Raw genomic sequence first — 129,195 nt, 5'->3', positions numbered from 1 at the left:
AAAATCAATAAGTAGTGCCTTGGCTGTTTGAGGTCTGGTAGTCAAAGCAACTTGATATGAGTTTGTTTTCTATTTCACCTCAGACAGTTTGATTAAGGAAGGCCATGACTAAATCAGGAAGGACCTTGCTTCAGTGGCGTACCTAGCATGTGTGACACCCGGGGCCCATCATTTTTTGGCACCTCCCCCCCATCTATACAAAAGGCATGATTTTTAGTAACAAGCCACACGTCACACATGAGTACCTAGGAAAAGGCAGCATCTTACATACTGCAGTGAGAAGTACAACAGCAATACACCCATTGTAAAACTAAAGCCAGACTAGTACAGATCAATCCTGCAGTCAATCCTAACAGAAAACCATGTCTTTCGAACACACAGAAAACACCTTCGCCTAGTATGGAATGTCATCACAAACTTACCCCTCCCCCTTTTACAAAACTGTAGTGTGGATTTTAACGACGGTGGTAACAGCTCTGACGCTCATAGAATTCTGAGCATCAGAGCTGCTACCACCACAGCTGGCGCTAAAAAATGCTCCACAGTTTTGTAAAAGGGGGGATAAAATAGAAATACATAGACAAAGGTTAAATTGAACCAGCAAGAAGCTGGACTCTGCATACAATGCAATATCACAGAAACAGTGACAATAAATAAATAGAAAATTTTTGTTCTACCTTTGTCTTCTCTGGTTTCTGCTTTCCTCATCTTCTTGTTACTCTCTTCCTTCCATCCACTGTCTGCCATCTCTCTTCCCCTATATGGCATCTTCTCTCCTTCTATGCTCCTTCCAGAAACTGTATGCCTCCCCCTTCCATCTCTCCTTTCACCCCCATTGATCTGGTATCTGTCTCCTCTCCTTCCCCCCTGCTCTGGCATCTCTCTCTCCGCACCCTTCCTCCTGTTCTTCCCTGGTCTTCCTTCTCAATTTATTTTCTGCCTCTGTCTAAATTATTTTTTACTATTCAGTCCTCAATTTCCCTCTTTCACTGTGTCTACCTATAGCTTGCCACCTCTTTCCCTCACCCCTTCCAGTAACTAACTCTATCCTCTTTCCTCAATCCTGCATGTGCCCTTTTTTTCTTTCTCCTCCCCACTTCCTTCCAGCATCTGCTCCCCCTTTCCCTCACACTTCCATTCAGCAGCTGTCCTTCCTCTCCCCCACACTTCCATTCAGTGTCTGTTTCCCTCTCTCTTCCCCTTCCATCTACTGCTCACCCTCTATCTCGCCCCTTCCATATACTGCCCTCTGTGCTCTTTCTATCCAGTGTGCACCCTCTCTCTCTCTCTTCCATATGGCATCTTCCCTCTTTCTATGCTCCTTCCATAAACTATCTATCCCGTGCCCCTTCTCTCCTTTGTACATGATTGATTTCAACTGGCACCTCTCCGTTTTTCTCTCTCTGTCATCACCCCCTCCCCTATTCTCTGGCATCTCCCTCTTCTCCTTTCTTTCCTTCCCACCTCACGGTCTGGCATCATCCGTTCCCTGATTCCCGGCATCTCTCTCCTTTCCTTTTCTTCCATCTCTCCCTCCACCTCCATGCTCTGACATCTCCTCCTTCCTTTCCCCCTTCCTTTTCACATGATCTGGCATACCTTCCTCCTTCCCTCCTTGCCCTTGCGTCTCTTCTTCCCTCCAAGCCCTGGCATTTCCTTTCATTCCCTCCCTCATCTTCCTTCAACACTCTCCCCAATTATTTCCCCCTCTGCTCCCTTTCCTCCTTCTGTCACCCAAGGCCTGGTGTCCTGAACTTCATCGGGCAGCAGCAGCATTCACAATTCACTGCTGTTGCCCGCTTCAGGCCTTCCTCTCTGTCGGGTCCTGTCTTCATGAAAACAGGAAGTAGGCAGGACCCGGCAGAGAGGAAGACCTGAAGCCGGCAACAGCAGCGAATTGTAAAAGCTGCTGCTGCCCGAAGAAGGTAATGGCGCCAGGCCTTGGAGCAGCGAGGCAGACTGCTTCTCCCCCCTCTCAGCTGAACCCCCGCTGACCCTCCTATCTCTTCCCCCCCAAGTGAACCTTTCCGACCCTCCCAGCGAGAGCAGCAAACCTCCCTCCAATAGCGTTGGCTGCTTCGCGGCTTTCTCCTGCCGGTGAAGCATCACTGATGACATCATCAGTGGCGCGGCAGAGGGAGGAGAAAGCCGCGAAGCAGCCGAAGCTACTGTAGGGAGGTTTGCTGCTCTCGCTGGGAGGGTGGGAGCGTGATAGGGACCGGGCCGGCTATGCACCCCCCCTAAGGCTGCACCTGGGGCGGACCGCCCCCCCCTTGGTACGCTACTGCCTTGCTTCATATACTAAACACTGGACGGCTGAAAATGAGGTGGATTTGTTTGGTTTACCAGGATACCAAGACGACCTTAGCAAAATGACCCCAAAGAGTGCTATCAACAAAGATGCTGTGTTGCCCAGTTCCCGACTGGAGATTTTCATCCAGTCTTGGTTTTGAACTTACATCTCAAAGCAGCGTGGGATTTGTAGTATCTGATTCTGCCCATTGCGATCGGTACATAACCCTAATAATGTAGAAATTAAGAACTATCCCCAAATCTCCAGCCTGGAACTAGGTGACCTGGCGTCTCTCTGCATCATTGGTCTCCCTTTCTGCAAGTTAAGGGTTAGGCAGACTAATTGCCTGAACCTCGCCCCTTAGGTTCAAGTTGAACCCGGGCTGCTTCTGCAAAGCACATTATCCAGCCCAGCATATCTGGCCAGCGGTTCCTCTGTGTTTCCTCCAGGCACTTGTTGTTAAGGAGAGGTTTTCTATATGAAATCAGAAATTCCAGTTCCTCTCTGCACCTGAAAGTATAAACAGCAGCTGGGCTATTGTTCTAGTGTCTAAGGTACTAATCTTCCAAGAAAAAGCAAACTCTTTTCCCACTAATGCAAATTATTATAATACTAGTCTTTAAGCCCGTTACATTAACGGGTGCTAGAGCAGATGTCTGTCTGTCTGTTTTGTTTTCTTTCTCTCTCTCTCTTTGGACGCTGTCTGTCTGTCTGTCATTCGTTCTGTCTGTGGCTCTCCCTGGCCCCCTTTGTCTGTCTGTCTCTCTCCCTGGCCCCCTTTGTCTGTCTGTCTTTCTCCCTGGCCCCCTTTGTCTGTCTGTCTTTCTCCGTAGCCCCCTTCTGTCTCCCCCCAAAGCAAACCAAGATTGCTCCCTGCCCCCCAACACACCCCTCCCTCCTAAAGCAAAGCAAGTTTGTTCCCTGGCCCCCTTTCCCTCTCCCCCACCCCAGCTTCCCTGTGCAGCAGCAGCATTTCCCTCCCACCCTTCCCTGTGTAGCCGCATGATTTCCCTCCCCCATCCATTTCCCTCCCCCTCCATTTCCCTGTGCAGCAGCAATTCCCTCCCCTCCCCCCACCCCACTTCTCTGTGCAGCAGCATGTTTGTTTCTGGCCGGCTCCCTTATCCTTCAGTGCACAACAAACCTTCCTCTTCCCCGGATCCGATCTCCACGCTCCCACCCCTGTACTGCGGAACACTTGAAGCGTCCAGCAGGTAGGGCAGTGCCCCGCGCCGCCACCTCAACCAGCGACCCCGGTACGACTGTAAGGCGGTTGTCGCCGGGCGCCGTTGAAAGAGCTCCACAGTCACGCGCCTCCAGCCACCACACGCGCCTCTAGCTAGCGTAGGCGCCGTAAGGACTGGCACAGAAGCACACTTCACGGCGCCAGGAATCACAAAGTTTCAAGAGCGCATGCGTGCTCTAGGGTTTTATTATTAAAGATAGTAACATAGTAAATGACGGCAGATAAAAACCTGAACGGTCCACCCAGTCTGCCCATAAGTTATACTCATGAAAAAATATATGATTAGATTAACTTTAATGAATGTATCTCTTGAACTGCAATGTACAAAAAATACACTTAAAATCATGAGGTACATTTTTTTTTTTTTTAATCAACATGGTATGTAAGCTATAAAAATGTGTATTGTTGATATGTTTGTACAAGTTAAACCTGCCCTATTTTTTTTTTCCTATGGGCTCTTTTAACATTTTAAGTCTATGGTATGTCCTGAGTAACATAAACCCAATGAAATTAGAAGCTGCAAATAATTTGTGTTACAGCAAATGGTTAATTTTCTATAGCCCAAAGTAGTGGGCCCAGCCCCTCCCCCCCCCGCCCCCCCCCCCCCGTGGCTATGCCACTGAGTGGAACCTGCGCAGAGTGCCAAAGTCAACCCAGGCCACCTTGTCGGGCAGACTGGATGTACTATGTGTAGGTCTTTATCCACCAATATTCGCTATATTACTATGGGCTCCTTTTACTAAGCTGCGTTAGGGCATTAACGCACTGGAATAGCGCGTGCTAGCCAAAAAACTACCGCCTGCTCAAGAGGAGGAGATAGCGGCTAGCGCACGTGGCTATTCTGCGCGTTAAGGCCCTAACGAGCACTGAGCTGGGGCTAGTTCTAGCCGCATAGCGTGGGGTTAGCGTGCACTAATTTGCTGCGTATGCTAAAAACGCTAGCGCACCTTAGTAAAAGGAGCCCTCAGAACTCTCCACCTCAGATAAGATTAGGGCTGGGCTACGACCAACTGATGCCCTTTGGCAGTTTGGGAAGTTCCGAGTTACTTAGGGCTCCTTTTCCGAAGCCGCGTTAGCGGTTTAACATGTGCTAAGCTGCCGGCCGCACTAGCCGCTCCCGCCTCCTCTTGAGCAGGCGGTAGTTTCTCAGCTAGTGCGGGGGTTAGCGCGCGATAAAAAGTTGCGCGCAATAAAACCGCCAACGTGACTTCGTAAAAGGAGCCCTTAGTGTGACTTGGTTTTAAAAGGGTAGCGGACAAGATTCTGGAGGAAAAGTTCATAAACCATTATTAGCTAGGCAGACGTAGGTCTAGACACGGAGGCTTCGGTGATCTATTTGTGATGGAGGCGGGAGCTGGGCTTTTCTTAAGTCAGTTATTTTAAGTGAACTTAGTAAAGACAAGTCCTTATTTTGGTAACGGCAGCCAGGATCGTGAACTTTGATGATACAAGTGAAACGGCATTTAGCTGCTTCCAAAAAGCAACTGGTGCCTGTGGGCTGCAGGGAAACTGGTTCCAGCTGGCAGCCACTGAGTGAGGTGTAAAATTCCCCCTCCCCTCCAGAGTTTGTCAATTTTTTTTTTTTTTTTTTTTTTAATATTCTTTATTCATTTTGAAAACTTACAGCAAGCGTACAGGAATATATCATTAGTAACAACAATAACACTTGTAATTCTCATATAATTCTACAAACATAAAAATTATATCCCATCCCATCCACCTTCTTTCAAGTATTACAATCAATTATATCATAAATATAATATAAACACATAATTTAGTGAAATTTCCAGAAAAACTCCCTCCCACTCCCCTATGTGTACATATATTCATCCAAAGAAAATGATGTTTACTCCTTACAATATCGTTCCAATGGCCCCCAGATCTTTATAAAATTATTATAGTTCCCTTTCTGTAGGTTCATAGACAAAACCGTGGAAGAAAAAGGCGCACGCCGACAACTGAGCGCAAGATGGAGGCGCGCGTCGAAGAAAATGACAGTTTTTAGGGGCTCCAACGGGGGTTTTTGTTGGGGAGCCCCCCTCCACTTTACTTAATACAGATCGCGGTGGCATTGTGGGGGGTTTGGGGGGTTGTAACCCCCCTCATTATTGTAAACTTAACTTTTTCCCTGTTTTTAGGGAAAAAGTGAAGTTTTCAGTAAAATGTGGGGGGTTACAACCCCCCAAACCCCCCCAACGCCCCCACAACGTGGTGCGATCTGTATAAAGTAAAGTGGGGGGGTTCACTCCCACACACACACCCCCGTCGGAGCCCCTAAAAACAGTTATTTTCTGTGGTGCGCGCCTCCGCGCTGTGCTCAGTTGTCGGCGCCCGCCTTTGTCTTCCGCGGTTTTGACCTGACACCCTTTCTGTATTGCAATTGCTCTTTCCATCTTAAAAATATGGCATACCGAATTCCACCAAAATGTATAATTAAGAATTGTATAATTTTTCCAGTTATTAGTGATATGCTGAATAGCAACCCCAGTCAAGATTAATAATAGTTTGTTATTATGTGCTGATATTTGACTTTTTTTCCTCATAAACATGCCAAACAGAATAGTATCATAGGATAATAGACAATTTACTTGAGTTCAAATTGAATTCCAAAATAATCTTATACAGGGACAATGGTAAATTAAATGATCCCTGCTTGTCAATTTGAAATCCCTGTAGTGGTGGCCGATAAGAAGACTGGAAATGCTTTATATATGAGAGCGGTAAAAAGGCAAGTTAAAAAACAAGGTCTCCATCGAGGGCTGTACACTTATGAGGGGCCGTTGAAAACTTCTCAGCCCAGCCACAAAGACAATGATGTGGAGCCATGATACTTAAGTTATTCCACACTTTTCATTTCAATGAGGCAAATGCATCTAGCAAATGGGCACAAGTATAGGGAAACAAGCCATTGTAACATCACCGATGAGGTTGGCTCATAGGCATTGGTGGAATGAGGCATTATGACATCACAATACGAGGGGCCAATGAAAAGTTCTCAGCCCAACCAAGAGGAGAATGAGGTGGAGCCATGAAACTTAAGTTATTCCACACTTTTACTGACACGTTTCATTTCAACGAGGCAAATGCGTCTAGTAAATGGGGAACCATGCCACTGTGACATCACCGATGCAGCTGGCTCTTAGGCATTGGTGGAGCGAGGCATTATGACATCACAATACGAGGGGCCAATGAAAAGTTGTCAGCTCAACCAAGAAGAGAATGATGCGGAGCCATGAAACTTACAAGTTATTCCACACTTTTCATTTCAGTGAGTCAAATGCATCTAACAAATGGGCACAAGTATAGGGAAACCAAGCCATTGTGACATCACTGATGAGGATGGCTCTCAGGCATTGGTGGAATGAGGCATTATGACATCACAATACGAGGGGCCAATGAAAAGTTCTCAGCCCAACCAAGAGGAGAATGAGGTGGAGCCATGAAACTTAAGTTATTCCACACTTTTACTGACACGTTTCGTTTCAATGAGGCAAATGCGTCTAGTAAATGGGGAACCATGCCACTGTGACATCACCGATGCAGCTGGCTCTTAGGATTGGTGGAGCGAGGCATTATGACATCACAATACAAGGGGCCAATGAAAAGTTGTCAGCTCAACCAAGAAGAGAATGATGCGGAGCCATGAAACTTACAAATTATTCCACACTTTTCATTTCCATGATATGAAATGAAGCGAAAAGTATCAAGAAAAGTGAGGAATCAGTGGCGTAGTGAGGCTGAAAGGCGCCCCTCCCCACCCTCATCTCCACCTCGATCCCCCCTGCCCCGCTAACCCACCCTTCCCTTCCTCCGTCATGACTTCAACGCGCTCCTTGCGACCCCATTGGCTCTCTCTGACGTCACTTCCTATGTACAGCATCGGGATGTGACATCAGCGGGAGAGACGACGCGGTCACAAGGAATACATTGAAGTTTCTCATGGTGAATGACTAGAGGTACGGGGGAAGGGAATGGCGAGGGGAGAAATGTGAAGAGACGGGAGTGGAGAGGAGGAGGGGTGCCTGTGCCCCCATCAACATGGCGCCTGGGGTGGCACGCCCCCCTTACTAAACCACTGTGTTGAATAACTTGTAAGTTTCGTGGCTCCACACCATTCTCGTCTTGGTCGGGCTGAGAACTTTTCAGTGGCAATACCAATGATGCAAATACACAAAAAGGTGTATAAATAGAACTGTCTCAGCCAAAATACACCATGAAATTAGCACCTCAGCTAATGATAGCACATATAGATATGTGCTATCATTAGCTGAGGTGCTAATTTCATGGTGTATTTTGGCTGAGACAACTTTTCAGTGGCCCCTCATAGTCTAGTGAGTTTCCAGTTTTTTTATAAGCTTTTTTTTTTTTTTTCTACAATATTTTTTTTTCTACAATTCTAAAAAAACCTGGAAACTCTCTGAACTAAGGGCTCCTTTTACAAAGGCACGCGCTTAGTGCGCTGTAAAATGCTGCACGCGCTAGCCGTTACCGCCTCTTTTTAAGCAGATGGTAATTTTTCAGCTAGCGCGCGCTATAGCACACGCTAATCTTGTGCGTGCGCTATAAACGCTAGCGCACCTTAGTAAAAGGAGCCCTAAGTGTATATCCCTCATTGCTTGACTTGCTTTTTACCAAACTCTTCAATACTTTTTACCAAACTCTTTTTACCAAACTCTTCAAACTTGCCCTGGTCGACTCAATAAATAAAGAGGTCCTTTGACTAAGCTGTGGTAAACGTGACCGCACACGTACCTCAGCTTACAATGGCAAAGCACGGGACGCGCTCACGTCCTGTGGTAATTTCCAAATCTGTTTCTGCTCCGTGCATGCTAAAAATATATTTTAAAATTATTCTGGGAGGGAGCATTTCTGTACTAATCAGAGCAGCTACATTACCACAGGTGATTACTGCCTACACAAAATTAGTGCATGGCCGTTAATTTTAAAAAATTAGGAAATTGGTCATTTTACTCCTGCAGTAGAAATGGCCTTAGCACATGGCCACAGCGTGCTCTAAGAACATGAGAGTGGAGAAAAGATTTTATTAACAGTTTATAGGTATATATAATATAGGTATATATGTTATATATGATATAGATCAGTGTTCTTCAACCACCGGTCCATGGACCAGTGCCGGTCCACAGAAATTTCCTGCCGGTCCACAGGGCCAGCAGTTGCATCAGGCCCAAAACAGCATTCTTCAACCGCCGGTCCACGGTGCGATCGATGCGGCGTTATCTTCGAGCCAGCTCCCTCTTCCCAACTGATTCAGTGCACAAAGCCACGGGCAGTGGCTCCTATGGGCATCCTGCGCCTGAACCGGAAGCCTTCTCTCTGACGTTGCAACGTCAAAGGGATGGCTTCTAGATGAGGCACGGGACGTGCAAGGTGCAATAAGTACTATTATGGGGGCGGGGTCTGGGGTGGAGATTGGGTAGAGATGGGCGGGGTCTGGCCCACGACTTAGCCCAGTGTTCTTCAACTGTCGGTCCACAGAATAATTCTTTTATTTCTGCTGGTCCATGGGTGTAAAAAGGTTGAAAAACACTGATATAGATAGATATGTATATATAATATGTACCTAATCAAATGCCCAGTTAAAAGCCCATCTCTTCAAGAGTGCTTTCAACTCGTAACTCCTCTCACCTTGAGTTCTGCATCCCCAGCCCTATATGGCATGTTTGTCTGTCCAAGTTAGATTGTAAGCTCTTCGGAGCAGGGACCATCTATATATGTGTATGCCTTTCAGCGCTATAAAAGTGATAAGTAGCAGTAGTAGAGGTTTCTACTGCACTGCAGGGCATTATATATGCCTCATTAAATGGCTGTTGTGAGTTGATCAATTTTTATATGCTATTTTGTTTTTTAATTAACTAACCAGCATGCAAAGGTTGAATAAATCACAGCAGCCATTTAATTCGGTGGACTTAAGCTCTGCATTTTTAAAAAATTTGTGATTTAGGAGCAAGAAAGACGTGAGTAATCATATAGGTGACCAGACTCACGTTACTGGGAACGGATTACTAACAAACCCCAAGAATCGCTCATTGTCTGAAAAGTCAGGAAATGCCGTAATTCCGCTAGGCCCACCCTCCTGCCCCCCCCCCCCAACCTCCCCCGATGGCTTTAATCCTGGCCTGGGACACTGGAAATGGTGCTGTGAAGAAGAATAGCCCTTGCGGGAGGGGGTAAGTCTCCAGCATGGGGGTGGGGGGGGGGGCGGTTTACGGTGCTTGGATTGGAAATGTCCCGGGGGGGGGGGGGGGCTGGAGCTACGTCTAAGAAGCTGAGATTTGCTTTGCAGTCTGACAACCGGATGACGGGTCGGGGGGAGGGGGGATTGCGGCCGATGCTTTTCTCCCCCGCCCTGCTGCGGCTCCAAAGGAGATCTGAGCGGACTGGGCCCGCGGCTGCAGCCTGAAGTTTAGTGCCACGTCTTGAGCTGCCGAAGGGGTAAAGCGCCTCTTTCTTCGGCTTGCGCGCGATGCTCAAATCCGCTCGCACCGCTGATCGCGCTGGATACCGTCCTGCGGCTGGCGTTGCACCTTTTGCACATTCGCAGACGGACGGTCCCGGGTCCCATTTTGTGGCCTGTTGGCAGAGGGAAAGATGCCAGCTTGTGATGTGGCCACTTTCCGCACCGGTGCTCATTTGCCAGTTAAAATTAAAGGGCACGTCTTTGCCTAATTATGTTTTCCTCCTCGTTATTATTATTAGTAATTGGACCTTTTTTTCCCCCTTTTGATGAAGCTGTCACTTAGGGCATTCTGCTGGTTGCCTCAGATCTCTGCTTCTGTGTAAAGTAAACAGATGAGTTTAGTGGCATGGAATAAAACCTTCCTAAAGAAACCTGGCACATTTATGGTCCAGGGCGACAAATGAAAGGTGCCAAGGGGCAGCTGGTTGTGGTGACTCATAAAATCCGCTCTGTCCCCTTATCTCCATTCTTCATCTTTTTTTCTTTTTTTCCATATTTAACCAACCGCTTTTATAAAGCGATCCCACCCTATTTGTTTTATCCTCTTCCCTCTTTCTCCTTTCTTCTTTTAACATGTAACTTTCCCCCCATCCTTCCCATTTTCCCTCACCTTCAAGTTTGTCTCAGTGTACACCTCGATTATTTCTAAACTATCTGAAACGAACAAGATCCGTTTCTAGGCCCCGAAATCGTTCTGCAAAATATTCTGTCATCTAGAGGCAATTCCCCTTAGAAAGAAATATAGGTAGCCAGTATTCTAAAGAGATTTTTGCCTGATTTATTATGAGTCTGCAAAACATTTATATATCTGTTACATGGGTCAGTGGTAACCATCAAAACAAAAGGGGGATGGACAAGAGAGGGGAAGGGGTGCGTGAGCAGGATATGTACTTCATTGTTTAAATCTTAAAGGTGTTAAGAGCTGTGGGGGGTTGAGCCTTCATGTCTCAGACAACTAACCTAGTTAACATAAATTAAATGACCTCTTCCCAAACCATTAAGAGAGTAAGCACCCAACATTCTACATTTGATTACTTCCAGCATGGACAGAGACAGAAAACTTAAAATGTGTCCTTTCATAGACAGAGACAGAAAATCTATCCTTTCATTACAATCCCCTCTTACGTCATGAAAATGACGTCATAAATGCACAGCATGAGCGTGGAGGGAGAGATATTCTAGATATGTCTCTTGAGGAGGGGTTTTAGGGGCTGCAATGAGTCAAACAGCACAGGAACAGTCTAAAATTACATAAGCAGATAATAATAAAGATTATAACAATAAGAAGGTCTAAGTTCAACATTCTTATTGATAGTAATAAGGGACTCAAACCTAGCCTTAACCTGGTCTCGGGCCTTGAATTCATCTGGGACCCCTATCTCATCTATGTATAGCTAAAGTGCACTGGCCTATCTACTGGCTGAGTAGTTTAACACGGAGCCGGAGGTCTCCACAGAGCCAGTAAATATCACCTAAAGAAAAATCTAATGCTGCAACAGTGAAGCATACCTATAATTACTAGGCTGTAGTTAAATTTCCAGTATGCCTCAGACAATAGTTTCTGATTAATACATTAACACATTTTAGCTAATCATGATTTAATCAGGACTACTTGAAACCGTCTTCCTGCCCTCAGGGTCTATCTGCATCGCCATGCCAGAGTCAGATTGATACAATTTCCCATAGGCCTTTGGTGACACCAGCTATGCCAACCGAAAATGCTGAACGCCTGCAACGGCTATGCTGACATCTTCCATATTCTTTGAAATGAAAGCAAACTTGTGGTACACTTAGCCAGCTTGCCTCGCTTATGCCTTAACAGTATATCATAGCTGTCCTCCAAGCTATGAAGATGAACAGTTCCCATTATGAGTTCAAACCTCTGTCTTAGGTTGTATAGGCCATAATCTGGGCGGGGATCCCAGTATGCCCATATCTTACCCGTCGTTGAGCGAGTGAACGTGCATAAGGGTTGTAGGAAACTTTCTCAGGAGGCCCAGGCAAAAAGATACAAAGATGTCATAAGAGAGTATGTAAGTATGGGATAAGGGATAATATTATCTCTGACCCTGGTAATGGTAATGCAATAGGCCATGCCAAATTAAAACCAAATTAGAACCAAATTAGCAAGTGTCAGAGAAGATACTGGAAATTCATGTATAACTGCCTTAAAAGCTAGAGGGAACTTTGTGAGAAAAGAAATGTACACGTGTTTCACTCTACAGCAAAGGAGAATCATAACAATACATAGCAAAATTTGTACAATAATTAAGATAATGATAGGGTGAATTAAAACATTAAATACATGGTCTGCAGTGGGCGAATACTCAAAGAAAAGTTCCCAAACTTGAGACATGAGCATCTCGGAGCAAATTTTGTGCAATCTGTCCATTTTCAAAAGTGATAGTATGGTTCACTTCTTTGGAGGTTTACTTAAGTTGTTCAATAAAGTTCAGCAGCTTATGAAATGTCTCATTGCCCATACCAAGAGGTAGTAGATGTACAGCATATGAAATAAAGTCTGAAATGTCCATAGAATAGGTTAAATAGGAGGAATTGTACAGCAAAGCGTTCTTAGGAAGGTGGCTATCTCCGATGAACAGGAAACATTGTGTACAGCATGTGTGGAAAAGTCTTTGCAGTCAGGGTGCAGGAAGATGAATTAGTCCAGCAGGAACCGGCAGTCTCTTTAAACTGATGAGGTTCACACTTGAAATGAAAGGATGTTTGCACAGGATCAGTCAAGTCACTGGAAATTAGTGGTGTTCACCCTTGAGATGAAATGATGTCTGTGCATACAGGGAGGGATTTGAAAAGAGTCCCGATATCATTCAGCAGCTGTACTCCAGTGTGATCCAAATAAGAGATAGAAAATGGAGGAGAAACCATGTTGCCTGTACTGAATGTAGAGAGAGAGAGAGAGAGAGAGAGAGAGAGAGAGAGAGAGAGAGAGAGAGACCAGGTTGCCTGTACTGAATGTGGCAACATGTGACAATATTAATACATTTACTTGTTATAGTTATGGCAAAAGAGAGACAATATTCAAGTACTTAAGGTTCTTAATCAGACATTTCAAAAAGATATGTTTTTGTGTGCCGCATATAACTATTATGGCAATTCAGAGAGACCATAATTCTGTACTGAATGTATTTAAAAAATTATGTCAGAAATGTGTACTGAATGGTTCATATCAAGTGAGCACCATAGAATAAACACTGTATAGATATAGAATAAAACCTTTTCTTAAAATATAACCCCTAACTAAGCTACATTTAGCATATGCAAATTATAGGGAAAAAAGAACAATGTGCAATTTGGCTAGTTAAAAAATTGGGGAAAAGAGCTAGCTTTAGAAATGGCCAATATTATATATCCTGGGGTACCCCCTAAACTAAAACAAATAGACAAGAGACAGACCACATAGCACAGACAACATAAAACACAAATTTTGAGGCGTCGGCATTATTCTTCCATCTGTCAAGTGTTCAGGGCTGAATTTAACTCTGCAAATAAACACATTGTTATAGAAAAACAAAACAGAGATGAAATGCATATCATAACCATCTCATATTTAGAAAAGCTAATGTCTCTTTGGATCGTCTTTATCTCTGCAGTGACAAAGAGGATCCCTGGAAAACACCAGAAATATCCTAGTGCCAAAACTGGGATGGGCATGCATATATCCGAACCGCTGCTAAGAAAAAGAAAAGAAAAACACATTTTAATTTTGCAACATCCTAATTTCAGCTAAAACAATAGGAAGGAATTTTTTCCATTCACAAATGTGCCAGCTGTGGCTTTCCAGATTTTATCTTTAATAGTCCTGTTCATGCGTTCGACAATACCGAAACTCTGTGGGTGATATGGGAGATGAAATTTCCACTCAATGCGGAATGCGATAGCTAAATCTTTGCATACTCTGGCAGTGAAAGCAGGACCATTATCTGTTGATGTGTGTGGGACATCCCCACCTAGGGATGATTTCGCGAAGTAAAATGTTCACCATAGTCTGAGCAGTTTCATTTGTAGTGGGAAAAAACTTCAGGTTATCGGGAGAACATGTCAACAATAACAAGGGCAGCTGGTATACAGGGTTTCCCCTCTTTGCACCAAAGTCCGTCCGAAGGGCGGCTTTGGGCACCGGCCAGATGGGCATTGATTAAGCCAGTGACCAGGGTCTCCGCAATTAAAACATCCAGTACTTCTGGATGGATTATTACCATCTCAATCGGAGACAGGGGCCCGCCCGTTACGAAACCCGTGACCCCTTCTTCCGCGAGGAGCGGACAGGCGCGGTCCCCAGGTAGGTAGCTGGCCCTAATAATGCAGGATTTCCCAAGGCTTAGAGATATCAAAGCGTAGGAGAGTGTTGCGTAGTGGTTAGCGCTACAGCCTAAGGAACCTGAGGCTTGGGGGTTCAAACCCCGCACTGCTCCTTTTTTCAATCTGAAATTATGCACGAGAACTAGTGGGCCATTCTGAAATCATTTGTTTGACCAGAATCTGCAAAGGAGAACGGAGGTTAGAAAGGAAAGTCTGAATAAGTAGGGAATCCATATTTGCATGGGCACTAAGACTCATTAAGCCTCTTCCACACCTATCAAGCTCTGTGTGCAATCCTAATCGAATCACATTGGATTCCTGTTACTCATCGCATTACCTTTAAAATCCTACTTTTAGTTTTTAAAACACTGTCTTTGAACGAACCCCAATTCATTAATAACTATTTACTCCCCATAGTATATCACTTTCTTTAAGATCCATTAATCAAAAACTCTTAACAATTCCATCACTGAAAGTAAAATAGGTAGGTAAATTCATTCTGAATTAGTTCTCCCACTGAATTAGCTCTTGGCACCTGGCACTTTGGTCTGTAGGAAAATTTCTGTTTAGTTTCTGGACTTCCCTTCTATCTCAGGGGTGAGTGTGCCACTTTTCTCACCAAGATATAAACTTGTAGGATTAGAAACAATTATAAAGAATTATTGAAGAAGAAAATGACCTAAACCATTTTAAAAGCAATCTGAAGAGCTTCCTTTTTAAAGACGCCTTTAATTTATTTATTCCCTATTCCTATTGCCCTCATCATTCACGTCTTCCCTTGTGTTCTATTAATACAATTGTAGTTCTGCCCTTTCTTCCTTATGCATCTGTTAGTTTGTATGTCAATATGTCAGGCTCATGTAATTTACTATAAATAAGCATATGTGTACACCTTTTGTTTTTTATGATCATATTAGCACTATAATTAAATCTAAATTTTACAGATTACGTAGGATACGATCTATTGCAAAATTCCTATGTCAGAACATATCCATTAAACTCATCACTAAGTCTAGAAAATATGACCATGTTACACCCCTTTTGATAGATGCACATTGGCTTCCAGTTAATTTCGGATAACGTACAAACTCTGTCTGCTTGTTTTTTAAATCTCTTCTTCATAAGACCCCAGCATTCATATTTAAACATTTAATTCCTTATCATTCAAACAGAACCCTGAGGTCTAATGAGCAAAACTTATTAACCATTCCATCACTTAAAATTATTAACACTAGACGTCAATTTATTTTTTTTTCTGTAACTGCTCCTCAAACTTGGAACGATCTTCCCATTTATCTGCGGAATGAGCAGGATTTAGGAAAATTTAAAAGCAATTTGAAAACATTTCTTTTTAAAGATGCTTTTAATATTTAATTAAATAGTTCTTAATTTGGTGATGTTATTTTACTGTGTTATGCTATGTGTTAATTGATTCCCTTAATGTATTTTTTCCTTTGTTTTACTTTTCTTTATCAATTATATTTCTAACCCTTATCTTACCCTATGTCATGAGTATAAAATATTATGTATTAGTTTTTACCCAATGTTATTATTTAAAGTTTGTTTTGTATTGTATTGTCCTTATTTGACTATAGAATTTGATTAAGCGATTAATCAAAAATAATAAACCTGAAACTTGATTTGTAAATCGCTTAGCAAATTAAATTAAGCTATTCAATAAGTTAAAAATAAACTTGAAACTTGAATCTCACAAATTTCCATATCTTTCTTGCTCTATCTGTAAAACTAATTCTGGCCCCTGTATTAATTAAAGTTAATTTATCCTGACCCTCTTTAAGACAATTGCCTCCAAATTATTCAAAATACTGCCATTAAAATCATTTTACCTTAAAAGCTCAAAAATTTGATCATGTCACATAATAAACTTGAAACTTGATACATAAAACCATAGCTTCCGGTCTACCTGATTTCATCAACAGGTTATTAATCTCCCACAACCTGCATCGCACATTACATTCTTCTTATCAAAACCTGTTATCCATTCCCTCTTTAAAACACCTTGGCACCGTGCATACTAATAAAGTTCATCACTTGATAAATTCAAAACTAGCTTGAAGGCCTTTCTTTTTAAAGACGCATTTGGAGTATAATAGTCCGTTTTAATAATTACACAAATGTATTTTCTACCCTTTTTCATTTTGTTTCGGTAAGTTCCCCAAACAAACCTGAAACCTAAAACGGAATTTATTTTTTATTTATTTATTTATTTATTTATTTTTTTTTTTCGGCGACACAGCACAAGAAAAGGCAGAAATTTAAACCTATAAGCAGTGCAAACACATACGGGAAAGACAAGTGCTGAAAAGTTCTCAGCCGGCCTACAAACAGCCTGCTTGTCACTGCTGAAAAGTTCTCAGCTGGCCTACAAACAGCCTGCTTGTCACTACAACAAAGGACAAAGACTGCCACAGAATCAGCTCTAGGACACCCACTGCAAAAACCAAACCTGATCCAATACATATTGTGACAGGGAAGTGCCTGTCAGCAGTTTAAACCCGGTTTTAAACCCTGCCTTGCAAAGGGCTGTCCCTATTCCTAAGCCCAGGAAACTGCCCAGCAACCCTGTACCCATCACCAAGAGCCAACAGGTAGGGCAAGGCAGAGAGGCAAGGACAGAAACCATAGCGTTCTTTCTCCCTTAGTCTAACTGTGAACTAGTATGAATAAATTACTTAGAGCCTGAGAGGAAGAAGGAGGTGAGAACCTGTAATTAACCTCTCCCGAAAGCTTGCACGGAACTTAGAGTCCTGAGAATTCTTAACCCTTAAGAGCAGTCTGAAATGGTTGGGTAATAAAGTTCCCCAACCCTACCCTGGGAGTCCGGGGCAGTGGGGGCACTGGGCCTCAGGTGGGACAGTGCTAAAGCCTCCTAAAGATTTCTCAAACAGAAAAAGCAAAATCAGGAGAAAACGTTTTTGGTTTTATTTTTTGGCTTTTCTGCCTGGACAGCAGGCTGGACTGTATGAAAGTATGCTTTTGTCCAAGTCTCCTCAACACAGAGGGACTGCTGGAACCCCAGTGCTGCAAACTGAGGGAAATAAAAGAAAAGCTGAACTTTACCACTAACGCAGCCTCCACTAATTATTTCACTGTTTCCCAGTGGGAATCCTCCTGGGAGCGCCTGGTCCCCACGCCTGGGGCGGGAGCTGGGTTGCCAGCGCTAGGCTTAACCCCGGCCCCGCCACAATATATGCAGACGACATCTCCATCCTAACAGCATAACAAATGAAATCTCAAAATACATTACTCATATAATGACTGAAATAGAACATTGGACAAGCAACTTCAAACTGAAACTTAACACAGAAAAAAACAAAAATCTTCCTTGCAAGCCCAACGGATAAAATTACCAATTCAACGCTACATATAAAAGACCTTCGTTTAGATTACTAGTGCAATCACTAGTGCTTTCTACCCTGGACTATTGTAATATCGTTTATTTGGGTATCATTCAGAACTCAGCTGTCCGCTTGATATATGGATTAAAAAAGAATGACCATGTCATCTCCCATCACAAACCACTGCATTGGCTGTCAGTCGAGGCAAGAATATTATTCAAGTTCTCCTGCATATGTTTCTACAAACCCAAGCATAACCAATTGTAAATACAAAACCTTTCTGGACAGAACCTTCATGCTCCAAGCAAATAAACCACAACATTGGCTAGACAGTCACATTAATAAAGCCGAACTGACCTACAATGCCTTTAGAAAACTCATAAAAACTACCCTATTGGACAGATACGTCACCTAAACAGAACCTCACCGAGCACTCTCTGAAATCCTAATTCTTGCTGTTTCTGAATCTCTAAACAAACTGTACATTGTAATTTTTTCCCTTTTTTTTTTTTTTTTTTTTCCAGGAAAGCTGTGATTTTTCTTTACAGGTCAGCTCCGAAATTCTTAGCAAACATTATATTTTATAATTTTGATTCCTAATAGTCTCTGTACTCTGTACTCCTTCCACATATTGTAAATCACTGAATGTCCAGCTCTCTTAAATGCAAACCGCCCAGAGTCGCAAGATTGTGGCGGTATAGAAGAACAAAGCCATTACCATTATTATTATTATTACTGAAGCGAACAAAGTCTCATCTGTCTAGGAGGTGGAAAATCCTAAGTGTCTTTATGACCCATTAGAAAAACAATATCACAATGCAGGAATTTTTTTCAATAACAAAAACAATATAACAATGCAGAAATTTTCGCTTACCTTACCTTATAAGCGAGGTACATTAATAATATACAATATAATCTTATACTCTATAAAATCTTATCTAAGCAATAGACGAGAAAGCGCATGCAAAGAATAGCACAGATGACAGAATGCGCAGACGTTTCTATAAATCCACAATAGAGACTTTCCAAAAGTCTTCACTTAATTTCATTCTTCCCGAAAGAATGGATTTTCACGGCGGGAATTTACCGAAAACTCCACATTAATATTTGTCCTTACCAAAAGGACAATAACCGTGGCGGGTTTACCGAAAACCCTGCAATTTAAATAAAGGGTTGGAACATGATGCCAATACCTGTGAGTATTAAAGAACAGAATTCAAAATTCAGAAATACTCACAAAATATTGGTAATGTCAAGTCCATCCCGGACGAGCCCCCAAATTGAAACGAACAAGATCCGTTTCTAGGCCCCGAAATCGTTCTGCAAAATATTCTGTCATCTGGAGGCAATTCCCCTTAGAAAGAAATATAGGTAGCCAGTATTCTAAAGAGATTTTTGCCTGATTTATTATGAGTCTGCAAAACATTTATATATCTGTTACATGGGTCAGTGGTAACCATCAAAACAAAAGGGGGATGGACAAGAGAGGGGAAGGGGTGCGTGAGCAGGATATGTACTTCATTGTTTAAATCTTAAAGGTGTTAAGAGCTGTGGGGGGTTGAGCCTTCATGTCTCAGACAACTAACCTAGTTAACATAAATTAAATGACCTCTTCCCAAACCATTAAGAGAGTAAGCACCCAACATTCTACATTTGATTACTTCCAGCATGGACAGAGACAGAAAACTTAAAATGTGTCCTTTCATAGACAGAGACAGAAAATCTATCCTTTCATTACACTATCTATTTATTTTTCCTTCAAATTTTTTATTGTAAACCGGCCAGATACTTGCTGATGGTCGGTATATTAAAAGCCAATAAACTTGAAACTTGAAAGTCCCTCCTCGAGGGCCGCAATCCAGTCGGGTTTTCAGGATTTCACCAATAATATGCACGAGATCTATTTGCATGCACTGCTTTCATTGCATGCTAATAGATCTCATGCATATTCATGGCGGAAATCCTGAAAACCCAACTGGATTGCGGCCCTCGAGGACTGACTTTGACACCTGTGGTCTCTAGAGAGACCTTCATGTGTGTGTTCATGGGAAGGTTAGGGCTTCCCAGATCTGCGCTCCTGACTGAGGTCTGGCCGTAGAGGGGGCAGGGTGGTCTGGTAGGCATCGCATGCTGGGTGTAACATGTCAGTGCATGAATATGCATTGAAAGCAGTGCATGCACATAGATCTCATGCATATTCATTGGGGAAATCCAGAAAACCCGACTGGATTACGGCCCTCAAAGAGGGACTTTGAGACCCCTGCCACAGGTGATGGGGAGGGAAGGATTTTTCCTCCAGAGATCACAGAGAATGAGGCTCCTGTTTAGCCAGGATATTTGGTGCTTTAGGCTTTTTCCTGTGATGCCTATACCTAAATCTGGCATGGCCTTGCTGAACCAACATGACCCACCCACCCTCAACAAACATGAAATGCCATGAGGCCCCCAACCTGACCTCTCTATTTGGGAGAGGCCCCTGCTCTCCCCTCCCCCCCTCCAGCCAGTCTTATGCTGGACCTGCAGCCATCAAGTTTTCAGTATATCCATTGTCCCCCCTCCCCCTTTCACTAAGCCACAGTAGAGGCTAAAACCTGCAGCTTCTTCCTCTATAATATTACCAAAATCCAACCCTTCCTCTCTGAACACATTACCAAAACACTTATCCAAGCCCTTATCACTTCACGCTTAGACTACTGCAATGCGCTACTCTGAGGCCTTCTGCTTAACCATGTGGTTCCCCTCCAATCCGTCCAGCATTCGGCTGCACGACTCATATTCTGGGAGAGCCGCTAGACTCCATTACCCCTCTCCTAAAGTCACTTCATTGGCTTCCCATCCATTTCCGAATACAATTCAGACTCCTCTTACTGATCTACAAATGTATTCACTCGGCTGCCCCTCACTATCTCTCTTCACTTATCTCCCCCTTTGACCGTCCCTACCCCCCCCCCCAGTGAGGGTAAGTCCCTCCTATCTATACCCTTCTCTTCAGCTGCGAACTCCAGATTCCATCCCTTCTGCCTTGCTGTGGCCTTATGCTTGGAACAAGCTGCCCAAATCCCTATGGCGGATTCCGTCTCTGGCAGTGTTCAAGGCCCAGTTAAAAGCCCGCCTCTTCGCGACTGCTTTCGACTCCTAACTTCTCTCACCTTCGGTTCTGCATCCCCAACCCTCTATGTCATGTCTGTCCGTCCTAGTTAGATTGTAAGCTCTTCTGAGCAGGGACTGTCTATAAATGTCAGCCCTCCTCTTTGAGAGTGCTTTCGACTCCTAACTCCTCTCACCTTCGGTTCTGCATCCCCAACCCTCTATGTCATGTCTGTCCGTCCTAGTTAGATTGTAAGCTCTTCTGAGCAGGGACTGTCTATAAATGTCAGCCCTCCTCTTTGGGAGTGCTTTCGATTCCTAACTCCTCTCACCTTCGGTTCTGCATCCCCAACCCTCTATGTCATGTCTGTCCATCCTAGTTAGATTGTAAGCTCTTCTGAGCAGGGACTGTCTATAAATGTCAGCCCTCCTCTTTGAGAGTGGTTCTGATTCCTAACTCCTCTCACCTTGGGTTCTGCATCCCTCAACCCTATATGTCATGTCTGTCTGTCCAAGTTAGATTGTAAGCTCTTCTGAGCAGGGACTGTCTATAAATGTCAGCCCTCCTCTTTGAGAGTGCTTTCGACTCCTAACTCCTCTCACCTTGGGTTCTGCATCCCTCAACCCTTATATGTCATGTCTGTCCATCCTAGTTAGATTGTAAGCTCTTCTGAGCAGGGACTGTCTATAAATGTCAGCCCTCCTCTTTAAGAGTGCTTTCGACTCCTAACTCCTCTCACCTTGGGTTCTGCATCCCTCAACCCTATATGTCATGTCTGTCTGTCCAAGTTAGATTGTAAGCTCTTCTGAGCAGGGACCGTCTATAAATGTCAAAATGTACAGCGCTGTGTACGCATTTCAGTCCCATATAAGTGATAAGTAGTAGTGGTAGATGTTTCTACTGCAGCCTGGATCGCTAAATGCTCCAACGCTCAAAAAGTTGCAATGCTCATAGAATTCCGGGCCACAGTAGAAACCTCTACCACAGTTTGGTAGAAGAGGGCCTGTATTGGCAAATGTATCTCATGCGTATTCGTTTTGGATAGCCTGGAAACCCAGCTAATTCTTGCCTCTTCAGGACAAGTTTGGGAAGCTCTCACTGGATTTCCCCACATAGACAAAATAGGAGAAACCCAAGAGATGCCATTTAATAAGTTGTCGAGGACGCATTTATTTGTGAAAGCCTTTTGTTAGTCTCTCTTAGAGAAATGTTTTTTTTAAATGTCTGAATTGAGGTTTTTTATGATAAGTAATGTTAAGGTAAGGTAAACCAGAGTTAACTGGCTAAGGTCCCTTTAGATCAGGGGTCTCAAAGTCCCTCCTTGAGGGCCGCAATCCAGTCGGGTTTTCAGCATTTCTGCAATGAATATGCATGAGATCTATGTGCATGCACTGCTGTCAATGCATATTCATTGGGGAAATCCTGAAAACCCAACTGGATTGCGGCCCTCAAGGAGGGACTTTGAGATCCCTGCTTTAGATCAAGTTTGCCTTTTTGCGGATGATACCAAGATTTGTAACAGAGTAGACTCCGAAGAGGGAGTGGAAAATATGAAAAAGGATCTGCAAAAGTTAGAGGAATGGTCTAATGCCTGGCAACTAAAATTCAATGCAAAGAAATGCAGAGTAATGCATTTCGGGATTAATAATAGGAAGGAACAGTATATGCTGGAAGAGAGAAGCTGATATGCACAGACAGGGAGAGGGACCTTGGGGTGATAGTGTCCGAAGATCTAAAGGTGAAAAAACAGTGTGACAAGGCAGTGGCTGCTGCCAGAAGGATGCTGGGCTGTATAAAGAGAGGCGGAGCCACTAGAAGGAAGAAGGTGTTGATGCCCCTATACAGGTCATTGGTAAGGCCCCACTTGGAATATTGTGTTCAATTTTGGAGACCGTATTTGGCGAAGGACGTAAGAAGACTTGAGGCGGTCCAGAGGAGGGCGACGAAAATGATAGGAGGCTTGCGCCAGAAGATGTATGAGGAGAGACTTGAAGCCCTGAATCTGTATACCCTAGAGGAAAGGAGGAACAGGGGAGATATGATTCAGACGTTCAAATACTTGAAGGGTATTAACATAGAACAAAATCTTTTTCAGAGAAAGGAAAATGGTAAAACCAGAGGACATAATTTGAGGTTGAGGGGTGGTAGATTCAAAGGCAATGTTAGGAAATTCTACTTTACGGAGAGGGTGGTGGATGCCTGGAATGCGCTCCTGAGAGAGGTGATGAAGAGGAAAACGGTGACAGAGATCAAAGAAGCATGGGATGAACACAGAGGATTTAGAATCGGAAAAGAATAGTAAATATTGAAGAACTAAGGCCAGTACTGGGCAGACTTGCACGGTCTGTGTCTGTATATGGTCATTTGGTGGAGGATGGGCTGGAGAGGGCTTCAAGAGCTGGGAGGGTGTAGATGGGCTGGAGTCGGTTTTGACAGAGATTTCGGCAGTTGGAACCCAAGCACAGTACCGGGTAGAGCTTTAGATTCTTGCCCAGAAATAGCTAAGAAGGAAAAATTTTAAAAATTTAAATTGAATCAGGTTGGGCAGACTGGATGGACCATTCGGGTCGTTATCTACCGTCATCTACTATGTTACTGTGTAAGGGGTTTTTTTTAATCGCAGACCACTGGTAAAAGCTTCTACGCTTATAGGAATTATATGAGCATTGGAGCTTGTACCGCAGCAGTCTGCAATAAAAAAAACTTTATGCAGCTTGATTAAAGGGGGCCTAAATTAGTATGTGTAAGCGGAATAAAAATAAAGGGAGTGAGTGTGGAGTGGTTTGAGCTACAGCCTTAGCTCCCTCAGGTTGTGGGTTCAAATCCCATGCTGCTCCTTGTGACCCTGGGCAATTCACTTAATCCCCCATTGCCCCAGGTACATTAGATAGATTGTGAGCCCACTGGGACCGACAGGGAAAAATGCTTGAGTACCTGAATAAATTCATGTAAACTGTTCTGAGCTCTTTAGGAGAACAGTATAGAAAACTGAATATATAAATAGTGTGAAAGGTTTCTGTCTCTATTAACCGGAGCAGGTATTGTGACCTCATAATGCCTCATTCCACCAATAAGAGCCAACCTCATCAGTGATGTCATAATAGCTTGATTGTCCTATACTAGACTCACTTTCACTACATTTTGATTTCTAGAGTGGTGCAGTGGTTAAAGCTATAGCCTCAGCACCCTGAGGTTGTGGGTTCAAATCCCATGCTGCTCCTTGTGACCCTGGGCAATTCACTTAATCCCTCATTGCCCCAGGTACATTAGATAGATTGTGAGCCCACTGGGACCGACAGGGAAAAATGCTTGAGTACCTGAATAAATTCATGTAAACTGTTCTGAGCTCTTTAGGAGAACAGTATAGAAAACTGAATATATAAATAGTGTGAAAGGTTTCTGTCTCTATTAACCGGAGCAGGTATTGTGACCTCATAATGCCTCATTCCACCAATAAGAGCCAACCTCATCAGTGATGTCATAATAGCTTGATTGTCCTATACTAGACTCACTTTCACTACATTTTGATTTCTAGAGTGGTGCAGTGGTTAAAGCTATAGCCTCAGCACCCTGAGGTTGTGGGTTCAAATCCCATGCTGCTCCTTGTGACCCTGGGCAATTCACTTAATCCCTCATTGCCCCAGGTACATTAGATAGATTGTGAGCCCACTGGGACCGACAGGGAAAAATGCTTGAGTACCTGAATAAATTCATGTAAACTGTTCTGAGCTCTTTAGGAGAACAGTATAGAAAACTGAATATATAAATAGTGTGAAAGGTTTCTGTCTCTATTAACCGGAGCAGGTATTGTGACCTCATAATGCCTCATTCCACCAATAAGAGCCAACCTCATCAGTGATGTCATAATAGCTTGATTGTCCTATGCTAGACTCACTTTCACTACATTTTGATCTCTAGAGTGGTGCAGTGGTTAAAGCTATAGCCTCAGCACCCTGAGGTTGTGGGTTCAAATCCCATGCTGCTCCTTGTGACCCTGGGCAATTCACTTAATCCCTCATTGCCCCAGGTACATTAGATAGATTGTGAGCCCACTGGGACCGACAGGGAAAAATGCTTGAGTACCTGAATAAATTCATGTAAACTGTTCTGAGCTCTTTAGGAGAACAGTATAGAAAACTGAATATATAAATAGTGTGAAAGGTTTCTGTCTCTATTAACCGGAGCAGGTATTGTGACCTCATAATGCCTCATTCCACCAATAAGAGCCAACCTCATCAGTGATGTCATAATAGCTTGATTGTCCTATACTAGACTCACTTTCACTACATTTTGATCTCTAGAGTGGTGCAGTGGTTAAAGCTATAGCCTCAGCACCCTGAGGTTGTGGGTTCAAATCCCATGCTGCTCCTTGTGACCCTGGGCAATTCACTTAATCCCTCATTGCCCCAGGTACATTAGATAGATTGTGAGCCCACTGGGACCGACAGGGAAAAATGCTTGAGTACCTGAATAAATTCATGTAAACTGTTCTGAGCTCTTTAGGAGAACAGTATAGAAAACTGAATATATAAATAGTGTGAAAGGTTTCTGTCTCTATTAACCGGAGCAGGTATTGTGACCTCATAATGCCTCATTCCACCAATAAGAGCCAACCTCATCAGTGATGTCATAATAGCTTGATTGTCCTATGCTAGACTCACTTTCACTACATTTTGATCTCTAGAGTGGTGCAGTGGTTAAAGCTATAGCCTCAGCACCCTGAGGTTGTGGGTTCAAATCCCATGCTGCTCCTTGTGACCCTGGGCAATTCACTTAATCCCTCATTGCCCCAGGTACATTAGATAGATTGTGAGCCCACTGGGACCGACAGGGAAAAATGCTTGAGTACCTGAATAAATTCATGTAAACTGTTCTGAGCTCTTTAGGAGAACAGTATAGAAAACTGAATATATAAATAGTGTGAAAGGTTTCTGTCTCTATTAACCGGAGCAGGTATTGTGACCTCATAATGCCTCATTCCACCAATAAGAGCCAACCTCATCAGTGATGTCATAATAGCTTGATTGTCCTATACTAGACTCACTTTCACTACATTTTGATCTCTAGAGTGGTGCAGTGGTTAAAGCTACAGCCTCAGCACCCTGAGGTTGTGGGTTCAAATCCCATGCTGCTCCTTGTGACCCTGGGCAATTCACTTAATCCCTCATTGCCCCAGGTACATTAGATAGATTGTGAGCCCACTGGGACCGACAGGGAAAAATGCTTGAGTACCTGAATAAATTCATGTAAACTGTTCTGAGCTCTTTAGGAGAACAGTATAGAAAACTGAATATATAAATAGTGTGAAAGGTTTCTGTCTCTATTAACCGGAGCAGGTATTGTGACCTCATAATGCCTCATTCCACCAATAAGAGCCAACCTCATCAGTGATGTCATAATAGCTTGATTGTCCTATACTAGATTCACTTTCACTACATTTTGATCTCTAGAGTGGTGCAGTGGTTAAAGCTATAGCCTCAGCACCCTGAGGTTGTGGGTTCAAATCCCATGCTGCTCCTTGTGACCCTGGGCAAGTCACTTAATCCCCCATTGCCCCAGGTACATTAAATAGATTGTGAGCCCACCGGGATAGTCAGGGAAAATGCTTGAGTACCTGAATGTAAACCACTTAGGCTATAACTGGTATATAAATAAAATAAATTCATATATATAATGTATGGGTTCCAAATCTTGCAGAAGTGGGGGGATGGGATGCACAATTTATAGCCTGTGGGAATCACATCATCTTACTGTACAATATGTTAGGTGCATTCGAGTCGTGCCGAGTCCTAGTTCTTGTGGTAGAATACAGAAGTAGATTGTCGGGCCTTTCTTCTTCGCAGTATAAATTTTATGTTGTTGCTTCAAACGCGATCCTCCGCCTCCAACACTGCCCATCTGCTGCTGCCCAGATGGGTGGTACATTGTTGGTCCGACATCTCCGCTGAAACCTGTCTGCCTTGGGAGGCCCTGCTGGGAGTGAAACTACTGACGGCATAGCTTTCAGCTTCACGGATGTGCGCAAGCTAGAGAATGACACGGGGACAAATTTGTCCCCGCAGGAGCTCAATTTCCCCATCCCCACGAGTTATGTTGCTGTCCTTGTCTCTTCCCCATTCCCGTAAGCTCTGCCTTAACTGCACAAGCCTCGAATACTTATGATTTTCAAGTGTTTCAGGCTTGTGTGGATGAGGACTGAGCTTGCAGGAATGGGGCAGGGACAGGAAAAGAACTCACAGAGACGGGATGGGAAATTGAGTTTCTGCGGGGACAGGGAAAAATTTGTCCCTATGTCATTCTCTAGCGCAAGCCCCAGTAGCATGATAAGATACACACACACACACACACACACACACATATATATATATGTATATATTTATTTATTTATTTTCCTTTTTAAGTCTCTAATGCAAACCCTAAAAAGATACTTTGAAATATGTTTTCTTTCAGCCTGGAGGGAAATGGATGAGTCAATCGCTATTCAAGAGACTCTCGCAGAAGGAGAGACCTGCCAGATAATATCCTTGATAAATCAATAATAGTTGTTGTGGTCTGGTTCCTTCTGGTTCCTTCTAATGGGGGGGAGGGGGTGTATGTGCTAAAATTATACAACAATGTCTATCCCAAAATATATAATCCTAGATAATATCCTTGGGCAGAAATAAATAGTGAAAGACCTGTGTCAGCTAGAGAAGGTCCTCTTTGTAGCTTCCTCTTTTGGTTTTATTTTTCGGTTCCCTTTCTTTCTTTTTATATCCTACGCAGTGGCGTAGTAAGAGTGAGCAGCGCCTTGGACGGTGGTGCCCCTCCCCCTGCCGCACGCTCCCTCCCCTTTTTAACTTCTCTGGTGTGAGCAGCATGCTCACGTCGGTGTCGGCTCTCCCTTTGACGTCACTTGCTAGGCGCAGGTCTGCAGAAGTAAAAAAGGTAAGGGGAAGGCATGGGGAACTTGCACACGGCAAGAAGAGGAGCGGGGGTGGGGTGGTAGAGAGGAGAAAGTTGCCACCCTTAGGAAGACCATGCCCGGGGCGGACTGCCCCCCTAACATCACCACTGATCCCACAGGGTGATTCTATAAATTGGCACGTCAGTTTAGACTGATGCCATGCGCTTAGAACCTTTGCTATAATTTATTTATTAAAAAATTTATAGACCGCATACAACTATTCGGGTTCCATATCACATGCATTATATCTTGTTTCCCTGCGATGACCACATATAACATAGACGTGTCTAAACAACAACATTAATCGTCCCTGTTATAAACAGGAATAGAGCACAAATTCAAGCAATTCAGAAATACAATCAAACTTTAAATCATACATTGCGGTTGAAAGAGTTCTAAAAGGCAGTTATAACATAAGAACAAATTTCCAGACCGCATAATCATAAGTTCCATGCGGTTTACAAAAGATTATACTAGGGAAGAGGAGGAGTGTGTGGTGCAGCTCCAGCCTCAGCACCCTGGGGTTGTGGGTTCAAACCCCACGTTGCTCCTTGTGACCGTGGGCAAGTCACTTAATCCCCCATTGCGAGATAGATTGCGAGCCCACCGGGACAGAGAGGGAAAAATACTCAAGTACCTGATTGTAAAACCACTTAGACAACATTGATAGGCGGTATATAAAAACCTAATAAACTTGAAACTAATAAATTGTACAGTGCAAACTGTGTTGCTGACTCATGCAGTGTTTGGCAAGAGGAGCTTCCACTTTCTCCGTGTGCACACTGGATCTGCAGTATGTTCAATCATAGAGTTACCAGATTTAAAGACGGACAAACCTGGATTCAGGGTCCTCCCCTATTACGTCCCCAGTCCTGTTTTGCTTCTAGCCCAGCCCCCCAAAAGCTGCTTCTCTTTTTCCTGACCTCCAGCATGAGCGGATGCGTGTGACGTCATCCGCGCATGATTGTTGGAGGCCCTCCAGTCGTGGCCAGAGCTCGGGAAAACTGTTGGGTTTTGGAAAGTCCGTCCGGGAACCCAGACAGTCCTCTAAAAAGAAGGCATGCCTGGGTTTTCCCGGATGTCTGGGGGACGTCTTGCAACCCTATTCAATCATCTTAGTTCAAAAGGCTCTTGAAGTTTGTCCTATGTAAATAAGGTCACTGGGACATTTGTGAGTGTGGGGCAGTGGTTAAAGCTATGGCCTCAGCACCCTGAGGTTGTGGATTCAAATACAAGCTGCTCTTTACGACCCTGAGCAAGTCACTTAATCCCTCATTGCCCCAAGTACATTAGATAGATTGAGAGTTTACCTGGACATACAGAGAAAAATCCGTGAGTACCTGAATAAATTCATGTAAACCATTCTGAGCTCCCCTGGAAGAATGGTATAGAAAAATAAATAGTGTGAAGAGCTTCAGTCTCTGGTAACCAGAGCTGGTATTGTGACATCATAATGCCTCATTCCACCAATAAGAGCCAACCTCATCAGTGATGTCACAATGGCTTGATTGTCCTATACTTGGCTCATTTTTTCTACATTTTGATTTCTAGAGTGGTACAGTGGTTAGAGCTCCTCAACACCCTGAGGTTGTGGGTTCAAACCCATTCTGCTCCTTGACCTTAATTGCATTTAATTGCTAATCGGCACTTTTTCTTTTCAGCTAATAGAGGGTTGCGCAATGAGCACTTTTAAAGGGAAAAAAGTACTCATTGTGCTTCAGACATGAGGTTGATGCAGCCTGTGCTTGCAGTGTGCTGGCTGCCGCAAAAGGGAATCTTTGTCAGCTTCGAGTGCCAGCAAACAGGGTTTCTGTTGGAGTGCTTCATGCATCGGTTGCAAGCAGTGGGGAAGCCCGGACTTCCCCAGTCGCCAACAGGCAGGGAAATAAGGTTTTCCTTACCGCCGATAGTGCTGGGGATTCCCTTACTGCTACTGCCAGCTTGCCTGTTTTAACAGCTAGGGCGGTTCAAGCCTCTTTGCCACTGCAGACCTTGGGGGGGGGGGGGGATTTCTGTGAGTTTTGGCGGGAAGCTCCTCTATTTTGTCTACACACTATAGCCTCAAGTGACATTCCCCCTGTTTTGGAGGGACGAGCAGGTTTTTGCTGGATCTCCTGCTTTGGCAGCGAGTCCTGCTGTGCCGCTAGGGAGTTTTTCCCCATATTTTGTGTTAGCCTTGTTCAAGGCTTATCTTCAGGCGGCCGGGGGTCTCAGTTTTTATGGGTTTTTTTTTGGGGGGGTTTTGCCCTCTGCGTCCACCCCAGTTTGGCAACCCTCGGCACCGGTTCTGACCCAGTCCCATCCAGCTTCGTCCAAGTAACAGAGGGTCTTGTGGGACAATGATTTTTTGTTTTGGGGAGGTGTTTTCGCTTGATAAGGACTTGGACCCCTTAGTGGAACCCCAAGATCCTCTTTGGGGGATGGATGCCACTGGTGGTGTTTTACGGAGTCGCCAGCTGGTGATGATGTGTCGGTTGTGCATATTTTTCAGCGGGAAAAGCTCCAGGAGCTTATTCAGATTTTGTCAGATTTGCATTTCGAGGAAGACGCAAAGAAGCCCTCACATCTGATGGACCCCCTGTTTCAGGGGGATCTGCTTGGCTTCCGCTGTTTTCCTATGCATCAGGATATTTAGGATATTGTGCTCATGCCATGGAAGGCACGAGAAACATTTTCGTTTAGCACGGTCTGTGGCCCGCCTTTATCTCGTCCTGGAGGGAGATAGGGATATCTTGAAATCACCTTTGGCGGATGCTGTGGTCTCTGCCATCGTGCATCTGTATACGGTGTCAGTTGAAGGTGGCTTGACTATGTGGGACTCTTAAGGATTGTAGGATAGAATCTCTTTTTAAGCAGAGTTTTTTTGTGTTTTTAAAAAAAATTATTCATTTGTTACAAATTATATAACAAACTCAGAAAAATTCAGAAACATCATCATAAACATTTACAAAAAAGGAAAATAAAATCATTCAATGATATAGTCCACTGTTCTTCAAACGCTGGTCCATGGACTGGTGCCGGTTCGCAGGAAATTTCTGCCGGTCCGCACAGGACCGGGGGAGATCATGGGGAGCCTCCGACAGTGGCTTTCTCCCCTCCCAGCAGCTCTCCTTGCTTGCCAGCGCAGTGATTCTCTAAGGCAGCCTTGGGGCTTTTTCTGAGTCGCGGCTGCCTCTGATGATACAATTTCCTCTTTCCTCAGAGGCGGCGTGACCCATCAAAGGACCCAGGGTTGCCTTGGTGAATCGCTGCGCTGGCGGGTGGGGAGAGCTGCTGGGAGGGGAGAAAGCCACTGTTGGAAGCTGAGAAGCTGCTGGGAAAGGGAAAAAAAAGGGACAGCTGCTACTGGACCTGGAGGGAAGGAGAGATGCTGCTGGGAGGGGAGGAGGGAAAGGAGTCTGGGAAGATGCTAGACAAGGGGGAAAAAAAAGGGATAGCTGCTACTGGACCTGGAGAGAGGGAGAAGGAGAGATGCTGCTGGGTGGGGAGGAAGGGAAGGGGTTACTGCTGGACAGGAGGAGGGAAGGGAGAAGAAAAAAGGAAGGAAACAGCTGGCAGGGAGATTAGAGGAGGGAAAGCGGAGAGACAGGCATGAGAAAGTAGAGAGATTTATGATGGGAAGGAGTCAGCAGAGAGGGACAACAATGCTAGATCTGGTGTAGGAGAGATAAAAATGAAGAGAGCAGTGAAGCTGGAATGAATCATGTAAAAAGGAGAGGGGGCACAGCATGGATGGAAAGGGGGAGAGGGGCATAGAAAGAAGACAGATACCATATGGAATGGGGAGAGGGCAGACAGTGAATGGAAGGGGCAGATGCTGGATTGAAGAGACAGAAAGGGCAGCCGCTGGAAGGAAGAGAGTAAAAAGACGATGAAAGTAGAAACCAGAGACGATAAAAGGTAGAAAAAAATAATTTGAAATATATATCCTGCTAGAACTGGTGTTAAACATAAATGGGGACTGCAAACCCCAGGCTGTGCTTCTTTAGCTTCCAGCTGGCTTAGGGCTCTCTCTGACCAGTTACCTTATCTGACCAGGGGGCAGTTACCTTAGTTGCACTCCCCTAACACTAATCCTGTTATGTGTGACTGTGGTATTCTGTTAGCATGATATTTCTGTATAGCATTCTGTAATAATTTGGCTTATTCAGTTTTCTTGATAGTAGAGGGGATATATGTGAAGGGGAGGGGCGACGGGTTTTGTTGATCCTTGCTCTGTATTATTTGTATTTATAAAATGACAATTGTACATGATATTGTTTCTTTTTATATTTTAATAAAATACATTCAATGTAAAATCATAACTGAGGTTTGTGTGGATGGGATCAGATGATTTGTGGGGACCGAGCTCGCAGAAACGGGGCCTTAAACAGGGTTTTGGAATTTCAGTCCTAGTAGTTTGCCTGTCCACAAAATAATTATTTTATTTCCGCCGGTCCATAGGTGTAAAAATACCGACAATACCTTTCTTAGCAACATAAATTTAGTATAAGGAAAAACAGCCAAGTAGGCAAAATGTGGCATCTACTTCTATACATTTCTTCAATTATCCTCCCAGTTGGAAATTAACCAAAATTATAAGTCCTAGGATATTGTTTGAGCCGGTTTATCTTTCAGAAAACCTTCTAACTGGACTGGATCTAAAAAGACATATTTATCACTTGCATATGAGATAAGGCATTTACAGGAAAATTTTAAGAAGAAGGTGGAGCCCACTGCTAAGGCCTTAGGCCTAAGTGCCAGGAACTGCTTCCTCTTCATTTGAGTCTACTTAGAGACATCAGGAAATATAAGAATTAGTTGGCCACAAAACAAAGCCTGGTTTTTAGTGAAGTATAATTTCAGAATAGCTTGTTTCTCTAAGTCTGTTTTGAAAACTACCAAAAGTGTAGTAATTTTTGTAATTGTGTCTTTAGATGATTCTAGAAAATGAGATAGATCTAAACTATCTGGAGAAGCTAGTTTATCAATTTCCCCTTCTGCTCCTTCCTCCCTAGAAGCCCTCGGAACATAATAGAAGTTATCAGGTTGAAAATCAGAATATTGCAAAGTCTCCCTCATATACATTCTTACTAGCTCCAGAGAGGAAAGGAAATGTGTAATTGGGAAATTTAGGAAATGAAGATTCCTAACTCTCGTATAATTCTTCATTTTTTTCTATTTTTGCATGAAACAATACACTCTCTTTAACGTTAGATAGAGCTGTACTTTGTAAGTTAGCCACAGACTTATCTACTTTATCCAATTTACCTCCTAGCTATAGTATTTGATTATCATGCTCATTCATTGTACTTAAGCAGAGTTTTGATGTGGCTGCTCTGGCGGTCCAGGTGGCGATGTGAGGCGGTCCAGTGCTGGTCCTTGGTCTCTTGTTGGCATTGTCTATCTGACATTGGAGACCTTCACCATATAATCTTCGCATGTCCCCTTATCTCCAATTCTTGGTCACATGTCTGGCGTGTTATACAACGCATCTTACTGATCCGCTCCACTTTTACCATAGATATTCTCCTTTTTAGAGCATTAGCTTTAGATGATATCCTCTCCCCACATCAACAATCACTGTTGAATATTTTGATTGCTCTTACTATACAAGCGATTCTCCAAGTTTCAAGTTTATTATATTATTTGATTAAACGCTTTTCAGGATACAAAGCGTTTTACAAAGAAATAAAATTGGATTTCTTAAATCACAAATATATCGTAAATAAAAATAATTACTTTAAAATTAAAAGACAAACCGGGGTAACAAACCACATGAAACAGTAGGAAAGGAGGAAAAAAGAAAAAAATACAATTAAAAAAAAAAAAAGTATCAGATTAGGTTAGAACATAAGGAAGGTATGAGGAAAAGAATTTGAGAACAGGAAAATCTAAAGAGAGGGGGTAGATAATCTGAATTTAATAAAAGATGATGAAATTCGGAATCAACCGGAAAATAAACTTTTAGTTAAAGGCTTCTTTAAAAAGAAGACACTTTAAGCTATTTTTAAATTTTTTCAAATCCTGTTCAAGTCGTAAATATAGTGGGAGTGAGTTCCAAATAGTTGGGGCTGTAACCAAGAAGATCAGGTCACGGCGAGTACCAATGATTTTTAAAGAGGGGACATATAGGGTAGCTTGTGAAGATGATCTGAGAACTCTTGACGGACTGTAAGGAATCAGGAGCCTATCTATAAATGCAGGAGTATTATTTCTTATTGTCTTAAAGACTAAAAGAGCTATTTTATATGTTATCCTAGAACGCTAGGAAGTTCTTTTTCACTCAGAGGGTGGTGGATGCATGGAACGCGCTTCCAGAGGCTGTTGTAGACAAGAAAACATTAAATGGTTTCAAAGAAGGTTTGGATAGATTCCTAGAAGAAAAAGGGATTGGGGGGTATAGATAGGTATAGACCATTGCTCAGGCAATGGGCCTGATGGGCCGCCGCGGGTGCGGACCGCTGAGCAGGATGGACCTATGGTCTGCCTCAGCGGAGGCAACTTCTTATGTTCTTATGTTCTTATATGAAATTGGTAGCCAGTGAGTGTTTTGAAGCAGAGGTGTGACATGATCGAATTTTTTTGAACCTGAAATTACCTTTATTGCAGTGTTTTGTATGATTTGGAGGCGCCTTATATCCTTAAGATACGCCCCCTTTAATAAGAAATTGCAGTAATCTAATTTTGAAATCACTAGAGAGTGAATTAAAGTATTGAGCGAAAATGAATCGAGAAGGGGGACCAACGAACGAATCATTCTTAGTCTATAGAAACAATTGGAAATCCGCCGATTCTCTTAATCTCACCTTTTGGTGGAATACTGTACTCTTAATTCATTCGTATGAATCGAAAGCAGCTGAACGCTCTGGTAGGAAATCTACTATTTCCAAAATCTAGGACCCTATTCGATCCTTCTCTTTTTAACCGCTGACATCTCCTCCTCGCCTACTCATCTTGCTTTGCTCCTTACTACTATATATTATCATCTATATACTATGATTGGGTCATTCGCCCTGCTCCGAATCTTCTCCTCTTTTCTCCTTGCCTACTGGTACTAATTTTCTTTTTACTTTGTGTACAATTAACAATATGTTTCTCTCTTTTCTTCTTGATCTTTCATCTTCTCCCCAGGTTACATGCATGTCCATGTCATGATGGCTGGACACTTAGTTTTTCATATATTATTATTCATACCCAATTATATGTATTCTCAGTGCTCCTTGCCTTTGTTGGCATGGTACTGTTCATGATATCTTTTTCTTATATTGATTTGTTGAAAATACAATAAAACAATTTGAACTAAAAAAAACCCAAAACAATCCCACCCCCAAATCTGATCTTGTAAACTGTTAACCACTAATCTCTAACTATGAATGTTCCATTCAATTTGTAGAATCTTTCTAATTCATTGTAAACCGCATAGAACTTCACGGTCCTGCGGTATATAAACTGTTGTTATTATTATTATTATTATTATTATTATGACCCTGGGCAAGTCACTTAATCTCCCCATTGCCCCAGATACACTAGATAGATTGTGAGCCCACCGGGGTAGACAGGGAAAAATGCTTGAGTACCTGAATAAATTCATGTCTCTCCTGGGAGAATGGTATAGAAAACTGAATAAATAAATCAGGGCTGACTGAATCATTATGCAGAATAGGCTGTTGCCTAGGGCAACAGCTTTTGGGGTAGACAAAGCCAAATAAGAAGACCCGACTGTCACACTAACAGAAAGAACCATCAGTCGGTGTTTTTGCCTGCCGGGAGGGTGGGCAGTTTTCAAATAGCCCATATATTTGGCTAAATGATTTGTAGAAATATCTCTGCGATGGGGGATGGGGAAATGCACCTGACAGTTCACTGAGGGGTTGCAAAGCTGAAGGTTTGGCTGAGCAGACTTTCACAATCAACGTACTGCAGTGTATCGCAAAGTGTGGTGCGAGACACTGGGCAGGAGGAGTGGTGCCGACCGACTGCCTACAGGACGTCTCTCATACTCTCCACGTGTTTTCTCCGCCGACACCCCGCACTGGTGAGCCCGCCGGGACAGATAGGGGAAATGCTTGAGTACCTGATTGTAAAGCCGCTTAGATAACCTTGATAGGCGGTATATAAAATCCTAATAAACTTGAAACTTCAATGCGATGACATCGCACACGCATGTGACATCATCACATGGGCGTCGGCACACTTCTGCTCGACAAAGTTTGCGGGACACTGGTGTACCGGTATATGACTATATGGTTTGGGATGGGGCTGGGGAGGGCTTCGACGGGAGCTACGATAATTTGGGATGGTTTAGAAAGGCTGGAGTGAGCTTGGACAGCAACTCCGGTAGTTGGAACCTAATGACAGTGCTAGGCAGACTTCTACGGCAAACATATCAAAGAAATAAAATTAGACTATTGGGCAGTCTGAGTGGACCACCCAACTATGTTACTATGTACTATGTTAACCTGTAACCTGTTCTGAGCTCATTGGGAACAACAGGATAGAAAATGAAATAACTAAATAATACTCTTACACCTACCATGAAGGTCTAGACCCGGGGTAGGCAATTCCGGTCCTCGAGAGCCAGAGCCAGGTCAGGTTTTTAGGATATCCACAATAAATATACATGAGATAGATCTGCATCTCAAGGAGGCAGTGCATGCAAATCCATCTCCTACATATTCATTGTGGAGATCCTGAAAACCTGACCTGTCCATGGTGCTGATCCTTCAACACTCTGGAACAGGGGTAGGCAATTCTGGTCCTCGAGAGCCAGAGCCAGGTCAGGTTTTCAGGATATTCACAATAAATATGCATGAGATAGATCTGCATCTCAAGGAGGCAGTGCATGCAAATCCATTTCCTACATATTCATTGTGGAGATCCTGAAAACCTGACCTGTCCATGGTGCTGATTCTTCAACACTCTGGAACAGGGGTAGGCAATTCCGGTCCGCGAGAGCCAGAGCCAGGTCAGGTTTTCAGGATATCCACAATAAATATGCATGAGATAGATCTGCATCTCAAGGAGGCAGTGCATGCAAATCCATCTCCTACATATTCATTGTGGATATCCTGAAAACCTGACTGGCCTGTGGCTCTTGAGAACCGTAATTGCCTACCCCGGGTCTAGAACTGCTGCTATTACAGAGCAGAACTAAAGAGGAGACGCTATTTTCAGAATCCCAGTACACACTGCTTGGATCCACTCCAGCTATTGCTATGAGCCTAATTAGGTACACAGAACTAGTAGGAACCACTAAGCAATACTTTTGCAGTTGAAAACAAACCTCAGGTGTGCCTAATTAAGCACAAAGTAAAAGCTGGAACGGCTTAAGACGCAATGCAGCGGGAGTCTTAAAACCATCCCTGCTGGAGGATGCAGTCTCAGCGGAAAGTGCTCTGCTATTCTCAAGCAAGCTGAAATCACTCAGGCATTCATCAGTGGGAGAAACAGACCAAAAAAAGGTTTCTGTACTTGTGCATTTGAACTGCATGGCTGAGACCAATTTAGTCTATTCATTTATTTAAAAATGTATATACCGTATATTACATAATAACAGGCATAAAATGTTAAACAAAAATGCATAGTTCAATTATTAAAAAGTGGTCGGTAGGCACCAAATATTTTTCAAATCCAGTTTGAATATAAAGTTTCAACTCAAAAAATCATTCACAAACAGATGGGTTTTTAACATTTTCTTAAAATTCATTCTAGCAGTACAAAACTCCAAAATTCCTGACAGGGTATTTCACAGCTTTACTCCCGCTACAAACAACATGGCCGCATCAATCTTGACGTGGGAGATTAGCACCTTACCCTCTGAACATAATTTCATGCTGGTTTCTGATCTCAAACTTCTTTTAGTCTGATAAAAAAAACCAACCCTTGAAAAACAGCAGGAGAGACTTGGTACAAAGTCTGATGAATTATGGAAAGAATTTGTGTATGCATTCAATTATTCCCTTAACCCAGATCTGTAGGCAGTGCAGGGTGTTCTGGCCGGGATCCAGACCGCTGAAAGTCGCCTTCTGGGGCTGGTGGAGTGCAATAAGGAATATGCGTAAGTTTTCCTTTACACTTTTACTAGTGGGTACTTTTATTAGTAGTGGGCACAGTTTATTAGAGTAAGATTTTAGGGGAATGGGGCTTTGGCAGGCCAGTAAGTGTCAAAGAGCCTTTCATCTCCTGGTCCCAAGGCCTGGCTTGGCTCAGTAGTGATTGTGTAACTTATACTGGCCAACACTCATTTTGGTGCCTCAAATATTAGACCTGTTTCGGGGTATATTTGACCTGCTGATTTCAAAAATAGTAACCAGTTTTCGCCTATCAGCTCTAGTATTTGAGATACAGAACATGTGTCCTATACCACACTTCACTCTGTTCGCCCATTAAAAAAATCAGGATATTTGAATGTCTGGATTTTACGGGCCTAAAGTCTGCTAACCCTAGGGAAGCCTGAATTCCTATCCTGTGCTAGGATGCACCTTTTATATCTAGGTGAGACACGGGGGTAATTCTCAAAAGATCACCTACAGTTAGGCATTGGGGTAATGTGTGCAAAGCCCAGATTCTACAAAAGCAGTTGCGCACAGAACTGCCGTTATAGAATGCTAGCCTAAGTCTGCATATATGCGCCTATCAGTTGCGTAATAGTGTTCTATAACCCTCATCCATAACCATAATGCTCTATGACATCACAATGCAGTGTAAAGAGCCTTAGCCTATAGGAAGAGGAGATGCAAATGTTAAGAGCCTTAGCCAATAGGGAGAGGAGGAGATAATGAATGCTCTGGATGGGCAATTTGGCCTTTATCTGCCATCATGATTCTATGTTCCTATAACTATAAAGCTCTATGACCTCACAATGCAGGTGTAAAGAGCCTTAGCCTATAGGAAGAGGAGATGCAAATGTTAAGAGCCTTAGCCAATAGGGAGAGGAGGAGATAATGAATGCTCTGGATGGGCAATTTGGCCTTTATCTGCCATCATGATTCTATGTTCCTATAACTATAAAGCTCTATGACCTCACAATGCAGGTGTAAAGAGCCTTAGCCTATAGGAAGAGGAGATGCAAATGTTAAGAGCCTTAGCCAATAGGGAGAGGAGGAGATAGTGGATGCTGTGGATGAGCCATTTGGCTTTTATCTGCCATCATGTTTCTATAACTGCATGACACACCCTTAACCCGCCCATGCCCATCCCAGAAATACTATCTCCCCTCCCCCCATTGGAGATGGCACGCACTGGAATTTGAGTATGCAACTTAAAGAATATTGACTAAGGGTAGTTACACATGCCAATTAGCATCAATTAACACTAGTTATGGCCAGTAATAGGTTGTTATGATCAATTAGCATCTAATTAAGCTATTAAGCTGTACTCATTATTCTATACGTTGTGCGTGCAAATTTGTGTGCTAGTCAGAATTTGGGGCACACAACCTTTTGAAATTAGGGGGTATCTCTCTCTCTGAGTGTGTGTGTGTGTGCACACGTGCACCAGTGCTGCCTGATACCAATGTGCGTGTGTGCGCTGTATCAGTTCAGGATTATGCTTTTCTGTGTTGTCCATCTTATACCTTTCACCAAAAACAAGAAAAGAGCAATCAAGTGGTCTAAGGCAGTGTTTTTCAACCTTTTTACACCTATGGACCGGCAGAAATAAAATAATTATTCTGTGGACCGGCATCGGTCTGTGGACCAGTGGTTGAAGAACACAGGGCTAAGTTGTGGGCCAGACCCTGCCCATCTCTACCCAATGTCCACCCCCAGACCCCGCCCCCATAATAGTACTAATTTCACCTTGCGCTTCCCTAGCCTCATCTAGAAGCCTTCCCTCTGACGTTGCAACGTCAGAGAGAAGGCTTCTGATTCAGGCGCAGGATGCCCATAGGAGCCACTGCCCGTGACTTTGTGCACTGAATCAGAGAAGAAGAGGGAGCTGGCTCGAAAATAACACCGCATCAATCGCACCATGGACCGGCGGTTGAAGAACACTGTTTTGGGCCTGATGCATGTGCTGGCCCTGTGGACCGGCAGGAAATTTATGTGAACCGGCACTGGCCCATGGACCAGTGTTTGAAGAACACTGGTCTAAGGAGACAGTGTTGCAGGCATTTATTTGTTTACTGAAAGAAGGTCCAACTGTTTTTCTCCCCAGGATATAAGCAAAAGCCCTATTCTGTAAAGTACAATCTGCCCAACTGGTGCAGTACAAGTACGAGTATAATTCTCCCTCGATTTCTCTAGGATATTTCTGTACACGCACAGACGGATGGCAATAACCGGAGATGATGTTACTCTGGACAGAATTGTGCCAATCACAGAGGGATTTGCAGTGGAAGAAGGTAAGAGTCAACGCGATGAGATACGGTGGTACACAGGTCTAAGCCCTAGATGCACTAAAGATACCAACTGGATCTCCTGTTGGCCGATTCTCCGGCCAATTCTCCAGCAGCGATCGAGGCGCTATCAAGTTTGCATTCCTTCTTAACTCATAAATTTGACCACATAACACCACTCCTAGAAAAAAGCACGCCGGCTCCCGGTTACGCATAGGGTTTCATATAAAATGATATTGCTATCGTTTAAAACCCTGTTCTCAAAAATGCCGCAATATGGACAAACTTTTTATTCCATATATGCCCTTTCGCCCACTTAGATCTGCCGACCAACAACTACCAACTATTCCGTCGCTAAAGGCAATTAGCACAAAACGCCATGATATATTATCGGTCACTACTCCGCAACTTTGGAATACACTTCCTCTGCATTTACGAGAAGAAAAAACCCTTAGGCCGGTTCAAAGGCAAATTAAAAAGCTCTGTATTTAAGGACACCATAACATCCCATGGACAGTAGCACCATCTTCCAGCCTTTCCAAGATTCTCCATTTTTTTATCCCCTACCTATGTGTTCTTCTAACTTACAACAAATGTATTTCTCCCCTTCCTTCTTGTTTCAGTTGGTTTTATTGCTTTTGCATTCTGTGTTTTAGCAATATGTCTGTTTCTAATTTTATTGTACCCCTTTTAATTTCTTCGCTTAGAAACTTTGATAAGCGATTGAATAAAATTTTAATAAAACTTGAAACTTTAATAAAACTTGAAACTTAACACCTAGAGATAAGTAGTGGTTTTCAAGTTTCAAGTTTATTAAAAATTTGTTATCTCACCTTTTCGAAATCGCAAAGCGGCTTTACAACAATAAAAAGCAAAAACAGGGTAAAACATAGTAGTGATCAATTAAGGTGTCCTTAAAAGGATAGTCATACTGCAAAAGCATCTTTAAAAAGCTTTAAACTGGTTTTAAACTGGTCTTGAAATTATCTAACGTGTGAATCTCTCGTAAGAAAGCTGGTGCTGAATTCCAGAGAAAATATTATTACGCATAGTACTGATCATTTTTAGCGATGGAATTGTTAGCAGATTTTGATTAGAATGCTAGTACGTTGAGAAGTGAGGTGGTATTATTAGAAGTCTATTAATGAATTCAAGCCCTGTTTGTCTAGTTTTAAAGGTTAACAGCAGTATTGTATAGGTGATACGATGGGGGATAGGCAACCAGTGTGCTTTGACCGTCAGAGGCGTTACATGGTTGAATTTTTTTGCATTAAAGATCATTTTTACAGCGGTGCTCTGGATAATCTGAAGGTGTCGAATTTCCTTTTTTTGTAATTCCTTTAAATAGGGCGTTGCCGAAGTCTAAGCAAGAGATTATTAAAGACTAGATGAGAATGTTAAGCGAAGCTTGATCTAGAAATTTTGCAATTTTGTTTGGTATGTCAATGAGAACAAAAAGTCAAATTTCATCAAGCAATAATAAACTTCTATTGATTATGACAGGAGTCGCCATGCAACATATCACCAGTAACTGGAAAAATTACAATAATCTTAGCTATACATTCTGGTGGAATTCGTTGTGCCACATTTACAAAATGGAAAGAACAATTGCTATATAGAAAGGGAATTATAATAATTTTAAAAAGATTTGGGGGCCATTGACAAATTATTGTAATGATTAGACATCGTTTTCCACTGACAGTATATTTATACATAGGGGGATGGTATAAAGTTCTATTAAAGGTTTAATGAATAGATAAGAATACAATATTTATATGATATTTTTGATTGAAATTTTTGTAGGAAGGGTGGGTGGGGAGAGAATAAATTTATGTACTTACGATGACAATAGAAAGAAATTCAAGTGATGTGTAAAAGTTTTAAATGATGTAATATTGTGTACTCGTTGTAAGATGAAAAATGAATAAAGAATTTGAAAAAAAAAAAGAAAAAAGAAATTTTGCAAGAGAGCGAATCATGCGGAGACGGTGAAAACATTTCCTTATGACTGAACTGATCCTAAGTCTGACTGGTTAATGATGTTTTGAGCTTGTCTGTGCCCTTTTTGGAAACCAACTAAGTTAACTGCTATCACCATATCTTCCGATAAGAAATTCCACAGCTTAATTGCCCATTGAGTGAAAATGTCTCCGATCACTGTTACAAGTGCAACTTATTAACTTCATGAAACGTATTATTTGAAAGGGAAAACGCCATTCTCTGTCTGCCTTGCTCATAATTGTAGACTCTTCTCCCTCTATATTCGCAGTTTTATTACTCGCCACTTCGATTATTTGTGGGTTTTATCTTTCTGGCTCTTCCCCCTCAAATGATGTCATCACAGTCTCGCCAGTGTCCTACTGCTGCCATTCCCTTACATATCCCTTAGGTTTTTTTAGGCTCCTGTACATACACGCTACACCATCGTGCAATCCACATTGAGGCAGGTCCATTCTGACCCCTGATTTCCTGCTACGCGATGCGTGTTGCGTGATGTGTGACACGTGTTGTGTTGTGTGATGCGTGTTGCATTGTGTGTTGCGTTGCGTGATGCATGATTTCCTGCTACGTGTCATGTGTTGCATTGTGTGTTGTGTTGCAATGCGTGACATGTTGCATGATGCATGTCACGTGTTGTGTTATGCGTGATTTCCTGCTATGCGATGCGTGTTGCGTGATGCATGACATGTGTTGTGTTGTGTGTTGTGTTGCGTGATGCGTGATTTCCTGCTACGTGTCATGTGTTGCATTGTGTGTTGTGTTGCAATGCGTGACATGTTGCGTGATGCATGCCATGTGTTGCGTGATGCGTGATTTCCTGCTATGTGATGCGTGTTGCGTGATGCATGACACGTGCTGTGCTGTGTGTTGCATTGCGTGATGCGTGATTTCCTGCTACGTGTCATGTGTTGCATTGTGTGTTGTGTTGCAATGCGTGACATGTTGCGTGATGCATGCCACATGTTGCGTGATGCGTGATTTCCTGCTACATGATGCGTGTTGCGTGATGCGTGACACGTGTTGTGCTGTGTGTTGTGTTGTGTGATGCGTGATTTCCTGCTACATGTCATGTGTTGCATTGTGTGTTGTGTTGCAATGCGTGACATGTTGCATGATGCATGTCACGTGTTGCATGATGCGTTATTTCCTGCTACGCGATGCGTGTTGCGTGATGCATGACACGTGTTGTGTTGTGTGTTGCGTTGCGTGATGCGTGATTTCTTGCTACGTGTCATGTGTTGCATTGTGTGTTGTGTTGCAATGCGTGACATGTTGCGTGATGCATGCCACGTGTTGCGTGATGCGTGATTTCCTGCTACGCGATGTGTGTTGCGTGTTGCGTGACACATGTTGTGTTGTGTGTTGCGTTGCGTGATGCGTGATTTCCTGCTACATGTCATGTGTTGCATTGTGTGTTGTGTTGCAATGCGTGACATGTTGCATAATGCATGCAACGTGTTGCATGATGCGTGATTTCCTGCTACGTGATGCTTGTTACGCTCCGCTCCCCATTTCATCCTTGCCGTTCTGTCACATTACATCGGTCTATTTATTCACATGACTTTTCCCATGGCGTCCTTTCAGCTCGCCACTACTGCTCCAACTTTATGTAAGCACCCCTGCCAGTTTTGTATACTGTTGACCCATAGTGTGGTTTTTCTGTATATTTTAATATTCATTATTTTTTTTTACTCTTTAGCCCACAGTATTTTGGATGCAATAACATATAAAAAGTTATTTGCGATTTTTCTGTATTCACGGGTCAGCTCTGCCCCTCACCCCCGTGAATAAGGAGGGAGAAGTGTAGAGCAGTGGTTCTTAAACCTGTCCTGGGGGACCCCCCAGCCAGTCAGGTTTTCAAGGTATCCCTAATGAATATACATGAGGCAGATTTGTATGCCTGTCACCATCTATATTCAAACTAGGTTGTTTCATGTACAAAGCTCGGTGTCAAGTCAAAAGCACGCCGGGACAAAGGCGCGCGCAGACAACTGAGCACAACGCGGAGGCGCGCACCGAAGAAAATGACTGTTTTAAAGGGCTCCGACGGGGGGTGTGGGGGGAACCCCCCACTTTACTTTATACAGATCGCGCCGCGTTGTGGGGGTTTGGGGGGTTGTAACCCCCCACATTTTACTGAAAACTTCACTTTTCCCCTAAAAAACAGGGAAACAGTTAAGTTTCCAGTATAATGAGGGCAGTTACAACCCCCCAAACCCCCACAATGCCGCCGCGATCTGTATTAAGTACAGTGGGGGGGAGGTTCCCCAACAAAACCCCCCGTCGAAGCTCCTAAAACACTCTTTTTCTTCGGCGCGCGCTTCCATCTTGTGCTCAGTTGTCGGCGCGCGCCTTTGTCTTCGGCAGTTTTGTCTATGAACCCAAAGCTCTCTATGGTCTCCTACCAAACTCCGTGACTGAATTATTTGAATCCCCCCCCCCCCCTCCACAGACCCACCTTTTGCGCTCCAACTCCATCTTCGCCTACCCCTCCCTGGTAGGAAAACCTAAAAAAGCCTACTACTATCATATCAAGCAGCTCACCAAGGTCGGGAACTACTCCCCATTATTGGGTTCTCGTCACACATGTCTTTCGGGCGAAAATTAAAACTATATCTGTTCAATAATTCCTTGTAGAGCACTAAACCCTGTGCCCTCTTTGTACATCTCGCATTCTCCTCAAGATGAAGGAAGGCTTTAGGTTTGGACTCATTCCTCCCTTACCGTATCTTTATTTGTCCCGAGATCCAATATTTTTATTTCTTGAGTTCTTCATTTATCGCCTCACTTGTATTGTATTTGACTCTGACCTGCCGTGATCCTTTCTTATGTACGCTCCTATGTTATTTGTAGTTGTGCCCTCCCCTCTTATGTATGATCCTGTCAACCGCATCGATGTATTGCGGGATATAAATAAAATTTTATGTTATGCTATGCAACTCGTAGTGGGTGATCTGTATTGAAATGAGTAAATTGATCGACTAGACTGTGGAGAGGTTTATAACAAGGGGTCCCAAATTTAAACAATACTCTGGGAGCCAATGAAGCTCTCTGCAATATGGAATAACGCGATCTGACTTATATAGATTAAAAATTAAAAACGAACTGCCGCATTCTGGCTTGTAAGTAATCTATATAAATCTGGTACTATTCAGCTTGTAATTCTCCCTAAAAAACTATTCTTCTCTTTTGTGTAGTTTTACCGGATAAAGGCATTCATATCTTAGGTAAGTAATCTCACTTTCTGCCCTTTTCTGTATGCTGGTGATATTTTGGGTTGGGGATGCTGTGGAGGAAGCATTCACGGCCACTGGAGGGAGGAGCGAGCCTCAGCCACGGCTCACTAGTGACTCCTCCTGGCCAGACTCATTGCGCTTGAGTACTGAGTTCTGGAAAGAGCTGCAGTCTATAATATAAGGCTAAGAATTGTTGCTGTTATAAAAAAAAGAGGTTAGGGGTTAAAACGTGTTAGGAACTTAGGCCTCTGCTTTCTGTGAATGAAGGCTCACAGTACTTCAGCCCAAGTAGAAATTTGTTCTGATTGAATTGGAAATCCAAAGACGCAGAAGGCAATCCCTCATCGCTGCTTCCTTAGTTGCTGTTAGTTTAGTGCAAGCAGTGGTGTAGTAAGGGGGTGGGGTTGGGGGTGTGAACCGCCCCGTGCGCCGATACCTCTCCACCCCACTCCGCCAGGCTCACGCCATCCCTCCCTCCCCTCCCTCTGTATCTCCGTAGATCTTCGCTACCACGAGCAGCTACCTGTTGCTGGCACCAGCCTGGTTCTCTTCTGAATCACTTCCGGGTCACGGGGCTAGGAAGTGACATCAGAGGTAAATCCAATGCTGGCATGAGGAGCATGCTAGAGAAGCCACTCATGCTGGCAAAGATTTAGAGGTATGGGGGTAGGGGAAGGGAAAGTGTGAGTGTGGAGTGGTAGGCAAGAAGGAGTGGAGAGTGCTAAAGGAGCAGGGGCGTGGAGATTAGGGTGAGGCATCTCCTATCTTTACTAAGCTACTGAGTACACGTGGCTTATGAAGTTCCAGCTGCACCTTCCTATACTGTGTTTTTTTCATTGCAATATTCAGCAGTTTACTAAATCAGTCCAGCATTCAAGGAGAAGAAACCATGAAAGTGCAGAAAGTTTTTGAAGAAGCTTTGTAGAGGAATGCCGAGACTGATGAGAAACCAATGAGAAGAGAATGGGCCTCCAAGAGCGGAGGGAGAGGAGGCCGCTTCTGCAACTGTGCTTGCCAAGCTGATGTCCAAGATGGAGTCTTTTCCCCTAGGAGGGGGAAGGACTACCCAAAAGGCCAGGGTTCTGGAATTCACCAGTGAGGACCAAAGTTGTACTTGGGTTGATGTATGAGTTGGGTTGATGTATGAGATGGGTTGATGTATGAGTTGGGTTGATGTATGAGTTGGGCGGCAGTCTTGAGGAGACTGGAGAGCAAGGCTTGCGTGCAACACTTAGGGCCTGTTTTACAAAGCCACGCCAGCAGCTGCAGCGCGGCCCCGAAGCCCATAGAGATTTAAAGGGCTTCGGGGCTGTTGCCGCATGGCAGTTGCTAGCACGGCTTTGTAAAACAGGCCCTTAATCTATAAACGTCAAGATTTACGGGACCAAAGCAGAAGGCAAGCTTCATGCTTCTGTCACTACAATACAGACTTAGTGGCCGATACTCAGAATTCCCACGCTAAAGCCAACAGCGCAAACCCTTGTGGATATCCTAAAAACCTGACAGGATGGGCTTCCTGCGGCCTGGGTTGTTTGCCACGTTGCCTTATTGCGAATCCTACACCGAGGTACAGTAACACTGACCACTGTTGTTTCTACCCTTGCGATTAGGTTCTGACATTACGGTGCGGATGACCTCCAAGAACGCTCACCTGAAAGTGCACTTCCCTTTTGGATCGCACACCCAGGAATTTCTGCAGGAAATCAACAAGTGTGCTCTAGGTACCGACACTTCATTATGTGATGTTACAGTAAGCAAGTCAAGAGGTGGCCTCTGGGTTGATTCCTAGACACTATCAAAATGCATGTGAAGGATTTAAGGCGTAATATTTCTCTTTTTTTATAGGGGGGGTGGGGGGAGTGTTTTTCAGACTGGCAGATTCCTTCTGCTTCTTTTGGTCGTCCAACTTGAATTGAACCTACCTCTTCTAAGTTATATGGTAAGGAGTCTTCTTTTAACACCACAGGGTGGAGGAGGTCCTATATTTGGATATCCACACATTATTTTAAGTTATCAAGGTGCGATCACGTATCAGAGTTTTACGTATCAGAGTGAGGTATAAATTGTTGTTGCTAGATTGTCACCCTGGTTCCTGTCAGAGATAATCGCATATCAGACTTCACGCTCAAAGCTACGTTCTGCTTGTAACGGTGATTTGGCGATACTATCTAGAAAGGAGTTGCGGCTGCAAACCCTGAGGGCTGCGACATGTTCATGTGCGGGTCCAGCAGAGTGGAATAAACTCCCGGGTTACATACGTCAGCAAGGGAATCTCGGCACGTTTAAACGTTTGTTGAAACATCATCTGTTTTGTCAGATGAAATACGGGGGCTAAGAGAGAAGACCATATGGTTTCACTGCTTGAATGTATAAATGATACAAAGAGACAGGGGTGGCTATTTGTGGTGTGTGAGCGAGTATTGTATGTGAGGGTGGGGTGCATTGTTTATGATACGTATTTTATGTAGGGCAAGGCAGTTAAGACAAAGACTGTGCTTGCATGTATGTGTTTTTGTAATGTGTGTGTGTGTGTTTTTTTTTTTTTTTACTATGCGTGTGTTTTTGAATCCCACTTTGTATAAAGCGGGATATAAATAAAACCCCAAAACCATAAACCCCCCTCAAAGATCAAAGCAGCCACAGTTCATGGCCTGTGACAACAACTACAATTCTTTTTTTGTGTCAGGCCACTAGGTGTCACTGTTGAATGATGATTGGAACTCCCTTCCCTCAAGGGTTGCGATGGCTGCCCAGGACTGAGCCGCAACCAGCTCAGAAGACTGGTCCAGGAATCAAACCCAGGTTTCCTGCAAGGCAACATGCAGCACAGCCACTGAGCTCAGGATCTTTCTTTTTTTTTCTAAGATCACAGGATGACAAATGACCCCTCAGTGCAGTGTTCACCTGTAAGACATGAAAGAAATACAGTGGTGCCTCGCATAACGGACGCCTCGCACAGCGAACGCTGCGCACAACGAACTTCAGGTCTTGCTTCCCACAACGAACTTCGTTTCACACAACGAAGTCGCCCGAGCTGCATCCTTCCGCGCAGGCACTGCGCTTAACTGCCCTCTCTCCGCCTGGCTCCCTATGCAATGGCGGACCGTCGGCTCGCAGGGGCCCGGCGCCTACTGCTGATGCGTTGGGGGGGCGGAGCTACTCTCGCCGCTTCCCCGATGCTAGAAAAATAACAGCTTTGTTCTCTCTCACCATTGGCAATCTGTTTACATATTGAAAGAAACAGGAAAACAAAAGCTTATCCATTTAGACCATTTTGTAATACTGTAAGTATAAACTAGTATTATAGACAGAATGATCTGCCCAAGGAAATGGACAACATTTTCAACCATGCAGGCATTTAAAAAATGAACAGTTAAGTCCCAGTTTTTGCCGCTGAGACTCTGCCCTCTCTCACTGTAAAATTAGACTCTACTTAGTCTGTCTTTAAATTTAAAAAATGTGTGTTGTTTTAAAAAACAATTATGTTTTTAGATGTATCTAAATAAACATAATATCAAAAAATTTATCTTTTTTTATGTCATCTTAGCATATTTTATGCTGCAGAACGAATTATTTTTTTTAACATGTATTGTTATGGGAAAACGCGTTTCACATAACGAACTTTTCGCATAACAAACTTGCTCCTGGAACCAATTAAGTTCGTTGTGTGAGGCACCACTGTATAATCAAAGTGACAGGAACTGGTTGAGTGGGAGGCGACAGAGGGTAGTGGTCAATGGAGATCGCTCTGAGGAAAGGGATGTTACCAGTGGTGGTGCCTCAGGGTTCAGTTCTCAGGCCCAGTGGAGTAATAAGGGGGGCTGGACCGCCCCAGGTGCCGTCTTGTTGGGGGCTGCTGGCACCTCTCTGCTCCTCCCCTGCTGCGCCTTCAATTCCCTGTCGCCATACCTCCAACTCTTCGACGGATCCAGTGGCGTAGAAAGGGTGAGAGGCTGCTTACTATGCCGCTGGATTCAATTCTGTAAATGGAGCCCAGATTTGGGCACTGATGGAAATTAGTCCCGAGTTCTATGCCTCAGAATTGGGCACCGTCTATAGCATTTGACACCGGGATTTGAACCCAGTTTTGAGTGTAAGGATTTACACCAACTGAAACCTGGTGTAAACTCTCATTGCTTAAATTAGGCGCAGATCTCCCTTATTCTGTAAATTTATGTGTGGATCCCAGCAACTGATGTGCGCGCAAGAACATAAGAACAGCCTTACTGGGTCAGACCAATGGTCCATCAAGCCCAGTAGCCCGTTCTTATGCTGGCCAATCTAGGTCAGTAGTACCTGGCCAAAACCCAAGAAGTAGCAACATTCTGGAATCCCAAAGAGCAACAAGGTTCTAGAATCTCAAATAGGGGCAACACTCCATGCTACTGATCCAGGGCAAGCAGTGGCTTCCCCCATGTCTCAATAACAGACTATGGACTTTTCCTCCAGGAACTTGTCCAAACCTTTCTTAAAACCAGCTGCACTATCCGCTCTTACCACATCCTCTGTCAACGCGTTCCAGAGCTTAGCTATTCTCTGAGTGAAAAACAATTTCCTCCCATTGGTTTTAAAAGTATTTCCCTGTAACTGCATCGAGTGTCCCCCTAGTCTTTGTAATTTTTGACGCAGTGAAAAATCGATCCACTTGTTCCCGTTCTACTCCACTCAGGATTTTCTAGACTTCAATCCTATCTCCCCTCAGTCGTCTCTTTTCCAAGCCCCCCCTTCCCTTCCCCCCTCCCTCTAGTTGAAATTGTTGTTTGCGGTGGTCAACAACGTCGACTCTCCCGCTGATGTCACTTCCGGGTGCCGCAGAGGGAGAGCCGACGGGGTCGCGAGCAGCAGGTTGTTGACCGCTGCGAGCAACAAGTTCAGCTAGAGTTACAAGGCAAGGGAAGGAGCGTGGGGTGGGGGGAGGAGCGCCACCTCCCCGGGTGCCTCTCATCTTCGGTACGCCACTGCATCTTACAACTCCATATACAGGCAATGGCCAAGCCAAGAGTAAATGAAATGGTTAACAGAGAGCCGACAGTTGCCTCTCCCAAAGGAACGTCAGTCCAGATCAATGACTTCTTGGAAATTTCATCATGATGAATGGTGGGGCGAGTCGTGCTTAGCGAAGGCAGAGCTGAGAATGTGGTCTCCACCCTCTGTAGACACTGCGGAATTTATTGCCATGTTTTATTAACTTCCTGCACAGTGACGGCCTCTGGACCAGTGACAAAGGACCGGTAAAGTTGAAAAATCCCACAAGAGGATTTGCTGACTTGAGGATTTACAGCCTTTCAGTCCTCTTATAGTTGGGCTACCAGATTTTGCATCTGGAAAAAGAGGACGCGTGGCCCTGTCCATGGGACACCTCATTTCGTTCGTACCCCCCCAACCCCAGCCCCATGCAAACTTTGTCTCTTCGGGCCGGGTGCATCTATGATAATGTTGCACTCATGGATTGGGGGTGGGTTAGGAAATGAGCACATGGGTGGCGATGCGAGACGTGGGGGGAAGAATCAGGACACAAAGGCCATTAGAGAAGGGGGACAATTCCCTTATGTGGCAACAGCTCCGCTCAGGGTTGGGCGCCGATGGTGGTGCAGTGCCAAAGGCAAAAGCAATTAGACATTGCTCCTACCTCTTTTAAAGCATACCTCAGAAGGATTGGGGGGATGCACTAGATCCCAGGGGAATTGTTTTAAAATATTGGGGGGGGGGGAACCTCTGTTGAGTCAGGGCATCAGTTTGGGATGCGGGGGGCCAATTCAGAATGCTTTTTGGGTTTTTTTTGGCCTGTGACTTGTATTGTTTGTTTGCGGTTTTTTTAATGTCACCCAGCTTGTCAGCACAGGAGCCAATCTGTGCCAAAAGGAAATTTGCACCCAAAGTTACTGTTTCAACTCTCATGGCTAGAAATAATTTCCTGTGCTCTCCCGGTAGAGATTGCTGCGGAACCCACCATTCTAGGATTTAAGGGCAAGTTAGATACACATCTCCTCGGAAGGCAAATAGAGGGATACCGGTGACTAAGTTTTCGCCAGGTCGCTCCTGGCTGGGCCTCCGTGTGAGCGGATCACCGAACTTGATGGACCCAGGGTCTGATCCGGTGATGGCAATTCTTATGTTCTTATGTGCTCCTGCGTTTGTCTAGTAACATGTGGATAGGTCCACACTTTTCCCCCCAGGAATAGGGCTTGAGAATTACAAAAGTATCATCTAAAAAATGAAACCATATTTTCTTGGGCGAAGAGCAAGGCTTTAATTTAAAAAAAATAAAATAAAATAACAACCAAGCAAAACCTACCAGTGCTTTCAGCAGCACTTAATGATGGCCAAGAATAAATGAACCGGATATCCTGACAGCAGCGGAGACCCCTTGAAATGTCAGAGGCAGCTCAGCTGGCTGGGTTTTCTTTCACATGTCTGTATATTAACCCTTCCTTGACGAGATCATGGGACCATTAAGACTCTTCTCAGGCAGTGCTGGAGGTTCTTGTTCTTTCCGGAATATAGCACAAAATGAAAGCCCCCCTCCCGCATGAGTATACGATCCGAAAACTGTGTAGGCCATTTTGAACACTTTCTGCACCGTTGGAACTACGTTTATTCCCGTCTCCATGTCTGACCTGAAATGGCTTACCATGCATACCCAAAGATCACAGGCTGCAAATAGAAATCCTTCCTAGACAGAACCTTCATGTTCCAAGCAAACAGACAGCAATCCTGGCTGGGAAACCACATAAATAAAGCCAGACAGACCTACAACACATTCCGAAAATCAATAACAGCGGGATCTGGACACGTCCGCTGTTGCCCTATAACCCCAACACCTTGACTCCCTCCCCCCCATACTCCCCAAGCATTACCCCAAAAAACACTCTGACTACAATTATTGGTAATTAGCCGCAGCTCAATTTATTAATCATAACATTTAACATAATATAATTTCAATTATAACATTAGTTAACATAAACTCCCAGAGCTCCTCCCGAGCTACCCATAGACTTCAGTGCCCTCGACCCTGCCACCCCAGCAAGGGTCAGAGGGGTGGCATGTCCCTCATGCCCCATTATCCGGGTCACCTGACCCACCAGGCACGGCACCCCGACGGCCCACCGCTCATCACCGAATGAGCCCCAATGACCCAGTAGCTCGGGAGATCCGCCCCCGAGCTACTCCCAACTACCGGAAAAAACATGGGGTGGGTGGGAGGGAAAAACCGGCTCAGGAGGACCCACGACGGTTGAGTCCTCCACAGTCTCCCCTTTTATAAATTCACCCCCCCCCCCACCGCGCGCTCCTACTACCTCCAATCAATTCAAAATTATCCTGCCCTACCCAGCCAATCGTACCGCCCCTCAAACTCACCGCCCCTCCGACCGCCCCAGCCGATGGGCAACACGCAGGCCTGCCAGCCCCGTGTTATCTTACGCCCATCGACACGGGGGTCTCGGGCTACTCTTTAAAACCGCTCTATTTGACAAATTCCTTGCCTAATCAAATGACCTTCCCCATTTAACCCCAACGTATTATGTAAACATCTTTCTCCTCTCATGTATTCTTTCCCCAGGTTCTCCAATTTATTATGTAACTTCTTTCTTCTTGCATTCTGTAATTTGCTGACTGTCCAGCTACTTTCTATGTGAACCGCCTAGAAGTCATTTTGACTGTGGCGATATAGAAAAATAAAGTTATTATTATTATTAAAACATTCCACCCACCTGTTGATATTTTGGGTTTCAAGTTTCCGAATTTATTTATCTTTTGATATACTGCGTTGGCAAAACCATCTATGCGGTTTACATTTGATTTTAATAATAGTATGTAAAATAAATGAACTGAACAAGAAAATAGAGTAAGAAAATAGAACTACAAAATTTCTCTTGGGGGGGTCTTTTATTAAAGCGTGCTAGCCGATTTAGGGCTCCTTTTATCAAGGCGCGCTACGGGGGTTAGCGCGTCGGACATTTCATCATGCGCTAACCCCCGCGGCAGCCTAAAATCCTAATGCCTCGTCAATGGAGGCGTTAGTACTAGCGCGGCAGGCGGTTTAACGTGCGGTATTCCACTACTGCGCCTTTGTTAAAAGGACCCCTTAGTGTGTACCTGAGCCAGTGGTGGGTTAAGTGACTTACCCAAGATCAGAAGGAGCAGAGTGGGATTTGAACTGGGATCCCTGGGTTCTCAGCCTTCTGCTGTAACCATGAGGCCAATCCTCCGCATTTTGCATCTCTACGTGATACAGTTTTATTAGACTAATAAAGCATCTGACTATTGCTATCTTTCGGGGCTTAAACTCCTCAGGTGGAAGCTGATTTGTCGTTAGGGCTGCACAATATGGAGGGGGAGGGGTAATTACTGTTTGTGTCATAAACAGGCAGCAAACTTCACAGTGCCACATTCCAATCACAGCACAGAGTTCAAATCTAGTGCCAGCTGCCTCCTGGAGATACATTTCTTCTCTGTGCAAGGAGAGAAGTTTGTAACATAAATATTTTTCTTCTTTTCTCTGCCCACATCCTGCCAAGCTTAAGCCAGCTAATTTGTCTGAGGGTTTGCTGTTTGAAGCTCTTTCCCTTTCCCTCCTACACCTGTCCGTGCTGTATCTTGTCTTTATCTTGAATCCCTGGAGGGTGTTTTCCCCTGTGAGAGACTCCGGAAGAGCGTACCAGTTTTCTACCTCTCTCTGGGTGAAGAAGAACTTCCTTTACGTTCGGACGGAATCTATCCCCAGTCAGGCCTTTTGTTTTCTAGGATGTGGGTAATGTGGAAAGGCCATTTTGTAAAATTTCAGGCTGGCACCTTTAAGCCCACTATCTTCACTCTGCTGCAGCTGGGAACACACAGCATTCCAAGCTGCAACACTGTAACTAAGAATAAAAGTAGTTACTTACTTACCAGCCGTGGGATTTAGTAGATCGTGTGGTAAATTCTGCTGTACTAAAAAAAAAAAAAACCCACCATAGCAATGCATTGTTTTACCACAAGTTTGTAAATTTGAGCATTCTGGGACTGGGGGAATGTAACATAGTAACATAGTAGATGACAGCAGATAAAGACCCGAATGGTCCATCCAGTCTGCCCAACCTGATTCAATTTACATTTTTTTTTTTTTTTTCTTCTTAGCTATTTCTGGGCAAGAATCCAAAGCTTTACCCGGTACTATGCTTGGGTTCCAACTGCCGAAATCTCTGTTAAGACTTACTCCAGCCCATCTACACCCTCCCAGCCATTGAAGCCCTCCCCAGCCCATCCTCCACCAAACGGCCATACACAGACACAGACCGTGCAAGTCTGCCCAGTAACTGGCCTAGTTCAATATTTAATATTATTTTCTGATTCTAAATCTTCTGTGTTCATCCCACGCTTCTTTGAACTCAGTCACAGTTTTACTCTCCACCACCTCTCTCGGGAGCGCATTCCAGGCATCCACCACCCTCTCCGTAAAGTAGAATTTCCTAACATTGCCCCTGAATCTACCACCCCTCAACCTCAAATTATGTCCTCTGGTTTTACCATTTTCCTTTCTCTGGAAAAGATTTTGTTCTACGTTAATACCCTTTAAGTATTTGAACGTCTGAATCATATCTCCCCTGTCTCTCCTTTCCTCTAGGGCAGGGGTCTGCAACCTTTAAGACATAAAGAGCCACTTGGACCCGTTTTCGAAAAGAAAAAAAAACTTGGAGCCGCAAAACCATTATAAAACAAATCTAACACTGCATATATTGTTTCTTATCTTAATGCTATATACAGGATCACTAAATTGAAAATAAAATCATTTTTCCTACCTTTGCTATTTGGTGATTTCATGAGTCTCTGGTTGCACTTTCTTCTTCTGACTGTGCATCCAATCTTTCTTCCTTTCTTTCAGCCTCCTGTATGTTTCCTCTCCTCCAGACCTCATTCTCTCCCCCAACTTTTTCTTTCTGTCTCCCTGTTCCCCCTTCTTTCTGTCTCCGTGCCGTCCCCCAAGCCACTCGGTTTGCTGCCACCGCAATCGGGGAACAGCCCCCAAGCCACCGCCGTCCCAAGCTTTCCCTGCAGAAGTGTTGCGCTGACCAGCATTCCGCTCCCTGACGTCAATTCTGACGTAGGAGAGGAAGTTCCGGGCCAACAAGGCATTTCTCCTCATTCCATCCAGCCTGAGCCCCATCTCTCCTTGATCCAGAATTTCCCTTCTGTGTCTGTCAGAATTACCATTCCACCTATTTTCCAGCATCACCCTTCTTTGTGTCCATCTCACCTATATCCCTATCTCACCACTTTTTCAGAATCTTCATTTGTCTCTGTCCTTATCTTTACGCCATGTTCACCATTTGCCCTTTCAATGTCTTTATCTCCCCCCCCCCACTTTTTCAGCATTACTTCTATGTCTCTATTTCACCTCCTCTTCATGTCCCCTCTGTATCTCTATCCTTATTCAGTAGGTCCTGCTTACCCTTTCTCTTCTTTGTGTCACTATCTCCATTTTCAGCTTGCCCCCCCTTTTCCTTTGTTACTGCACCCTGTAGCTAGAATCTTTCCACCCTCCCTCCACTCCGGCCCAGCCCAGTATGAAAGATTTCCTTTTGTTTCCCTCCCCTCTCTCTTTCTCTCTCTCTTCTCCTCCCTCACCCACGAGTCCTGCATCTGGCCCTCTCCCTTCTACCTGCACCTGGCAACACCCCCCTGCTCCGCGGCTCTCTTCAGCAACTCGTCAGCAGCAGTGATCAAGACAAGCTGCCGACATCGAGGCCTTCCCTCTACGAGTCCCGCCTTTGTGGAAAAAGGAAGTTGAAACAAGCGGGACTCGCAGAGGGTAGGCCCCGACGTCAGAAGCTTGTGTCGATCGCTGCTGCTGAGTTGCCGAAGAGAGCCGCGGAGCAGGGGATGTGGCCGGAAGCAGGTAGAAGGGAGAGGGAGATAGGAAGGCTGTAGATCTCCGGAGCATGACACCGACCCCGGCCAGGATGATTTCTTTTTCAGGCACCTTACAAGTCCAGCGTCGCAGCGGGAAATAGCCATGCTGAGCAGTGAGCTCAGCACTACACAGATGAAAGCCTTGCTTGCTGATTGGTCCGGCGGCAAGGCGGGGCGGGGCCGCCGGACCAATCAGCAAGCAAGGCTTTCATCTGTGTATGTGCTGAGCTCACTGCTCAGCATGGCTATTTCCCGCCGTGACGCTGGACTTGTAAGGTGCATGCTTGCGTGACACACTACCGGAGCCGCAGCAAAGGTGGAAAAGAGCCGCATGCGGCTCTGGAGCCGCAGGTTGCCGACCCCCGCTCTAGGGTATACATATTCAGGGCTTCCAGTCTCTCCTCATACGTCTTCTGGCGCAAGCCTCCTATCATTTTCGTCGCCCTCCTCTGGACCGCCTCAAGTCTTTTTACGTCTTTCGCCAGATACGGTTTCCAAAACTGAACACAATACTCCAAGTGGGGCCTCACCAATGACCTGTACAGGGGCATCAACACCTTCTTCCTTCTACTGACTACGCCTCTCTTTATACAGCCCAGAATCCTTCTGGCAGCAGCCACTGCCTTGTCACACTGTTTTTTCGCCTTTAGATCTTCAGACACTATCACCCCAAGGTCCCTCTCCCCGTCCGTGCATATCAGCTTCTCTCCTCCCAGCATATACGGTTCCTTCCTATTATTAATCCCCAAATGCATTACTCTGCATTTCTTTGCATTGAATTTTAGTTGCCAGGCATTAGACCATTCCTCTAACTTTTGCAGATCCTTTTTCATATTCTCCACTCCCTCTTCGGTGTCTACTCTGTTACAAATCTTGGTATCATCTGCAAAAAGGCACACTTTTCCTTCTAACCCTTCAGCAATGTCACTTACATACATATTGAACAGGATTGGCCCCAGCACCGAACCCTGAGGGACTCCACTAGTCACCTTTCCTTCCTTCGAGCGACTTCCATTAACCACCACCCTCTGGCATCTGTCCGACAGCCAGTTTCTGACCCAGTTCACCACTTTGGGTCCTAACTTCAGCCCTTCAAGTTTGTTCAACAGCCTCCTATGAGGAACTGTATCAAAGGCTTTGCTGAAATCCAAGTAAATTACATCTAGCATATGTCCTCGATCCAGCTCTCTGGTCACCCAATCAAAAAATTCAATCAGGTTCGTTTGGCACGATTTACCTTTTGTAAAGCCATGTTGCCTCGGATCCTGTAACCCATTAGATTCAAGGAAATACACTATCCTTTCTTTCAGCAACACTTCCATTATTTTTCCAACAACTGAAGTGAGGCTCACCGGCCTGTAGTTTCCTGCTTCATCCCTGTGACCACTTTTATGAATAGGGATCACATCCGCTCTCCTCCAATCCCCAGGAATCACTCCCATCTCCAGAGATTTGTTGAACAAGTCTTTAATAGGACTCGCCAGAACCTCTCTGAGCTCCCTTAGTATCCTGGGATGGATCCCGTCTGGTCCCATCGCTTTGTCCACCTTCAGTTTTTCAAGTTGCTCATAAACACTCTCCTCCGTGAACGGTGCAGAATCTACTCCATTTTCTCGTGTAACTTTGCCAGACAATCTCGGTCCTTCTCCAGGATTTTCTTCTGTGAACACAGAACAGAAGTATTTGTTTAGCACATTTGCTTTCTCCTCATCACTCTCCACATATTTGTTCCCAGCATCTTTTAGCCTAGCAATTCCATTTTTTATCTTCCTCCTTTCACTAATATATCTGAAAAAAATTTTATCTCCCTTTTTTACATTTTTAGCCATTTGTTCTTCCGCCTGTGCCTTCGCCAAACGTATCTCTCTCTTGGCTTCTTTCAGTTTCACCCTGTAGTCCTTTCTGCTCTCCTCTTCTTGGGTTTTTTTATATTTCATGAACGCCAACTCTTTCGCCTACATTACGCAGCACTATAAACACTGATGAATTGTAACTGCGACCATATGGCGTCACAGTAGAGGCCACCAAGAGGCGAGAGAATGGGAAGCAACAGGAGTGCCACATGCGGTCTTTCCATTCGGCTGTCAGCTCGTTACAGTGCGTACTTTGAAATTGTAAAGCATTTGACATTGTAAAATCCAGTCTTAGCGCGTGGGCCCTAGAAAAAGAGGCGGCGGGCCGGATTTGGCCTGCGGGCTGTTGTTTGCTGACCCCTGTCCTTGGCCATCCACTATCCTGGCACCAGTTCTGCCCTTCTCAGCCTGTTACAGGATTGGGAACCAGCATATTCCCACGAAACGATGGCACATCTCTTCCATCCAAAATTTTCCATCCAAGCTGTTTTCATTTTTTTTTAACTTTATCACCACACAGTCACACAATCGTTAGGAAAAGGGCAGCCGCTGTAGAGCCGCCTTTTTTTTTTTTTTTATCAGCTCTGAACTTGCATTTCCTTCTGTCCTCCTGAGAGATGCTGCGGAATCAAAGTATCTGCCCGTCATTTGTCCTTTAAAGGAGCAGACGCAGACTTCTAGTTTTAATTTCTGATCTGAAGATGTGCCTAATCATAAAATGCATTGAGTTAGTCCAACAAAACACAGAAAGGTATTACCTTATTTCCTTTATGGTTTAATTTTATTTCTATGTATTAATTTTAATTTAGAATTAAGCTTGGATTTAGGGGCCCTGGAGGATGGACAAGCTGTTCAATTCTTTTGAGAGCTCAAGGGCAGCGAGTGGTAAGTGCCTTGGAGGGCAGAGGAGGATGGTGGGGGAACGGATAAAACACGGACCTTACGGATCTAAAACTGCACGTTCTTAAAAATCTGAGGTCCGTGCATTGACAAGTCTGCCTTTTAGCTTATTCCACTGCTTTCCCTGCACGCTCAGCTCAGGCCCCCGGCTCTGCCTTTCCTAGTGGCTAAGGAGGGAGGAGGCGCACCCTGGATTTTGTTAATTAGCCCGATCATCCCTTCCTCCAGATCTCTCCCTCCATGCTGACTCCGAGAGCCCCAGCGATATATTGGATGGCAAATAGCTGGGTGGGGGTGCAAAGATCTGCAGTGTATCTGACCTCGTGGACCTCATGGATCTGAACTGCACATCCTTGAAAATCTGAGGTCCGTGCCACTTTTACTCTCTGGCTCTGACAGACCTCTATGACTTTTTAGTGCTGACGGATCCCAATGCTTTTCCCTCCCTATGCTGAGACGAAAAGTGGCACAGACCTCAGGGCAAAAGTTTTGCCGCTAGTCTCAGCATAGGGAGGGAAAAGCATTAGGATCTGTCAGAGCTAAATTGTCATCGAAGTCTGTCAGAGCCAGAAACTACAAGTGGCACGGACCTCAGATTTTTAAGGACGTGCGGTTTTAGATCCACAAGGTCCATAAGGTCCGCATTATACCCCTTCCGGATGGTGGTGTGTGTGTGTGGGGGGGGGGGGGAATAGATTTAGCTGGAGGCTTGCAGGCTTTTTCCACATTTCCTTGCTTGGGGAAGGAGGCTGTGTGCTACCTATTGTCTCCAAATTAACAAAATGGGAAAACCCTGTTTAGCCCATTGGGTCCAAGTAATTACATTACATTACATTACTTTAGTGATTTCTATTCCACCATTACATTGCGGTTCAAGGCGGATTACATCCAAACTAAAAACAAGAATTACATTCCAAATTTGAAGTAATAGAATAAGTGATGAGATAAAACATTTAAGGTTACCAGCGGGAAGTAGAAGTCTTTAGGAGATAAGAAAAGGGTGAATTATGGGGTTTTAGATAATGTTTGGTAAATAGAAGAATATTAGAGAGTACTAAGGGTATAGAGAGTGTTGGATGTTGGGTTGGGATTGGTTGTGCTGGATAGGTTTTATGTGTTTTTGAAGAGTATGGCTTTAATATCTTTCTTGAAGGTTTTGTAGTCTGTGGTTGTAGTTAACAGAGTGGTGAATTGTCTGTCCAGCTTAACTGCTTTGGAGGCTATAAGGTTGTCATAAAGTTTTTTTTGTTTGACATTTTTTGGATGATGGGTAAGAGAATAGTGAATGGGTTCTTCTGTGTCTGGTTGAGGAGGATTGATTTAGTCAATTATTCCAGTAGGTTGGGCTTTCTCCGTTGATAGACTTGTAAAGTAATGCTCTCATTTGAGTGCGGGGCCCATAAGGGCATCACATGGCCACGGCTGGAGGAGGACCAGAAATAGAAACTGCGCTGTAGTAATCCTGTGTGGAATGAAAGCCGCACTTGTTTTTTGTTTTACAGCTCCAGAGGCGTGCAAAAGACCGGGATTCTCCTGCTCTTTAATTCTTTGTGTGGCTCGGGAGCTTGGCGTGTTGCCTTGCGTTGCGGCCACCATGTTTACCGTGCTGCGGCGTGGCCAAGTTTGCGAGACCCTGCTCTAAGAGCTGCATGAAACACACTGCGCACTCATTAACATTAGAGATGATCTGTTGAAAAAGGGATAAAGTTGTGAGGTTCAAAGTCCAGGGCTCAGTTTCAGTTTCAGACTCGGGACTGCAGTGCACCATTAGCGTTCCTCTCTGTGTTTAACGGGTCTTTCAGGATAAAGTCTCCAAATGGATTTCTTTTGCGTGTGCAGACCATGACACTCGTGAACCTCACTTCTGAGCCGGGGTATGTGGAGTTCGATCTTTGTCTCTCCAATTTATAGCATATGTTTTGTCAAGTCAGTTGCATTTATCTGGTTTGTTTTCCCTTAATACCTGTAATTTACTGTTTTGTACATCGCTTAGACTTTTGAATAAGTGATTAATCAAATCCATAATAAACTTGAAACTTGAATGCTCACTGGGATACTTCTCCCAAAGAAAACTTCCCTCTGGGTTTATAAGATTTAATATGTACAGAGAACGTATCAAAGTATGCTTGAAAAGGGCTTTTATGATGAGAAATATTTCTGCCCCATTTTCTTGATCTTTCATTTGGCGCTGACCCCTCTATTATCAGTGCTGTCCGCATGGTTTTCTCTGTTATCACAATGTCCGGTTTTCTTGCGTCAAGCTTTTATCATTTCTCACTGGAATGTCCCAGGCGATCATATCCTTTTCATTTTCTGGAATTCTCTTAGGGATGCAATACTACTATTTATTATTTCTAAAGTGCTGAAAGGCGTACGCAGCGGCAGTGCTGTACATTTTAACATGCAATACACAGTCTCTGCTCAGAAGAGCTTACAATCTAATTTAGACAGGATCCCAGTCCTCTTCTGCTACAGGCAGTGGCTTAGGGTAGGAGGTGCCCCCACATGCCCTCCTCTTCACCCCCCCCCCGCCCGCTCCTTCTGCACTGCACTTCTGCCCTCCCTTCCCATCCCCATACCTCTTAAAATATTTGTGAGTGTGAGCAGCTTCTCTTCTCTGCTGCTCATGCTGGCTTCCCCTCTGACGTCACTTCCTGGCCCCACAACCCGGAAGTGATTTCAGAGGGAGCCAGGCCAGCGCAAGGAGCAGGCTAGAAGTAGTTGCTCATGCTGGCATAGATTTTAAATAGTTTTGGGGGCGGGGAAAGGAGAGAGGGCGTGAGCATGGCATGGGGGGGACACGGAGAGGTGCCAGCGCCCCCACCAAGATCTGTCCCCACCCCACCCCCCCTTACAATGCCACTGGCTACAGGAATGTAGTAATAGATACAAAGTTTCAAGTGGGAGATATGACTGAAGTCTACAAATCCTGAGTGGTGTAGAATGGATACAAATGGATCAATTTTTTATTCTGTGAAAAATGGCAGACTAGGGGACACTCGATGAAGTTACAGGGACATACTTTTAAAACCAACAGGAATAAATATTTTTTCACTCAGAGAATAGTTAAGGTCTGGAACGTGTTTCCAGAGGTTGTGGTAAGAGCGGATAGCGTAGCTGGTTTTAAGAAAGGTTTGGACCAGTTCCTGGAGAAAAAGTCTGTTATTGAGAAAGACACGTGGGAAGCCACTGCGTGCCCTGGATCGGTAGCATGGAATATTGCTATTATCTGGGATTCTAGAATCTTGGGATTCTGGAATCTTGCTATTCCCTGAGATTCTATATAGGTTTTGCCAGGTAGCTTGTGACCTGGATTGACCGCCATGAGGATGGGCTGCTGGGCTAGGTGGACAATTGGTCTGAACCAATAAGGCAATTCTTAGGTTCTTATGGATGAGATATGTCACCTTATTATATCTATACTAGTATTTAAGCCTGTTACATTAACGGGTGCTAGAATAGATGTCTGTCTGTCTGTCTTTCTTTCTGTCTCTCTCTCTCTCTCTCTCTCTCTCTCTCTCCTTGGCCGCTGTCTGTCTGTCTTTCTTTATTTCTGTCTCTCTCTCTCCTTGGCCGCTGTCTGTCTGTCTTTCTTTATTTCTGTCTCTCTCTCTCCTTGGCCGCTGTCTGTTTGTCTTTTTTTTTCTGTTTCTCTCTCTCCTTGGCCGCTGTCTGTCTTTTTTTTGCTGTCTGTCTCCTTGGCCGCTGTCTGTCTTTCTTTCTTTATTTTGGTCTCTCTCCTTGGCCACTGTGTGTCTTTTTTTGCTGTCTGTCTCCTTGGCCACTGTCTGTCTGTCTTTTTTTTCTGACTCTCTCTCTCCTTGGCCGCTGTCTGTCTGTCTTTCTTTATTTTGGTCTCTCTCCTTGGCCACTGTCTGTCTTTTTTTGCTGTCTGTCTCCTTGGCCACTGTCTGTCTGTGGTTTTTTCAGTCTCTCTCTCTCTCCTTGGCCTCTGTCTGTCTTTCTTTATTTTGGTCTCTCTCCTTGGCCACTGTCTGTCTTTTTTTGCTGTCTGTCTCCTTGGCTGCTGGATGTCTGTATTTCTTTATTTCTGTCTCCCTCTCTCCTTGGTTAGCGAGAGAGCAGGAATTGGTTTCCACCCGATGCATTCACAGTACAACTTCTAAAAAGCAGTTTTTCTCTCTTCTCCACCAAGGAGTCAATGGTGCTACATCTCCACAGTTCCTATGGCTGAAGAAATACTGGCAGAACCTCCAAACCAGTTCCTTCGTGAATAGCTGGCAGCAGAGTGCGAAGGAGCTTCCCTGGGACTGTCTCAACCAGGTCACGGCAGCAGGTGCAAGTGGGTTCCAGTTCCATGTTTTTCCACTACGTATTGCTGGGATTACTGGAGGAAGCTGGGTTTGTTCAGGAAAGACCTGCTCACTTAATCAGGAAAGCAGAAGTTGTATACTTTAATTGCTCATGTAGTCTGTTAATTAAAAATGAGCAAGTGGCTAGGAAGATGGTGAACAAAAGCTGAAATAATGAAAATGCTAAGCTAGGATTTAACATCGATGATTAATGCATGCTGAGAGTTTTTGGTGGTTTATCAATTAATTGATCCATTGATATCAGTGTATCGCAAGCTGTGTGCCTTCTGAGATTTCAGGTGTGCTGCGGCACACTGGGGAGGAGGAGAGGCGCCAGTTGACTGCCTATGGCGAGACTGCCTCTTGCGGCGAGAAGCACATCCTGTAGGCAATCAGCTGGAGCCAGTGCCTCTCCTTCTCTTCGGCCTTCTTCCCTGATGGCACCTCCGCACTGGAGGCTCATGGCCCGTCTGGAGGGCCTTTGTGCAGTAGTGGACGTCGATGTGATGATGTCATGCATGCGTGTGATGTCATCACAGCGACGCCTGCGCACTTCCGGGTGTCTCAAGCTGCGGCCACTACCTTTAGTGTGCCACAGTTCAAGCAAATTTGCAGGACACTGATCTATATGAATATTTTTAAAATTGTAACCTGTTACTTAAGATGTATTAGTTGTTTGGTATTCATTATATTATACCCCCCCACACCCTCCCCAACGGCAGCGCGAAGAGTATGAAGTAAAGTAGGGGAGTTCCCCCCACACACACCCCCATCAGAGCTCTTTAAAAGTAAGTTTTTCCCCCTCCAAAGTTCAACCAAAGACCCTCCTCCTCTTCCCCTGGGCCTATCTTCTTAATTCTTGGTGACTAGTGGGTTCAGGGCAGGAATGATCGTCACTTGCTCAAGATCTTTCCAGTGCTGGGTTCAATATGGCACCAGCAACCCCTTGTTTCAATCTCATGGTACTACCACTAGGGGGGGGTCAAACTGCCATATAAGGGCATAAGGCTTGGATCTGCTAACATAGGGTTACCATATTTTTCTTGGCAAAATCTTGCCCTATCTTGGCCCGGTCATGTCCCATTCTACCTTCAGTTCTGCCCCACCCGGTTCCATCTTAAGCCCCATCCGGTTCCTTCTTCAGCCCCGCCCTGTTTTGCCCCAAGCTCCACCCCTGTAAGCTTTGCCTCATTATTCCTGACTTCCAGGCTGTGTCCGGGGACCTCCGCACATGCGTGTATGTGTGTAATGTCATCCGCGCATGAATAGAGGCGCTCCACACACGGCCCAGACAACTGCTGGGTTTTGGAAAGCCTGTCCGGGCACCCGGACAGTCCTCTAAAAAGAGGAAATGTCCAGTTTTCCCGAACATCTGGTAACCCTATGCTAACAGGGACATAAATTTAATTTCTCCCTGTCCTTGACTGGTCCTTACAGTCATGGGTTCTAAACTTAGCCATTAGGTGTCACTGTTGTACAGTGACTGAGATTCCTTCCCCATCCCTGGGGGTCTATGAACAGAAAACCTGCCACACGAATCGGATCCAGATCCCCTTGCCCAGTAGCCACAGGGCCACTTGGCTGACTCCTTTTTTATTTTGAGAAAGTTGTTGCTCCTGATGGCTGTCTTGCTGATAATTTTTTAATATCATGGTGCATGCGGTCCGGGGAAAATGGGGAAAACATTTACGTTGAATAAAATTTGGAAGCAAATAGTAAATAGGCATTCATATTCTGCTTCCATGTTAAATGTTGTCACTTTTCCACTGCTTGAAAAACAAAACAATTTTCCTATTTTTTTGTATTAAAAGGCCGTTTACAAATGTTGCCATGAGCATGTGGCCATTACCCGCATGAGCACTTACTGACGTCTAATTTGTAGGTGGTTCAACACTGGTCGCCGTACATGAAAAAGGACATAGTACTACTCAAAAGGGTCCAGAGAAGAGCGACCAAAATGGTTAAGGGGCTGGAGGAGTTGCCGTACAACGAGAGATTAGAGAAACTGGGCCTCTTCTCCCTTGAAAAGAGGAGACTGAGAGGGGACATAATCGAAACATTCAAGATACTGAAGGGAATAGACTTAGTAGATAAGGGCAGGTTGTTCACCCTCGCCATGGTAGAGAGAACGAGAAGGCACTCTCTAAAGTTGAAAGGGGATAGATTCCGTACGAACGTAAGGAAGTTCTTCTTCACCCAGAGAGTGGTGGAAAACTGGAACGCTCTTCCGGAGGCTGTTATAGGGGAAAACACCCTCCAGGGATTCAAGACAAAGTTAGACAAGTTCCTGCTGAACTGGAACGTGCACAGGTAGGGCTGGTCTCAGTTAGGGTGCTGGTTTTTGACCAGAGGGCCTCTGCGTGAGCGGACTGCTGGGTACGATGGACCACTGGTCTGACCCAGCAGCGGCAAATCTTATGTTCTAAGGACTCATAAAGTAATCCTGCTCTAACCAGTTTGCACGCATTAGTGTGGAAATGCTGATTACTGCAGGAATGCCTAATCTTCGCCCTCAGACATGCCCCTCCAACAAAAATAAAAAATATTTTTTAGCTTATGGAAAGTGCATGCAGCTTTGGAACTTACCACAGGATGCCTGATTGCATCCCATAAGAATCTATTTTAAGCTGTAGTAAACATGCACTAGCCCGTATACTCCAGTTTAGTAAAAGGACCCCTTAGTCACTAGCTCTCCACTGGGCTTGTGGACAGAAATTTACCTGACTGAAGTTCAACCTCAAAAGTTTCAGTACCTCTCTCAGCAAAGACCTAGATGAACTGTGTTTAATGTCATGTTCCCAGGCTAAGCTTGGGGATTTAACCCTCATGACTGTGGCTTGCTGTGGGGCAGGGGTCCCTAAAGTCCCTCCTGAGGGCCGAATCCAGTCAGGTTTTCAGGATTTCCCAAATGAATATGCATTGAAAGCAGTGCATGCACATAGACCTCATGCATATTCATTGGGGAAAACCTGACTGGATTCGAGGGGTTTAATTATATATGTATTGGGGGTGAGGGAAATATTGTGGTTTACCCATCAGGAGAAGAGGATAGAGGGGACAGAGAGTTCATGCATGGTGGTTGGGGCGGGGGGAATCACTGTTTGCATAGGCAACTCCGGTCCTTGAGAGCCACAGACAGGTCAGGTTTTCAGGATATCCAGAATGAATATGTATGAGATGGGTTTGCATGCACTGTCTCCTTGAGATGCAAATCTATCTCATGCATATTTATTGCGGATATCCTGAAAACCTGACCTGTCTGTGGCTCTCGAAGACCAGAATTGAAAGGTGGAAAATATTAATTTTTTGGTGCAGATGGTACTAGGAGTTCCGACTGGCTGCAGATTTGTTTGACAGGGTTCCGAATTTATCCCATTGCATGCAGGAACATGCATTTCTTTTTCTTTTTAATTATTTTCATTTTTAAATCCAATAAATAATGCATCAGGTTATCAAGCAAATAATAGAATAGACAGCACTCCAAACAATCAAATGATATATAAGTACTTAACCCCCCCCTGGGAATCATAGGGAAATAATAATAATACTTAATATGAATCAATGGCACCATTTAATAATAATAGCTAATAATTAATTCTTACAAAAATTTGTTAATGGACCCCAATTCTCCTTAAATTTACTATGATGTTCATATGTTCAAATTGATATAAGGTTTTCCACCACAAACTGTAATTTAAGTTATCCCAAGATTTGCAATTTTTCGTAATAAGTTGTCATAATGAGAAGTCGCTTGGTCTGGTTTGGCTTAACACCATTTCCCTGGGCTCCGGCAACCAAGTTGTATTTGCATAGAAGCCCCGCCCCCCGGAGTGGAGAGCGGCGGGGGAGGAGCCTGAGGCGGGGCTGTGGGCTGAGCTTTTCTGATTGGCTCGAGGGCAGGCGGGGGCGGGTCGGAACGGTTGCTGCGAGGGACGCCTGGGAGGTTGGAAGGAAGCGCGCGCGCGCGCGCGCCGGGCTCTTCTAGTGCGTTTGCAAAGTGCAGAGGGATCGGGGGCGTCGAGGTGGTCGGGTCGGGGAGGGCAGCTGCACTTATTTGCAGGAGCAGAATGTCATGCACACGGTGGAGGAGCAGGAGCAAAAGCGGTGCATCGTCCTCTGGCTGACTTGGGTGGCAGTTCTGCCCGGCTGCATGGGGGTAGGCTAGAAACCTGTTTCCTCCCCCCCCCCATTTCCCTGATGCCGGGGGTTCTGTCGGCTGCAGCAGTTCAGCCAGTTGAGAGAAAATATTGAGGAAGGGAAAACCCATTTTTTTACTCCAGTGGATCTGCCCCCAGCTTTCTGCATTTCACCTTCCTGGATTGGACTGTGGTGCGGTAAGAAGGAAGGAGATTTGCAAGCTCTGTCTGCTGGGGTGAGGTCCTGGTATGTGTTAACCCTGAACTTGGCTTATCTCCTGTTGTTGAATTGCTGTGTGTGGGAGTGAGTGCTGACACAAATGCAACTGACAAGGTGCGGCCCACTGTCCAGGAAGGAGTTTGGGTTAAACTTGGGTCACCTAAGGTAGGAACTCAAGTGCAATAGGGGAGGGGAGCCAGAACCTGGCCTAAAATCGTTGATCTCCTCTATAGGTGCAACTGATTGATTTAGGTGGCCCTTGAGTGGCAGAATGTAAAGCAAGGCTTCTGGGTGGGGATTGATATGCTGAGAAGGCAAGAACAAGCAATGCCATCTTTATCAGATCTAGCACAGAGTGTATCTAAACTAAAGCTTAATTTTATAGACCTGGTCTTCAGCAGTTGCAAGCTGCTAGTTAAAGGTGCTCGACTCGGTTTACAATCATAAATTTAGCAGAAGACTGTAATCCAGAATGGCTTAGTTCCCAAAGTGTTTAGTAAACAGGAAAGTTTTCAGAGAGGGGCCTAGACTATTAAGTCAAAGCAGTAAGTCAATCCAGAGCTCAGTTAGTTTGGAAATGAGAGAGTGGCTGAATCTCTTGAAACTTCTGCATCCATTTGCTGCCAGGCAACTCATTCCACCCCCCACGGGTGCATTTCTGAAGAGCGTGCCTGTATAGGATGGGAAAAATATTATTCCCAGACACAAACAGTTGGCAAAAGAAAGCTGAAGGGGGAGAGAGATAGAAACCTCAGGCCCTATGAAGAGGATCATTTTCAAAGCTTCTCTGCATGTGAATATGTTTATTGGGCTTTATGAAGAGCTGGTGTACAACAGGTACAGTTTAATATAAAACTTAAAAGTTTTGTTGGCAGCATAACAATAGCAAAATGACCAGATATAAATACAATACAAGAGGTAAACTTGGAAATGTCATGTTGAAACCTACCATGAAACAGTGTCAACAATATATACTAGAGAATGACACGGGAAATCATTTTCCCGTCCCCGCGAGTTCTTTCCCTGTCCCTGCCCCATTCCTACAAGTTCTGTTCTCATCTGCACAAGCCTGAAACACTTTAAAATCCTAAGTAGCAACATTTTAGCACTCAGATTGTGATGTCATAATGCCTCATTCCACCAATGCCTAAGCTCCACCCTCATCTGCGCAAGCCTCACACTTTAAAATCCTAAGTAGCAACATTCTAGAGCTCAGACTGTGATGTCATAGTGCCTCATTCCACCAATAAGAACCAACCTCATCAGTGATGTCACAATGGCTTGATTGTCCTGTACTACTCCCCTCTGCCCTCCAACCCAGCCATCAGATGAACCGTTCCCCTTAACTGTATCCATGACATCCTGTTTGTCTGTCTTGGCTATTTAGATTGTAAGCTCTTTGGAACAGGGACTGTCTTCTTTGTGACTCTGTACAGCGCTGCGTACGTCTGGTAGCACTCTAGAAATAGTTAATAGTAGTAGATGCAAATGATGTTTCTACAGTTCAATGAGACACCTTACTATGTAGCCAGGGACAAGATGGGTGGTACAGAGTTCATTGGGCTAAATCAGGGTATCGCAAACTGTGTGCTGCCCGAGATTTGAGGTGTGCTTCGAGACGATGGGGAGGAGGAGAGGCAAAGGTTCTTGGGCCCATCTTGTTCAATATCTTCATAAACGACCTGGAAGAAGAATCAACAAGTAATTTAATCAAGTTTGCAGACGACACAAAACTATATAGGGCAGTTGGGTCACAAAAGGACATAGAAGAACTCCAGAGAGATTTGAACCAGCTAGAGAAATGGGCAGAAAAATGGCAGATGAAGTTCAACATAGACAAATGCAAAGTGATTCACCTGGGTAAGAAAAACAAGGAACATGAATATAAAATGTTAGGTGTAACATTGGGCAAGAGCGAACAAGAAGGGGACCTGGGGGTACTGATAGACAGGACCCTGAAGCCATCGGCTCAATGCGCAGCGGCAGCAAAGAAAGCAAACAGGATGTTGGGCATGATAAAGAAGGGAATCATGAGTAGATCAGCGGATGTCATAATGACACTTTATAGAGCAATAGTCAGATCACACTTGGAATACTGTGTCCAACACTGGTCTCCCTACCTAAAGAAGGATATAACCCTGCTGGAGAGGGTGCAAAGACGAGCCACGAAGCTAGTTAAAGGTATCAAGAACTTGAGCTACAAAGAACGCCTCGGAAAACTGGGATTGTTCACCCTCGAGAAGAGAAGACTGCGAGGGGACATGATAGAGACTTTTAAAATACTAAAAGGATTCGACAAAATAGAGCAAGAAACATCGTTATTCACATTGTCCAATGTGGCTCGGACAAGAGGTCATGGACTGAAGCTGAGGGGCAGCAGGCCCAGAACAAATATCAGGAAATTCTGCTTCACACAACAAGTGGTGGACGCTTGGAACGCACTCCCGGAGGAGGTCGTGATGGAGACCACCATTCCGGGATTCAAGGGCAAGTTGGATGCACACCTTCTCGCAAATCACATTGAGGGATACGAGTAAACAAGGTTTCTCAATAGGGAACACCTGGCTTGGCCTCCGCGAGTGCGGGTCGCCGGACTAGATGGACCTAGGGTCTGATCCGGCGAAGCCATTTATTATGTTCTTAATGGCTGACTGCCTACAGGACGTGCTGCTCGTGGCGAGAGACGCATTCCGTAGGCAGTCAACCAGCGCCAGTGCCTCTCCTCGTGTCTTCTTTTCCAGCACCCCCCCCCCCACACACTGGCGGCTCGGAGCCTATCTGGAGGACCTTCGCGCATGTGTGCGCGTGAACGGGATGATGTCACGCATGCATGTGACGTCATCATGTCGACGTCCGCGCACTTCCAGGTGCCTCGAGCCGCAGCCGCTACGTTTAGTGTGCCGCGGCTTGACAGAGCTTGTGAGACGCTGGGATAAACAGATGGCTAAACTGAATGCAAGTTCTTTGAACAGTTAAACGAGATATAAGGACCTAGTCTAAATGATTGGCTGAGCAATATTTTCTCGCGCTCCTCATCCTACCTAAGCTGCAGAAAATTATTAAAAACTAATCTATTTAACTGATTTGTAGCCTAAGACACCTTACCCTACCCTTGCTACCCAAGACCTCCCTCTGTACCTTCCTTCCTGATCTCCTTACTTTGACCCTTATTGTACCAGTTCCTTGCTTACATATATTAATTGTATCTGTATCTGCTGATTGTATCCATTTGCTGACTGTATCTGCTGATTGTACCCATTCGCCGATTGTCCAGCCCTTCTTTATTGTAAACCGCCTAGAACTATTATAGCTTTGGCGGTATCTAATATAATAAAATGCTAGGCCGCGCATGCGCACTCCCATCGCGTGTGTCCGTTTTCCGTGAGCTGTAGCGACCCGCAGATAGGAGTGCGCATGCGCTCCTTAGGGTTCCGTTTTTCCATCTGGCCTGCTCCCTGCCAGTTGGTCGCCTCCCTTGCCAGAGTTATTTTTTCTTTTTTTTTTTTTTTTTTTAATTCTTTATTTATAATTTTAATAATTGACAATAATTACAAGTCAATAAAAGAAAACATGCAGTGTAAATTGAAATTAAATCAAAATTCCAAACAGCTAAGGAATATCAAAATATACATCGCATTATTAGTCCACAATTTTGGAGACGAGGCTAATGAAAAAGACTGAAATAAGTCCTCAAGGCAATTAGTATAAGGCAAAAAGATAGGCGTTTTGAGTGCTCTTGAACCAATATGTTGAGCTTAACAAGAGAACAAGGCAGCTCATGAAGACTCTCTATCAGAAATAAATTTAGATAAATGCTGTGGATCATAAAATACATATCTATTCCCCCCATATGTCAAAACGCATTTACAGGGATATCTTAGGACAAAGGTCGCGTGCGTCCGTTTTCCATGAGCTGTAGCGACCCGCAGATAGGAGTGCGCATGCGCTCTTTAGGGTTCCGTTTTTCCATCTGGCCTGCTCCCTGCCAGTTGGTCGCCTCCCTTGCCAGAGTTATTTTTTCTGTTTAAAGGTGCCGCCAAGGCTCCTGTCACCAGCCACACCTGGCTAAACAGTAACACGCCGCGACTCACCCCCCCCCCCCGACGACCCTACCCGGCACAACTGAAACCCCCGTTGACCCTCCCACCGCTACAGGGCTGACAAACCCGGCAGGAGCAGCAGCATCCCAGGCACACTAAATGCTGCTTCGGCTCTTCTACTGGCCTAATTTCCTCTGCCGCGTCTCTGATGACATCATCAGGGACGCGGCAGAGGAAATTAGGCCATTAGAAGACCCAAAGCAGCGTTTAGTGTGCCTGGGACGCTGCTGCTCCTGCCGGGTTTGTCAGCCTTGTAGCGGTGAGAGGGTCAACGGGGGTTTCAGTTGTGCCGGGTAGGGTCGGCGGGGGAGGGGGGTGGGGGGAGTCAGGCAGGCATCGGGGTGGGGGGGAGTTTCAGTGGAAGGGGAATGGGAGGCAGGCAGGCTGGCATCGGAGGAGAGGTGGGGGGGGTTCAATGGAAGGCAGACAGGCAGGATGGCATGGGGGGGTTTTGGTAGAAGGGGGATGGGAGGCAGGCAGGCTGGCATTGGAGGGGGGTGGGGGTTCAATGGAAGGCAGGCACGCATGATGGCATGGGGGGGGTTTCCATGGAAATATGCTGCTCAGGGGGATGGGAGGCAGGCAGGCTGGCATGGGGGGGTTTCAATGGAAGGGGGATGGGAGGCAACGGAGGGGATGGGGGGTTTCAATGGAAGGCAGGCTGGCATCGGAGGGGGGGAGGAAGAAGGCACTGGGGGCACTAAGGACATAGAAAGGGGCACTAAGGACATAGGAAGGAGGCACAGGGAGATTCACAGACAGAAAAAATGACAGACAGGCAGCATGCAAGGAGAGAGAGACAAAGAAAAAAAATACCCAGACAGACATGAAGGGAAGGGGGGTCGACAAAGAAGAGGACTCGAGCCGCAAGGAAGAAGCTGGGCCTGCCTGCCTGTGGGGAATGCTATAAGGGAAGGGAGGGGCCATGGAGCAGGCTATACCACGGGAAGGGAGAGGAGCCGAACGGAGCAGCCAGATCGCAGCAGGACACAATGCGGGGGAGGGGCCGAACGGAGCAGGCCAGATCGCGGTAAGAGAAGAGAAGGGGTGGGGGAAATGCTGCAACTGCTGCACAGGGACCTGAAGGGGAAGGCAAATACCGCTGCTGCTGCACAGGGAAGTCGGGGGGGGGGGGGAGGGAAATGCTGTTGCTGCTCCACAGGGAAGTGGGGTAGAAATGCTGCTGCACAGGGAAATGGAGGCAAAGAATGACAGACAGGCAGCAGGAAGGAGGGAGACAGACAGAAAAAGGGAGCCAAGGAGAGAGAGAGAGAGACAGAAAGAAAGAAAGACAGACATATATTCTAGCACCCGTTAATGTAACAGGTTTAAAGACTAGTATAAGAAATAAATTATTATTATTATAGTCTCAGTTAGTGTGTTTAGCAAACTAGTCCAGGTGTAGAGTGAGGTCCGGATTATCTAAATGGCACCGGTAGGTGCCCAAACTCAGTAAAAAAAAAAAATGCTGTTAAGCGGCGTTTTTAACTGAGTTTCAAGGCTCTGGAATTGCACCTCCATAGGCGTTATAGTCCACCTGACGCCACTGTAGGCGTGGCTAATACCGGAAGTGGCGACAGGCGGCCTAAAGCATCTACGGAGGGCGATTCACATCAAAGGTAGGCCTGGAAAACCCCAGCCTACATTTCTGGTGCCTGCCTTTGCCGGAGGCGTGATGATTCTGTAACCGGCACCATCCTGTGATTAACGCACAGTCAGCGGCCACTTTTAAGGCCTGAGTGTATAGCGATAGTATAGATTGGCTGCACACAAAAATGTGTAGGTATATTCAGGAGTGGGCCAAAAATGTACGACTGCATTAGGAATACATGTCTACGTAACCCCCCCCCCCCAAAAAAAAAAAAAAAAAACAACAACAAAAAACATTTCCCCGCTGACGTCTGCACCAGCTGGAGGACAGGCATCGAAAATGCTAATTTGGGCTGGGTGTTACATGGGCACAATTGCCTGTTTCGTACTTTTGCCTGAAAAGTAAAGCAAACTTTTTGCACCTTCCACAGATAATTGCCACCACTTACGTGTAAGGTTTTCTGAGACGGGCACTTAATACGTGAAGGTTGCAAAGTGACCGCTTCCACCTGTTCCTGCCGACACTCAAAACGTAGAAGCTGCCTCGTATCGGTCTTTCAAAATGGCTGCTTCCCATTTCTACCTGTATATTTGCTGGTATCCTACAGAGCCGTTCGTAAAATACTGATGTAACTAAGCATGTACTGACCCGGCCCTCTCGATTCCTATCTTAAGGATCTGTGCAAAATGAGGCTTGTAGGGCCGGGGTAGGCAATGCTGGTCCTCGAGAGCCACAGGCAGGTCAGGTTTTCAGGATCTCCACAATAAATATGTTTGAGATGGATTTGCATGCACTGCCTCCTTGAGATGCAAATTAGAGAATGACACGGTGGTTGTTACCGAAAACGGTGACCAAAAAAAAGGTCACCGCGAGTTCGGGGACAAGGCCATTCACCGCCCCGTGGAGCGGTGAATGGTAGCACGGGGCGGTGAACAAGTAGTGAACGCGCGGTGAACGAGCGTTCGACCCGGCAGCCCACTCTCTCCCGCCGGCCGTCCATGCATCTCCCTCCCTCCTTTTCCCTTACCTTTTCTTCTTGAAACTGGCGATTTCTATAAGGCTACGAGCTGTATTACAGCCGGAGCCTTGAAGTCGCGTCACGTTGCCTGCTGGAAAAAGTCTCCTCTAACGCAACTTCCTGTTTCCGGTTGCATCGGAGGAGACTTTTCTAGCAGGCAACCCGACACGACTTCAAGGCTCCGGCTGTAATACAGCTCGTAGCCGTATTGAAATCGCCAGTTTCAAGAAGAAAAGGTAAGGGAAAAGGAGGGAGGGAGGGAAATGCACGGCTGGCCGGCGGGAAGGAGCTGCTGTACCGCGTGAAGGGTGCTGGGGATGGAGAGGAGAAGACGCTGAAGATGGGGATGGTGATGGGGCGGTGAAAGAGACAGCGGGGACGGTGACGGGGCGATGAAGGGGACGGCAGAGACAGGGACGGGGCAGTGAAAGGACCAGCGGGGACGGGGCGGTGCAGAGGATGGTGGTCCGGTGACGGGGACAGAATTTTTCCCCGTGTCATTCTCTAATGCAAATCTATCTCATGCATATTTATTGTGGATATCCTGAAAACCTGACCTGCCTGTGGCTCTCGAGGACCGGAATTGCCTACCCCCTATTATAGGGTGTTTTCCCAGGCACCAACTGGAGTGCTTACCTCATTTTCCATAGAGCCTTTTCTTTGTGCAGGTCCAGAAACAACCAGCAGATGGCGGCAATTACACAGATCCTGGTTACCCAATGTCGCAGCTTTGCCTTTTAATTGTAGGCAAAGCAGGTCAGGATTAATAGAGGCTTGTCCGGGTGGAGTAAAACCTGCTTTCTGCTGAATTCCTGAGCTGTGATTGGGTAGCTGTGAAACATTTCTCTTGTGTTACTAGGAACATAGCTGGCGATGCTAATTAGTCTATCCAGTCTGCCTGACTCAAATTCTTGCTCGCTGGATACATAAGCAGAAATATTAAGGCTAAGTTTTGATTAAAATGTTAATCTCACGATTAAAGGTATGTTATTGTTTTTTTTATTTTTCCGCCACTGCAGTTCCTTGTGACCGTGGACAAGTCACTTAACTCTTCATTGCCCAGAATGACGAGAAGCTGCAAAGGAGAATAAAAAGTAAATGACATACTTTTAATTGCATGAATTATTGCAGCTGCTTTGGGGCTTCCCCAAACCGGCTCTGCGCATGTGTCGAAGTCGCTCTCGGAGCGACTAGGTAGACAGGATTACAGCGAACCTCCATGCAAATCATTTGCGTGGAAACTTGTTGGAACGTCGATCGTTGTTCCACAATTGGCCCCCCAAAAATGAGCCAACAGTGACTCTCATAAGAACATAAGAATTGCCGCTGCTGGGTCAGACCGGTGGTCCATCCTGCCCAGCAGTCCGCTCATGCGGCGGCCCTTGGGTCAAAGACCAGTGCTCTAAATGAGTCCAGCTTCGCCTGCGTACGTTCCAGTTTAGCAGGAACTTGTCCAACTTTGTCTTGAATCCCTGGAGGGTGTTTGGTCATGGTCTTAGCGATCGTGTGTAGTGCATCTAACCCTTAGTGCTCAGCTTTCAGAGACAGCGGTGGATATGTCTGAGATTGAGTGAAATATTTCTGCCTTTCCACTCGGTGGCTTGGTTGTTATGTGTCCACCACTTTTCTTGTTTCGGAATCTGGCAAGTGCTCCGTTTTGCAACTCTTGCTTCCTTTCAGAGCAGATGCTTAGGAAACTGAGTGAAAGGTCAAGATAGTTATTTATTTTTACTTATGAATGAGATCTACAAGTGAATTGTGTAGTACAGGGTTTTCAGTTCTATATATTGGCCAAAATGTTATTAAATAAATATATATATACCTGTCCCACAAGAACTCGAGGCAGCCATTCAGCGAGAGGCTCAGCGTCAGGCAGGAGCGAAGAAAGATCGCTCACGCCTGTTACACCGCTGGGCCACGAGAACTCGAGGCAGCCATTCAGGGAGGAGCTAAGTGTGGAAAGCTCGCTCTTGCCCCGTATACCGCTGGACCACCAGGGATTCAAAAGGCACAAGGGGGGAGGTGGGAGGTTGTTAAAAAAAAATTGGCAGAGTGGGCCGGGACAGGTGACCTATCCCAAAAATAAGCCCTAGCATGATTTTTAAAGATGCTCCTAATATAAGCCCTACCCCGAAAATAAGCCTAGTTAAGATCAACCCCCAAAGTCCCCACCCCCCTGAATGTCCATGACGCTCCCTGACTCCATCCCTGACACTAATGCTGCCTGATTTGCTGAAAAAATTGGACTCATCAATTCAGCAACTCCCACCCCTGCTGCTTTAGGAGGCCTCAGAGCTGAGGTATGTCGGTCTCAAGGTGGGAGGGTCGGTGCGGTTCTGCTGCACAAGGGGATGGGTGAGAGGGGAGGAATGATGCTGCACATGAGGGGGGGAGAAAGGAAAGAGGAAGAATTGAGGTAGAGCAGGGGTGTCAAAGTTCCTCCTCGAGGGCCGCAATCCAGTCGGGTTTTCAGGATTTCCCCAATGAATATGCATGAGATCTATTAGCATACACTGAAAGCGGTGCATGCAAATAGATCTCATGCATATTCATTGGGGAAATCCTGAAAACCCGACTGGATTGCGGCCCTCGAGGAGGGACTTTGACACCCCTGCTCTAAGCTGAGCAGGAGTCCTCCACTTATAGCTCTGCCAGTGGGGGGTGCTATTGCACTATCACATTTTTCAGTGGCAAGGGCAGGCAAGCTCTGCAGAACTCCAGGGAACCTACCTGTCTCTAGAAATTGAAAACAAAAAATTGAAGCACCCCTCCAAAGAGTTACCAGATTTTACTTACTTTTTAAAAAAAAAAAAAACGTGTGTCCCAATTGGCTGTGAGATGGCAGTAGGACGCCTATCGCTCTCTGCATTCAGGATGTCTGTTTAGAGAATCAGGCCCGCAGTGTGTGGAAATGTGTGTGTTCCGTGTTTAACATCTGTATTTACCCTAGGAGTCCCTGGATCAGAAGAAGCCCAGCAGAATGGGAAAAACCTGAAGTGGAGCGTGAAGCCAAGTCAAGCCTCCTTTACCAGCCCTGCTCTCGGGTAACTGCAGCATGGCCCACCCCTCTCCAATAACACTGGAAGCTGCATTGATGAAAAGCACACATTGCTGGGAAGTCTTCAAAAACCCCAAACCTTGTGGACAGGATTAGGATGCTTAGGGCTTGGCATTGTATGCAGAAGGGTGTCATGGCGCAGCAGCCTATTTTGACTGAGATTCTGACCCATGCCGCAACTTGAGGCTCGGCAAAATTTCCAAACTTGGGGGTGGGCATAAAATTTCACACATGACCCACCCACAATGCATCTGAGAGTCTGCTGCAGAGAGCGCTTGGGGTTCCCCAGCAGATTTGATGAGGATTTCTGCTTGACTCCTTCATTAGCTGAAAGGATCAATGGCATCAAAGACTAAACCTCAGTGAACCCTTTTCTAATGGATGTTAGGCACAGAATAGGGGATTAAGGCCTGGTGTGTGTGCGCTTCTCTACCATGCAATTTCCAATATGGCAGATGAACAGATTGTTGCCCATGGATTTTGTGGAGCCACTCGTAAGAGCTTAGAAGGATCAGCTGTTTCCTGCTTCTAGGCAGGATCTGCTGTACCCAAACCTTCCCAGACAGATGTTTGATTGGTTTTAAATGAGACAATATCTAGGCAGAAATGTAGTAAAAAAAAGATCTCACAATACAGAGTTAAAAACAACCCCATGTGCATGATGTGTCAACGAAAAAGGAGTGAGGAAGGGACACAGAGTCAAACCGCTGTAAGGACAGTCAATTTATTGAAACATATATTCGTAACATATGTGTCATATACATAAAATCATAGCAGGCATAAAAATAAATGTACACCTGGACCCCCAAATATACAGTCTGAAAACATATATAATAAATAATATAAGGCATGTATGCACTAAAATACCAAAATATGCAGATAGATAGCAATATAAAGATATAAATACACAAAACCAGTAAATAAATGAGCATATGTAAAAGATGTGTGTATTACACAAACACGTCAAAATATGTGCAAATGGATAGACCAAACATGTATCAATATGGATAATACAAATGGAGCACAAGAGAAAAAGACCTGCAGATTTTGCCCCCCAAACTTTGCAATTTTTTCCCTCTACAAATAAAAATGTTGATATTCCTAAGTAGGTCCCATTCCAGACAGGAGCTTAGCGGTGGGAAAGTGTTCTGACTACAAAAGGGGAATATGTGTCCTTGAAATATCAGTTTAGCTATTTCTGGCTCCCTCTTTCCCTCCTCCTCTCAGTCTTATTCCTGGATTTCTGTTGTTTATTTCTCTTCGGTCTTTGTTAATCCCTCATGTGAGCTGCTGCAGCAATAAATTGTGGTAACTGCTTTTCTCACAGGCAGGGCAAGCTGAACGCAGAGGACGCAGATGATATGGTGAGGTCCTCCGGCGCGATGGCATCCAGCCAGGCCCAGTCGCTGCCGACGGTGGCATTTGGTCTAAGAGACAATCTCGTGAAATTGGAACTTTTGAAGCAGGAAGATTCCTTCACTTCTATCGGGAATTTCAGGTAACTGCACTTCAGAAGACGAGCAGTAGGAGAAAAGGTTTTGTATGTGTGGCTTTGGCTGATTATGATTAATGAATGGAACATTATAAGAAAGAGGGAGGAAAAAAACCTTATTTCCAAAAATATCATACTAAAAAAAAAAAATCATTTTTTTCAGATAATCTTCAGGGGGAAAGATAGACTGTTTTCAAACAACCAGACCATTGGATCTCTTAACGTCAAGTTTCAAGTTTATTAATTGATTTGTTCAATCGCTTAATCTGGTTTCTAAGCGATGTACAATAAAATATGCATACATAAAGAGACAAAAACATTACATACACTTAATTAATTATAATATAAACAAAAGGAAAGAGGGGATGAAATCCATTTTTATAGTAAAGAAAGGACATACATGGTAAATACAAAAGGAAACAGGGAAGAGAAAAAAGAAATAAAAAATAAAAATAACACTTTATAATAAAATTTAATTAAGTAGCAAATGCATCTTTAAATAAAAAGGTTTTTAATTCGCTTTTAAATTTCCCAAATACCTTCTCCTCCCGTAAAAACATGGGAAGCGCATTCCAAATCTGGGGAGCTGTGCATGAAAAGATAAATTGTCTTCTTGTACTAATAATTTTTAGTGAAGGAATTGATAAAAGGTTCCGTTCACTAGATCGTAAGGTTCTTTTAACTGAATATGGAATAAGCAACCTAAATAAAAATGCTGGAGTCTTATTTTCTAATGTTTTAAAAATAATTGTACATAATTTATGCGTAATTCTATGAATGACTGGGAGCCAATGAGCCTTTTTAAGGAGTGGTGTCACATGATCAAATTTTTTAGATTTTGTTATTAATTTAATAGAAGCATTTTGAATAATTTGTAATCGTTTAATTTCTTGTAAAGCAATTCCTGTAAATAATGAATTGCAATAATCGATTTTAGACATCACCAGAGAGTGGATAAGAATATTAAGTGCTTTGGGACAGAGAAATTTAGAAATAGATCGAATTTTCCGCAACCTATAGAAGGTTATTCCCGATCCCAATTTCCCATGAGTAGGGTTACCAGAGGTCTGGATTTCCCTGATATGTCTTCCTTTTAGAGGACTTGTCCGGGCATCCGGATGGCTTTTCAAAACCCGGCACTTTGAGTTTTGAAAAGCTTCCAGCTAGGAGTGACGTTGGTACGGCATCTGCACATGCGTGGATAAAGTGCGGTGATGTTACGTGCATTCATGCATGTATATGACATCATCATGATGCACCAGTACATGCGCAGATGCTGTCCTGACAAGTGAACGGGTTGAGGGGGCCTGACTCGGGTGGAACTGGGTGGGGCATTGGGGCCGGGCCATAGGTCTGGAGTAAGGAGAAATGATTACAAATTAAGAAACTAGACTGCGATCTGGAATAACTGGGCGTTAAATATTATGGAGTTGTTAGGGCATCGCATTTAACTGCACAATCTGAAAAAATGGGTTTTGGGGGGGGGGTTGAAAATAAGGTTTTGTTGAAAAAAATTTTCTTCCCTCTTTCTTATAGTATTGGATTTTTGTGAGTGGGTTGTTTATATTATGTATTATTTGACCCTATGATTTTGATGATAATTAACTGGAGCAAGCATAAGAATAGCCTTACTGGATCAGACCAATGGTCCATCAAGCCCAGTAGCCTGTTCTCACAGTGGCCAAGCCAGGTCCCTAGTACCTGGCCAAAACCCAAGGAGTAGCAACATTCCAGAATCTCAAAGAATAGAAAGATTCTGGAACCCCAATTAGAGCAACATTCCAAAGCTCAGATTGTGATGTCATAATGCCTCAGTCCACAGTGCCTCAGAGCCAACCTCATCAGTGATGTCACAATGGCTTGATTGTCCAATACTTGGAACACTTAAGAGCATAAGTACAGCCATACTGGGTCAGACCAAAGGTCCATCAAGCCAAGTAGCCCGTTCTCACAGTGGCCAATCCAGGTCACTAGTACCTGGCCAAAACCCAAAGAGTAGCAACATTCCATTCAGAATCCCAAAGAGCAACAAGATTCCGGAACCCCAAAGAGTAACAAGATTCTAGAACCCCTAAGAGTAGCAACATTCCATGCTACCGATCCAGGGCAAGCAGTGGCTTCCCCCATGCCTTTCTCAATAACAGACTATGGACTTTTCCTCCAGGAACTTGTCCAAACATTTTTTTAAAACCAGCTATGCTATCCAGGGGAGTGGGGAGTGGGGGGTGGGGGGGGGGGGAACGACTGCAATGCTGAGGACTGCATTGTTCTTTTTCTATCCCCGACAGGGTTGGTTTGGGGGCTTCTCTTTTTCATTCTTTGTTGCACTGACAGGTTTTTCGTTGGAACATACAACGTAAATGGCCAGTCCCCGAAGGAGAGCCTAAAGCCTTGGTTAAGCTGTGACCCCGAACCCCCTGACGTGTACTGCATTGGGTATGTGCCTTATCACGCCTCATTTACATGTGGTCAATAAATCAACAAAGTGACTTGTTTACTTGGCTAATTATCTTTCTGTTGGGTATATGAGGTATCCCCTGCCTCTTGGTGCTTTTGCTTAACACATCACTAAAACAGATGTGTTTGCAAATGTGTCAGCTGACTTATATAGTCTGTATTATTGCAACAAGATAAGGCCCCCTTTTACGAAGCCATGTTAGACCTTTTTGTCATTGGCCGCGGCGATATTAGCTCTGACTCTCATAGGAATTCTATGAGTTTCGGAGCTAATACCACCGTGGCCGGTGATAAGCCTAACGCGGCTTCGTAAAAGACGGGTAAATTATGTTACACTAAGGTCATTGTATCCAAAGGATGAGAGCTTTTAATGTTAATTGTAGCTTATCATTTTTTTTGTGAATAGAGGACCTTTTTTCTACTTTCAGGGGAAAAGGATGGGAAAGGGGCTATATTATAAAACCATTATTACATTATAGTTTGTATTGCATAGTATGTTCTTAGATATAAAGGTTTTAGTTATCAGCTTAGTGATTGTTCTTTATCATAATGACAATAAAGATATTTAAAATAAATGACTTCTAAAATTCACCCAGCAGAAGAAGTTTTACAACTGCATCTTGTCTTTCAGTCGTGGATCAGTCCTTGTCTGTCAAAAGGATGTATTTAGAAGCTAATGTGGAAGGGGGTTTATAAATCATTGTGTTGCTTGCCTATAGGATTAACTCTCTTTTCCGTAACAGCTTTCAGGAACTCGACCTCAGTAAAGAAGTATTTTTCTTCAGTGACACGCCAAAAGAGGAGGAGTGGTTTAAAGCTGTGTCGGACGCTCTGCACCCTGGCGCCAAGTATGCAAAGGTGAAGCTATACCATCATCTCTTAGAACTTTTAATACTATTTGGTTTGCTGCCTCTGGTGGTGGATGTGTGAAATGGCCTCCATGTGGAGGTGCTGGAAATGAATACTGTATTGGAATCCAAGAACATTTGAGACAAGTATGGAGAATGGCTAAGGTAGAAGAAGGATGGAACAGATGAGCAGATTAGATAGGGCATATAGTCTTTATCTGTCCTTAAGAACATAAGAATTGCCATATTAGGACAGACTGAAGGTCCATCAAGCCCAGTATCCTGTTTTCAACAGTGGCCAACCTAGATCCCAAGTAGTAAAACAGATTTTAAGCTTGGAATAAGCAGTGGATTTCCCCAAGCCATCTCAATAATGGCCTTTGGACTTTTCTTTTAGGAAATTATCCAAGCCTTTTTAAAACCCTGCTAAGCTAACTGATTTCACCACATTCTTCGACAGTGAATTCCAGAGTTTTCTAGGTTTCATATTCCTGTAAATGTCTGCGGTTCTCCCTCGGGCCAAGTGTGCCACCTTTGAGGCATACCTAGGCCTCACCCATTGCATTGGAAATTGGGTTGAATCCAAGTCCCCCAAAGAGTGTTTCAGGGCTGAAGGAGAGGGTTAAGTCTATAAAAATGAATGTGCTTTACTTAAGATGAAACACCATGAAATTCTTATTTAACCGACTGATGCAAAATCTCATTGGGAGCGCTTCTCTGTGTGTTGTGTAGATCAAGCTTATCCGGCTTATTGGCATCATGCTGCTGCTCTATGTCAAAAGGGAGCATGCGTGGAATATTTCGGAGGTGGAGGCGGAGACGGTTGGAACGGGCATTATGGGGAGGATGGTAAGAAGTATTTGAAATGCAAGTGTTTTTTACCAGGTCAGAAGACAATTGCTTTCTATGCTTATAGCTAGCATCCACTGCTGCCTGTAGGGGGCGGTGCTTCAGTATAGTGTTTTCGATCACTAGGGACAGGCATGTTCCCTGGAATCCTGCAAAACTTGCCTATCCCTCATCATTGAAAATATGATAGTGAAACAGCGCCCTCCACTGGCAGCTTAGAGGGAAAAGTGCTGGCATCGCCTTTATTTTTAAATGACTTTGGGTTGTTCTGTCTGTTTCTTCTTTGTGTGCTTGCACTTGAACACTGAGATGAATATTCACTGCACATTTGATTTGAATCCATCTCATTTCCATGTCCAGACACGCACTTATTTTTACCCACAAGAATCTTTGGTGCATATTTTTAATGTTGTTTAATGTGCAGAGATTGGAAGCATTTTTGCTCCGCCCACTCAGTCAGATATTTAGCATAGCCGTGAATATGCATGAGAGAGATTTTGCATGCACTGCCTCCATGTTATGCAAAAACAGCTTATGCATATTCATGGTGGATCCCAAGGAGCCACAGGTCTAACTTAAATATCAATGCCACCTACTGTATAAGCAGTTGGTGATGCCTGAATCGGCACACAGTTTGCAAGAGCTCTCCTAAGGTTGCAGCTCTTCTTGGGTAAAAAATGCAAATTTGTTGGGCTCATTCTTTGTCTTGATAAATTCCTGACTGACCATCTCGGCTGGTTTGCTGTATTTCCAGGGCAACAAAGGTGGGGTCGCGGTGAGGTTTAAGTTCCACAATACAAACGTGTGTGTGGTGAATTCCCATCTGGCTGCCCACGTTGAGGAGTGTGAGAAAAGGAACCAGGACTACAGGGACATCTGTTCCCGGATGCAGTTCTCCCAGCTGGACCCCACTGTACCACCACTTACCATCAACAGGCATGAGTAGGTACTATGGGTTTATTTTGCTGGCTTAATTTAAATCATGGTTTTTGAACATATAAATAGTCTTACTGGGTCAGACCAATGGTCCATCAAGCCCAGTAGCCTGTTCTCAGGGTGGCCAATCCAGGTCCCTAGTATCTGGCAAAAAACCAAACAGTAGCAACATTCTATGCTACTGATCCAGAGCAAGCAGTGGCTTCCCCCATGTCTTTCTCAATAACAGACTATGGACTTTTATGTGACGCTCAAACATTAGCTTAGTGAAGATGTGTTCTCTTTTCTACTTGCAGACCCACGATACTAATGTAGAGCTCTCTTAAAGAAGAAAAGAAACTTAGGACTTGATGCTCATAAATGCGCATCCCAATGGCAGGCAGTGGTAAATGTCCTATCACAGTTCGGCAGCCAATCGGGATGCATACTTTTTTTTAAAAAAACCTCCCTGAGGCAAGACACCCACCTTGTAGGCCTCTGGGACTCACGAGAACTGACAACAGCCATTTAGGGAGTGGCGCGGGACCAGTCAGGTGTTCGAAAAGCTTGCGCCTGCCTTGTGCGCCGCTCCCCCGCAACAGGTGAAGAGGCAGCCATCCTGCAAGAGAGGGGCAGGAGTGCCTGCCTGCCACTATACCTGCCCTGTGCCCTGGCCTGGCTGACCACCAGAGGAGAGACAGGGTACAGGGCAAGGCGGTGGAACAAGGTACACCATTTGGTTCAGAATTTTTTTTTTTCTTGGTTTTCCTCCTACATTAAGTGCGTCTTATGGTCAGGTGCGTCTTATAGAGCGAAAAATATGGTATATATTGCCAGAATGTGCCAGGACTAACTTGCTGAAAGTGCTGATGATTTATGGGGTAGGGGATTAAGTCAATCAGAGGTAATGAATATGCTTGCTTCACTAATAAATTAAAAAGATAGGACGCATTAGTGTTCTCAAGAGCTTGAGTAGAAGAATAAAAGGCATTTGACTTTTTTTTAACATTATACAGTAACATGACAAAGAGGAATTATGGATAGCATTGGCAGTTGAACTATGAGTCAGCAGGCAGCTAATAGTGGACAGAAGGGAGGAGTTGATGGCCCAAAAGAGGGGAAGTTGAGCATCTCGACAGAAGGGCTTTTGCAAAGGTGGAGGGGGGCTCTGGACCCAAGTCTTGTACCGTATAAGGGAAACTGTAAATAAGAGTAGGGGGCTCTGAGCCTGAGAGAAAGGGGAGATGGAATCGGGGGTGGGAATTCACGGGGGGTGCTCGGGGTAAGGGGATAGATTGTAAGCCACCTCTGTCTTCCCCAGTGAGACAAAGTGGACAGGATTTGATGGACAGGAAAAGCATGTTTAGAAAATACATAAGCAGATGATGAAAAAGAGAAGTGTGTGCCTGCCTTTGATGGACACCCTTCTTGCAAGAAGCATGACAATAAACTCCTTTGCTGCTTCATTGGTGTGTCTTGTATACCTGTGTGCATTTCTAACAGTGCTCAAAAGGGAGACGAGGGTACCAAAGTTTCAGCTTTTAATAAAGATGCTTTCTTCTTTTCTGAGGGGAGAGATCATTGTATTTTATAGTATTTATTCTCTTGTGGGAGGTTGGGGAGTGCATCTCGGTTGGGTTGACCTTTGTGCTGGTTCGACAGACTTTTTAACTTCTGAAAAGTTGATTTTGTTGTGTTTTACTCAGTGTCATCCTGTGGCTTGGAGACCTCAATTACCGAATTAAAGATCTTGATCTGGAAAAGGTTAAAAAGCTGATTGAGGACAGGGATTTCCAAACACTTTATAAATATGATCAGGTAATAGTGATGATTGATGTCTTGGGTGAAATGAAGGTAAATTTGAGGCAAGCAGGGAGTATGGCATACCTGGTTTGAGCCCCTACTAATAGACTGACAGGAGGGGGTTGTTTTTTTGAGGGGGGAGGGGGAGGAGTCAGTTTTGGGTGATTCAGGTTGATTGGCTTGATTTTGGGTCTCAAAGTCTGTAGAGGACAGTTGTCTCATGTTGCTGTAGCACAGGGAAAGGGGCGAGAGAAGAAAAAATCTGGAATCCCCAAATGAAACCAAAATAAAACTCTCCATGTGTTTTTTGTTTTTGTATCACCAGCTTAAGATCCAGGCAGATGAAAGAGGTGTGTTTGAAGGTTTTACAGAGGGGACAATAGCTTTTCAGCCGACGTACAAGTATGACACTGGATCTGATACCTGGGACACCAGGTCTGTGTTTGGTATTGCATTCATCCCTACTAAAAATGCTTTGAAAATGCTTCATCTGTAATTGTATTACTTTGTAGTAGCAGGAACTGATAGGGTTAATGCATTGATGTTCCTTTAACCATAAAGCTCTATGACCTCATAATGCAAGTGCTAAAAACCTTAGCCTATAACCATTAAGCTTTTCTGACCTCACAATCGAGGTGTAAAGAGCCTTAGCCTATAGGGAGAGGAGGAGATAGTGGATGCTGCGGATGGGCAGGCTGGATGGGCCATTTAGCCTTTATTTGCCGTCATGTTTCTGTGGGAGAGAGAGGTGCCACTGTAATGACCGAATTTACAGCCTTGTAACCAAGCTGAACGGTCTTACTGGGATGCTGGAATTTTGCTAAAAGTTTTAAGTAGTAGAAAAGCGGAGAATGAACGTAGAGTTTTTCAGGGTTCTGGCAGGTGCCCATTTCCAGTGTCCTTCCAAACTGGCATAAGCTTGGCTGTCCCTTTGCCTTTTCTTAATCTCGGGTAACTGTCCGTTGTTCCAGTGAGAAGTGTCGAGCCCCCGCCTGGTGCGACCGCATCCTTTGGAAGGGGAAGCACATCGCACAGCTGGATTACCGAAGTCACATGGACTTGAAGACTAGTGACCACAAGCCTGTCAGCTCCTTGTTCGACATTGGAGTAAGTGCAGGAGTTAAATTACAAGAAAATGACGCACAGGAAATGCAACCTAAATACTTGTAAGCAATGCCGCTGCGTTTGTTTCCTTCCTGCAACAGTGTAATTCTACTGTTGCATGTTTAATACAGGCTCATGGAAGTGCTAAACCAGTTTGTGATCTGAGCATTGTGTAGAACCCCCTATGGGGTAATTTTTATAAAGCTTTTTCCGCAAGTGAAGCATTTTTTTTATACATGGGGAAAAGTTCTTATAAAATTATGCAGCTAAATAAATGTGCAGGTGTGTTTATTTGTAAAGTGCATGTTCAGGGACAACGGACCACCTTTTAGTTTGGGGGGGGTGGGTGGGTGGGGGGACAAGAAAGTCAATCTCTGGCCCTGCCCCTATGTTCCGTACTTTCTGACACTAGGGTCTCCTTTTACTAAGATGCACTAGCATTTTTAGCCCAGGCAGGATTTTAGCACGTGCTAAACCCACTCTACGCTGGCGTCAAGGTCTAGCGCGCATGGCAATTCAGCGGGCGCTATTCCGTGCGTTAAAGCCCTAACGCACTTTTGTAAAAGGAGCCCTAGGTTTGGCAAATTCTGGTAGGCAACATTGACACAATAGGGGAGAAAATGAAGTCAAACACTCATACTCCATAAAAAAAAAATAAAAAGACCTAAACCTTGTACACGGAATGCAAAAACAAATCCATTTTTTAAAAATAGGTGGAAAAATCATAGTAACATATAGTAACATAGTAGATGACGGCAGATAAAGACCCGAATGGTCCATCCAGTCTGCCCAACCTGATTCAATTTAATATTTTTTATTTTTATTTTTTAATATTTTTCTTCTTAGCTATTTCTGGGCAAGAATCCAAAGCTTTACCCGGTACTGTGCTTGGGTTCCAACTGCCGAAATCTCTGTTAAGACTTACTCCAGCCCATCTACACCCTCCCAGCCATTGAAGTCCTCCCCAGCCCATCCTCCACCAAACGGCCATACACAGACACAGACCGTGCAAATCCTCAGACCTGCTGTCTATTCGAAAGACCTTAGGTCAGGATGAATAACTTTGGAGGCATAAAACAGCTCTTTGAGCGTACATAATAATCAAAATTGTCTATTCTATTTTCTATAACATTTATAGTTCGCTCTAATCTTCAATCAGATTCTAACCAGATAACTATTTTAGAAAGATACATCTAGGCGGATAACAATATTTAAAAATCATTTTTTTTTTTCCATAAGTTTTATTATAATTTGAATAATATATTATCCATTAATAACAGGGAAAAAAAAGAGAAATCTCCAATCAAAGTACATAATTTCATCATACATAAATCCTTTTTTAAGCCCACAAAAACCGGGGGACAGGATAGAATAGAACAGAAAAAAAGTAAAGAAAAGATAAAGGAAAGATTCTCGGCTCGCCTAGAACAAGAAAAAAAAAAAAAAAGTAAAAGAAGATAAAAGCAAAATTCTCAGCTCGACCTACGCGAACCTTATATCAATCCTTGCTATTATGGGGATACATGCCGCCTCATAAATCTTAGGGATGAAGCAATACTGAAAAAGAAATAAATAACATTATTTTTGCTCACGTGCAACTAAAAATTGTTGCAATTGAATGGGATCCCAGAAAACATATTCAACATCATGTAACTTGACTAAGCATTTACAGGAAAATTTTAAATAAAAAGACGCCTCTAGAGCCAAAACTCTAAGCTTTAACTTCAAAAATTCTTTCCTTCTAAATTGAGTAGCTCTTGAGACATCGGGAAAAATCCTAAGTCATCACAAAATTTAGTTAACCTATTTTTTTCCTGTTATTAATGGATAATGTATTATTCAAATTATAATAAAACATGAAAAATATAAAAATCAAAGTTCTCAACAGATTTACAATAAATCAATTAAAATAATGAGATTTAGAAATTTTTCATAAGGTATAATATGAAGAAGCTTTTCTTAATTCAGTAGGAAGATCATTCTAAAGTTTGGTTTCAAAAGATTTACTCATCAAAGACGTCAAACAAATACATTTACTTGTTAAATAACAGCTTCAAAGGGTGCTGGAAACGAGAAGCAATCCTACTTTCTGGAAACGATAAATATCTTAATAAACCTTCAGGTAATGCAACCACTTTAAAATTTATTCTCTTCTCAACCGTCAACCAATGCAGTTGATTTAAAAATGGAGACACCTACTAAACTAAACCTTAAGTTTATATACTGCATCATCTCCATGGATGTGGAGCTCGGCATGGTTTACAAGAACTTAAAATATAGGAAGAGAAGGAAAAAAAAGGTTTCTCCTAGGACAAACAAGATGAGTCAGCCACATATGGGTGTTGTCCCAACAGCTCCCAATTTGCGGATAAGCTCTCCAATAGCTCAGAGAGATTTTTTTTTTTTCCTTCTCTCTGAGCACGTGCAGTGCCTGGGTCCCACTGGGCATACCCGAGCCCTACCCGCTTCCCCCTAATCCCCAGCCTTTAGTTTCCACCCGTTCCCATCGGTCGTCGGCACGGTTTACAAGAACTTAAAATATAGGAAGAGAAGGAAAAAAAGGTTTACCTGAACTTATATATAGAAGAGAAGAGTAAGGGGGGATAGAATTACATTTTAATGAAAAGCCAGGTTTTCAGTTGCTTGCGGAATAATTGGAGGGAGCCCAGGTTCTGCAGCGGGGTAGTAAGGTCGTTCCAAAGACCTGTGATTCTGAAGAGAAGGGATTTTCCCAGTTTGCCTGCATAGCGAATACCGTGTAGAGAGGGGAAGGATAGTTTATACCTTTGGGCGGTCTGGTAGAGTCAGGACTCGAGGAGTTATAAGATAGTGGGATTAAGGGAGGAAGGATGCTGTGAATGTTCTTAAAAGCCAGGCAGGAGCATTTGAAATGGATTCTGGAAATCACTGGGAGCCAGTGAAGTTTAGCTAGGATCATATGTCTTAGCTTTGAATATCAGACGTGCCCCTGAAGGAATTACAACCTATAATTCAACTTCAGTGTAATATCACAGTACAATGAATTACAACAGCGCATCGCAAACTCTGTGCCCCGGTGGATTCCAGGCGTGCCCCAAGAGGCTGGCGAGGAGGAAAGGCACTAGCGGACTGCTTACAGGATGTGCTTCTCGTGGCGAGAGGCACGTCCTGTAGTCAGTCAGCCTGCACCTCCTCACCTCTCCTTCTGCCGCACCCCAGACCCCGCCGGCGGTAATAGGAGGCTCGGAGCTGGAGGACATCCCGTGCATATGCGGACGTCGACATGGTGACTGTGCATTTCCGGGTGTCCTCCAGCCGCAGCCCTGAGATTAGTGTGCCGCAGCTTAAAAAATTTGCGACACACTAAATCAGGACTGCCCAAGTCCGGTCCTTGAGATCTACTGGCAGGCCAGGTTTTCTGGATATCCACAATGAAAATGCATGAGAGAGATTCGCATACCCAGAAGGCAGTGCAGGCAAATCTCTCTCATGCATGTTCATTGTGAATATCCTGAAAACCTGGCTTGCCAGTAGATCTCGAGGACCGGACTTGGGCAGCCCTGCACTAAATTATAAGAATCTAACGGGTAAAATAATTGCCCTAACTATAGTTTGAAAACTATTAATAGAAAGGACTGAACGTATTGCACATAGCTGATGTAATAACCCCCCCTAAAAAAAAACCAACCTCTTACTCAGGTCAGCGTTTCTACATTTCTTTGACAGGTGAAAGTAGTGAATGAAGAGCTATATAGGAAAACCTTTGAAGAAATCGTCCGCTCCATGGATAAATTAGAAAATGAGAACATCCCATCGGTGTCGCTGTCCAGAAGGGAGGTAGGTGTGCATTTCATTTTCCTTTTATTTCCTTTTTTATTCTGCCTTTGCCCAAGGCAGAGTACAAAAATACATAATCATTAAACAAAACACACATTACACAGTCACAAGCGATTCTATGGTGGTCATAAAAGTTACATTACATTAGTGACTTTTATTCCACCATTACCTTGCGGTTCAAGGCGGATTAGAAAAGATGTTATCTGGACAATTCCAGCAGAGTTACATAGTTGAGCGGGTTATTTGGGGGGATTGAAATGCTTCCTGTGGAGTTAGTTTGTCATGATGGATTTCTTGAATAGCAGGGTTTTTATTTCTTTTCTGAAAGTTTCGTAGTCTGGTGGCGTGATCAGTAGATAGGGGTCAAGTTTCGATGCCTGCGTGGCCAGTAGGCCATCGTACATTTTTATTTTTGCATTTGACGTCGCTGATTGGGGGTGCATGAATGGTGTCTGGGCTCCCCTGAGCCTGGTTGTGGCAGGTTGGATAGGGCAGTTGTTCAAGTAAGTTGGTCTGTCTCCATTCATTGCTTTAAATAGTAGACAGTAGAATTTGAATTTTGTTCTTTCTTGCATTGGGAGGCAGTGTGATTCGAGGTATGCGGCGGTAATGTGGTCGTATTTCTTCAGCGAATGGATCAGCCTCAGGGCTGTGTTTTGTACTGTTTGTAGTTGCTTTTATCATGACTGCGGGGCAGGGCATATAGAGGATGTTGCAGAAGTCTAGAAGTCCTAGGACTAGGGATTGGACCATGAGCTGGAACTGTTTTCTGTCGAAGAAATTTTGGAGTTGCCTTAAGTTTCGCATGACCGCGAATGATTTCTGTATTGTTTTTGTTGATTTGTGGTTGCATAGTACAGCTTCTGTCTATCGTGACTCCCAGAAGTTCTCAAAATCTAACACCGGATTCTAAAATTGGCGCCATACCGCTGCCTAACTTAATTGGCTTAATTGGCACAGTAATTGACAGCGCCGTTTAAAAAAAACAATTAAAAATCCACTTTAAAAAAGTAGGCGCTGGCGAGCACCTGCACAGGCAGGCATCGGAATCGCGGTTACATCATGGCGCCTAAGGTCAAGGTAGGCGTGGTTATAGCCAGAAACGACCTGAGGCGGCGTTAGGTGCGATTCTGGTAACACTGCCTACGCATGATTGACGTGTGGCCGGCACCATTTTAGGAGGCACCGGCCAATGTAGGGGGGCCTAAATCCAGAATCCAGGCCAAAATGTTTAAATAATCTTTTTGTATTTTCTTTCAATCTGTGACCGATATCAATACGGGCACTTTTCTGTAGCCTGTGCAGTGGCAAAATATGTGAACACTCGAAGTTGCACATTTAGGGCTGTATCATAGCACCAATTCCTGCAGCCAAATTTGGGCGACAGGAGTCAACGCCTGCTGAAACCAGTTTGTAATTCCTGGTACCCCAATTTGGTCACATGGTGGAAGCCTGGAGAGGAGGGTCATTTTTATTTCTTCTACTACAACTAATCATTTCAATAGCTCTACATAGAAGAGACAGTCCCCGCTCAAAAGAGCTTACAGTCTAGTCAAGACAGACAAGCTGGACAAGAAGGTGCATCAATACACAGTGCTCGGGTGGGGGAAATACAGAGGGAACGATAAGACGGATATTGGTGCTTAGCAGGTGGGTTGGAGTTTGGAGTTGAAAGCAGCTTCAAAGAAATGGGATTTGAAGACTGACGTATCAAGTCGGGCAGTTTGTTCCAGCAAGGGACGGGGTCTGGAGTTGGCTGTAGAGGAGAAGGGTGCAGATAAGAGAGACTTTTTTGGTGTATTGTATTTTCTCCCTTAAACCCTAATTTTATGTATTTTGTATGGGTTTTGTACATTGTGTTGTGAATATATGTAAGGCTATTCTGTACATTGTATTATATTTTACTATGTCTTAGATTGAAGCTGCCCTGACGGTTTTCCCTAGGGCGGGATAGAAAATTTTAAATAAACTTAGAAACTTATCCAATGAACGGAGTGCCCGAAGGGGGGGGGGGGGTGGAGTATGGAGTGAGAGGAGAGATACCATATTTACCCAGGTGAATCATTTTTGAAAATTGCCTCCTGTGTAAGCTCATGCTTCGCACCTGGCTGCTGAGTTTTAGTCCGGTGAAACGGTAATAAACAGTTTGGGTCCACAGAGTGCTTTTTTCCTCCAAAGATCCTAATGTGGTCTTTCCATTTTAACTTTTGCACCAACATGAAAGCCAGTTTTGGGGTTTATTTACACTTCCCCCTCCCCATTTGTGGTTTCGGTAATCATGATTTCACATATTCGTGATTTCACATATTCGTGATTTTGGGGGGAGGGGGAAAAAAGAAAAAAAAACCCCATTGTTAAGTCTTCCCCCCGGCATCCCGGCCTTACCTGGTGGTCTAGCGGGCTTTTGGGGCAGGAGCGATCTTCCTACGCTCCTGCCCCGTGCAGATCGCCATTAGGAAATAGCTGTAGGGAGTTCCCGTCGTAGTCTCGAGAGACTACGGGAACTCACAGCAGCCATTTCCTAATGGCGATCTGCACGGGGCAGGAGTGTAGGAAGATCACTCCTGCCCCGAAAGCCCGCTAGACCCCCAGGTAAGGCCGGGAGGGAGGCGAGGGTGGGTCAGAGCTGGATATTCGCGGTTTTTTGCCATTCGTGATCTGGCTCTGCCCCTATCCCCCGCGAATCCGGAGGGAGAAGTGTATTTTTTTTTGGGGGGGGGGGGGAATCTCGCTTCTATGTTAGCTACCAGATGGGCAGGGAGACAAGCTAAGTTATTGCTGTAAATTTGTTACTCTTGGATGAATTGAAGTGCAGGGATTGTAGATATCTTGACTGGGATCTTCCAGACAAGTGTGGGAAGATACATTTATTGTATGGTGGTTGCTAAGTTATTTGGAGGGGGTAGGAGCTCATTTTTTTCACCCACTCTCCAGAATTGACTTCTTTCTGCACCATCACCTTGAAAATTAGCACCTACAGAGCTGGATTGATCAGCACGAATTTAGATGCATCAGATATCATCAAGATTGTAATTGAGAGATAATCTTGACCATATGCTGTACCAGGAAGAAGAGAGTTTAATAAGAATTAAGGATGTACTGTTACTGTATGTATGAGAATGATACTTCTCCATGTTCTCATGAAGGAACAACACGATGCAGGCTGTTTGCTTAAACCATTGCTGTAGGGCAGGGGTCGGCAACCTGCGGCTCTTCTTGCATGTGGCTGTGGGTCTCCAGGTCCCGATCCTCCCTCCCCTCCCCCCAGACCTAACAAGGTACAGTACCTGATGGTCCATGGGGGGGGGGGGGGTCTTCGTGGCAGGAGCACAGCCCTCTCACGCTTGCCTCCTCGTGGCTGCTTTCTAAACTAGCTGCCGCCACCTCTCGCAGTTGCTTGCGGCATTTATTGTAGTACCACGAGCTGCCGTGAGAGGTTGCGGCAGCCATTTTTGGAAGCAGGAGCGAGAGGGCTGTGCTCCTGACACAAAGACTCCTGCTGGACCTCCAGGTACTTTGGTAGGTCCGGGGGGGGGGGGGGAGGAATCATGAGGTTGGGAAAGAGATTAAAGAGTCGGGGCCTGGAGAGGGGAGAAAACCAGGTTTGGGGGAGGGTCAGGGGAGGTAGGGATGAGAGATGCAGAGACCTGTGAAGGGTTAGTGGGGAGAGAAGCTACACCTTGCGGCTCTTTGCAAATCTTGGGTCAAACATTTTGGATAAATTAGCTCTTTGCTTTAAAAAGGTCGCCCACACTTGCTGTAGGGGGGAGAAGGGGGGAGTTTAATGTAAAAATAATGTCAAATGTCGTTTGTTGCTGTGTTTATTGTTGCTTTTATGAAGCTGTTGTATGCTGATGCTTGTTTCAACTGAATAAAGCTAATACAAAAAAAAAAAAATAATCCTCCACTTGAAGTTCCCAACAGAGTTGGGTGAATGTGATTTGCAGAAAATTTTATTTGCCATTGTTGGTTTTCTCTTGCTTCCAGTTTCTCTTCAAGGATGTGAAATTCATGCAGCTGCAGACTCAGACCTTCACCATTCAAAACGACGGCCAGGTGCCCTGCCAGTTTGAGTTCATCAATAAGCCAGACGAGCCTTCATATTGCAAGCAGTGGCTGACTGCGAATCCCTGCAAGGGGTTTCTCATGCAAGGTATTGCTCCCTTCAGTCTGCCTAGGGCAGGGATAGGCAACTCCGGTCCTCGAGAGCCATAGCCAGGTCAGGTTTTCAGGATCTCCACAATGAATGTGTATGAGATGGATTTGCATGCACTGCCTCCTTGAGATGCAAATCTAACTCATGCATATTTATTGTGGATATCCTGCGGTCTTCTACTCCCAATCAACAACAGTGAGACTTTATCTGGTAAGATCTTTATCAAATCCATTCCTATAAAAATGGAATCAAAAGGGTCAAAATATGATCCAAGATGGCCGACGGTCCCGGACGCTGAGTAGCACGCCGGAGGAGACTTTCTGAAAATTTTCTGCTGAACAGATTTACCTACCTAGAATGCCGCTGGAGCCTCGCGGCGTTCGGCGGTCCCCTCGTTCGGCAACATAGAAGAACTCCTGCGTCGGATGCAGGATATCCCGGCAGCGTCGGCACCCCCGCTGGAGACGCCTCAGAGGGGCGGAAATGAGGTGATCTCCTTGGGGCTAGAGACAACGTTGAGCCCCGACGCTAGGGCACCTCCCCCACCTCCTCAGGTTACCAGCTCCCCACGAGTGGAGGAGCTGCCAGGAGAAGGCAGGCATCTACCCTCGGAGGCCAGAGAGAACAGAGAGGAGAGCGTGGAGATGGACTCCCTGAGTTTTCAGGTGAGTCCAAGAAACACCGAGGACTTGGAAACACCAGGGATTACTTCAGGCCAGCAGAAGAATTGCCAGGAACAGCTGAAAACTGGTGAGACTATTCAAACTTTTAATCCTTCATATGTTATTGAAAAACCCAGAGAAGTAACACTGGATTCAATTTGGGATTTAGTGGCTGACCTTGCCAAGTCTGTCAAGCCCCAGCTTTTGCAGCTGGAAAATAAAATTATTCTTCAAGAAACTGAGATAAAAAACATAAAAGTTGAAATTGGTGAATCTAAGAATTCTATTGAGAATATACAACAGGAGTTAAAAGTATCAAAACAGCTTAATGAAGCAATAATAAAAGATAATACAAATATGCGTAGGAAACTGGAATCTTTGGAGAATTTTTCTCGTAATAATAATCTCCGACTGATTAACTTTCCTAGGATAGCCTCGGTGACACCTAGGGATATGTTGAAACGTTATATGTTGGAGATTTTTGGTATTCCAGAGGATACATTACCACCACTTACTCAAGTATATTACCTACCAATGAAAGCTATTAAATCACCATCTAAACAACAGGAGAATAATCAACTACTTAATGTTTCAGCAATCTTGGAACTTTCGGATAGAGAGCTAGTATCTCCGGCAACATTGCTTCTTACTGTGGCTCTTGCTTCAGATAAAAACTGGTTGCTTAGATTGTTCTTTAGAAATAAAATGAAAGAATTTCTTGGACAAAAAATATTCATGTTTCCAGATTTGGCACGGGAAACCCAGAGGAGAAGGCGAGAGTTTCTTTTGATGAAGCCAGGGGTTACATCTCTTGGTGGGACTTTTTTCCTTCGACACCCTTGTAAATGTGTAATACAATACCATATGAAGAAATATGTATTCTTTGAACCATTCCAGTTGACAGCCTTTTTGGCAGGAACTCGGCTGGATGAAGGAAAATTAAAATCAAAGTGAAGTGCATTTGAATAATGATATCCTTTCTCAGCCAGGGGATCTTGTTTTCCTAATACTTGAATTGATAGTTGTTAGCATTTGTTAAATATGTCCGCCTTATCCTTCTTGGATCTAATGTTGAGGACTTGAGCTGAATTTAAGCTAAATATTTATTTTATTTTATTTGATTATTATGTATTTTACCTTTGAGTATTATTTTCTTGCTTTTCTTCAACTTTCTGTACAAGTGGATACTTGATTTATAACATGTAAAATTTGATAAATAAATAATAAAAAAAAAAATGGAATCAAAAATAAAATTACTAGGAGTCATTATCGACAAAGACCTCACTTTCCATGATCACATCAGTTCGGTAGCAAAAATTTGCTTTTTTTAAACTTCGCCTTATTCGTTCCCTCACTTCGATTCTAGATACGGATGCAATTAAGATTTTAATTCATTCTTTAGTTATCTCCCACCTCGACTATTGTAACTCTCTTTTCAACGGACTCCCCCAAAAAGAACTCCGACGCTTACAAATAATTCAAAATACAGCAATAAAACTCATCTATAAAACTGGCAAATTTGACCATGTTACTCCACTTTTGAAGGAAGCACACTGGCTCCCTATTACACACCGTATCACCTATAAAACCATTCTGTTCACCTTTAAAATAAGACTTTCCCACCAGCCTTTATATCTTGATAAGCTTCTTATCCCACAATGCCCAACACGCCTACTGAGGTCAGCAGATCAGAAACTCTTGCTAATTCCTTCCATAAAAGACTTCTTCTACACTAGGAAAATAAACTTCACAGTAGTAGCTCCAACTCTGTAGAATGCTCTGCCAGAGCAACTCCGATTCGAACATCAACTTGATAAATTCAAGATAAGCCTGAAGACTTTATTTAGCGACGCCTTCTCCTGTATTTAGCGACACCTTTTTTATGTGTTTTATATATTTTATTTAAATTTTTTTTTTTTTTTTCTTTTTTCTCTTTCTTCTCATTCTTTTTTCTTTTTTTTCTTTTCTTATTCAGCAAACCGCTTTTATAAAGCGATCCCGCACCATATGTTTTACCCTCTCCCCCTTCTTCTTTTAACATGTAACTCTCCCCCCCTTCTCCCTTTTTCCCTCACTTTCATGTCTGTCCAGTTTACGTCCTTGGTGTGCACTTTCATTATTTTTTAATTATTTATCTTTTAAAATTTTTATTGTAAACCGGCCAGATACTTGCTGATGGTCGGTATATTAAAACTCAAATAAACTTGATATCTTGAAAACCTGACCTGGCTCCGGCTCTCGAGGACCGGAATTGCCTATCCCTGCCCCTACCCCAGACATCCGGATTTCCCCGGACGGCTTTTCAAAACCCTGGTCCTTTGTCCGGGTTTTGAAAAGCTTACAACAAATCGTCATCGGGTAGGAGGGCATCCGCCCAGGTGTAGATGCCACGTGATGATGTCATCGCATCACCTACGCGGATGCCCTCCTGCCCAACAAGAGCAGGCAGCGAGGAGTGGAACTGGGGAGTAATGGGGCAGGGATGGTAGGAACTGGATGAACCTGGGGGTGGGTTTAGGGGTCCAGATTTTCCGTTTGGAAAATCTGGTAACCCTATGTCTGCCTTTCAAGGGTTCTCCCAAATATTATCCAGATAGCAGCGACCTTCAACTGTTGTCAGCTAAATTATCCATTTTTAGTTCAGGTCTACTAAATACGCAGATTAAGTTAAGTACCTAGCATTGGAACTTAAGCTGGTGACCAAAGAGGGGAAATGTGGCCCCATATGTCTAAGATGTAATCGAAAGCAGAAGTTTTCTGCCCCTGTTTGAGCAGTTCTCATTCTGAATATGTCCCCTAAGAATGTTTATTTACCCATTAGCTGGTATTTGCCTTTTAGGGTAAAGAGGTTAGGACTCTTTAGCTTGGAAAAGAGATGGCTGAGGAAGGGATATGATTGAGGACTATGAAATCCTGAGTGGTGTAGAATTGTTCACTTTTCCCTAAAATTACAAAGATTAGGGGGACACTCTAGGTCCATGTTAGTTTGGGAGGCTGCTGTGTTCTGTGCCAGAAACCATACAAGGGGAGACTTAAATATATCCTATAGGAGTGGAGGGACATGGTAGATAAGACACAGAAGTTTAAATACTTGCATGGCCATAACGAAATGTACATACCTCCCCTCTGGCAACAATGCAACCTTCCTCTATGATGTGCTGTAATTTTCCTCCCTATTGTAACAGTGTATTCTTCCTCTCCGTCATGATGTAACCTTTTCCCCATGAAGTAGTATGGGCCTCTTATCTTGTAAATCGCCTTGAACCCGCACTGGATAAGTGCAATTAACAAATCTTGACTAGATTAGATTAACTGCACAAAAATCATACCTCTTCTGAAGGTGAGGAAACTGTAGAATGAGGGGTCATGATGTAGGGAAGAAGACTCGGAAGCAATGTCGGGGAAAATTGTTTCTACGGAAAGGGTGGAAATGCCTGGAAAGCTCTCCCGGAAACGCTAGTAGAGGCCGAAACAGTGATGGATTCTAAAAGGAGTGAGAGATTCATTTTATTTTATTGGGACTTATTAGCTGTCTTTTTGAAGAGATTTACCCGAGGTGGTGTACGACAGGGTCAGCCTACCAATGTGTGATATATAGGCGGATCCATTCCTAAGTAAGAAGAGAGTGGAAACTAAGCAATGAGTAATTCAGCTCAAAAACAGCTGGACTGATTTTAACATAAGAATAGCTTTACTGGGTCAGACCAATGATCCATAAAGCCCAGTAGCCCGTTCTCACGGTGGCCAATCCAGGTCCCTAGTACCTGGCCAAAATCCAAAGAGTAGCAACATTGGTACCGATCCAGGGCAAGCAGTGGCTTCCCCCATGTCTTTCTCAATAACAGACTATGGACTTTTCCTCCAGGAACTTGTCCATACTTTTCCTAAAACCAGCTACGCTATCCGCTCTTACCACAACCTCTGGCTACGCGTTCCAGAGCTTAATTATTATGAGTGAAAAAATATTTTCTCCTATTGTTTTTAAAAGTATTTCCCTGTAACTTCATCAAGTGTCCCCTAGTCTTTGTCATTTTTGACGGAGTGACAAATCAAAACGGAGAAGCCCATAGGAGCAGGATGGAGCTGCGGTGTCCACCTCCCCCCCCCCCCCCAAAAGGCAGCTCTCGGTGATGGCAGAGAACAAGTGCCATGTTTTTTGCACATTTACTTTTCTCTCTTAAACCTCTGTCTGTCTGTCCTTCAGGTTCTGAGGCTGTTGTTGATTTAGAGTTATTCGTTAACAAATCGACGGCAACCCAGCTTAACTCGGGTGAGGACAGCATCGAGGAGATTTTGGTGTTGCACCTGGCTGGAGGCAAAGATTATTTCCTTTCCGTGTCCGGTAACTACCTGCCCAGCTGCTTTGGAGCCTCTTTGCAGACCCTGTGCTACATGAGGGAACCTATTCAGGATCTGTCTGCAGAGTCCATCCGAGAACTGGTAGGTGGAAGTGCTTGAGAGAGGACTTGCACAGCGGGAGCCCAGAAGGACTGCTGCCCTCTTAGGAGCAATTTGGGGCCTGCAAAATTTCCCTTTTTGAAAACGCAGAGCGGGGTGGGTGCTTGGTACTAGCTGTGAAACAGGTGCAAAGGGGCCTGATTCTATAACCTTTATAGCAAGTCTTTTAATATGAACAATAAACAAGGTTTCTAGGTGGTGTACAATTAAAATGGATCTTTACATAAAAACAATGTACCCATGACCTATGTTTATTCAGATAAACATACAGATAAGTAGGCAAAGGAGAAGTCTACTAAAATGTTGTGTGGTCTTCGTGATAAAGCGTATGGGGACAGACTTAAAGATCTCAATCTGTATACTTTGGAGGAAAGGCGGAAGAGAGGAGATATGATAAGAGACGTTTAAATACCTATGTAATGTAAATGCGCATGAGTCGCGTCTCTCATTTGAAAGGAAGCTCTGGAATAAGAGGGCATAGGATGAAGTTAAGATGTGATAGGCTTCGGAGTAATCTAAGGAAATACTTTTTTTACAGAAAGGGTGGTAGATGTGTGGAACAGTCTCCCAGAGGAGGTGGTGGACATAGAGACTGTGTGAATTCAAAAGGGCCTGGGATAGGCACGTAGGAACTCTTGGAGAGAGGAAGAGATAATAGCTACTGTGGATGGGGAGGCTGGATTGGCCATTTGGCTTTTATCTGCCATCATGTTTCTATGTTTGTATAGAAGGAATACAAAAATTCTTCTTGGATAAAGTGGAAATAGCAGCAGCCATGGGCAATGGTTCACACACTACACAACAGTTGTAAAATAAATTAAATTAAATGTGATGGGGGCAGTCCTCAGTTTACACAACTGAACGCTAAGTCCAAAGCATCAGCTGTCGCTCTTTATACCCACTCAGGGTTTAGGAGGTATAACATCCCTGGTCTCACCCCTGTTGTGAATTACAGTGCAAAAAAATGCCTCAGTATAAATCAAAATGTGAAAAACTCGTGAAAAACACATTCACACTTGGCTGCTATAAACACAGTTCAGCATACATAGTTCATATCGGGCCATAGGCGAAAAAAGTCCAACAGGATATAAAGCTGGAACTGACAGTAAAAATTATACACTGTACTTATCTTTTTGTAGCTGTAATGTGCAACAATCATCAAGGCTTTGGGTGGCGCTAGTTTTTTCAATGTTTAGAAATGACATCATTATGCCACTGACGTTCTGCAGTTTAAATTTTTGTGGCGTTCCTCTCCTTCCAACGCCATTTTTCTTTCTAACCTGGTGACTGGGGTTCACTGGACATTTGTGCTGTATGTTCTTCCAAGCAGTGCTAATATTCCAGAAGAAGTGGGTTGTTCCCCGAAACGGAAGCTGTTGAATTTATAGCAAGCACACGCCTTGATGATTGTTGCATGTTACAGCTACAAAAAGATAAGTACAATGTATAATTTTTACTATCAGTTCCAGACCTTACCTGGTGGTCTAGTAGTGACGCGGGGCAGGAGCGATCTTCTACGTTCCTGCCCCATGCAGAGCCATCATCAAAATGGCTGCCATGAGTTCCCGTTGTAGTCTCGAGACCTATTCATATTCTTCATTCATAATCCATTAGAGCAAAAACCAAGAATAGCCAGAACAGTGAAGCAGAATGCTTGAATAGGGATAAGCAGAACAAGTGGAAAGCATTCGGGCAGTAAATAGCTCCTGATGAAGCAGTTGTGAAACGGACACTGTCGATCGTTGCTATCTGAGTCACTGCTGAAATTTAAGATAAGTTTATATTGATTTTTGCTCAAATGGATTATGAAAGAAGATTATGAATAGGTATGAAAAAGTAAATAAGTCAATGGACATTTTTGGAGGAGGTTTATCCAATTGGTGATGGGCTCCTAAAATTCCCACGGAGAGTTACGTAGATAACCCGTGTGGGTACCCACTGAAATCTTTTCCTCCTTGAATTTGAATGTTCACATTAGGTTTCATTTTGGATTCTTTTGCTATGGGACTTTACATATATTTAATCAGAATATTTCTTGGGGTAAAGTCAGCCCGTAGGTATATATATAATGATATCTTTATTGAGATAAACCACAGCAATCCCAGATGGTTGAGTAAATATGGACACGGGCCATGTTTCGGCGTTATCTCCTGCATCAGGAGGAGACCAGGAATGCTGAGGCAATATAAGTGAGGTAAATGATTTAAAAAAAAAAAAAAATACACAATCTTCTGATTCACCCCCCCCCACACACACACCTTTTACAAAACTGTAGTACGATTTTTTTTTCTTCATTTTACCACGTTTTCTCAAGTCATTTAGCACTGATTTGCTGTGCTGTGTTTTCAGTTGCTGCATTGGATAGTTTTAGGAAAGATCATCTTTAGTTTGCACAACAAAGCAAGTAATTATTGTTTTGTGTTTATTTTTTAAGTCACTGATGCCCCTGCACATAAAAGATGACTTTTATGTTCGAGACAAACCGTTGGATATCCCCAAAGAAATTTGGATGATGGTGGACCACATGTACCGGAACATTTCCCTGCAGGTTTGTCAAGGCGCTGCCTGTGATAACAGGGTGGAGGGGGATGAGGGACTTTCCTTAATGTCACCGACAGTGGCATAGTAAGGGGTGGAGGGTGGGGGAGTGGTCCATCCCAGGCGCCGTCTTGGTGGGAGCGCTGGTACCCATACTCCTCTCGCTCCCCCACTCCTTCTCTGCCCTCCCCCACTACTGTGCACTCACGTGCCCCCTTCTCTCCCCCCCCATAACTCTTTAACGTTCCGGGCGTAAGCAGCAACTCCATCCTGCTGCTCACACCAGCGTTGGCTCTTCCTCTGACATCACTTCCTGGACCCACGCCTAGGAAGTGACATCAGAGGAAGAGCTGGCGCGAGCAGCAGGTTGGGGTTGCTGCTCGTGCCTAAAACGTTAAAGAGGTATTGGGGAAGGGAAGAGGCACATGTGGCAGAAGGGGGCTGGGAAGGAGAAGAGGGCGAGGGAGGGGTGCCTCTCACCCTCGCTACACCACTGGTCACTAGTGTTAGGACAGCAAGATTCTACGTTGGGCCGGCTTAACCCAGGACGCTAAAGACTTCCCTTGTCCTCATCTTCTGATGCTGCTGCCCAGTTCTGGCATAGGTCATAGGTCAGCTGCTACCGCTTTACGCTGACGCTGGCTTTGAAGCTGCTTCCTACCGGGACCAGGCAGTAGCATCGGAGGAGGGAACTGATTGGGGGGGTGCGTGGCCTGGGCCAGGGCGATGCCATTTTCTTGAGCCCCTAAGGACTGTTTATTATGTAGCTCAACTGGCCAATGTTTTTGCTGCTACGGCTGCTCTGTGATCCCCTTTCCTACAGGCCCTTTCTTCCTCGCCTTCGAAGCCCAGGCCGAGCTTGTGGAGAAGGAGTCCCGAGAAAGGAGAAAGGGTGGGAAACTCTGCATGCTGTAAAGAGAAGAATTTATGGGGAAGAGAAGTGGTGGTTTTCCCAGGTTATTTAAAATACTCATAATTAACCCAGTCCTAAGGGACTAACCGCAAAGGTTAGTTTTCAGAATATTCACAGTGAATATTATGGAAGTGAACAGTGGACAAGGCAAACATTGTCTGATTTGAACTTTTTCCCAGATTTTTTTTTTTTTTCTTTTATTGTTCAACTTTAGTTTTTTTTTTAAAATTTTTTTGGGGGAAGGCCAGTATTTAGTGTTAGTTAACCAAGAGAGGCACTGACTCCATACTTAGCACTGACCTCGTCCTCGCGGGATATTCAGTGGTACATAATGGACAGTGCTGCTGAGAATATATTGGCTGACTGCTGCAGCACTATCCAGTGAGTGACAGGGTAGTCTGGGGAGGAACTGAGAGTTGCCTTGGCGATACTAATACTCAGCAGCACTAGCGCTTGGACAGAGAGCAGCTCTAGATATCTAGGTCTAGCCAGCGGTGGCCAGTGTTCAAAGAAACTCTGACCGCTGCCAGCTGAACATTTCTGCTCCTTATTGTTTTAAAACATTTTTATGCACTTTAACCTATGAATTCACTTGATTTGGGTTGTGCTGCCTGACTTGCGTGAATATGCATGCACTACTTTCAAGGGACAATGGACGGGCTATGCTTTTTTAATGCTATAATTTGATATTAGCTTTGCGTGCCACGGAAGTCTTGCTTGCAGATCGGTCATACCTTACTCATGCTGGAAATTCTAAAAACCTGAAAGGCTGAGAACCTGTGCTCTGGTAAAGAACTGGAAGCAGTTGCGTAGCAAGGGGGGGGGCGTGTCCCTTGCTTTCCCCTGTACCATTTTAGTACCCTGGCGCGAGGTTGCTGCCTACGTCGGCATCGGCGCTCTCTCATGCTACTTCTGGGACCTGCGCCCAGGAAGTGACGTCAAAGGGCGAGGTGACACCAACGTGGGCATGCTGCTCATGCCGGAGAAGATAAAAAGGGGAAGGAGGGAGACCGGGAAAAGGGTGGGGGAGGGGCACCAACGACAGGAAGGCAAAGTAGACTCTTTTTCTTAAATAGTTGAGGCGCTCTTTAAGGCTGCTGATGGATGATGCATTTATGTTTTTTAGTATGGATATCCCAAAAGCCCGATAGGCTTGGATATTCCTAAAGACTGAAAATCATCTACAGTCCAACCTCGGTTTGTAAGTAACGTGGTTTGCGAGTGTTTGGCAAGACGAGCCGAACACTCCAGCAAACTTTGACAAGATGAGCGCCATCCTGATAAATGAGCGTGTACACGCAAGCACGCACGACCGACGACGTGCGTGTTTATACGTAATGTGTGCGTACGTGATTGTTTATCGGGATGGCGCGTATCTCAAATACAGTACTGTATAGCAGCCCGCTCTTCAGATGCCCAGACCGGCTATGTGGACAGGTAGGATGGCAGAGGCATCGCCCTGAAAAGCATCCATCAAGAGGGCAGTGCCTGCAGCTGTACGGGGACCCCGAGGGTTGCCAGTCACTGGCCACCTACAAACTGCTGAAGGGGCTGCAGCACCCGGGCATCATCCAGGCAGGTACCCACCCCTGGGCCACGTCCTCCTTAAAGCACCCCTTTTGGGTTGTGGAACGAATCGTTTGAGTTTCCATTATGTCCTATGAGGAAATTTGCTTTGATATATGAGTGCTTTGGATTACAAGCATGCTTCTGGAATGAATTATGCTCGTAAACCAAGGTACCACTGTACTTTTATAGAGTTTGAACTATGAGGAATCTACGAGACCAATTTTCAGCTGCCTAAGTTGGGCAAGCTTTCAGCTGAATTGAATTATGGGGTGAGGGAAGACGCTGCTCTGCTCTGTATCCCAACCATTAGAATGCATAAGAACTTAGGGCTCCTTTTACTAAGCCCGGAGCGCTGAATGCTCCGACGCTCATAGAAATTCTCAAAGCGTTGAAGCAGCGTCGGAGCATTTAGTGCTCCGAAACCTCTACTGTAGCTCAGTAAAACCCGGCATTCGTGTAGTATGTATACAGGCTACTTACCCCAGGGGTGAAGAGTGGGACCTAATTGTATCAACACTAGGATCTGTTTGTCTTACAGGAAGATCTCTTCCAGCAGCCTGGCTTACGGTCTGACTTTGAAGCAATCCGAGACTGTTTGGACACCGGAACGCCTGAATCCCTCCGTATCCTTTCCCCGTCTCCAGCAAATATATAATGATATTGCTATGTTTTTTCAAAGGTACACTACTGTGCATTTTCTACTCGTACATCTGCTGACATGGAGTTATTTACCATTACAAACTATGAGGGCAATATTGAGCCTAGATGCCTAATTCATAAAGATGTACGTATATGTTGAGCCAGGATCCCTGTTTGAAATTAGGCCTGCTCCTTCAGCACTTAGACTTGGATGCATAAGTTACATAGAGAAGAGCTGAATGTCGCCATCTTCTGGTTGTGCTTTCAGCATGGCACACTCTAAGCCTGCCTTCATTGCAGATGCCTAAGTTCAGTGAATCGCACCTAATGGTGCCTATTGGAGAATGACACGGGGAAAAAATCTGTCCCCGGCCCACCATCCTCTGCACCGCCCCGTCACCGCCGTTCCCTTCACCGCCCCGTCACCGCCATCCCCGTCACCGCCACTGTCATCCCATTCACCGCCCCGTCACCGTCCCCGCTGCATCCATATAAGCCTTAGTACTGTAATATTTAGCTTATTCCTTTTTATAAATCAAAGTTCCTGCTGCTGAACTAGAGAAAGAGATGTTCAGCTGGCAGGGCTTTGTTTATAAATTTTTATCAACACAACTAATATACTACTTTATCCTAAAGCAAAAAATAAATAAATAAATAGAATTTTTTTTTCTACCTTTTGTTGTCTGGTTTCTGCTTTCCACATCTTCTCATTCAATTCCTTCCATCCACTGTGTGTCTTCTCTCTGCGTCTTCCATTTGCTGTTACTGTGCCTCTCCCTTCACCCCCTCCCACAATTGGTCTAGCACCCATCTTCTTCCCTCCGCTCCCCCATAGTCTGGCATCGGTCTTCTTCTTCCCTTCCAGCGTCTTCTCTCCACTCTGCCTTCCACATTTCCAAGGAAGAGAAACTTTTCCCTTTCACCTCCTCCTTCCTTGTGTGAGCTGGAACACGCGGTCCCCGCAGCCCTCACCCACACGCCGGCTCGATCATTTAACCAGCTTCCTCTCTCCAGCTCTCCTTAGTTTGCCGGCTTTCTTTTTCGGCGACCGGCACGCTTTCAAAGAGCCGCGCATGCACGGCTGCTCAAAGTTCAATCTTCTGCTCTGCTGCAACTTCCTGTTTCCGGTTGGGTCAGAGCAGAAGATTGAATACTGAGCAGCCGCGCATGCGCGGCTCTTTTGAAAGCGTTCCGGTCACCGAAAAAGAAAGCCGGCAAACTAAGGTGAGGTGGAGAGAGGAAGCTGGTTAAACGATCGAGCCGGTGGGCGGGTGGGGGCTTCGGGGACCACACGATCCTTTATGCCTCACTGCAGTGACAAGACCATTCACCGCTCCACGGGGCGGTGATGGCCTTGTCCCCGTCCCCGCAGAGGCTGCTAATTTTCATTCCCCGTTTTTGGCGGGTTACCCGCGGCTATAAGCGGTAGCCGCGGGTAAATCGCCACCGTGTCATTCTCTAGTGCCTATGTCCCACGCTGCCCCCCTAGCCACGCCCATTTAGGCTAGGGGGGCAGCTGTAGACGCGTTGCCAGCACCTACACTGTAGATGACTTCCCTGCACCTACTTTTTTTTAAAAAATACGTTTTTTTAAATCGGTTTTAAACTATGCGGTCAGTTACTGCGTCAATTAAAGAAAATGAAAACAATTAAGTTAGGCAGTAATAGAGCGCCAACCGCCGCCTAACTTACTGCGCCATTTGTAGAATATGGCCTTAAGTATCTCTTATAAAATAGCTAATTATGTGGCCTTTACACATAAAGCAACCTGGTATATAACATATGCTAGCTAAATTCTGTGATCTTTCACAGTCAAGATTTCCACGTGGGTTCCGACCACCCAATACAGTGGCTGACTGGTTTAGCTAAGTGATTTCAACCTAGAATTACAGGAGAAGTCCCGGTCCTCTGGATCAAGCTCCTGATGGGTGAATATGGAAAAAGATGATTGAACACTGAAATTTGCCTCAAGCAGAATCGGGATTTTTCTGACTCCCTCTCATCTGTCTTTTTGAAGTACCAGATTTTGGTGTCTGTGTGTCCTGTATAAGAGAGGCTGGAAATAGGCGCCTTCCTGCCCAGTTAACCTAACGCCCTGTCACAAAATTTCTTTCCACGTGACTAAATCTGGCCCCAAAGGAAAACTGAAATGACAATCTTTGTTGCAAGCGATTAGTTTGTGCAAATTAAACTCCTGAGGTGATCTTTCCTACTGCCTAGGTTTCCATGAGGATACTTGTAGTCCAGTGGGAGGCTCTGGATCAAGGTCCTGATGGGTGAATATGGGAAAGGATGATTGAACCCTGAAATTTGCCTCGGGGAGAATCGGGATTAGAGAATGACAAGAGGACAAATTTTTCTCTGTTCCCACCAGGAACTCATTTTCTCATCCCGTCTCCACGAGTTCTTTTCTTGTCCAATCCCTGCAAGCTCTGTCCTTATCTGCACAAGCCTCAAACACTTTAAAATCATAAGTGGTCAAGGCTTCTGTGGTTAAGGCAGAGCTTACAGGAATGGGACAGGAACAGCGATAGAACTCGCGGGGACGGAACGGGGAAATTGAGTTCCTGTGGGGACAGGAAGAAATTTATCCCCTTGTCATTCTCTAATCAGGATCTCTCTGACTTCCTATCATTTCAGTCTTTTTGAAAGAAATGGTTTGTTCGCCATATTAGTCCACTTTTAAAAGATAATATGTAGAAATAAAACAAAAATTAAGGTGATACCTTTTTTATTGGACTAATGAGCATTGTTAGATTAACTTTTGAAGTCTTTTTGTATATATAAAAGATGTTGGAAACAGGTGTCTTCCTGTCCAATTAACCTAAACGCCAAAATTTCTTTGCATGTGACTAAATTTCCTTTTTGTTGCAAGGGATTAGTTTGTATACATTAAAAACTCCATTTTCTTTATGAAGGATCACGTGACGCCATGCAGCGGGACAGACGCTAGTCTGTGTCTCTCCCGCTGCCCTTCGCAGATTCCCCTCCCTTGTCGGGTATCCTTCGGCTTTTGAGCCCTGGACCGGACCCTCCGCTGCCTCCTCTCCCCCGGACACTGTGGGCGAGTTTCGGGCCGATTTCGCGGTGGCGTGTAGCTGGAATCGGCCCGCAGAGAACAGGACCGCGGCAGGCAGGGAGAAGCCAAGATGGCGGTGCCGCCGAGTCCAGAAGCAGTCACGGGATCGTCGCTACAGTGGTCAGTAAGGGAGCATTCCTGCACATGAAACGAGGGGAGATTAGGAGAGGGGAGGTTGGACTCGCTTCAAACGGAGTTCCTGGGGACTTCTAGAAGAGACAGTGATCTGGCCCTGAGAGCTGGTCTGTGTCTCGCTCTCCCGCGGCCCCCTGCAGCTTCTCCTCCCTTAACAGGCATTCTCTGTCCTTGAGCCTTCGGACCGGACCCTCCGATATCTCCCCTCCCTCCGGTCGCTGTGGGCGAGTTTCGGGCGGCTTGTGCAGTGGCATGTCGCTGAAGTCGGCCTGCAGAGAAAAGGACCGCGGCAAGCAGGGGGAAGTTAAGATGGCGGCGCCGCCGAGTCCTGGAGCTGCTACGGGGGGGCCGGCTTGGATAACTGAAATCACGGCCGGAGTTACGGCGGCGATGGAGCTCGTGTTGGAACAAAAGCTCCTGCCGTTGGATCACAAGCTGGCGGTGGTCCAGGCTTCGCTGGATGCTATGGGCCAGGAGACGGCGGCGTTCCGGCAGCGGGTGAGCGATGTGGAGGATAGCCTGCAGCACGTGGAGGATGTCCAGACAACACAGCAGCGCCTTATTTCTGCTCTCGAGGATCGCATTGAGGACCTGGAAAATAGATCACGCCGGTCCAATTTGCGTTTTATCGGATTTCCAGAGGCTGTAGCGGAGCGGGACTTGAGAGGCACGCTGGAAGCCTGGTTAGCTGCCTCCGTTACCTTTCCTGCGGATCTCGGCCCGCTTCGTATCGAGAGGGCGCATCGCCTGGGTCTCAGTTCAGCTCATCAGGCCCGGCCACGGGTGGTAATAGCAAAGATCTTGAACTATGCTCACAAACAGTCTATTCTTCAGGCGGCCCGGGGCGAGCGAGTTCTCACCTATCAAAACGGCAGGGTGCTCTGTTTTCAGGACTATTCTACAAAAGTGGCTCAGCAACGGCGGGCATTTGCTCCGGTGTGCTCTACGCTGGCGGCTCGCCATGTTCGCTTCGCCCTCCTCTACCCGGCGAGGTTGAGGGTCCATCACAATGGCACTACTCAGTTTTGTTCTACCGTAGCGGAGGCGCAGAGCATGTTGGATGCGTGGAATGTGGACCTGCCTTCTACTAGTGCCGCTGGTGTGATCTCCTCTACTGCTGGTCCGGCTTGATGGCTGCCGGTCTTCAGAGACACTCTTTCTTCTGGAGTTGGTGCAACTATGGTCTCCTTCTGGGATCTTTGTCAGGTCCTTAGATGGCCCTGTGCGGCTATGTCTTTGATGGTGGCGCCGCTCGGATTTTGTGCTTCCAGATGCCACGGTGTCCCTGGACTTTTGCTGGATTTCTCTCTTCGGAGCTCCTCATTCTTCTGGCTCGACTACAACTTGGGACTCCTTCTTGGATTTGGCTGGGACCTTGGTTGGACTTCGGTCTTTGACTGGGGCGCTGCTCAGCTTTTGTGCTTTTGACTTTCAGTGGTCTCCAGGCCCTTGGATGTGTGGGGCTTTCTAGTTTCTTACGGGTGGCCGGGGCCTCTCTCTACCCCTAAACGGCCCAGGCTGTGTTGGGTGGACGGTGGCCTGGATCCATCTTTTGGAGCGGGTGTTGTTGAGCTTGTTGACTGGGGTGAGGGGCGTGCATGGGGACGAGTGGTTGGCGGCGTGTCTGATGCGATGGGGGGAGGAGAGTTAGAGTGGGGGTTTTGGGGTTCCTGTTGAGTATGAGTTTTGGGGTTCTTGGTTTTTCATTCTCAAGGGATATTAGGGGGTGGATAGGGTCTGGGATTAGGTTCCTTTGGGTCGGGGGGCCCTTCCTGGGACACAGAGGCATTATATGAGGATGTCTTGAGATTGGGAGATGGGTTCTAATTCTGCTAGGTTGCTCTTGGGGGTTTGTCCAGTTCTCTTCGCTATTTTGGGGGGGTTTCTGTGGAGGGGGCGTCTGTAGTGATTGGGTTCCTGTGGGGACCAGAAGGGTTGGGGTGGATGGGATGGGAGGAGTTTAGTGGGGTAGGATTGGTCTGGTTGGGTTTGGGGGTTGGGTTGGGATGGGTGGTGGGTGGGGGTGGGTTGTTGTTGGGGGGGAGGGGAGGGTGGGGTGGGGAGGGTTGTTGTTCTTGTTCCATGGTGACCGCAGGCACTGGCTTCCGCAGGACTGTGGCCTTAGGAGGGGGGCTTGCTGGGACGCCTCTTCCTAGGCTTTTGAATTTTTTGATTCCTTGTTGGGTATTTTTGTTCCATTTTTATGTCCCTTAAGTTATTATCTTGGAATGTGGGGGGCATTCATTCCCCAATAAAGCGACAGAGGGTGCTTCGACAGCTGCGGAGGAGCCGGGCGGACGTGGCCTTTTTGCAGGAGACGCATTTGACAGCTGCGGAGCATGCCAAACTGCGAACCTGGTGGGTGGGGGATGTCCTGGATTCCCCGGCGTTGGGTAAGAGGGCTGGAGTGGCTATTTTGGTGGGTAAACATCTTCATTTGGAGGTACAGACTGTCCTTAGGGACCCGGAGGGTAGGTATGTGATAGCCTCGGTTAGTTTGAACTCTAAACCTTACATTCTCTGCAACCTTTATGCTCCCAATAGCCCGGGCGTGGGTTTTTTTCATCATTTAGCAGACCTTTTGTCGGTCTATGGAGATGTTCCTCTGTTGGTGGGGGGGGATTTCAATGAGGTGGCGGATCCTCTTTGGGATAGATCGTCGGGGGTGGGGAGGGAATCTCGGAAATCTGCTACTGGAATTGAGATTCTTTGTGCTTCCCTTGACTTGGTGGACGCCTGGAGGGTCTTGCATCCCTTGGAGAAGGATTTCACTCACGTTTCTCGGGCCCATGCTTCCTTATCTCGTATAGACTATATTCTCTGTTCCCGCTCTGTGTTTGCAGAGGTCGTAGAGTCTACGCTGGGGCCTATTGAGGTATCGGACCATGCTTGGGTGGCGTTGGTATGGCAGTTATCTCGGACGCCGGGGACCCCTCGGGGTTGGCGCTTTCCTTGCCACCTTTATCGTGATAGTAAATTTCACGAACATCTGGTAGCCCGGTGGCGCTCTTTTCAGGATACCAATGCAGCTCATTTTGGTACTCCTTCGTTGGCTTGGGAGACGGCAAAGGCGGTCCTTCGGGGTGAGATTATTTCCTATGCTAGTTTTCAGCGTAAAGCGCGCACACGAGAGCTGCTTCGGCTGGAGAGACTGGTTTCTTCTCTCCGTCGACGCTACGGCACCACTCGGGCACTCCCGGATAGGGCTAGATTGCTGGAGGCTCAGTGTTCGCTTAACTCTCTGTTACACCAACACGCTCGTCGGTCTATGGAGCATTATAGGTATCATCTTTATCGTTTTGCGAATAAGAGTAGTAAGTTTCTTGCAAAGCTAGTTCGACAGCAGCGGGGTAGTTCGCGTATTGCTTCTCTTCAGACGCGGAACTCGGAGATAGTGCATACTGATGGAGACATCAACAGGGAGTTGCGGGATTTCTTTGAGAACTTGTATTCTGCTCCCTCTGACCCTCTGCTAGATGGGGAGGTATATTTGGCTGGTCGGGATCTCCCGACTCTTTCAGCTTCCTCTCGGGAGCAGTTGGAGGCGGAGGTTACTGCAGGGGAGATTGAGCGGGAGATCCAGGCTAGCGCTTTGGGTAAGTCTCCTGGCCCGGATGGGCTACGTAGCGAGTTTTATAAGATATTGCGAGCTGAGGTGGCGCCTTTGTTGGCTTCGGTGTTTAACGAGGCGGTCGGTTTGGGGGAGCTCCCTCGCCACTTGAATGTAGCACAGATTATTGTTCTGTTGAAACCTGGGAAGGATTCGACTAGACCCGAGTCGTACAGACCGATCTCTTTATTGAATTTTGAGGCTAAGCTTTTTGCTAAAGTTTTGGCCACCCGTCTTGCCTTGGTACTCCCGAGTCTTATTTCTGATCAGCAAGTGGGTTTTGTGAAGGGCCGTGCGATTGCTAAGAATGTCCGCCGTATATTGGCGGCTTTGGAGCGGACTGCACAGGATCGGGTGCCTTCTTTGATGATCAGCTTTGACGCCGAGAAGGCCTTTGACCAGGTGGATTGGGGCTTTATGTTTGAGGTCCTGCGAGTGTACGGTCTCGGCCCCTGGTTCATTCAGGCGGTGCGGACTCTTTATGAAAACCCGGTGGCCCGTGTGTGGGCCAATGATACCCTTTCTGATCCTTTTCCAATTTGTAGGGGTACTCGCCAGGGATGCCCCCTTTCACCTTTGTTGTTTGTCCTGACTCTGGATCCTCTCATTCGGGATGTGCAGGGTAACCCGGACATTATGGGAATGGTCGTGGGGGCTCATCATTTTAAACTGGCGGCTTTTGCCGATGACCTCTTGGTTTATTTGACGGATCCTCGGGCCTCCCTCCCTGCTCTTTTGGAGTGTTTTCGTGAGTATGGGGATTTTTCTGGTTTCCGTTTAAATAAGCAGAAGTCGGAGGCTATGGCGTATCCGGAATCTTTGCGGGTGGACTGGGGGCCGGATTTTCCTTTGCGCTGGGCGGGATCCTCTTTTCGATACCTTGGTATTTTGTTGTCTATGGATGTCTCCGCGCTTTACCGTTTGAATGTTGATCATTTGTTGCAGGGAACTAAGGGGCTTTTACGGCGCTGGTTGAATCTCCCGCTTTCCTTGATGGGCCGTGTTCATCTTTTTCGCATGATTATCTTCCCGAAATGGTTATTTGTCCTGCAAACGCTTCCATTCTTTCTTTTGGAAAAAGATATCTTGGGTCTTCAGAGACTGGTGATTTCATTTTGCTGGGGGGGTAAGAAAGGTAAAATGCATCGTTCTTTCCTTCAGGGGTCCTGGGCACAGGGAGGTTTGGGTCTTCCCTCGATTCGTTTGTATAATTTGGCATGCTTGCTTCGGCATGTCCGGGATTGGCTCTTTCTTGGCTCTCAGCATACTGATCGGGAGTTGGAGGTTGATTATTTTTTTCCGTGGGCTCTGCCTTATCTTTTACAGTGGGACGGGAAGGTGCGATTGGGGCCTGGGGCCCGTAGCTGCTTGGTGGAGCCGCTTCGTCGGGCTTGGAGATGTGTTTCGCGGATGTGGGGTCACTCGCCTTTTAGTTCTGTTCTGCTGCCCATAGTGGGCAATGCGGCCTTCAGTCCGGGACAGGACAATGTTGTTCTCAAAAGGTGGGCGAGGAAGGGACTCCGAACTTTGGAGCAGTTTCTCCAGATGGATGGTAGCGCTGTTCCTTTTTTGACTCTCCAGGCGTCCTGGTCTTTGGGTGCGACGGATCGGTTTGCTTATATGCAGCTCTCACATTATGTAGCCTCCTTGCCCAGGGACTCATTGACCCAGTCTTTTGCTATCACTGTACGCGACTTTTTCTTTGATGCTCAGTGGGATTGGCTTTCTATCTCTCAATATCATCGCAGATTGGTGGCTCTGCAGCCTCGGAGGGATTATCAGCGGCTTTTGGCATCTTGGGCCCGGGACCTGGGATGTCGCCCGCGGGTGGCGTCCTTGGCTCCTCTGGTGCGCCGGATACCTCGGGTGGTGCAGAGCGCCGAGCTCCGGGAATGTCACTTTCGGGTCTTACATCGGGGATATGTCTCGCAGCAGCGGGCCTTTTATTTCGGATGTGCCCCTACGGCTATTTGTCTGAAATGTCACCGGGTTGATAATTCTTTGGCACATGGGGTGTGGCTGTGTACTTCAATTTCTGCCTTTTGGATGGAGGTCCGCTGTTATTTGGAATCTTTGGTAGGTTATCGGCTCCCCTCATCGGTGGAAGGGACTATTTTTTTGGCGGAGGGCTATTTAGGCGGCCTTTCTGCAGGGGATAGCCAGCTCATTCGTAAGGGCTATATTGTGGGAATGAAATGTATTCTTACTCATTGGCTTCAGGACTCCCCGCCCACCATCTGGTATTGGCGCAATAAATTGCATCTATTAATGGACTGGGAGTCCACGTCCGCTCGGTTCTCTGGATCTCGGAGCAAGCTTTTTCTGTCTGTTTGGGCTTCTTATTTGGATACTTTGCCCCCTGTGATAAAGAGCCAGGTGGTCAATCGCTTGCGGAAGCCAGTTGCCCCCGTCTTGCCAGTGGGTTGAGGGTGGGGTTTTGGGGGTGGGGGGTGTTGGGATGGAGCGGTTGGGGGGTTGTGTCTAGTATGGATTTGGAGGGCTCCAGGCTATCAGAGTACAGGCCTGGACTCTCGCTGATATCTGGGATTTCTAGTTGGGTGTTACCATGTTAATCTGTATTGTGGCATTGTACTGAGAAAATGATTGTGTTCTCTCTGGTCTGTGTATATCTTTCCTGTTGGTGAATAAAAAAGTTTATACTAAAAACTCCAGAGGTGATCTTTCCCACTGCCTGAGTTTTTGGTGGAGTGACTGGTTTAACTAGGAGGCTCTGGGTTCTGATGGATGACTGGGGAGAATATGCTGAACCCTGAAATGGACCTTAAGGGAATGGGGATCTGGATCCCTCTCGTCAGCCTTTTGGGAAATTGTGTTAATCACTCAGAGCGTACTAGTGTGGAGTTGGGAGTTTGATTTTTTTTTTTTTTTTTTCATTTCAAGGTCTTTTGAGATCACTGCACTTCCCTCAGCCTGTGCCATCTTTCCTGTCCAAGTCCCGCCTCCCTCTTGGTTATCTCCCTTCTGATTGGAGGAAACTCTTATTCTTAGTAATCCTTCTCAGTTCCAGACTGGAAAGAAGCTCTGACAGACCGTCACAGCTGATTGGTTCTCTCACCTTCTCCTCGCCCTTCCTCCATCCCTCCTTATTGGAGGAAACCCCTTTCTTAGTTCCAGATTGGGCAGAAGCCTTGACATCCTATGACAGCTGATTGGTTGCATTTCACATGATGCCACCCTTTATCGTTAAGCTCCTCCTCCCTCCCTTTTGATTGGAGGAGGAAGCTCTCGGTAATCCAACTCAGTTCCAGATTGGGTAGAAGCCCTGACTGACCACGGGGCCAAAGTACTGAAGCCCACAACACAAAACCCCATAGTGCAACAACTGCACAGAGAAATAGCTAAGTGATTCTCAAAGGAAATGACGTGCAAATAATATATGCGGTCAGTTTGGCCTAACAAGGGGAGGAACATGCCAGACACATGCACACGAGAGTTTTGTGGCAAGAGATCCAGACGAAAGCAGAAAAGCAGACACACGTCAGCGCTGTCCCGCTGCACTTTTAAAAATATGAGCCTTTCAAAAATCACTTGAACTTAACATTTTTGCAAAAGAAGACAAAAATCCACAGTTCAGACGTGAGAAATTGACAAAAAATATTCTCCTGAAAAACACCTGTGTTGCCCCTGACCTGGCATTACATCCTTCTGTGCCTTGTAGTGCTTTAGTTTGTGCACTGGGAAGGAATACTTAGGGTTACTATTTTTCGGATCACAAAAATCTGGACACAGTTCCGTCCTAGCCCCTTCCAGTTCAGCTTTCACAAACCTCTTTTCTTCCCCGGCGGCGTCTGGAGGTTTCTGGAGCATGCACGGATATGTGTGATGTTGTCTGTGCATGCTCAGATGCCCTCCAGATGTGGCCGGAGCTCGTTGGGACTTTCTAAAACCTTGACAAATGCCGGGTTTTGGAAAGTCCATCCATGAGCACGGACATGTCTAAAAAGAGGACATGTCTGTATTTTCCTGGATGTTTGGTAACACTAGGAATGCTTATTTAGGGCCCCTTTTACAAAGCCAAGGTAGTGAGTCCTGACACAGCCCATAGGAACTGAATGGGCTGCATCGCATTTGCAGTGTGGGAATCGCTACTTCAGCTTTGTAAAAGGGGCCCTTTTAAAAATATTTCTAAACCGCTCTATCCAATGGTTCAAGGCGGTATACAGAATGCACTTACATAAGACAAAACACTAACACACAATACAATAATAAAAAATATACCATCATTATATGACCAACATATATCATAAAAAGTTATTACTCTGAAAAAGCCTGAGGAAAAAAAAAAAAAAAAAGCCTTCAAATATTTTCTGAACTTAAGTATTGATGTCATCGTACGGAATTCGGCTGGTAATCCATTCCAGGTTTGTCCGCCTTCAGTTGTGAATCATAGCAGTGCGGTCATTTCTGGTCTTAATTGTTTAATAAATGGGGTGTCCAATAGTAATTTCTCAACAGATGTTATGATTAGGACGGTAAACTTTCAAAGAAGATGCCAGAGCAAATGGCGCTTCATTGCTCAAAAGCTCTAAAAATCAATACTAGTATTTTAAATCTAATGCACCATTGACCTCATTAACATCCATCTCAGTGTAATTTGCAACCATCCTGAGCACAAGCACTGAAGCCCTCTGAGCATTCAGTGTTGTATGATGTGGGCACAAACCTGGCATTAAACACGTTAACCCTAGCAGTAGTTTTCTGATTGGTTCTCCCATGCACTTTCATTTTGAATAACTTTATTGTTATTTACAAACCTGCTCACAGTGAACTGAACAGATTCTGTACTTCAAGATGAAATATATGTATGTGTGTATGGGGGGGTTTCTCTCCTTCAAATGCACAATCCTGAGTTTTAGGTCCTAACAGATCCAGAGGGCCAGTTTAATTGTTAGGCAGCTAAGCAGTTGGCCAGGACAGAAGCTGAGGAGGGAGGGCGGGGGGAATGCAAAAAAATGGAGCTTTAGTCAAACCAAAGTAATAGGTCACACAAAGTACAACCAACCTGTACTTTTACCCCCAGAGAAGGTGTGAGTAATTTTCAGACAGAAAATTGTCCATGTGTGCGTCTATACATCATATTTTTAAATATCTTTTAATTCGACATTCTAGGAGGGATGATGTTGGGGCATTCACAATTTAGTTTATCAAAATCTTGAAATAGGGAAAAGGGAACCCGAAGACTGGCAAGTTTTTGAGGCGAACACAAGGCCGACATCGGCCTGGTGTGACTGCAACCCCTGGGCAATCGGGTCACACAGTTCATGTTACTGCAATTTGAAGGTAGGGACTGCATATCTAACGCCGTGTCTGGACTTTAGAACAATTTGGATTTAATTTAGCTTTCCAAACCCAAATTAAAGGCAAGAAACACTTCAGACACAGTAGGTATTTCCTTGCCCCAGAGGCAGTGGAGGGCGAAGTGATTTGCCCAATGGCACAGATCATTTGTGGAGAAGTGGAATTTGAACCCTGACTTCCCTGGTCCTTAGTCCACAGCTTTACCCACTAGGCCACTCTTTAGAGGGATTTCTGTTCTGTGCTAAAGGTCTTTTCCCTAAGTTACAAAATAATTGATTTACAGATTTTCTTTTGTTTTTTTTAAATTTATTTATGCAAATTTTAACAATTTTAATATCAATTGATATCAAAGAAAAAGAAATCTTACACAAAGTTTAACCTACATTATACATATAACACAAAATTACTTTTCAAGCCCACTAAACTGTGGAGCCATACGACTATATGACCTAACTGAACTACAAAGAAAACTAAGAATCGGTTTGGATTCATACGAATCTTAACCATTCACTATTTATGGGACTTTAACATCCTCCAACTTTCTCAGTAGTGAAACAGTAAACCAACAAACTTCATTTCTGTTCTCTAGCCATTAAAAATTGTTGTAGTTGAATGGGTTCCCAAAAAACATATTCAATTTCTTGTAATTTGACAAGACATTTACATGGAGATTTTAGATAGAATGATGCCTCAAGAGCTAAAACTCTAGTTCTTAATTTCAAAAATTATTTCCTTCTTAATTGCGTAGCTCTTGAAACATCAGGAAAAATCCTAACCAAATCTCCACAAAATTTTGTCAATCTATTTTTAAAGTAAAGTGTCATTATTAACATTTTATCTATCTCGCTCATGCATGTTATTACCATAGTGGACCTACTCTGAATCACATCTTGACTATCTTCCAAAAATTCTGTCAAATTTATTTCATTTGTGACCAGATGGTTCACCTCATGGTTGGATTATATTTTCTTTTGTGGAATATAATAATAATTGTTAATTGGAAAGGTTTCCGCATTGGTTAATCCCAGTATTTCTTTGAAATATTTCCTTAACAAAATTTCAGGGGATAATAAATGAGTCACTGGGAAATTAACCAAACGGAGATTCCTCACTCTATTCATATTCTCTAACATTTCTATTTTAGAATGTAGCACCGTAGAATCCTTAACAGCAGATACTGAGACAGATTGCAATGTATTACTTTGAATTTCTACCACACTTAATCTTTTATCCAAACAACTTAAATTGGAATCCACATTCACAAATTTTTGAGAAGCAGACTGAGAATAGTCCAATGTTTGTTTCATAGATTCTGTGAGAAACCCTTCAACTCTAGAAATACCCAACCACAAATCTTTAAGGGTAATATCTTGTTTTACCCTTACAGATTTTAAAGGGTTGTCAAAGGCGGGAGGGGTGGGGGGAAGCAGAGTAGAAATATGTTAAGTTCTGTAATTCTGTCTTGATCTCTGTGACACTAGTGCAAAAGAGAGCTCATATTGACCTTTTCCTTCACCACACCCTGTCAGCTGGCAGTATCCACTCTGTGGCTGAGGCCCTGCTGCTGTTCCTGGAAGCACTTCCGGAGCCCGTCGTCTGCCACCATTTGTACGAGACTTGTCTTGAGAGTGCCAGTGATTATTCCATGTGTGTTCAGGTAATGCACAAGTGCTAGCTGGAGGATCGAAGGGCCAACATTGTCGATGCAACTAGCTTTTCCTCTCAAGGGCTCCTAAGATTGATTGGCTTCGTTTCTTTGGTATTTGTGAACTCCTCAAGTGTCATTTGTGTAAAGGCAGTCCCCGGGTTAACAACAGGTTCCATTTTTTAAACCATTCTTAAGTTCAATTTGTATGTAACTCGGATCCTAATATTCTTCCCACCTCCTTAAAGCCCCTCTTGCATCCCTTTCTATCCATCCCATTGTTTACCACCACATCCAACATTACTCCTTCTCATCTCTCCCTTACCCATCTCTTTCTACTACACTCTTCTCCCACCACCATGTCCAATAATTCTCTCTCACTCCCTATCCCAATAGGGATAGCATAGCTGGTTTTAAGAAAGGTTTGGACAATTTCCTGGATGAAAAGTCCGTAGTCTATTATTGAGAAAGACATGGGGGAAGCCACTGCTTGCCTTGGATAGGTAGCATAGAATATTGCTACTCCTTGGGTTTGGTCAGGTACTAGTGATCTGGATTGGCCACTTTAGGAACGGGCTAATAGGCTTAATGGACTATTGGTCTGACCAAGTAAAGCTATTCTTATGTTCTTATGACCTGGGTTGGCCACTGTTGGAAACAGGATACTGGGCTTGATGGACCTTTGGTCTGACCCAGTAAGGCTATTCTTATGTTCACCCTTTATAGAATTTGCCTCTAAGGGCCTACACTTTATTACTGACAAGGTGTGCAAAATTTTGGCTTATAGAATAAGGATGTTAGTTGTGGTCACAATTCTGCAACCAGCGCTGGTGCATGATTGACATGCGACCAGCGCTGGTTTTGGAGGTGCAGGCCGATACTGGAGCCGGTTGCAGAATCCGGCCCTATGTGCCTTCAAAATCTGAAGCCCTAGGCAGTTTTCCTGTGTTATTATGATCTTTACCGTATAATCATGTCATAATGCACTAACATAAGAACATAATAAGAATAGTCTTACTGGGTCAGACCAACGGTCCATCAAGCCCCGTAGCCCGTTCTCACGGTGGCCAATCCAGGTCATCAATACCTGGCCAAAACCCAAGGAGTAGCAACATTCTACACAGAATCACAAAGAATAGCAAGATTCTGGAATCCCAGAGAGTAACAAGATTCTAGAATCCCAAAGAGTAGCAACATTCCATGCTACTGATCCAGGGCAAGCAGAGGCTTCCCCCATGTCTTAATATCAGACTATGGACTTTTCCTCTAGGAAATTGTCTAAACCTTTCTTAAAACCAGCTACGCTATCCGTTTATGTGTGCATATCAACAAATGGAAGATCAAGAATAGTTTGGAGCTTCTCTGGGACTTGGTTAAAAGGTTGGTGTTAATTGGCATGACCTGTAGTCGCCATCGTGTTCAATGATGGAAACAAGTTCTACCATTAGTTGAGATTGATGTCTTCTCTGGTATTTCCCAACCACTGTGCTATGAGACACAAAACATGTCCGAGCTTTGCTCTCAGTATCAAGAAACACCATCTGTGGCTCCTAAATCCAGGACTGTAACAAGCATCCTGGTCGGTTTGAAAAGTGGGACCAAACGCTGGAGCTGATGTAGTGTATTTGCTCTTTCAGGCTGTCTCCAGGTTACCTAAGTGCCATAAAAACGTCTTCGACTATCTTATGGCGTTTCTGCAGGAGCTACTGCGAAATGCTACACAAAATCACCTTGATATTCCGATTCTGGGTAAGTAATTGCGCAATTGTGCCATTATGAATGAATGCAGATTGCTTTTCGCCACTGACGCATATGTATTTATTAAATAAATACATACATACATAAATACATACAGAATGCCGCGGCTAAGCTTATTTTCGCAAAACGCAAGTTCGATCACGTCTCCCCACTCCTGTCCAAGCTTCACTGGCTTCCAGTACACTCCAGAGTCCTCTTTAAATGTGCCTGCTTAGCCTTCAAGATCCTACATGGCATCCTTCCTCCCGTCATCCCATTCTTTTGGAACTCCTCAAACCCCAACTCCACCAGACCCTCCCAAAAACTGAAACTATCATTCCCCTCTACAAAAGGAATATCCCGCACAGGAAAACTTGGAACATCCCTCCCCTTTAGAATCACAGAACTCTGGAACAACCTCACATCCCCGCTCAGAAATTCAAGCTCCCTCCAATCCTTCCGCAAACACTTGAAAACTTGGCTCTTTTCAAAAATCTATTCAACTCCCGCTCTCTGGTACCCTTGTCCCTCTCTATCTTCTTAGTTCCTCTCCTATAACCCTTCATTGTAGTTCCTTTCTATCCTAACTCTGTAATCCGTGCCGAGCTCTATGCTCGCGGAGATGGCGCGGTATACAAACCTAAGATTTAGTTTAGTTTAGATTAAAAAAAATAAAGTCCCAAACTGTGCAAACACATGAACAAAGCCTTTGATATGTTCAATGATATATAAGGGGCACTAGGAGGAAAAGCAATTCTGCTTTGTTTCAAGCCTGGATTAACCATTAAGCAAAATAAGCAGTGCTTAAGACACCCCAGAGTAGGAAGGCACCAAAGAGATCCCCCCCCCTTAGCTATCATGCTCTTAACTCTTTCACTGCTGTCTGCCACACCCATTATACAACATGAATATCAATGTTTTTCTTATTATAAATAGATATGATGTTTCGTTTTGTACAATAATGGTATTTGAATTTTATTCTGGATAATCTGTGCAGAGAAATGTTAAGAACATAAGCAGTGCCTCGGCTGGGTCAGACCAGAGGTCCATCATGCCCAGCAGTCCGCTCACGCGGCGGCCCATCAGGTCCAGGACCTGTATAGTAATCCTCTATCTATACCCTTCTATCCCACGTGAGCGGACTGCTGGGCATGATGGACCTCTGGTCTGACCCAGCCGAGGCACTGCTTATGTTCTTATGTTCCCCTTTTCCTTCAGGAAATTATCTAATCCCTTCTTGAACCCCAAAACCGTACTCTGTCCTATCATGCCCTCTGGAAGCGCATTCCAGGTGTCCACTTCCTAACATTGGTTCTGAATCTGTCCCCTCTTAATTTTTTCCAAATGCCCTCTCGTTCTTGTAGTTTTCAAAAGTTTGAAGAATCTGTCCCTCTCCACTTTCTCCATGCCCTTCATGATCTTGTAAGTCTCTATCGTGTCCCCTCTAAGCCTCCGCTTCTCCAGGGAAAAGAGCCCCAGTTTCTCTAATCTTTCAGCATATGAAAGGTTTTCCATACCTTTTATCAATTGTGTCGCTCTTTTCTGAATATTTCATGGTCTATTTGCTGAATCTCTTGTTCCTTTGATGCAGAATTTTTCAAGAGAGACCATGCGCAGATCTAAATGTTTATATGCATTGGCGTTTTCCCTCTTTGAGCTGGATTCTCAAAACTTACCGTGCCTTTAACGATGGCCGCTAAACTGACTCCAGCCGGTTTAGCATGGCAGTATTGTACCGGCCGATTATCAGAACGGCTCACCATGGGTTTTTTTGAGCTTCCTGGCAGCCTCCGACTCTACCATGCAAATGTATTACAACGAAGTCATTAATATTAAAATGATAGTAAAATGGGCTCATTCATAGTTAAACAAGCACTCCAGGCGATTCTTTATCATTGCCGGGTGTGTGTTTCTGGCACGTCTCAGGTATGTGTTTCTGGCAGTGGCCCATGATAATTTTTTAAAAAATACACCATTCACCTAAATTATAGTAGTATAATAGTTTTTGGGGAATAAAATTTCAAAAGCATGCGTCTCGGTGCATGTATTAAAGGCGTGTCTTATGCGTGCTTGTTGAAAGCTGATGCACCTCCCTTCCCCTCTGTTCATAGTGCTCGCATACCTACGATTGACACAACGACGTAGCGTTTGCTGGTAGTTCTCCGCCCCCTCATATCCACCCATGCCATTCATGTGAGCAGTATATGATTTCATACTTGACGTGCATATATTATGCTCCAATAAGGCACGCCCATGATATGCATGCCTAAGGCGTGGCTTTTCCCGGCACATGTGTACATTTATGCCTCTTTCCATGGATTGTTCTGCGCATGTGCCAATCGCTATTAGCAGCGACTCATCTCATGTAAATTTGGTGAGCTCTGTGATCTTCTGCGAACATCATTTGCATGTGCGGTTCTTTGAAAATGACTTGTTTTTTTTAATTCGTTACATTTATGGCCGCTATAGCGGCCATTTGGATTTTACCAGCGATATTAGAGAATCTGGTCCTGTAAAGGGATTTCAGTTGTATCAATTTCCTTATGGCACGAGCTGCCTCTTTCGTCACAAACGATCAGTTCATTTTAAGTCTTTCGTAAACATTTGAGGACTATTTTATTTCAAACATTCCCAGAATGATGATTAAGCTTTGATCAATTTAAATTATCTTGTTTATTGTGAACTGCATCGAGCCCTAATTTTTAGGGATGATGCAATATACAAGACCAAAGATTAGATCAGATTGAGTCCTAATTGCATTACATTACATTACTGATTTCTATTCCGCCTCAACCTTGCAGTTCTGGGCGGATTACAAAAGAGACATCTGGACATTTCCAGGATGATTACAAAGAGACTTCTGGAGTTTTCCAGAAGAGTTACAAGAAGAAGAACATTTCCAGAGAAGTTACAAGAAGAATGGTGTAGTATAGTTTAGGGAATGGGATACGGCAAGGAGGATTGGGCTATTCCAGTGGATATACAATTCGGGATGCTGTACAGATAGGATATAGTGCAGTTTCAGTATATATGCAGTTAGGGAAGCAGTTGACAAGCTTGGGCTTTGAGGGGAAGGGTAACTGGTGAAGAAGGGAGGATGGGGGAGTCACACTGAGGGGAATCCAGGTTGGAGTTATGACATCTGTATAAATTTTTTGAATAGATGGGTTTTGATTTCTTTGCGAAAAGATTTGAAATTGCTTGTTGTCATCAGCAGGTTGGAGATGGCATGGTTCAATTTCGCTGCTTGCGTCGCTAGCAGACTGTCAAACATCTTCTTACGCTGGGTGCCTTTGAGTGGGGGGTAGGTAAATGGAGTCTTAGATCTTCTTTGTCTAGCGGCAAGATTTTGGTTCAGGCGGTTGTTTAGGTAATTGGGGGCTGAGCCATTTATTGCTTTGAATAATAGACAGTATAATTTGAATTAGATTCGCGCTTGTATTGGTAACCAGTGTGAGTCTAGATAGGCAGTGGTGACGTGGTCAAATTTTCTTAGCGAGTAGATCAGTCTGAGTGCAGTGTTTTGGATTGTCTGTAATTGTTTTATCATTGTTGCAGGGCAAGGCAGGTAGAGGATGTTGCAGTAGTCCAGTAGACCTAGTACTAGGGATTGGACTACGAGCCTATATTGCTCTTTGTCGAAGAATTTTCTGATTTTACGTAAATTGTGCATGGCTAGAAATGCTCTCTGGGTGGTCTTGTTGATATGGGCTTGCATTGTGCAGCATCTGTCTATTGTTACTCCCAGGAGTTTAAGGGTGGGTTGTATATGGTATTTGGTGGAGTTAATGTCTAGTTCTGTGGTGGAGGGGTTCTTATCCTTTTCGAGGAGTAGAAATTTTGTTTTGTCCATGTTCAGTTTCAGTTTGTGGTCTGTTATCCATTTTTCCACTGCACTAATGTCTTGTCAGTTAAGTACGAGGGGCCTAAGAAAGGTTCTCAGCCCAACCAAGAAGAGAATGACGTGGAGCCATGAAACATACAGGTTATTCCACACTTTTTGTTACAATGAGGCAAATGCATCTAGTAAATGGGCACAAGTATAGGGAAGCCAAGCCATTGTGACATCATCGATGAGGTTGGCTCTTAGGCATTGGTGGAATGAGGCATTATGACATCACAATTCGAGGGGGCCAATGAAAAGTTTTCACCCCAACCAAGAAGAGAATGACGTGGAGCCATGAAACATACAGGTTATTCCACACTTTTTGTTACAATGAGGCAAATGCATCTAGTAAATGGGCACAAGTATAGGGAAACCAAGCCATTGTGACATCACTGATGAGGTTGGCTCTTAGGCATTGGTGGAATGAGGCATTATGACATCACAATTCGAGGGGCCAATGAAAAGTTCTCAGACCAACCAAGAAGAGAATGTTTGTTTATTAAAAACTTTATATACCGCGTAACAGCCAAAAAGGATCCAAGCGGTTTACAATATATATTTCACATTCATTAAGAAAAGAACTCCATTTAAAAATAGAAAAGGCAAGAATAAAAGCCAAAGTTATATTCATTGGCCATTATATTCTATGGGCATTTAGTGCGTGCTAAATCAATTAGCGCACCTTAATAAAAGGACCCCATGGCTTTCACCATTTTCCTGAACTGCAAAACACTTGATGGCATGCCTCGTGCCCTCCCCCCATGTCAGCTGTTTAGGCCACCCAAAAAGATTCATGTCTGTCTAAGGTACTGGTGTGGTATAGAAGCACTTCAGTTGACGCTTCTCAAAATCTGACCCCCCCCCCCCCCCCGGTTGCTTGGGATTGAAACATTAAAGGGAGACAGAAATGGGGCATCTTTAATTTCATAGGCAGAATAGGTGGGCCTGACCGATATTTTTGAATACAGCATCGGCAACTAGAATGTGTGGCTTTGAAGACTGCACATTGGTTTGTTCCCCCACCCCTCCCACCCACCCCCGCTTGTTTAAATCGACATGAACTGTTTTCTTGCTGCTTGAAATTGTTCTGCTTTTAACGTGTGTTTGGATGGTGGGTGTTTTTTTTTTTTCTCTTTAGCTAGTTTATTTGGAAGCTTACTTCTTCGACCTCCCCCTGACCTGACCAAGCAGGATATCTCCGACAAGAGGAGAGCTCAAGGATTCATGTGGCAGTTCCTTTCGAAAAGAAACGCAACCTGAAGTCGTTTTCCTCACGTGTACCACAGACTAAGGGCTCCTTTTCCTAAGCTGCGTTAGGGCATTAACGTGCGGAATAGCGCGCGCCAGACGCTAACGCTAGCATTGAGCTGGCGTTAGTTCTAGCCGCGAAGTGTGAGGTTAGCAAGCGCTAATCTGCTGCGTGAGCTAAAAGCGCTAGCGCACCTTAGTAAAAGGAGCCCTAAATGTATAAATGTTAATATGTAAAGTTAAATACATATATAATTTTAACATTATTGTAAAGAGATTTGTTTCTGTAAAAGGTGCCCTCTATTTTCACAGTTGGCCTTTTTTTATATATCTGTGTGTATTGAGGGGGAAGGGGAGAATTGTTTATTGACTGGTTCACTACAGATTTTTGGACACAATGACTGTCAGGCAGATAAAAAAGGAAGCTTTTTTTTTTTTTTTTTTTTTGGAAAGTAAGGAGGATTTTTAAAATAATCTATCTGCATACCACAGAGGAAACTTTGTACTGAATTTTAGCTATTTAATGTATTTTAAAATATAAAGATTGGAATTGTGTTTAAGAATTTTATTAAACTTTGTGGTCTACCTTGATAGTATCATTGCTTTTCGTCTCGACATTTAGCACCTTCTAACTAGGGAGCTGTTCTGCAAAATTGGCACAGGTACAGCAGTTTGGTTTATTATGGTTCGTCGGATTTTTCTATGCTGCTTTTCTCAAAGCTCGACAGTGGCAGAAAAAAAAAAAGAAGGAAATCCATTTCGCCTAGAAAAGTAATTGCAAAACACACAGACCATTTATCATCCATCACCAGCCCTGGAGAGCGTATCGACTACTGAGTAAGATATGACCGATGTGCAAGCAATACCTCTGTGGCACGCAAATCTTATCTGACATTATAGCCTCATGTCAATAGTATAATATGCAATTTAGAAAATTGCCTCCTACCTACCTTCAGTAGTGCCATAAAGCACAGTTACTTACCGTAACAGGTGTTATCCAGGGACAGCAGGCAGATATTCTTAACACATGGGTGACATCACCGACGGAGCCCCGATACGGACACTTTTTACTAGAAAGTTCTAGTTGGCCGCACTGCGCATGCGCGAGTGCCTTCCCGCCTGACTGAGGAGTGCGTGGTCCCCAGTTAAGATAAGCCAGCTAAGAAGCCAACCCGGGGAGGTGGGTGAGACGTAAGAATATCTACCTGCTGTCCCTGGATAACACCTGTTACAGTAAGTAACTGTGCTTTATCCCAGGACAAGCAGGCAGCATATTCTTAACACATGGGTGACCTCCAAGCTAACAGAGAGGGAGGAGGGATGGTTGGCCATTAGGAAAATAAATTGTGTAACACAGATTGGCCGAAGTGCCCATCCCGTCTGGAGAAGGTATCCAGACAGTAGTGAGTGGTGAACGTGTGAACTGAGGACCAAGTGGCAGCCTTGCAGATTTCCTCGATGGGCGTGGAACGGAGGAAAGCCACAGAAGCAGCCATAGTTCTGACCCTGTGGGCCGTGACAGCACCTTCCAGTGAGAGACCGGCCCGAGCATAACAGAACGCAATGCAGGCAGCAAGCCAGTTGGAAAGCGTCCGTTTAGAGACAGGACAACCCAGACGGTTAGGGTCGAAGGACAAAAAGAGCTGAGGAGATGAGCGGTGAGCCCTGGTACGGTCAAGGTAGTAAGCAAGGGCACGCTTACAGTCCAGCGTGTGCAATGCCTGTTCCCCAGGATGAGAATGGGGCTTAGGGAAAAAGACAGGCAACACAATGGACTGGTTGAGATGAAAATCCGAGACCACCTTGGGAAGGAATTTAGGATGGGTACGCAGAACCACCTTGTCATGGTGAAAAACAGTGAAAGGTGGGTCGGCAACCAGTGCATGCAGCTCACTAACCCTCCTGGCAGAGGTGATGGCAATGAGGAAAAGCACCTTCCATGTAAGAAATTTGAGTGAAGTTGTGGCAAGAGGCTCAAACGGAGGCTTCATGAGGGCTGATAAAACCACATTCAGGTCCCAGACGACTGGAGGAGGCTTCAGAGGTGGTTTGACATTGAAGAGGCCTCTCATGAACCGGGAAACCAGGGGATGAGCCGTAAGAGGTTTTCCGAGGATAGGCTCATGAAACGCAGTGATGGCACTGAGGTGGACTCTGATTGAGGTAGACTTGAGGCCAGCGTCGGAGAGAGAGAGCAAATAGTCCAGTACAGTTTCCACCGCCATTGAGGTGGGATCGTGATGATGTAGTAGACACCAAGAGGAGAATCGGGTCCACTTCTGATGGTAACATTGGAGGGTGGCCGGTTTCCTAGAGGCATCCAAAATACGACGGACAGGCTGAGACAGATTCTCTGGAGAGGTCAGCCCGAGAGAAACCAAGCTGTCAGGTGGAGCGAGGACAGATTGGGATGTAGTAGAGAGTGATGCTGCTGCGTAAGTAGAGTAGGAAACACAGGAAGAGGAATGGGCTCCCTGGAGCTGAGCTGGAGCAGGAGGGAGAACCAGTGTTGGTGAGGCCACCGAGGAGCGATGAGAATCATGGTGGCTCTGTCCCTGCGGAGTTTGGATAACGTCCGCAACATCAGAGGCAGTGGAGGAAAGGCATAGAGGAACCGATCCGTCCAGTCGAGCAGGAATGCATCCGGGGCCAGATGATGAGGAGAGAAGAGTCTGGAACAGAACTGGGGCAGCTGATGGTTGTGAGGAGCTGCAAAGAGGTCCACCTGAGGAGTGCCCCAGTGAGCAAAGATGGAGCGGAGTGTGGGAGGATCCAGAGTCCACTCGTGAGGTTGAAGGATGCGGCTGAGATTGTCGGCCAGGGAGTTCTGTTCGCCCTGGATATAGACAGCCTTGAGGAAGAGACTGTGAGCCTTGGCCCAGGTCCAGATGCGGATGGCCTCCTGACAGAGGAGGGGAGATCCGGTGCCGCCTTGCTTGTTTATGTAGT

The 129,195-nt window shown here is 44.8% G+C and overlaps 1 protein-coding gene across 10 annotated transcripts; it reads left to right on the top strand.

Annotated features, from left to right (window-relative positions):
- The first annotated feature begins 9,636 nt into the window (after positions 1-9,636).
- INPP5B (inositol polyphosphate-5-phosphatase B) lies at positions 9,637-126,837 on the top strand. 10 transcript variants are annotated; one of them, XM_033954316.1, is made up of 24 exons: positions 9,637-9,727; positions 27,238-27,305; positions 37,693-37,772; positions 39,961-40,058; positions 45,251-45,280; positions 46,900-47,010; positions 63,089-63,229; positions 77,261-77,354; positions 78,696-78,866; positions 81,195-81,296; positions 82,061-82,175; positions 82,898-83,014; positions 83,769-83,956; positions 85,636-85,747; positions 86,058-86,167; positions 86,704-86,839; positions 90,542-90,652; positions 94,640-94,805; positions 99,675-99,910; positions 102,363-102,476; positions 105,487-105,571; positions 119,260-119,387; positions 121,013-121,124; positions 126,137-126,837. In XM_033954316.1, the coding sequence occupies exons 2-24, from the start codon at positions 27,249-27,251 to the stop codon at positions 126,256-126,258; spliced, it is 2,736 nt and encodes a 911-aa protein (XP_033810207.1). In that variant the 5' UTR covers positions 9,637-9,727; positions 27,238-27,248; the 3' UTR covers positions 126,259-126,837. The 10 variants fall into 10 exon arrangements, with proteins under 10 accessions (XP_033810207.1, XP_033810206.1, XP_033810208.1 ...); XM_033954315.1 differs by having other exon boundaries at positions 63,089-63,235; XM_033954317.1 differs by lacking the exon at positions 46,900-47,010 and having other exon boundaries at positions 63,089-63,235.
- Positions 126,838-129,195: the final 2,358 nt, after the last annotated feature.

This window comes from Geotrypetes seraphini, chromosome 8 (assembly GCF_902459505.1).
Source record: "Geotrypetes seraphini chromosome 8, aGeoSer1.1, whole genome shotgun sequence".
Lineage (NCBI taxonomy): Eukaryota > Metazoa > Chordata > Amphibia > Gymnophiona > Dermophiidae > Geotrypetes > Geotrypetes seraphini.
This window is presented reverse-complemented; position numbering and strand designations above follow the sequence as displayed.

Coding starts and splice junctions, on each gene's coding strand:
- INPP5B (XM_033954315.1), top strand. CDS start 27,249: ATGGATGAGTCAATCGCTATTCAAGAGACTCTCGCAGAAGGAGAGACC. Junction 90,653..94,639: donor TGTCGCTGTCCAGAAGGGAG/GTAGGTGTGCAT, acceptor TCTTGCTTCCAG/TTTCTCTTCAAGGATGTGAA. Junction 119,388..121,012: donor ATTATTCCATGTGTGTTCAG/GTAATGCACAAG, acceptor TTGCTCTTTCAG/GCTGTCTCCAGGTTACCTAA.